The sequence below is a fragment of the Microcaecilia unicolor genome, chromosome 7, assembly GCF_901765095.1.
Source record: "Microcaecilia unicolor chromosome 7, aMicUni1.1, whole genome shotgun sequence".
NCBI lineage: Eukaryota > Metazoa > Chordata > Amphibia > Gymnophiona > Siphonopidae > Microcaecilia > Microcaecilia unicolor.
The window spans coordinates 144,094,426-144,231,947 of NC_044037.1; the positions used below are offsets into that span (position 1 = coordinate 144,094,426).

The 137,522-nt window shown below is 46.8% G+C and overlaps 1 long non-coding RNA gene across 1 annotated transcript; it reads left to right on the forward strand.

The window, feature by feature from the left end:
- The first annotated feature begins 59,220 nt into the window (after nt 1-59,220).
- On the forward strand, nt 59,221-121,688 carry LOC115474640. Its single transcript, XR_003942882.1, has 4 exons — nt 59,221-59,436; nt 106,749-106,823; nt 116,444-116,450; nt 121,677-121,688. It is a non-coding gene; the product is annotated as an uncharacterized LOC115474640 (long non-coding RNA).
- Nucleotides 121,689-137,522: the final 15,834 nt, after the last annotated feature.

Consider the following 137,522-nt stretch of genomic DNA (forward strand, 5'->3'; position numbering starts at 1 on the left):
TCCTCGAAGAGCATTCCACATGGGTGTGTCCCCATGGGGCTCATGCCCAAAATGTGAAAAAGAAGGAGCGACACTAGGACACATGTTCTGGGCCTGCCGGAGCATTTTGAAATTCTGGAGGAACATTACAACATATGTCTCGCAGTTATGGAGCACGCCTTGGAGGTGTGAGGCGACTTTGCTGTTTGGCCAACCGAGGTTGAGCACGCCTAGCCCAGGGGGGCTCAAGGAATTTGTACTTAAAACTACCATTGTAGCTAAGCAAGTCATTTTGTCAGAATGGATCTCAACTAAAACACCCACAAGACAACAATGGAGAAGCAAGATGTTGCACCTAATGAGAGTAGAACGGCAGGGGATCCATGACCTAGACTCAGAAACAGGAAAGAAATTTCAAAAATGCTGGACTCCCTTTTGGTTGACATTAACCCCAGCAGCCCGAAGTCACCTTTTGAACTTTTGAACAGTTAAAGACAGTTAAGGGAACACCTGTCAAAGGAGAAGTAGAATAGATAAGATCAGAGATGTTGTTGATGTGAAGGTTTAATGAAGAAGTCAATGAGGAGAGAAAGGGGGGGAGGGGAAAGGGAGGGGGGAAAAGGGGGGGAGGGGGGGAAAGAAAATGGCAATACTGTTGAATAATGTTAAAAGGGGGAAAAGAAAACGGCTTTGAAAAGGTTATGTACATAATATGGTCTTTTCCCGGACACGGAATGTAAAGTTTGAGATGTTGTTAAGCTTTGAATGACATGCCAATTGAATAAAAAAGATTGAAATATAAAGCAACCCGTGCCTGCTCAAGAGAATGTTTGTAAGCGGCAGTGGGGTGCAATCTCATTCTTCTCTTTAACATTCTGATTCTTCTTTCTAGTTCAACCATCTGGCTTGCCTGCTGTTTTTTCCTCTTGATAACAAAAGCTGTAATATCTCTCCTGATCACCTCCTTTCCTGCATCCCACATCAGAATTGGACTCGATGCATGCTCTTGATTATTATGAATGTATTCCTCCCATTTTTGGTTAAGATATCATCTGAAAATATGGTCATTATAAAGATGTGGAGGAGTGGCCTAGTGGTTAGGGTGGTGGACTTTGGTCCTGGGGAACTGAGGAACTGAGTTCGATTCCCACTTCAGGCACAGGCAGCTCCTTGTGACTCTGGGCAAGTCACTTAACCCTCCATTGCCCCATGTAAGCCGCATTGAGCCTGCCATGAGTGGGAAAGCGCGGGGTACAAATGTAACAAAAATAAATAAATAAATGTGCCGGGAATGGCCATTGGCTAGTCAGTTATCTGTTCTGCATGCACAGTCAGAACAATACCCTTTTGTCCTCTCTCTGTCTCTCTCCACAAATGGTAGGCTTCACTGTGTGTTCAGTCTCTTAGCAACTGCCAAGGTTACATCCACCTTATATGAAAAACATATTCAGCTGCAAACAAATGTTATGAAGTGTCAATTCTCAGCTCCTGAGAAAGCAATGATTGTTACACAATATGCTGAGTTAGTAGGCTAACATGTGAGAACCAAACTGACAGTACAGGCCTTAGGCCTAGCCCTTAGCAACAGGCCAAGCATAAGAAGGCTTATACAAGGGGTAAACAAACATGTGGACAAAGGTGAGCCGGTTGATATTGTGTATCTAGATTTTCAGAAGGTGTTTGATAAAGTCCCTCATGAAAGACTACAGAGGAAAGAGGGGCATGGGATCGGAGGTAGTGTCTTACTGTGGATTAAAAACTGGTTGAAAGATAGGAAACCAAGAGTAGGCCTAAAAGGTCAATATTTGCAATGGAGAAGTGTAGTTAGTGGGGTTCCTCAGGGATCGGTGCTGGGACCTCTGCTTTTTAACATATTCATAACGCCTCCCTTTCTCCACAATATGTGTTCCGACGGAGTATGGTGGACTGGGTCTGCTAAATGTAAAATACTTGACCATTGCCAGTGGAATGCGTCATCTGAATGATTGGTTTAGAGACACACAAGACTATACCAACACATCAATGGAATTACAATTGCTTCCTGGCCTACATTTCAGCAATTATCTACATACTGGAGGACCTCCACCTCCATATATACTACAGAAATCTGGAATAATGGGATCCGCGAAGGCGGTGTGGAAATGGATCTGCAAACTACATAGGTTCTCAACTAAAGTTACTCCATATCTGTCGATCTGTGGAAACCCTGCCTTTGAACCAGGGCTCCTATATCCAGTCTTTGCCCGCTGGAAACGGAATGGGCTGGTATACTTGAAGCAGGTAATCACCCCAGAGGGTAAGATAAAACCCTTCCAAGAATTAAAAACTGAGTTTGCAATGCTTCCCTCGGACAAGTTTCACTACTTTCAGTTAAGACATTATATACAATCTTTATCATGGGAGGACCTGGCTGAAGATGTCCAGGAGGAACTGGCCTCGGCTTTATCACTGACAGCACAGCAGGGGGTGCCTCTCAGGTTTCATCACAGGCACATTCGTGATACGGCAGAGGAACTGAACTACAAGAATTTGTTACTCATGTGGCAACAAGATATACCAATGAACCTTACCTTGTCCCAGTTTAAGTCACATATAACTACAATGAGAAAGCAGACAAAGATGATATCACATTGGGAAACTCAGTATAAGGTGGCGCTACGGCTGTATATATCTCCCCGAAGGGCCTTTCATATGGGACTCTCCCCTTGGGGGGAGTGCCCTAAGTGTCAGGAGCCGGGGGCTACCTTAGGACATATGTTGTGGTCCTGTGGAGGTATAAGTCAATACTGGAAGGATATAATACAATGTGTTTCAAGAATGTGGTCGGCAGGGTGGAAGTGTGATCCAGGCTTATTATTGGGACATCCGATACTAGTCCACCCCATCCCAGCAGGATTCACAGCTTTTGTGACCAAATCTATCATAGTGGCTAAACAGGTGATCCTATCGGAATGGATTACCCAACACTACCCTGCCTGTTCTCAGTGGAGAGCCCGCATGATCGCATTAATGCGAGTTGAAAGGATGGCAGTGACAGACTTTAAAGCCCAGGCAGGAGTGCAATTTCAGAATATTTGGAGCCCGTTTCTTGACACATTGTCCTCACAAGCTAGAAGTAGACTGTTGAACTTTTAATGAGACACATGGCTGGACTCAGAAAGTTTCTTAACATATTCATAATGGGGAAAGATGGGAAGAGAATTGATATAAAAGAAAGGGGAGAGTCTAACTGAAAGAGTGGGATTATGTGTAGATAACATTACTAGTGTTAAAATACTTCTTGAATTATTCACCCAACTTGTTTGGTGTACATTTATATTATTGTGCAATGTACAGGGCATGATTATCTCACTCGAGGGGGGGGGAGAAAAATGTTAAATATTTGAAAGTGAATTACATGATCTTGTTCGGTGAGGCATGTTCTGATACACAATTTATGCAGTATTACACTTGTGAGTTATGTTTAACATGCTGGATTATTAATAAAAATTGTTGAAAGTTAACATATTCATAAATGACCTAGAGATGGGAATAACTAGTGAGGTAATCAAATTTGCTGATGACACAAAGTTATTCAAAGTAGTTAAATCGCGGGAAGATTGTGAAAAACTACAAGAGGACCTTACAAGACTGGGAGACTGGGCATCTAAATGGCAGATGACGTTTAATGAGAACAAGTGCAAAGTGATGCTTGTGGGAAAGAGGAACCCAAACTATAACTACGTCATGCAAGGTTCAGCGTTGGGAATCACGGACCGAGAAAGGGATCTAGGTGTTGTCGTTGATGATACGTTGAAAACTTCTGCTCAGTGTGCAGCTGCGGCTAGGAAAGCAAATAGAATGTTGGGTATCATTAGGAAAGGGATGGAAAACAAAAATAAAGATATTATTCTGCTGTTGTATCCCTCCATGGTACAACCGCACCTCGAGTATTGTGTTCAATTCTGGTCGCTGCACCTCAAAAAAGACATAGTGGAATTGGAAAAGGTGCAGAGAAGGGCGACAAAGATGATACAGGAGATGGGACGGCTTCCCTATCAGGATAGGCTGAAGAGGCTGGGGCTCTTCAGCTTGGAGAAAAGGCGGCTGAGGGGAGATATGATAGAGGTCTATAAGATAATGACTGGAATGGAACGGGTCGATGTGGACCGTCTGTTTATGTTTTCCAAAAATACTAGGACAAGGGGGCATGCGATGAAGCTGCAGTGTGGTAAATTTAAAACGAATCGGAGGAAATCTTTCTTCACTCAACGCGTAGTTAAACTCTGGAATTCGCTGCTGGAAAAGGTGGTTAAGGCGGACTTCAAAAAAGGGTTGGACAGCTTCCTGGAGGAAAAAAACATAGAATGTTATTGAACGGACGAGGGAATACAGTATTTCTAGGATGGGCGGGACAAATTGCTTGTTCTTTTGGCCGCTGTCGGTGACAGGGTGCTGGGCTCGATGGACCCTTGCTCTGTCCCAGCATGGCGATGCTTATGTACTTATGACTAGATAGCAGGTTGGATGCGGGGCGAATGTTCTGGTGAGTTCTTGGGGAGGGGGAAGGATGTGTAGAGACTCTGAGCAGGGGTAGAGAGAAGGGGATAAAGGGAGGAGGGGGAGGGGGCAGGGAAGGTGTGAATGAGATGGATGAGTGGGTGGAAGGCGGGGCTTCAAGGGGCGGGGGACAGATGGGGAGGGGGGGAAGGAGTTTGCAGGGGAGGAAATGAGATAACAGCAGGAAGTAGGGAGAGTTGGCTGCAAGGAATCAGAAGACATAAGGGACAATCTAGCAGGTTAAACTGCGAGACCTGCTGGATGGAAAACAACATCAGCTTATGTATCACTAGAAGGCAAGCTGGTCATGGTTAACTTGAAATTGGTGTCATTTAATGTGGATGGTATACACTCGCCAGTCAAATACACAAAAATACTAACGTGGTTGAAATCTAGAAATACTGATATAGCATACCTCCAGGAAACTCACTTGTCCACTACTGAACACCACAAACTGAAATGGGGATGGGTAGGAGAAGTGATATACTCCTCTTATAATAACCGACAACGAGGAGTGGCTATACTGATACATAAGCGGCTTCCTTTCCATATCCACAAAATAATTCAAGACAGAGAGGGAAGATATGTTATCCTGCTGGGAGAGCTCTGGGATGGAAGCTTAACTTGTGTATCGTCTATGGCCCTAACACATACAGTCATGGATTCTTCTCAGACATAGTGGCTAAGCTGATACCTCATCTGGATTATTAGCTTATTTTGGGAGGAGACTTAAATACTCTTGCTGATCCTACCATCGACTGTAAGCCGGCAAAAAAAGGGGGTCAAGATCAGAGGAACAAAGGAATTAATTTCTTGCTAAGTCAACTGGGGCTGGTGGACATATGGAGGACGCTGCACCCACACGATGCAGACTACACCTTCTACTCTCACCCTCATAACGCATACTCTAGACTAGATTACTTTCTAATTTCTCAGTCACTCTTCCCTGCGGTGCGAGAGGAGCAAATCATAGACAATTCCCTATCTGATCATTCAGCAATCACGCTTGGCCTATCATTTGTGAGGGACCCGACAGAGTCTGGAAATTCTCGCCTGCGCTATATAATGACACACAGTTACATAGTAACATAGTAGATGACAGCAGAAAAAGACCTGCATGGTCCATCCAATCTGCCCAAGAAGATAAATTCATATGTGCTACTTTTTTATTTGTACTGTCCTCTTCTCTTCAGTGCACAGACCGTATAAGTCTGGCCAGCCCTATCCCCGCCTCCCAACCACCAGCTCTGGCACAGACCGTATAAGTCTGCCCAGCACTATCCCTGCCACCCACCACCGGCTCTGGCACAGACCTTATAAGTCTGCCCAGCACTATCCCCACCTCCCAACCACCAGCCCCGGCACAGACCGTATAAGTCTGCCCAGCACTAGTCCCGCCTCCCAACCACCAGCCCCTGCACAGACTGTATATGTCTGCCCACACTAGCCCCGCCTCCCAACCACCAGCTCTGCCACCCATTCTAGGCTAAGCTCCTGAGGATCCCGTTCTTCTGCACAGGATTCCTTTATGTTTATCCCACACATGTTTGAATTCCGTTACCGTTTTCATCTCCACCACCTCCCGCGGGAGGGCATTCCAAGCATCCACCACCCTCTCCGTGAAAAAATACTTCCTGATATTCTTCTTGAGTCTGCCTCCCTTCAATCTCATTTCATGCCCTCTCGTTCTACCGCCTTCCCATCTCTGGAAAAGGTTTGTTTGCGGATTAATACCTTTCAAATATTTGAACGTCTGTATCATATCACCCCTGTTCCTCCTTTCCTCCAGGGTATACATGTTCAGGTCCGCAAGTCTCTCCTCATTCGTCTTGTAACGCAAATCCCATACCATCCTCGTAGCTTTTCTTTGCACCGCTTCAATTCAATTTTCTTCTGCTGTTCACACCTCTCTCTAAAACCTATTTGAGAGAAAAATGGCTAGAGTACCATTCCACTAATGACACAACAGATGTGGGACCGGTGACGTACTGGGAAGCATGCAAGGCGGTATTAAGGGGACACATACTAGCCTACACAGCGAGAAAGAAAAAACTACAGGAAGCAGAGCTGTTAAGGCTATCACAGGAATATCAGACCCTCAGGAGGCACTACGTATCCAGTCTAGATGGGACCCTGAAGCAAACCATGATGGAGGTTAGAAAGCAGATTGATAACTTGCTGAATATTAGGGCTGAGCGGGATATTGTATTTTGTACCAGGGGCAATGGAGGGTTGAGTGATTTGCCCAGAGTCACAAGGCGCTACAGTTGGAATCTAACTCAGTTCCCCAGGATCAAAGTCCACTGCACTGCCCACTAGGCTACTCCTCCACTCCCTAGGCAGGGAAGTTACTGACCAATATGGTAAGACCGTATAAGAAGAGGCAAATTGTCACATCTATTAAAGATGGGACGGAGAGACAATACACCACAGAACACCAAATTATGGCCCAGTTTGTCCAATATTACAGCTCTCTATATCAAGAAAGGGAATTCAATGAGCATAAGAGGGACGAATTCTTCATAGACCTGCACCTGCCACGGCTAAAGGCCGAGCAGGTACAGGACAATAACAACAAAAGAGATCAGATTCGGCATTAAACAGTTGAAGCTAACTAAAGGCCTGGGCCCCGATGGGTTCGGGCCTGAATACTGTTGTATCTTATTCGATCTCATAGCACAGCCCCTGAGTAACATGTATAACGCGGTGGGACAGGATGGGTTAGGGCACCACCAAAATCTGGCCCACATCGTTTTACTGCCTAAGCCAGGGAAAGACACATCACAGGTGGGTTCCTACTGCCCCATATCCCTTCTTAACCAAGATGTCAAACTGTTGGCAGCCATTCTGGCTTGCCGAATGAATGCTTTTCTCCCATCCCTTGTACACGAAAACCAGGTGGGTTTTGTACCCGGCTGATATGCCTACATGAACCTTATACGCGCATTGACATCAATACACACATTTTGGGAGAGGGGAGACTAGAAGCCATCGCGGGCCTAGATATGGAGAAAGCGTTCGACAGTATATCATGGCAGTATCTTATGTGGTATTGGAGAAATACGGGCTTCAGGGTACAATTCTGGCATGGGTTGGGGCTCTCTATACCCGCCCGCAGGCGCAACTAATGATAATAAATTGACGAAGAGCTTCAGCCTCCAAAGAGGGACGAGACAGGGATGCCCTCTATCGCCTATCCTATTTCTCCTGGCCATTGAACCCCTAGCTGCCAAAATCCGCCAAAGCGATCAAATAGAAGGACTTCGGGTGGGAGGGCAAGACATCCGCATTAACCTTTTCGCTGACGATATACTGCTCTATGTTAAGGATGCCACGACGCACCTCCCGAAGGCACTGACCCTAGTCAGGGAATTTGGGGACATTTCCGGACTGCGGGTTAACTATGATAAATCGGAACTCCTCCCACTGGGAGGGGAGAACCCAGACCCGAGACTTCGTGACCTGCTCATCCCCCCGGTAAAGCACCCTATGCGCTACTTGGGGATCTTCCTCAGCATTCGACAGGCAGAGATGTATAGACGTAACATTCTAGACCCGATAGATAAGATCAGGACACTGTGTCTACGATGGAAAAAATCTCCCAATATTCTTGTTTGGTACAGTGGCTTTGACGAAGATGGTGCTATTGCCCAAATTACTATACCCACTACAGGCCATCCCAATTTGGATTAAAAGGAAGGATGAAAGGCTGTTTAGGTCCAAAATAGGCTCCTTTCTATGGAAGGGACGAGGGGCACGCATAGGGCATCCCAAACTGACCCTGGATAAGAAGGGGGGTTGGACTTAACCTCCCTGACTTACGGCTGTACAATGTGGCAGCATTAATGAGGATTGTATCAGAGGGCACTACGGGGGCCCACTAGTTTACACCCCAGGGATGGCTAGAGGGATGGAGCGCGCCGTACTATTTTATAAATCTCCTGCACACACCTGCTGGACTAGGCACACCACACAATATGCAGCTAAGCTTCCTGGCACCAATTAGGGCAGCATGGAGCTGGTGGTGAACCCGACAACAATGAAGCCCAGATGCTTCACCCTTTTTGCGCCTAGAGGGCGATGAGAATTCAGGCCAGGTATGGGCCCCTCAACCTTTCGTGAGTGGGGGAAGCTGTGTTGCATTAGTATAGGGAACTGTCACGGTTGTGCCCCTGTTTCATGCTCTCATTCATCTCGCCACCTGGTGGTCAGACCTGGTGGCTGCGATGGACTGTCTGTGTGCTGTTTCCCATGTTCCAGAAGTCAATCTGGTCCGGTCCGGATCTTCCAGCCTTCCAGACTGGCTTGGGATTTTTGGAACTTAGCAGCACCCTTACCTGATGAACTCCCTTGTATGTGTCCTTTATTAAGCACCTGGGAACTTTCAGACTTCGCCTTGGCAACAGAGGTCTTCAGTCCTGTTCTTGTCCTTGTTGGTCTGTTACGATTCCTGCCCTGAAAGCTTGTTTTGCCTGTTTTTGACCTTGCTGGTTTCCTGATTTATTCTACTGTTTGCTGCCTGCCCAAGACTCTGCTTGCTTTCTGGTTTGTTCTACTGTCTGCCACCTGCCCAAGACTATGCTTGATTCCTGATTTACTATTGATTGCCGCCTGCCTACAGACTCTGTGTGGTTCCTGGTTTTCCTGCTGCTTTGCTGCCTGCCGGTAAGACTCTGCGTGATTCATGGACTATTCTCCTGTTTCTGCTTAGTGCTTCTGCTCCAGTCCGGCCTGTGCCCATCTGTCTGTGGTCTGCCTTGCCTCCTGTTTGGGTGATTTGCCTGCCGCTGCTGCTCCTCGGCAGTGGCCCAAGGGCTCACTTCTCCTCGATAGTGTGACAGGAAAATGCTTGCGCCAGGCATGGACTGGTTCCTTTCCTTTACACAGGTAAAAGAGAAATGGGGCCTTCAAAATGAACACATGCTAGCATATTTACAGGCTAGGCATTACTGGCAGCAAGTGAGAATGGAACATGGGGAGAGGGGGACGCACGGGGCGGTAGACCCCATACTCACGAACATGACAGCCGAGGGAAACAGATTGACTACCTGGTATAAAGTATTGAAACGATCAGGCCCAGAGAGCACCATCGACACCATCATACAAAGATGGAATGCAGATCTGGGTACCCAATATTCCAACTTACAGTTCTGTACATTGTTCTCCACACTATATGAGATGGTCAAGTCGATGGATCTGCAAGAGACACAATACAAAATCATACATAGGGCATATATCTCGAGGGTAGAGGGGGCCCAGATGAAATTGTGGGGAGCCAACCAATGTCTGAGATGCCAAAACGGCCATGCGACACTCCTGCATGCCTTTCTTGAGTGCCCCAAACTAGATATTTGGAACAGAATATTCCCTGTACTCAACCAGGTATGTCGGTGCACTCTGGAGTGGTCCTATGCCACACTGCTCCTAGGGGAGCAGGCCCTCCTGAAGTCACAGGGGTTGACACAGCCTCAAAGGCGATTCCTCTACATGACAACTCTGGTGGCCAAAAAAAGATCTTGCAGTTCTGGACATCTAAGGAGCCTGTCCCTTTTGCATGCTGGGTTTTAAGAGTGATCGAGGTGGCTATATTCAAACATAAGTCCTATGCATGAGTACTGAATGTGACTCATAGACAGTATGCGACGCTCTGGCAGCGACTTCTTGAGATATTGAACCAACAGAACTCCCAAACACTGCATACTGACGGGGAGGGTGGGAGGGATGGAGGGATAGAGGAATGAATGGGGAAGAGTGACGATGGATGTATGGTGGACTGCCTGTTGAGTCGAGTAAATACGTCTGCATGATAGCAAGTAAATGCGTATGACTGAGACAACGGGTAGGGGGACGAGAGAGACAGCCGGGGTTCGGGGATTGATAAATATAAAAGTCAATGCGGGGGTGGATATTCCTGATGCATAGGCAACACTTGTTTATAATTACATAGTAGATGACGGCAGAAAAAGACCCGCACGGTCCATCCAGTCTGCCCAACAAGACAAAACTCATATGTGTATACCTTATCTTGGTTTGTACCTGTCTTTTTCAGGGCACAGACCGTATAAGTCTGCCCAGCACTATCCCCTCCTCCCAACCACCAGCCCCGCCTCCCATCACCGGCTCTGGCACAGACCGTATAAGTCTGCCCAGCACTATTTCCCGCCTCCCACCACTGGCTCTGGCACAGACCGTATAAGTCTGCCCACCACTATCCTCGCCTCCCAACCACCAACCCCTCTTCCCCCCACCGGCTCCGCCACCCAATTTCGGCTAAGCTCCTGAGGATCCATTCCTTCTGCACAGGATTCCTTTATGTATATCCCACGCATGTTTGAATTCCGTTACTGTTTTCATCTCCATCTCCCGCGGGAGGGCATTCCAAGCATCCACCACTCTCTCTGTGAAAAAATACTTCCTGACATCTTTTTTGAGTCTGCCCCCCTTCAATCTCATTTCATGTCCTCTCGTTCTACCGCCTTCCCATCTCCGGAAAAGATTTGATGATGTTCTATGTAAGGAAACAAACCCATCTGTAATCTGATGCAAGTACCTACCTGTATTGACATGGATAAATATAAATAACAAAAAAAGATATAGTCTATTCGGGACTGTGTTGCGTGGGCCTTAGAGACGTGTAAAGTCCTGCTCCTGCACCCTCCCTGCCACCCACCCACCCCATTCTACCTCTTCCCCCCACCCCTTCCCCAAGCCAAGTATCCCATATACTTAGAGATCAATGTTTTGATACACCCGGTCCCCTCCCCCTCCCCCACACATACCTTCCCCTTCTCTTCGCTCCAAATTTCCCTTCACCCCACAGTCACACATCATCATCTTAATTAACAAAATCTAAACAAAATACATTGCAGCATGAGGGAAAAGGCATCTCAGTTTCCCACCATAGTCCATGAAAAAAAAAATAGAGTCCACCGCTGTTCCTATCACCCCAGGCTCAGAGCTGAAAAAATAAACCCGAAATGTATATCACGTCCAAATCAGTTCTGGAACCACTGTTGCACCTGCAGCTTAGCTGCCTCCTTGGATTCAAAGATGTGCACTTTGCCCTCCTTCACGACTCTAAGCCGAGCCGGAAACCCCTACAAGAGAAGCTCCACTGGCTTCCACTCAGAAAACGCATTACATTCAAAATATGTACCCTAACTCACAAAATCATCCATGGCGACGCCCCAGCCTAAATGTCTGACCTGATAGACCTACTACCCAGGATCACTAAAAAATCATCTCGCACATTCCTTAATCTCCATTTCCCCAACTGCAAAGGTCTAAAATACAAACTAATGCACGCATCAACCTTTTCCTATATGAGCACGCAATTCTGGAACGCGTTGCCATGCAACCTAAGAGCGATCTATGAACTGACCAACTTCCGCAAACTACTGAAGACCCATCTCTTTGACAAAACGTACCACAAAGATCAACACATGTGAAGTACCCCACTTATATCCAGTAATGTCTAATAATGCCTTCTGCTTTATTATTATGTATTTCCTTACCACACATCCCAAAATCCTTCTATAACACCAAATATATATTCTTTTCTCATTTCCATTATCCATGAAATATTGTAAGCCACTTTGAGCCTGCAAATAGGTGGGAAAATGTGGGATACAAATGCAATAAATAATAATAGCTTTCGAATACATAGTAGATGACGGCAGAAAAAGACCTGCACGGTCCATCCAGTCTGTGCTACTTTCTGTGTATACCCTACTTTGATTTGTACCCGTGCTCTTCAGGGCACAGACCGTATAAGTCTGCCCAGCACTATTCCCGCCTCCCAACCACCAGCCCCGCCTCCCAACCACCGGCCCTGGCACAGACCGTATAAGTCTGCCCAGCACTATCCCCGCCTCCCACCACCGGCTCTGGCACAGACCGTATACCCTCCATTGCCCCAGGTACAAAATAAGTACCTGTACATATGTAAACCGCTTTGAATGTAGTTGCAAAATACCACAGAAAGGCGGTATATCAAGCAGTGGCGTTCATAGCCTCGACGACACCCGGGGCGGATCGCCAATGCGCCCCCCCCCCGGGTGCAGTGCGACCCCCCCCCCCCGGGTGCACGCCGCTGGGGGGGATGCCGCCAAGCTGCAAAGTGAATTGTACTTGTTTCGCTATCAGAATTTTTCCGAAAACCCTTTACGCAGCTGCGCCACAGCAGTTGAATAATCTTGGAACAACATCACTTTAGTATTCTGAAACTGCAGGTCTCGTTATTACATTTTGGGTTTTTGCCAGGTTCTTGGGGCCTGGATTGGCCGCTGTCGGAGACAGAGTGCTGGGCTTGATGAACCTTTGGTCATTTCCCAGTGTGGCAGTGCTTATGTACTTATGCTCTGTAATTCCGTAGAATCTGTTCTTTGTGTGCAAAATTCAAGATGCGTGTCACCACAACCCACGGCCTAGCCGCGCCTTTCACTGATCTTCCTATTCGATGAGCACGCTCTATCTGAATAGAGCCTAAAGATGGATCAGGCAACAACGACTCCGTGAACCATTACTCTAGTAACTATTTAATGGCTTTGTCCTTCACCGTCTCCGGTAGACCCACCACTCGTATGTTATTCCAGCGGGACCTGTTTTCCAGATCGTCCAGCTTGCTAGCATAACCAGCCACTTCCTGCTTAAGTCTCGCAAGTTCCTCCAAAACTCCATTAATGCCATCCTCCGTGACACTCTCGACTCCAGCTCAGTCACTCGGACATTAAAATCTGTTAATTACCGCGATAGCTCCAGTACACTGGACTTAATCCCATCCAGCCTCGTACCCAACGCCGCCACCACCGCCGCAGTAAGTTTCTCAATGAGTACTTCAGTAATCGTGGGGCCTTCTGCCAGTTCGTCTGCCATCTTGCTTTCACCTGCAGTCCCCAAGCATGCCTTAGCATTATCTTTTTTGGCACTTTTAGAACACATTTCAGCCCCAGATTTGAAAAGATATTTGTCCATAAGTGTTGGGGTGCTCAATCTTCCGGCACAAAGATAGGAAAAACTCAAAGTTCATACCACAAAGTCACTCGATAGAAGAGGGGACCAAGGAGCTCAAAGGGAACACAACCACTAGCTCAGCTGCATCACGTGACCCCCAAAGCAGGATTTTTAAGTACGGGGTATATAATAATAGCAAGAATACAAATGCATGTGAAACACTTAATTACTATGTAAATTCTATAACCTGCCTTGCAATGAACACCACAAGCTGCGTCATAGCTAGAAAAATAACCCCAGCGAAAAGTTGAGGTCATTTTACTGTCCCACGATTATCATGCCGCAAAGCCATTGCCAAATCTGTTTTGAAAAAACTATGAACTACTGAAAATACATCAGTTCGTTTGATTTTTTTTCTTTATCAAACACTGATAGTTTTTCCCTGTTTGATTTGTTTACATTGGCTCCCTGCTGAGGCAAGAATCCTGTTTAAATTTTATTGTACTTTATTTCAAATCCAACAAGGTTACACTCCATTATATATGTATAAATTTATTTGCTCTTTCTTGGAGAAATGGCACTCATTCTCTTATTAATATATATTACTTTAATTTTCCAAATCCTAGGGAGTAAATCTAAACAACTATTAGATTCTTCTTTTGCTTATCAAGCAGAAATGGGATTCAATGCTGATGAGTCAGAGAAACTGGATCAAATCTCTGTAAATCTGGAAGATGTAATGGGACAATTTGACAAATTGAAGAGTAGCAAATTGCCTGGACTGGATGGTATACATCCCAGAGTATTGATAGAATTTAAAAATTAGCTTACAGAGCTATTAGTAATATGTAAGTTATCTTTAAAATCAAGCATAGTACCGGCAGAGTGGAGGGTAGCCAATGTAACACTGATTTATAAAAAGGGTTCCAGAGGTGATCCAGGAAATTAAAGCGGTGAGCCTGATGTCAGTGCCAGGCAAAGTGGTTGAGACTAAATTACAAAGCATATACATAAGTATGGATTAATGAGACAAAGCCAACATGGATTTAGTGAAGGTAAATTTGCCTAGCCAATCTACTACATCTCTTTGAAGGGGTGAACAAACATATGGATAAAGGTGAGCTGCTTGATATTGTGTATCTGGATTTTCAAAAGGCATTTGACAATGTACCTCATGAAAGATTCCAGAGGAAATTGGAAAGACGTGGGATAGGAGGTAATGTTCTATTGTGGATTAAAAACTGGTTAAAAGATAGAAAACAATAGGGTTAAATGGTTAGTATTCTTTTTTTAATGTTTTATTTATACCCATTTAAATTTTTACAAGCGATAAAACAACTTGCTGGAAATACAGAGAAAGTAATATGTAGGAATTATTTCAGTCAGGTAATTCTATTCTCTTCCTTAGACCACTAAATAGGGAGAGTGAAACAAGATAAGGAGATCAATTAAACAGTAAACAGAAAAAAAACGTGGTATTAACCTGATTATCCCCAGGTATTACTCGTCTAATTCATTATTCCACATTGATCATCTGGTTGGCTTCTTCAAGGCCAATATGGTGTATAGTCAAATCATTTCATTGAAAACATACTTATTGTCCAATATTAATTAGAAATAATACATCTGATTACATTCTTTCTCTTTTAAAAAACAGAAGTTATTTAACAATACATATACTTAAGTCTCTAATTCAAATCCCACTGATTAAAGTAATCCCAGTTTTCACAGGCTTCACTCCTTTTAAAGTAATAATTTGAGGAAATATTTCTGAGGAAAACTTTAGGAGTCATACCCGGAACTCTGGGAAAAACAATAATCTCGATATTAATCATCTATAATAATATTCATTTTATTATTTAGAATTTCTGGTCTATTATCATTTTCAAAATCATAATCACTTCTTGCTCATGTAGAATCATTTGTTATATCAATTTTTTTACTCTCAAAGGGTTCAGTTGAATTGTTCATGTAACTCTCTAATAAAATTATATCTGAAACAAAATTATTTACTGCCACCGTTAGGTCCCGAAGCGCCATCTAGCTGGTATTCAATGTAACCTCCACAGGAGCCAAAAACTCCAAATTGATTTCTCATAGGTGTTTAGGAGTGGTTCCGCCGATTCGGGTTCTGCTGTAAACGTCCTCCGTTTCAGCATATACCTCTAACTCACTCCTCCACTCCTTTGGGCATGGTGGTTGAATAATTCGGGAGCGATGGAGTTGTTTTTTTCCAGGTCCAAGAGCATTGACGCTCCTTCACCGGAGCTAATCAAAGGACTCGCCAACCCTTTCATCTGTGGGCAGGTCATCGCGCAGCGGTCCCGCACTTGCTGCTCAGGGGATAAAACGCTGGCCATCAGCGGCTGACCGCAGGTTGTCCCCTTCCTCTCTGTTAAGGTAACTGCAATTGCAGAGAGGAAATTTACATAAAGAAGACGAAACTTCAGAGGGCAGCTGGGCCGTTGGGCATACGAACTTCAGGTCACCATCTTACCACCCTCCAAGTTTGGAACACTCTTTGTCTGGTTTCTCCTCAGAAGCCTGTCTGATATGTGTAACCCTTCAGCATAGCCCTCTAAGTCATTGAAACACACAAGCCCCTCCACCCCTACAAGGTGGTGTCCCTTCGGAGGGGAAATGGTTAGTATTCTCAGTGGAGAAGGGTAGATAGTGGGGTTCCGAAAGGGGTCTGTAGTGGAACTGCTGCTGTTTAACATATTTATAAATGATTTAGATATTGGAATAACTAGTGAGATAATTAAATTTGCTGAAGATACAAAGATATTCAAAGTTGTTAAATCGCAAGGGGACCTTACGAGACTGGGAGACGGCATCCAAATGGCAGATGACGTTTAGTGTGAGCAAGTGCAAAGTGATGCATGTGGGAAAGAGGAACCCAAACTATAGCTGCGTGATGCAAGGTTCCACATTAGGAGTCACCATTCAGGAAAATGATCTAGGTGTCATTGTTGATGATACATTGAGAGCTTGTGCTCAGTGTGCAGCGGCGGCGAAGAAAGCAAATAGAATGGTAGGTATTATTAGGAAATGAATGGAAAACAAAAATTAGGGTGTTATAATGCCTTTGCATTGCTCCATGGTGCGGCCGCACCTCAACTACTATGTGCAATTCTGGTCACCGCATCTCAGAAAAGATATAGTGGAATTAGAAAAGGTACAGAGAAGGGCAATAAAAATTATAAAGGGGGTGGGACGACTTCCCTATGAGGAAAGGCTAAAGCATCTAGGGCTCTTCAGCTTGGAGAAAAGACAGCTGAGTGGAGATATGATAGAGGTATATAAAATAGTGAGTGCATTGGAAAGTGTAGATGTGAACAGGGCCGTGCCAACACGGTAAGCGAGGTAAGCATGGCAGGGGGGCGCCTTCCTCTGGGGGGCACCGCCGCACCATGCTCACCTCGCTCGCCCTCCCGCTCCCATTGTTCAACTGCCCGCCCTCTTCTCCCCCCCCCCCCCCAACATCCCTTTTCTTTTTTTTTCCTTTTTAAATTTACCTCCGTGGCAGTTCCGGCAGCGCAGCGTCAGTGAAGGAGGCGGCGCTCCCGACGTCTCTAGCCTTCCCTTCGCTGTGTTCCGCCTTCTTCTGACGTGACATCAGAAGAAGGCGGAACACAGCGAAGGGAAGGCTAGAGACGTCAGGAGCGCCGCCTCCTTCACTGACGCTGCTGGAACCGCCACGGAGGTAAATTTAAAAAGAAAAAAAAAGAAAAGGGATGTTGGGGGGAGAGAAGAGGGCGGGCAGTTGAGCAATGGGAGCTGGAGGGCAGGGGAGAGATGAGAGCATGGATGCGAAGGGGGAGGGGAGAAGAGGGCGGGCCAGGCCAACTGGGACATGATGGGACATGGGAGCGAGAGGACAGAGAGGAGCATGGATGTGAGGGGGGGTCATGGAAGGGAGAGAGGGGAATTGCTGGATAGGGATTAATGGAGGGTGACAGAGGAGCATGGATGGGAGGGGCAGGGCTCAGGGAGAGAGGGGAATTGCTGGAAAAGGATGAATGGAGGGGGCAGGGGACAGAGGAGCATGGATGGGCATGGATTGGGAGGGCAGGGCTCAGGGAGAGAGGGGAATTGCTGGATAGGGATGAATGGAGGGGGCAGGGAACAGAGGAGCATGGATGGGCATGGATTGGGAGGGCAGGGCTCAGGGAGAGAGGGGAATTGCTGGAAAGGGATGAATGGAGGGGGCAGGGGACAGAGGAGCATGGATGGGCATGGATTGGGAGGGCAGGGCTCAGGGAGAGAGGGGAATTGCTGGATAGGGATGAATGGAGGGGGCAGGGGACAGAGGAGCATGAATGGGAGGGCAGGGCTCAGGGAGAGAGGAGAAATTGCTGGACATAGAGGGGAGGGAAGAGAGATGAAGGAGATGAAATGAGGGAAAAGGGAGAGAGGAGAAAAACTGCACATGGATGAAGAAAATAGGCAGAAGCTGAGGACCAGAAATGAAGAAGAAAGGAGGTAAGGAAAGAAATAAATGGAAAGGAAGCCCTGGAAACGGAGTTAAGAGGACAGATAGCAGCAGAATCAGATACTGGGCCAGCATGATCAGGAAAATAAAGTCACCAAACAAAGGTAGAAAAAAATCATTTTGTTTTCATTTTAGTGTTTGGAATATGTCCACTTTGAGAATTTACATCTGCTATATTTTGCAATGTATAGCAATTTGTTTCTAAGAATATTGCTGACAATTCCTGTTAGTGTGGCAAGTGGTGAGCGATCATTTTCATGGGGGGTAGGGGGAGGGCTGCCGCCACCACCAACTGATAGTCTGCAGGGGAGGGGCGCCAACTGATAGTCTGGAGGGGTGCGCCAGAGACCCTAGGCACGGCCCTGGATGTGAATCGCTTGTTTACTCTTTCCAAAAATATTAGGACAAGGGGGCACGCAATAAAGCTACAAAGTAGTAAATTTAAAGGAAATCGGAGAAAATATTTCTTCACTCAACGTGTAATTAAGCTCTGGAATTCGTTGCCAGAGAATGTGGTAAAAGCAGTTAGTTAGTGGGGTTTAATAAAGGTTTGGATATCTCCCTAAAAGAAAAATCTATTAGCCATTCTTAAGATGGACTTGGGAAAATCCACTGCTTGTTTAAGCAGCATAAAATGTACTGTTTTGGGATCTTGCCAGGTACTTGTGACCTGGATTTGCCACTGTTGGAAACAGGATACTGGGCTTGATAGACCTTATGTCTGTCCCAGTATAGCAACACTTATGTTCTAAGCAGCAAAATTATGAAAAGAATTACCCATCCAACTTAGACGTATTTCTAATTATCGGTTATTCAGGAAACAGCTGAAAACCTTTCTACTTCAAAAATTGTGTAAACTGTAGCTAGGTTTAATTATTGTTACTACTAAATCAGATTCACAATGTAATTTCTGTAATAATGTCCGGCCTCTTGTCTTTGAGATCCACGTTGAACCTTCTTAGGTGTATGCAGAATATAAGAACTATTGCTATGCTGCTCCTGGGCACTGTTTAAAGATGCCCCCCCCCAAAGTAACGTGGAGGGGCAAAATCGAACGAAAACGTCTATCTCCATGGGCGTTTATCTCCAAGAACGGGTCCGTGAAGGGGCGGACCGAACTGTATTTTCGCAAAAAATAGACGTCCATGTTTTATTCGACAATTTGTGAGCTGGGCGTTTTTGTTTTTCAGCGATAATGGAAAATGAAAGCGCCCAGCTCAAAAACGAATAAATCCAAGGCATTTGTTCGTGGGAGGGGCCAGGATTCGTAGTGCACTGGTCCCCCTCACATGCCAGGACACCAACCGGGCACCCTAGGGGGCACTTTTACAAAAACAAAAAAAAGGTAAAAGAGCTCCCAGGTGCATAGCACCCTTCTCTTGTGTGTTGAGCCCCCCAAATCCCCCTCAAAACCCACTGCCCACAAGTCTACACCATTATTATAGCCCTAAGGGGTGAAGGGGGGCACCTACATGTGGGTACAGTGGGTTTGGGGGGGGGGTTGGACGACTAATAAGCATTAAGCAGCACAATTGTAACAGGTAGGGGGGATGGGCCTGGGTCCACCTGCCTGAAGTCCACTGCACCCCCTAACAACTGCTCCAGGGACCTGCATACTGCTGCCAGGGAGGTGGGTATGACATTTGATGGTAAAAATAAAAAGTTGTGAAACATCATTTTTTTGTGGTGGGAGGGGGTTAGTGACCACTGGGGGAGTCAGGGGAGGTCATCCCCGATTCCCTCCGATGGTCATCTGGTCATTTAGAGCACTTTTTTGGGACCTGTTCGTGTGAAAAAAGGGTCCAACAAAAGTGTCCTAAATGTTCGCTAAAAATGCCTTTATTTTTTCGATTATCGCCCTAACGCATACATCTCTCCTCGGCCGATAACCACGCCCCAGTTCCACCTTCGCCACACCTCTGACACGCCCCCATCAACTTTGTCCGCATCCGCGACGGAGTGCAGTTGAAAACGTCCACAATCGGCTTTCGATTATACCGATTTATTCGTTTTTGTGAGATAAACGTCTATCTCCCGATTTGGGTCGAAATCTAGGCGTTTTTCTCTTTCGATTATAAGGTGGATAGTAACATAGTAGATGACGGCAGAAAAAGACCTGCACGGTCCATCCAGTCTGCCCAACAAGATAAACTCATATGTGTTAGTTTTTTGTGTATACCTTACCTTGATTTGTACCTGTCTTTTTCAGGGCACAGACCGTATAAGTCTGCCCAGTACTATCCCCGCCTCCCACCACCGGCTCTGGCACAGACCGTATAAGTCTACCCAGCACTATCCCCGCCTCCCAACCACCAGCCCTGGCACAGACCGTATAAGTCTGCCCAGCACTAGCCCCGCCTCCCAACCGTCTCTGCCACCCATTCAAGGCTAAGCTCCCCCACATTGCCAATCCATATTATCCCTCCTTTTTAGAGCCCCCCAATTTGAAGTACCTGAAGCTGAAGGCCCCCCCCCCAACCCAGAAGCTCTCTCCTGTCATACCCTAGACAACCTGGAAATATCCCCCTAATTTAAAACACCCACCTCCCATGCTCCTCTGGGAGAGAGGTTCTGGCAGGTCCTCTTAAAAATCTGTATAATAAATCTTAGTAGATGGGAGAGGTTTCATGGGATTGGAGTACAGCGGATGTGTTCCCTCTTCACAAAAGTGGTGACAGAGGAAGAAGCGGGACATTACAGACCGGTAAGCCTCACTTAAAAGTAATGGAAGCACTGCTGAAGTAAAGGATAGTACATTTCCTGGAATCAAATGGATTACAAAATCTGAGGCAACATGTTTTTTTTTTTTTTTACCAAAGGTAAATCATGCTAAACGAATCTTATTCAATTCTTTGACTAGTCAACCAGAGAATTGGATGACACATGCACTAGATGTAATCTACTTGGATTTCAACAGAGCTTTTGACATGGTTCCTTATAGAAGGCTCTTGAATAAACTTGACAGGCTGAAGTTAGGACCCAAAGTGGTAAGCTGGATTAGAAACTGGTTGACAGATAGATGCCAGAGGTGGTGGTTAATACTCGGAGGAAGGAAAGGTGATTAATGGAATGCCTCAAGGCTCAGTGCTGGAGCAAATTCTGTTCAATATATTTGTGAATCAAATTAGCCAAAAATGAGAGAGACCAACCACCCTACAGAACGCCAGCAGCAAAGTGGAACAAAGTAGGGATGGACCATCAGTTTCCAACAAGAAAAGAAGAGGCACTAGAGGTAAATTGTCAATAAAAAATTTTAATCAAAACAAATAAACTTGGCAATGTTCACCAAAGCATAGAAAATACAGTGGGTCAAACCTGTATGTGTCAAATTGCTCTGTAGAACCTACCAGAGAGAAACACTACTGGGTCAAAGGACCTGACATGGAGTCTAAATATCAAACAAAATGCATATAGTGTATAAAAAGTAAAATATATATAATTTAAAAAGGCATAAAAAATAGATATCACAATTAGAACATATCAACCAGAGTAGAAGAGTGGCCTAGTGGTTAGAGCACTGCTCTTGACATCCAGAGGTGGACAGTTCACATCCCACTGCTGTTCCTTGTGATCTTGGGCAAATCACTTAACCCTCTATTTCCTCAGGTTCAAACTTAGATTATAAGCCCTCTAAGGACAGGGAAATACCCAGTGTACCTGAATATAACTCAACTGAAAAGGTGTGAGCAAAATCTAAATAATAATAACCAAAAGTTCAAGGGACAAGAAATCAACAAATATGTAAACATCTACTATAATAAAACTCACCCTCAACGTTCTGAGGACACTGATGTCAGTGATGCCAAGCCCTGACTTCCTTCAAAAAGGTTCGAAAGTTCGTGGTGGTGAAGCCACCAAAATCACTCCGGGCCCCGCCCTCGAGGGCGGAGCAATGGCAGAACAACGAAGGGGTTGGCAGGGAGGGAGGTGGGGGTGGGTGGGAAATTGCTCCGGGCCCCGCCCTCGCATCAAACGTCATGACGTTGGGGGCGGAGCAATGGCAGAACAACGAAGGGGTTGGCCAGGGAGGGGAGGTGTTGGCGACGCAAACCTTGCTAGCGCCCGTTTCATTTCCTCTGAAACGGGCCTCTTTTACTAGTAACATATAAAATTCAAAATATGAAACAAACCTGATAATGTATGCATATAAAATATTACATGGACAATATCTAAAATAAGATAAAAACCTGATGCCCTTTTGTCTATTCAAATTGATATTGTCCTTTATTATTGGGTAGCCCTCCCCCATTTTTTATATTCATATTTTACATTACTAAGGCTGAAAGAGATACACTTGATATATTAGATTTCAAATATATATCTTGATTACATTCATTAAATGTATATATTATCAGTTTTGTTTCATATTTTGAATTTTATATGTTTACATTTATATATTTTGTTGGTTTTGTCTCCCTTGGACCTTTGATTGATATGCTCTTTTTAATTGTGATATCTATTTTATGTTATTTTTAATTATATGTATTTTGTTTATGATATTTAGACTCTGTGAACCCAAAGGCAGGCACTTGTGCTATAACATGGATCTGTCTGGGATCCTTTGACTCAGTTGTGTTTCTCTCTGGTGGATTCTATACAGCAATTTGACACACACTGGTTTGACCTACTGTACCTTCTATGCCTTGGTGAACATTGTCACATTTATTGGTTTGGGATTAACATTTGTATTGACTTTTTACCTCTAGAGCCTCTCTTCTTTTCCTATTGGAAACCCATGGTCCAGCCCTACTTTGTTCTACTTTGCTGCTGGCCTTACATAGGGTGGTTGGTCTCTCTTATTGTGGAGTCGGACCATGGCTTCCAACTTTGGGACAATGTGTTCAGCTTTTTGGAGGATCGAATTATAAAGGACCCACTTGTGATAGAAGATGAGAAAGAGATATCTATAGAGGAATCTTTGGCAGACCTGTGGTCTGATGTGGTAGACCTGAAAAGAAATGGTATTCACATTGACTTATAGTTTGCCACCATTTTAAACTTCGTATCTCAAAGCTCTGCAGATTAACAGGCATTTCTTAACAAATGGTGTGCTATGTTGAATAAGTGCTGTTTGGACATTATGATTGTTTTAGCTGCAACTTTTAGTGGGAAAGTGCGGGATACAATGGCAGGCTAGTTATGATGAAAAGTCAGAGATTTTACAACATAAAATAATTTTAACTCGGTTTTATGTGATTTTAATAAACATGCTAGTAAAAATGGCCCGTTTCTCAAAAAAAAATGAAACGGGTGCTAGCAGGGCTATCTTGTAATGGTGATTATGTTTTTAAGGCTCTCGTCAAAATGATTTCTCCTAGAGAGGAGAAATCGTTTTGACGAGAACCTTAAAAACATAATCCCCTGCCCTCCCCTCCATGTCCAGCAATTCTTCCTTCCCCTCCGTATCCCACGATTCTGACCTTCCCTCCATGTGCAGCGATTCTCCTGTGCCCTGCTGTCCCCTCTGTGTCCCGAGATTCTGGCCTCCCCTTCATGTCCAGCGATTCTCCCCTTGCTGTCCTGCAATTCTGGCCTCCCCTCCATGTCCAGCGATTCTCCTCTGTCCTGCCCTCCCCTCTGTATCTCAGGATTCTGGCCTCCCCTCCATGTCCAGTGATTCTCCTCTGCCCTGCCCTCCCCTCTGTGTCCCGTGATTCTGGCCTCCCCTTCATGTCCAGCGATTCTCCCCTTGCTGTCCTGCAATTCTGGCCTCCCCTCCATGTCCAGCGATTCTCCTCTGTCCTGCCCTCCCCTCTGTATCTCAGGATTCTGGGTTCCCCTCCTTGTCCAGCGATTGTCCTCTACTCTGCCCTCTCCTCCGTGTCCCATGATTCTCTTCTCTCCTCCCATCCCCTCCATGTCTGGCAATTCTCCTCTACCCTGCCCTCCCATCCTCCCATCCATGTCCATTGCTTCCCCTCTGCCTTGGCCTCCCCTCCATGTCCAGCGATTGTCCTGTGCCCTTGCCTCCCCTCCATATCCAGCGATTCTCCTCTGCCCTGCCCTCCCCTCTGTGTCCCGTGATTCTGGCCTCCCCTTCATGTCCAGCGATTCTCCCCTTGCTGTCCTGCAATTCTGGCCTCCCCTCCATGTCCAGCGATTCTCCTCTGTCCTGCCCTCCCCTCTGTATCTCAGGATTCTGGGTTCCCCTCCTTGTCCAGCGATTGTCCTCTACTCTGCCCTCTCCTCCGTGTCCCATGATTCTCTTCTCTCCTCCCATCCCCTCCATGTCTGGCAATTCTCCTCTACCCTGCCCTCCCATCCTCCCATCCATGTCCATTGCTTCCCCTCTGCCTTGGCCTCCCCTCCATGTCCAGCGATTGTCCTGTGCCCTTGCCTCCCCTCCATATCCAGCGATTCTCCTCTGCCCTGCCCTCCCTTCCATGTCCTGCAATTCTCCCCTTGCCTCCCATCCCCTCCATGTCCAGCGATTCTCCTCTGCCCTGCCCTCCCATCCGTGTTCCGAGATTCTCTCCTCCCATCCCATCCATGTCGATTCTCCTCTGCTCTGCCCTCCCCTGGATGTCCCCCGATTCCATCCTCCCCTCCATGTCCAGCATTCCATTGCCTTCACTTGTCTTGCTTGCTTCCCTCTCACTGTTCCACCCTCTGATGTAATTTCATCTTTATGTGAGGGCGGGACAGTGAGAGGGAATAGAACACTGGAGGTTTGCTGACGTCAGGATGTTACGAACCCAGACAGCCATGGAACGTTGACGGTACAAATTATTATATTAGATGGATGGATTCTGTGACGAGATAAAATAGGTTAAAAGAGAAATTTAGAAGATACGAGCTTGATTACAGAAAAGGCAATATTTATCCTTGGGCCAAAGCTAGACCTTACTACAAACCTAATAAAAAGACAGTTATTGAGTCACAAACATCAGTTTTATCACCTAAGCCAAGAAAGGATTCTGTACCAGAAGGATTGGGTAGAAAAAGAAAATGTAGTGACTCAGATGAACTTTACACCTCCCCTTTTACTGGTCGTGCTCCTTCATCAACACCTGACCTTTCTAGATCTTTTTTAGACAAGATTTGGAAGGAAAGGGAAATGGGACTTGATATACTGCTTTTCTGTGTTCTTTGCAACTACATTCAAAGCAGTTTACATAGTATATACAGGTACTTATTTGTACCTGAGGCAATGGAGGGTTAACTAACTTGCCCAGAGTCACAAGGAGCTACAGTGGGAATTGAACTCAGTTCCACAGGATCAAAGTCTGCTGCACTAACAGGCTACTCCTCCACTCAAGGACTCATCCAAAACACAGCAGCTCAGCAACAACTACCAACACAACACTTCAACCCTCTTCAGTCATTACAACCAATTTCCCCAGAGGACCAGGCAATACCTATGAGGACAACGGAGAGGGAGGGGTAGAGGCAGGATCCATTACTGCAGAGACAGTTGGAAATAGATATCCCTATTTTTAACTTGTCAAATACTACTCTTTCACACACTGACCAAGGTGTTACAAAAGGGTTTGTCCTTTTTACCAACTATTCAGTATAATGCTTTTCAAACCTGGGTGGATTTGTCCCGATTTACTAGAAAACTTCAAATCATCTAGTCCTTTTCCTATATCAATACTAGCTACCACAATGCATGTGTGGTAAAGAACCCTTCCAAATTACATTACATTATATTTCTGTACCACAACTACCTCCAGGTTTTGAGAGGCTTACAATCAATATAAGAGGCCAGGACAGTCTCCTAGGAAATCAGCAAATTAAAATTATACAATATACTAGCTACATCATGTAGTGTCTTAAATTTTTATAAATCTGCATCACAAAAAATCTCTTCAAGAGCAAGGTTTTCAAATTCATTTTGAATTTGAAAACTTCTGTCTGAAAATTAAGACAAGAAGAAAAACTCTTCCTTTTCCCTCAAACAGTGTGCAAATGAGGGCCAATCCCTCCCCAAAATTAGCTCCTGAGGTAGCCGGGGTAATATTGCTACCCATACCCAGTGTGACCCTAAAGGACCTTTTATACTAACCCTCTTAAGGGCAGAGGCGTATCTGGCCTCCGGTGGTAGGGTGGGCCAAAGCCAGAGGGAGGGGGCACATTTTAGCCCCCTCCCCCGCCGCCACCGAACCCCCTCTGCCATTACTGGACCCCCCCCACCACCACCAACGACTCTCTCTACCCCCCATCCCGCCGCCAGCCCTCCCCCGCTGCCATTTCTTACTTTTGTGCCGAGGTCCGCTTCCTCCCGCGCTTTTAAAAATATTTCTTCAGCTGGCGGGGGACCCCAACCCCCGCCAGCCAACCCGAGGTGACGTCCTTCAAGTTCTTCGTCCACTGTGGCCAACGTGCTGGAGTTGAAAGCGGCTGAATCCAGTTCGGAGTCTGACGTCGCAGCATGTACAACGTGCTGCTACGTCAGACTCCGAACTGGATTCAGCCGCTCAACTCCAGCACGTTGGCCACGGCGGACGAAGAACTTGAAAGACGTCACCTCGGGTTGGCTGGCGGGGGTTGGGGTCCCCCGCCAGCTGAAGAAATATTTTTAAAGGCGCAAGAGGAAGCGGACCTCGGCGCAAAAGTAAGAAACGGCAGCGGGGGAGGGTTGGGCGGCGGGAGGGGGGCCAGGGCAAAATCTGCGGGGGCCCAGGCCCCCACGCAGATACGCCCATGCTTAAGGGGATATGTAGTGGTGGCCCCGTGGACACACTGAATGCTGACCTCCCGGCCTCTATTATCATTACATACTCCCCTCTTTCCCTTTATTCTTTCCCACAGGGCCCGAGATAGCATGGTCTGATCAGCACCTGAATCTAGCAGAGCATTGACCCAAACCCCACATATCTCCACTGCTTGCCTCAATTGCTTCCCCACTGGCCCCTGGGAGTAAGAGGTGAACCCTAATTTCGCAAAACAGTCCTTCCTCAGATGTCCTTTCCTTCCACACCTGTAACACATTCTCTCCTCATTCACGGAAGGTCTGGCCCCTGTTACCCTTGCCACCTTCTCCCCCATTCGCCCCCCTCTTCCTTCACATCGCTGGGCCTCCAGGAAGCATTCCATTCTTTTAATGGCCTCCTCAAGCGACACACACCCCTTCTTTATCAAATCCACCTGAAACCTTTCGGGTAGTGCCTCCAAAAATTGTTCTAGTACAAGCTCTTGCATTACCTGATTCATAGATCTCTTTTCAGGCTCTAACCACTTCCCTGCTAAATCCAAAAGCTTTTGAGCCAAAGCCTGGGGTGTTTCACTCTCCACCCACTGTATTTCTCTGAATCGTTTCCTATATGTCTGTTGGCTCACACCATACCTGTCAAAAATAGCTTCTTTCAATTTGGTATAGTCCGCCACCTCCAGTGTAGGCAAAGCCCTAAAGGCGGCCAAAGCCCCACCAGACAGCGCAGGAGCTAATCGAATTGTCCATTGTTCCTGGGGCCAGCCTGCAGCCACCGGCACCCTTTCAAATGCCCCTAAGTAATCCTCAATATTGTCCGATTCAGTCAGCTTACCCCATGGCAGCCAGTTCACTCCTGGAGGTCCTCCTACTCCAACCCAGGGGCGTAGCTATGGGTAGGCCCAGGCCCACCCAATTTCAGCTCTGGCCTGCCCACCCACTTTTCCTCAAGGCCCGCGCCAGCCCCAGCTCCCATTGCCGGCCACTGCTGCTTTTCCTGATGAGCAGCAGGGCCGGCGCTACAAAAAGAAGAAGCGCTCAGCTAACTGAGCTGAGCGCCAACGCTAACGACGAGAAAAAATGTTTTTTTAAAAACGCGGCACCACAGGCAGCCTCGAAGCATTGGCTGCTGGCTCTGCAGGCTCCTCCCGTCTCTTACATCACTGCCCCTGGAGCACCTCCTCCCTAGGTACCCTTTACCTGGGTAGGCGAGTCAGCGTTGTCAGCGTTGGCCTCCTCGACGGGCTTCAGGAACCTTCAGGCCTCCACCTCACTCTGGCTCTCCGTCCGGACTGGACTCTGGAACTACTCCCACTCTCCTCCGGGACTCGACCGCTCTCACTATCTCCACGCTGGAGACCTCCTCGGGAGACTGACGCCTTTTCCGCTCAGGACCTTCCTGTCTTCAACCCATGGGCTCAAAGGGGATCCCACCACTGCCACCATATTATGTCAGGATCACTCGCTGTATCCTCACCACTCCTTCACAGTCTCTTCCTTTTCAGCATCGCACACCATTCTCTCCCAGGGTTAAAGGTCTGCAATCAGTGTCTCAGGAAAACAGGAGATTCACTAGAAGTGATTTATTATCTCCTTAATACATCTACTCCTCTTTAAGTCTTCCCAGACCTTCCCCTCTACCTGGTATAGTCCAACTTTTAAACACCATTCAATTTAGCACTGCTTTCAATACAGTTCAGCTTAGCACTGCTTTTCAACACAGTTCAGTTTAGCACTGCTTTCAATACAGTTCCGCTTAACAGCGATATGGTCTAAATCACTTTCTCACTCTTAGACCTAATGACCCAACTCCCTCATTTGTCAGCACAAATCCTCCTGACATCCACCCACCAGGTCAATCCACCAAGTCTTCATTCACTCTCTCATGTTCAGTTCATAACTCACTTTAAGAGCCCTCCACCAGTACTTCCATTTCCTCCTCATTCTCTCCTCCTTCCACCTCCTCCAGTTCCATTCTCTCCTCCCCTTCGTCTCGATCTAGGGGCTTCTCCCCTCCCACATCTGATTCCATTTCCCAATCAAACCCCGGCTCCTCCCTTTCTTGCATAGAATCCTCTCCCTTCACCTGATCCCTCCGCTGTTGCTGCACTGCCTTCTGGGCCTTGTAGTTTCTTAGTTCCTGGTTTCTCTGATGTTGCACTGCCTTCTGGGCTTTATTGTTTCTTAGTTCCGAATTTTTCTGGTGCTGCACTGCCTTCTGGGCTTTGTAGTTTCTTTGCTCCTCACAGTACGTTACTCACAGATGAGCTCCCGATTTCACTGAAAGAAACTCCCCTTTTTATTAGGCTCAGAACTCATGTTCAGAGCTAAGGAAAATCTGTTTAGGTAAACAAGCCATACTGTGGGAACATGGTCACATGCTCTCCAAGTCCAGGTGGCCAAGCTGGGCCTGGAAAACAAGTGTCATCTTTCCCTTCACATAACAACAATTAATTAGAGCTGTGTCTTATCTTCTGCATTCCAACTTGTTTTTGTATGTACAAGAAATGTTACTTTCGGTCAAAGACAGAAGATTTCAGAGTTCATTATTGATAAAAGCAGGGTTGAAAAGCAGTCCTTTAAATCTTCCATTACAGTGGCGGTAAGGGCTCCTGCGCTAATCAGGTACTGCGCTGTAATGTGCCCTTGCTACCCAATTAGTACAGGCATGCTTACTCTCCCCCCCCCCCCCCCCCCCCCCCACACCGACATGCCTCCTGCACTGAAAAATATAAAAATATTTTCCAGTATGGAATTAGTGCATTCTAAGCGGAAAACTACTGCAGGATGCCTCAGCGCATCCCACAGTAGTGCTCTTTTACTGTGCAGAGTGAAAATCAGTTTGCCCACAGCATTTTGAATAGTTTGTAATTTACGAATAATTTGTGTAGATGCACCCAGATATATCAGATTACAATAATCCAGTTTAGCTAAAAGCAATGCCTGGACTATTAACTGTTCAAATTGAAAAAAAACTTTCTTATATGCCTCAGATTTCATAAGAGAAAGAAAAAAGCACTCTTAGTTAAGGCTTTGAGTTGTGGTTCTAGAGAGAGAGAAGAGAGAGTTTGGTCTATACCCCCAAGATCTTGACTTCAGGTAGTAGTGAGTACTGAGGAAAAGGAGAGTCTATGATCATAAGTACATAAGTAATGCCACACTGGGAAAAGACCAAGGGTCCATTGAGCCCAGCATCCTATCCACGACAGCGGCCAATCCAGGCCAAGGGCACCTGGCAAGCTTTCCAAACGTGCAAACATTCTATACGTGTTATTCCTGGAATTGTGGATTTTTCCCAAGTCCATTTAGTAGCGGTTTATGGACTTGTCCTTTAGGAAACCGTCTAACCCCCTGTTTAAACTCTGCCAAGCTAACCGCCTTCACCACGTTCTCCGGCAACGAATTCCAGAGTTTAATAATGCGTTGGGTGAAGAAACATTTTCTCCAATTTGTTTTAAATTTACTACACTGTAGTTTCATCGCATGCCCCCTAGTCCTAGTATTTTTGGAAAGCGTGAACAGATGCTTCACATCTACCTGTTCCATTCCACTTATTATTTTATATACCTCTATCATGTCTCCCCTCAGCCATCTCTTCTCCAAGCTGAAAAGCCCTAGCCTCCTTAGTCTTTCTTCATAGGGAAGTCGTCCCATCCCCACTATCATTTTAGTCGCCCTTCGCTGCACCTTTTCCAGTTCCACTGGGTCTATCCAGCTGCAGAGAATAGTCCCAGTACAAGAGGTGATGTGAACTGTGTGTGAACCATATATGGACATTCCACAGTCAGGATTGGGCCTCTAGGAAAAACGTGCAGATAAAGGAGAACAAAAAGAGAGCTGACGGAAAACTAAGGAATGTAAACATGGCAGAAGTGACTTATTGTGGTTGAAACAGACATGCGATAAAGGGTGTGAGTGGGTGTATGGGAGAGACTGGACAAAATACAAGCTGGTAAGATGCCTGGAATCCATTATAAAAGGCTGTGAGAGAATCAAGACAGGAACTTGTTGCTCAGTACTCTGCTGTGCACAACTTCCTCCACAGGAAAGCTCTATCTGAAATTCATTTCATGTTTGCAAATTCATTGCTTGTATCTGATATAAATTTTTATTAGATTTATAATTTGGAATAAAACTTCTTGTGATTACTTACAGATACACTTGCTTTCCTGTATAGTTTTTTGTTTAGAAGACTGGAGTTTTCAGTGTGGGGATTAACCTTATTCTGACTGCTCATGGCCATATTAGACTGACTAACCGAGGATAAGCCCCAAGGTTTATCTTCCTGAGGTAATCTTAGGAGTCAGATGCGGTGAGGACCTTAGGGTTTTAAACAATTGGTGCCACCGACATGATTAGACTGTGGAACCTGTTACTCGGGTCGTGATGGAGGGGAACCTGTCCGAGAGGAACAGAGGAAAGTGAGAGCCTGTCCTAGAGGAACGGAGGAGAGCCTGTTCAAGAGGGATGGAGGAAATCTGATTGAAGCCATGTATGTGAAAATGTGGGATAAATTAAAAATGTCTGACTAAATATTGTATATACATATTTTCTTTTTATTGATTACTTGATTTTTTTTATTAATTGTATTTGGTTTGCTTATGGCCGATTTGTAGATTTTAGGATTGTAATATAATGACTGAAAAGGAAGATTTAACACCTGGAGGATGGGTATGTAATGTTAATCCCTAATGGGCTAATGATATTAAATTGTACAATGCTAAATGGCATAAATTGGCAAAGTCTAGCCATTTCTTGTCCCAGCCCAAAGAGGGATCTCTAGCACCTTATCGTTTAGTAGGCTTGTTGAAAGCCTTGGAGAATTGTAAGAAGGGTAAAAGTTTGAAAAAGCATTTATTACTCTTTGAACTTTGGAATAAAGTGAGAAAGAATTCTGGAGGGTTTCTTGAATGGAGAGGGAGACCATTTTCCCAGGTTTCTTGAGGCTTCACTTAGCAGAATAAATAGGGATATATTTCTTTTAGTTGCAGGCAGTTTTTGTGTAAATTTGGTATGAGTGAGAACAAGAGAGAACCATTTTGTGTACTAAACATTTTTTTTAAGTTGATCTGGGGAGAGAAAAGCTATTCCTTTTTTAACATTATTTTTATTGCTGCACAACAGGGTTTGTTTGGATAGAGAGCAGAGATAAGCTCTTTCCTTTGTTCTCCTTTCAAAAGCATGGGTTGGCACAAATGAATCAGGGCTTGTGATGTTTTGCAGAGGGACAGTGAGCTGTACTTTCAGTAGAATGTATGTTTCGAAATATCTATATAATAATTTGTACCTCAAGGTTCGCTGGCTGGCTGGCTGGCTGGCTGGCTGGCTGGCTGGCTGGGTTCGTAACATCCTGACGTCAGCTCGCCTCCAGTGTTCCCTTCCCTCTCAGTGTCCTGCCCTCGCGTAAAGACAAAATGACATCAGAGGACGGCGGGACACTGAGAGGGAAGGGAACGCTGGAAGCGAGCTGACGTCAGGATGTTACGAACCCAAGTGAAGGCAACGGAACGCTGGAGGTGACACGAGCCCAACCTGCGAGGGGAGAATCGCGGGACATGGATGGGAGGGCATGGCAGAGGAGAATCGCTGGACATGGAGAGGCAAGGGGAGAATCGTGGGACACGGATGGGAGGGCAGGGCAGAGGAGAATCACTGGACATGGAGGGGATGGGAGGCAAGGGGAGAATCGCGGGACATGGATGAGAGGGCAGGACAGAGGAGAATCGCTGGACATGGAGGGGATGGGAGGTGAGGGGAGAATCACGGGACACGGAGGGGTGGGCAGGGCAGAGGAGAATCGCTGGACATGGAGGGGAGGCCAGAATCGCGGGACACGGAGGGGTGGGCAGGGCAGAGGAGAATCACTGGAAATGGAGGGGAAGCCAGAATCACAGGACACGGAGGGGATGGCAGGGCATAGGAGAATTGCTGCACATGGAGGGGAGGTCGGAATCGTGGGACACGGAGGGGATGGGAGGGGAGAGAAGAATCGCTGGACATGGAGGGGAGGGCAGGGGAGAGAGGAGAAATTGCTTAGACGAGAGCTTTCCTAGGGCCCGTTTCATTTTTGACAAAACGGGCTTTGTTGCACTAGTTCTGTTATAAATTTAGCCTAAAGCTACGTGATAGAAACATCACTTCTGTTTGAGAGCCCTAAACGTTTAGCATTGTAAGAGGATCCTGAACTCTATTGAAGAGACTTTTTCTTTTAAATAGACTGTCTTTCTTGTATTGCATTTCACTACTGCAGCCAATGACACTATAGCTATAAAATGCATTTTCTCTTTGAGCTGTGATAATCCGTTTGGCCATAGTAAACCTGAAAAACTTCGGAGCTCACGCTCACACGTCTAGTTCAGCAGCCATCTTGGATCCAAGTGTCCCAGTTTCAAAGGACTTCTAACCCTTCACCTCACTTTTTAACCACGCCGGCTGTCATTTGGTCTTCCGTCCTCCTTTTTCAATACGCGGTATATATTTGGTCTGGGCTTCTAGGATGGTGATTTTGAACAGCATTCACGCCTGATGTAAATATTTGACCCTCGCAGTCGCTCCTCTAAGTTTTCTTTTCACCGTTCTTCTCATTTTATCATAGTCTCCTCTTTTAAAGTTAAACGCTAATGTATTTGATTTCCTATGTATACTTACTTCAAAGCTAATATCAAATCCGATCATATTATGATCACTGGTATCAAGCGGCCCCAGCACCATTACCTCCCGCACCAGATCATGCGCTCCACTAAGGACTAGGTCTAGAATTTTTCCTTCTCTCGTCAGCTCGTCAGATTATGATCTGTCCTTGGTTTCATCAAGGAATTTTACCTCCCTAGCGTGTCCCGAAGTTACATTTACTCAGTTAATATCGGGGTAATTGAAATCACCCATTATTATTGTGTTGCCCAGTTTGTTTCTGTCCCTAATTTCCTTTAACATTTCTGCATCCGTCTGTTCATCCTGGCCAGGGGGATGGTAGTACACTCCTATCACTATCCTTTTCCCTTTACACATGGAATTTCAATCCACAGTGATTCCAAAACGTTTTTTGTTTCCTGCAGAATTTTCAATCTATTTGATTCAAGTCTCTCGTTAATATACAATGCTACCCCCCCCCCCCCCCAATTCGATCCACCCTATCACTATGATATAATTTGTACCCTGGTATGACAGTGTCCCTCTGGTTATCCTCCTTCCACCAGGTTTCAGAGATACCTTTTATATCTAATTTTTCATTTAGTGCAATATATTCTAACTCTCCCATCTTATTTCTTAGGCTCCTGGCATTCGCATATAGACATTTCAAACTATGTTTGTTGTGCCTATTTACATCATGCTCAGTACTTGACAGTATTAATTTTCAATCTTTTGTCTGATTTTTATTTTCATTTAAGGACACCTGATCCACTACAGTCTCTTTTGCAACCTCACTATCAGGATACCCTATCTTCCCTGTTTTGGTGATATTTTTGAAAGATACCTTATCCTGAACCATGCGCTTTTGAGTGACTGTCGGCCTTCCCCCCATTTCTAGTTTAAAAGCTGCTCTATCTCCTTTTTAAATGCCGATGCCAGCAGCCTGGTCCCACCCTGGTTAAGGTGGAGCCCATCCTTTCGGAATAGGCTCCCCCTTCCCCAGAATGTTGCCCAGTACCTAACAAATCTAAAACCCTCCTCCCTGCACCATCGTCTCATCCACGCATTGAGACTCCGGAGCTTTGCTTGTCTCTTGGGCCCAGTGCGTGAAACGGGTAGCATTTCAGAAAATGCTACCCTAGGGGATCTGGATTTGAACTTTCTACCTAAGAGCCTAAATTTGGCTTCCAGAACCTCTCTGCCACATTTTCTTATGTCATTGGTACCCACATGTACCAAGAGAGCCGACTCCTCCCCAGCACTATCTAAATTCCTATCTAGGTGATGCATGAGGTCCCCCACCTTTGCACCAGGCAGGCAAGTCACCAGGCGATCCTCACGTCCACCAGCCACCCAGCTATCTATATGCCTAATGATCGAATCACCAACTACAACAGCTGTCTTAACCTTTCCCTCCCGGGCAGCACTTGGAGACATATCCTCGGTGCGAGAGGATAGTACATCCCCTGGTGGGCAGGTCCTGGCTACAGGAGTACTTCCTACTTTGCCAGGGTGATGCTTTCCTTCTAGGAGACCTCCCTCCTCCAAGGTAGCACAAAGGCTACCAGACTGGAGGTGAGACTTCTCTACAACATCCCTGTAGGTCTCCTCTATGTACCTCTCTGTCTCCCTGAGCTCCACCAAGTCTGCTACTCTAGCCTCAAGAGAACTGCCACGTTCTCTGAGAGCTAGTAGCTCTTTGCATCGGGCGCACACATATGACATCTCACCAACTGGGAGATAATCATACATGTGACACTCAATGCAAAAGACTGGATAGCACCCCTCTTGCTGCTGGACTGCTGACTCCATCTTAGTGTTTTTTGAGTTTTTCAATAATTTAAAACTTGCTACAGTATTAAGGATATTAGCCTAATATAAAAGTGTCTTTTAGATTATATAGTATATTGTATGATTTATTTAGTGTTTCCTTCTTAGATGGTAATGAAATGTATTTAAAACTCTGTAAGAGCACTCCTTGCTTATTACCTTAATTACAATAACTGACTATAAATGAAGAGTTGTCTTAGGGGTGGGAGGGAAGACTAAACTGGATTCTGCAGTGCCTGGTAGATTCTATCTGTTAATGAACCGTAAATAATAATAAATAAATAAATGCTGTGGTACAAAGTTTTTAAAACTAAGTGAAAAAGACTATGGAGATTAGTTGATAAAATTTGCTTTTTATATTTTTATTTTGCCTAACACTAACCTACAATTCCTCCTTTAAACCCCAATCTTTAAGTTCCCAAAGCACAAAGCAAAATAGTGTTCACTTACCAGAGAAATGTCCTCTTTTCTCGGAACTTCTCAGAAAGAAAGTTCAGTGGGACCTTTCTTCTTTATATAGTTTTGAATCTAAGGGGCCTCTTTTAAACAGGCTCTTTGAAGCTGACTCAACAACCTATGCTAGTATTCTACTTCCCCACACCTTAATTAACACTTAATTGAGGTCGCTGGATGAGCTACCTCTCCAGCAGCCAAGGAACAGAAAATAGCTGCCTTTTAGAACAAGAGTTTTTGGCTGTTTAGTTTCTACCTCTAGAAAAGGTTTCAGTTTAAAACTACTGGGAAAATGCCTATTTCTAGAGAAAATTTCAGTTTAAAACTATGGGAAAAGGGTTTGTACACTATCTGCCTTATTTTCAAAAGTGATGGGCGCCCAGATTTCGACCCAAATCGGGAGATGGGCGCCTTTCTCCCGTGGACGCCCAAATTGGTATAATCGAAAGCCGATTTTGGGCGTCTTCAACTGCAATCTGTCGCGGAAACGGGCAGAGTTGACGGGGGTGTGTTGGAGGTGTGGTGAAGGTGGGACTGGGGCGTGGTTATCGGCTGAGGAGAGATGGGCGCCCTCGGCCGATAATCAAAAAAAGAAAGGCGTTTTTGCCGCAAATTTGGGTCATTTTTTGGACCCTTTTTTTTCACGAACAAGTACCCTAAATGACCACATGACCACAGGAGGGAATCGGAGATGATCACCCCTGACTGCCCCAGTGGTCACTAACCCCTTCCCACCATAAAATAACAAACTTTAAGAACTTTTTTTTCCAGCCTGTATGCCACCCTCAAATGCCATATCCAGCTCCATCACAGCAGTATGCAGGTCCCTGGAGCAGTTGTTAGTGGGTGCAGTGCACTTCAGGCAGGTGGCCCCAGGCCCATCCCCCCTTACCTGTTACACTTGTGCTGGTAAATGGGAGCCCTCCAAACCGCTCTCAAAACTCACTGTGCCCACATGTAGGTGCCCCCTTCAGCCATAAGGGCTATGGTAATGGTGTAGAGTTGTGGGCAGTGGGTTTTGGGGGGGGGGGATTTGAGGGGCTCAGTACCCAAGGAGTGGGAACTATGGACTTGGGAGGTATTAATTTTTTTTTTTTTTACTTATTACAATTGCCCCCTAGGGTGCCCGGTTGGTGTCCTGGCATGTGAGCGGGACCAGTGCACTACGAATCCTGGCCCCTCCCACGACCCAATGCCTTGGATTTGTTCGTTTTTGAGCTGGGCGCCTTCGGTTTCCATTATCGCTGGAAAACAAAACCTCCCAGCTCAAATCCGCACAAATCCAATGCATTTGCCTGGCACAAACCGTATTATTGGAAAAAAAAGATGGACACCCATTTTTTACGAAAATACGGTCTGTCCTGCCCCTTCATGTACCGTTCTTGGACATAGACGCCCATGGATATGGGCGTTCGCGTTCGATTATGCCCCTCTCTGGCAACTAGTTAATGATACTTGCTTTTCTCTCTCTCCCTCTCTCTCTTTTTATTCCCCCCTTAATGCTAAACTAGGTCCTGCTTGCTTTTCCCTCTCTTTCTCTCTGTTTTTATTCCCCCTTAATACTAAACTGGATCCTGCAGTGCCTGGTAGATTCTATCTGTTAATGCTGTGGTACAAAGTTTTTAAAACTAAGTGGAAAAGACTATGGAGATTAGTTGATAAAATTTGCTTTTTATATTTTTATTTTGCCTAACACTAACCTACAATTCCTCCTTTAAACCCCAATCTTTAAGTTCCCAAAGCACAAAGCAAAATAGCGTTCACTTATCGGAGAAATGTCCTCTTCTCTCGGAACTTCTCAGTGTTTCCTTCTTAGATGGTAATGAAATGTTTTTAAAACTCTTTAACAGCACTCCTTGCTTGTTACCCTAATTAAAATAACTGACTATAAATGAAGAGTTGTACTAGGGGTGGGTGTCCTGTCTTTTGACAGCCTTGCCTAAGTTACAGTGGAACCCTGAAATGGGTAATGTTTGTTATTATTTCACTGCTAGGTCATGTGAGCTAGGCATTGTGTGTAGTGTAATATTAATGCAACCACACTTGCTACCTCATTGACAAGCTCTGTTTCTATTGGTCTTTACCTTCTCCTCTGGGCTTGTGTGTGCCCTACTTTCTGGCCCTCTCTCTTTCTCCCTCTCTATGATTCTGTCTCCATTTACTTTCAGTCAGCTTATGTCCTGTTAAATGCTCTGAAGAGAACTTGTTTTTTTTTTTACCTTGGACATATCTTTATGTTAAGATATAACAATTCCAGTAGACCAGCTCTGATCCTCTCCTGTAAACCCAGCTGTGTTTTTTCACCTGTTCAGCAAAGCTGGGTTTCTCAGATTTCTGTCTCCATCCACTGAAGCAACTGTCAGAACATAGTAACATAGTAACATAGTAGATGATGGCAGAAAAAGACCTGCATGGTCCATCCAGTCTGTCCAACAAGATAAACTCATATGTGCTACTTTTTGTGTATAACTTACTTTGATTTGTACATGTCCTTTTCAGGGCACAGACCGTGTAAGTCTGCTCAGCACTATCCCCGCCTCCCAACCACCAGCCCCGCTTCCCACCACCAGTTCTGGCACAGACCGTATAAGTCTGCCCAGCACTATCCCCGCCTCCCAACCACCGGCTCTGCCACCCAATCTCGGCTAAGCTCCTTAGGATCCATTCCTTCTAAACAGGATTCCTTTATGTTTATCCCACGCGTGCTTGAATTCGGTTACCGTTTTCATTTCCACCACCTCCCATGGGAGGGCATTCCAAGCATCCACTACTCTCTCCGTGAAAAAATACTTCCTGACATTTTTCTTGAGTCTGCCCCCCTTCAATCTCATTTCATGCCCTCTCGTTCTACCTCCTTCGCATCTCCGGAAAAGGTTCGTTTGCGGATTAATACTTTTCAAATATTTGAACGTCTGTATCATATCACCCCTGTTTCTCCTTTCTTCCAGAGTATACATGTTCAGGTCATCAAGTCTCTCCTCATACGTCTTGTAACGCAAATCCCTTACCATTCTCGTAGCTTTTCTTTGCACCGCTTCAATTCTTTTTACATCCTTCACAAGGTACGGCCTCCAAAACTGAACACAATACTCTAGGTGGGGCCTCACCAACGACTTATACAGGAGCATCAACACCCCCTTTCTTCTGCTGGTCACACCTCTCTTTATAAAGTAGTGAAAAACTATAGCAGCAGCACCTCTGCATGTACAGGAGAAAGATGAAGAAAAGAGGTGTCTATTAGGATCTGGAGAGTCCTCAAAGAGAATCACGAAGTCTCTGTGCCATGAGGCAATCTTTCTGAGCTGCTGACTTGTGAGTACATTGTTGTGTTATTTAATAAAGAAAATATCAGAAAAGAAAGAGACTTCAGGTGTGCTGGTATGTCAAGGTTAACTGCAAGATACTGAGACTTTTAGGTAACAGGTCTTAGGCGACTTGTACAGTAAAAAACCAAGATAAAACTGATTAGTTATAAAGAAAGTTCAGCAGGACAAGACTTCTGAATTGCACTCAGTCAAACCAGAAAGCTGAGCTTGTGAAGAGGCAGACTGTATAAGTTAATCATACCAGAAAGGAGAAGCCAGTAAACTGCTTGTATTGTTCTGGACATTGATTAAGCTGCTTGCAAATGAGACTTTCCTAAGAAAGCTATGCTTGAGCTGTAGATGCATTTATCAGAGGTTGAGTTTATGAATAGACTGAAAAGTTAAGGAAGTTTGAATCCAGTTAAGTGACTGTTACTGAAGTTTCTGAATCTGTGTCTTAGGATTCCAAAGTGAGAGGTAATCTGCCAATTTTGAGTTCCTTGTGCTGCACCTGTAACACCTCAGGAAAGCAGTTCTAAGATTGTCTGAGTCAGAAGCAGTTAGTTGTCAGAGATAAGCACAGGATGGCAGATCTTACTACCAAACAGACTGTATCAGATGAAGTAGCCCCTGTACCAGTCAAGCAGGAGCAGCCAGGGGGTAGTGCAGATACGATGGACACCCTCCCTCTTCAGTCCCAAACCGGAGTCAAGTGTAGAAGAACTCGAAAGTTAACCCAAAAGGCTCTGGAAATTTACCAAGCTAAACAGCAAAAGTATAAGGAGAATTTAAGTAAGCTTTGGGAAGAGGTGGAGAAACATATGATGAATGATTCAAAGGGAAGGGTAAACAAGGAAACCTGTTTTTCATCAATTCAGATCAGTTATGCAAGTTATCAGCAGAAGATAGAAGAGTATTGTCAGTTATTAGGTGAGACAAATACGGAGCCGATGCCGTAAAGAAGTCAGAGACTGTAATTGCAGATCCTCAGGACAGTGTCTCCCTGAGCTCTTACTCATCTAAGCATACGTTCAAAAGTTCAAGATCCTCCCAATCACATGCAACAATCTGCTCCAGTCAGTTGTCAGCCAGTTCGGCAGTCCTGCAGGCGTGGGCTATGGTGGAAATGGCCAAGGTTCGCCGTCACCACAGTGAGAAAGAAACCGCCCTGAAGTTGCAAAGGGCTGAGTTGGAAATTGAAGCAGCATGTGCAAAAGCTGAAATGGAAGCTGAAGCAGCACGTGCAAAAGCTGTAATGGAAGCTGAGGCAGCACATCGAAAGGCTGAGTTGGACATCATGATAGAGGTGCTCCAGCAAGACAAAGAAATTGCCGAGCTTGAAGCAAAGGCTAATGTCTTTGAAGACACTTTGGGGCAGAATGATGGAAACAATCGACTTAACTATTTGGTCCCTGAAGACCCTGCTCTAGAACCAAAGCTTACATGATGGCACACACCCCACCACTTACTAGGGCATTGATACAGTTTGATCCAGATGAGTCTTCGGATCATGAGAAAATAAACCCATCTTCATTGGTGGGAATGCCACATGAGGAAAGATGGCCAGAGCGGAAACATGCTATGGGAACCAATTCTCACCTCACTAATTTATATGATCATGCACACTCTTCACGCAACCCAGAAGTGGCAGGGTGGTCATCTGCTGGGTCCATTCCCGCGATGGACAAGACCAGCCAACTTGCAGCAGTGTCAATCGCTCAACCTGAAATCTCAACAAGAGACGAGCTAGTAAGGTATCTAGCACGCAAGGACCTGGGAGGCTCAGGGCTCACCCAGTTTAACGGTCGTCCTGAGCGTTACAGGGCTTGGAAATCAGATTTCAAGGACACCATCGTGAATATGAAGCTTAATCCTAAGCAGGAAATGAATATGATGCTACACTGGCTGGGAAAGGAAACAGCTGTATGGGTGGAGGAGTTGAAGTACTCATATTTGAATGACCCTTCTAAGGGGTTGAAAGAAATATGGGAAAGACTCGAGGAGTACTATGGCAGCCCAGAAGCCATAGAGAATTCACTGTTCCATAGGTTGGATAAATTCCCAATTATATCAGGCAGATACAACTACAAGCTGCAAGAATTGGGAAACCTCCTTTATGAGCTGGAAGCAGTCAAGGCCGAGAACAGCTTTCAGAACCTCAGTCAGCTAGACACACCTCGAAGCACTAAGAGCATCTTAGGAAAGCTACCAAACGATATAAGGGAAAAGTGGTCAGTAGTTGGTACACAATACAAAGAAGAGAACCAAGGGAAATATCCTCCCTTCAACATCTTCATAAAGTATATAAGAGACATTGCCAAGAGAAGAAATGATCCCTGGTTCATGGTGGAGCCATCTGAGTCAAGCCAGTTTCTGGAGGGGAAACCAGTCAAACCGTTCAAGAAACCTATATCCATACATAAGACGGAAGTATCATCTGCAACGTCTATGCTGTCTGACCCTTCTTCCTTCACAGAGAACACAGAGGAACCCAAGGAACAGTGCCCTATACACAGGACACCTCACCCTCTCAGGAACTGTCAAGGGTTCATAGGGAAGCCTTTAAAGGAGCGCAAAGCATTGCTCAGAAGATTTGATTCTGTTATAGGTGCTGTTCTTCCTCAAATCATCTGGCCAAAGACTGCTGAGTGCCTGTCCTATGTTTAAAGTGTGGTAGCAACCAACATGTCTCTGTCCTACACCCAGATGACGCAAAGCCGTATCCCAATTCCGAGGTGAATCATGGTGGGGAGACGTAAGAGGGAAGCACACCGACACTTCAAGTCACTCCGAAATGCACAAGGGTGTGTGAGAAAACCCGCGAAGGTAGATCCTGCACTAAAATATGTCTGGCCAAGGTATACCCTGAAGGGCGAGGATGTACGCCATCATAGATGAGCAGAGTAACCGGTTCCTTGCAAGATCAGAGTTTTACGACCTGTTTGATATCCAGCAAGGCTACTCTTCATATAGTATCAAAACTTGTGCAGGAGTGGTGCAAATGTCAGGAAGAGTAGCAAGTGGCTGTGTAATAGAATCGATAGATGGAAGCACCAAGCTACGATTACCTAGGTTAATTGAATGCGACCAGATACCAGATGACAAGGATGAGATTCCTACACCGGAGGTTGCATGGAATCATTCCCATCTGAGGCCCATAGCTAACCAACTCACACCGTTGGATGCAAACGCTGAGATCTTACTCTTGCTGGGCCGAGACGCGCCAGAACTCCTGGAAATCCATGAATCGCGCAAAGGCCCACGTGGTGCCCCCTATGCACACCGTCTTGAGCTGGGTTGGACAATAGTAGGCGATGTCTGTCTCAATCGAACAAGAAAGGCAAATGTCAGTGTGCTTTCCATCAATGTTGTAGAAGGCAGAAGCACTTCACTGTTTGAATCGTGTACCAACCACCTAACCACGAAAGAAGTTCCTGCCTACAAAGAACGGAGGGTTGTCTTAGCACTTTATAAAAACCTATCCACAGTAGATTTAGGAGAGCACTTGGGAAGCTCAGTGTTCCAGACCACCAAGGATGACGACAAACCTGCCTTCTCCATAGAAGATAAAGAATTCCTGAACATTATGAGCAAAGAGTTCAAGAAAGACGAGTCAAACAGCTGGGTAGCACCACTCCCATTCCGTAAGCCCAGGTCTCGACTCCCAAACAACAGAAGTCAAGCCATGTCTCGTCTTGCCTCATTGCAGAGATCCAGGGGTCATGCAGAGCTGGCCCCACCATTGGGAAAGAATGAAGAGTGCTGGTATCTACCTATCTTCGGAGTATACCACCCACAGAAGTCACAACAAATCCGAATTGTGTTTGACTCTAGCGCTCAGTTTCAAGGAACCTCACTGAACAGCATGCTATTCACTGGGCCCTATTTAGCCAATAGCCTATTGGGAATTCTAATTCGCTTCAGAAAGGAGCCGATTGCCATAATGGCTGACATTCAACAAATGTTCTACTGCTTCACTGTTCACGAAGACCACAGAAATTACTTGAGGTTCTTATGGTTCCATGACAATGACATCACCAGGAAGGTGGTTGAATACAGAATGTGAGTTCATGTCTTTGGAAACAGCCCATCACCAGCAGTAGCCACTTATGGGCTTAGACAAACTACATGAGAAGGAGAGAAGAAATATGGTGCTGATGCCAGACAGTTCATAGAAAGAGATTTCTATGTGGATGATGGGTTGAAGTCCCTGCCCACTGAAACAGAAGCTAACCTGCTGAAAAAAACGCAGATGATGTTAGCAGAAACTAATTTGAGGCTTCACAAAATCGCATCCAACAACGCCAATATAATGAGAGCGTTCCCTTCAGTAGACCACACTACAAACTTGAAGAATCTAGACTTAGGAGTGGATATTCCCCCACTTCAACGCAGTCTTGGCTTAAATTGGGATTTAAAAAAGGACACCTTCACCTTCCGGGTCTACATGCAAGAGAAACCGTACACCCGACGAGGCGTCTTGTCTACAGTGAACAGCCTGTATGACCCACTAGGATTTGTGGCGCCAATCTCTATCCAAGGGAGATTGTTGCTTCTTGAGCTCTCTTTAAGTTCAAAAGAATGGGATGGCCCATTGCCACAAAAGGAAAAACAAGCGTGGAATACATGGAGAAACTCCCTGAAATCACTAGAAGAAATCCATGTCCCATGGACATACGTCTCCATGTCCCTCATGAACGCTTGCCACAAGGAGGTTTGTGTCTTCTCGGATGCATCAGAGAAAGCTATAGCTGCAGTGGCTTACCTGAAAACCATAGATGCCATCGTCGGTGTCCATGTGGGATTCATCTTTGGCAAAGCAAAGTTAGCCCCATGGCCTAGTCAGACAGTACCGCGCTTGGAACTATGTGGAGCAGTTCTGGCAGTAGAAATAGCTGAACTGATTGTAAGCAAGATGGACACCTGCTTAGACTCAGTTAAGTTCTAAACAGACAGCAGGGTTGTGCTAGGCTACATATACAACCAGAGTATAAGATTCTATGTATATGTCAGTAATCGAGTAGAACACATCCGGAAGTCTACCAAACCTGAGCAATGGCAATACGTGTCAACTGATCAGAACCCAGCAGATCATGCCACCAGAGTAGTCTCAGCAACGCACCTAATGCAAATGACTTGGCTAACAGGACCAAAGTTTCTCACACTGCCAGTAAGTGATCCTTTAACTACTGCAAGATCCTTTGAACTGGTGAACCCAGAAGTCGATGTCGAAGTTCATTCGGTCGTGAAGGCCCTTACCACAAGTGTCTCAGCTAATGTTAATCTGGGGACACACCGTTTTAATCGATTTTCGTGGTGGGTGACACTTAGAAGAGCCATAGCCCACCTTATCCACGTCATACGTTTTTTCCAGCAAAAATCTAATAGAAGAATGAGCGAGTGTCATCACTGGCATCTCTGCACCAAACCTTTAGCAGTGGAGGATTTGTTATGTGCAGAGAAGGTAGTCCTGCTTTGGGTGCAACGAGAAACATATGTTACAGAGTTTCAGTGCATTAACAAAGGGAAGAACATTCCGAAAACAAGCCCCCTTTGGAAGCTAAACCCCTTCAAAGATGAGAATGGCATGTTGAGAGAAGGCGGCCATCTCACCCATGCCAAGATAGACAGGAATGAGAGGAACCCTCTGATCATCTCAGGTCGACATCCGGTATCCGCCCTACTCGTGCGCTATTACCATGAGCAAGTCAAGCACCAAGGTCGACACTTTACTGAAGGAGCAATCAGGGCCGCAGGAGTGTGGATCGTCGGGGCAAAGCGTTGTATTACTGCAACCATCCACAGATGCGTAAAGTGCCGTAAACTGCGTGGCAAATATCAAGACCAAAGAATGGCAGGTTTACCACCTGAAAGTGTTGACCCACCATTCACTTGGGGCTAGACATCTTTGGGCCATGGTCAGTTATCTCGAGATGGACCACAGGAAGAAGTGCGAACAGCAAACGATGGGCCGTTATGTTCACATGCATGAGCATACGCGCGTTCCACATCGAAGTTGCAGAGTCGATGGACACTTCAAGCTTCATAAATACTCTCAGAAGGTTTTTCTCAATACGTGGTCCAGCCAAGCAGATCCGCTCTGATTGTGGGTCCAACTTCATGAGTGCATGCAAAGAACTGAAAATAAACTCAGAGAAGAATGGCGCACCTGCCATTAACAGATACTTGAACGACCACCACTGCACGTGGATATTCAATCCTCCCCATTCTTCACATATGGGGGGAGTTTGGGAGCGCATGATTGGATTGCTCAACGCATCCTTGATTCCATGTTATCAGAGACAGGGGTTAACCGCCTCATCCATGAAGTTCTAACCACACTCCTGGCAGAAGTGTCTGCCATCATCAACGCAAGACCTCTGATCCCAGTTTCCTCTGATCCAGAGTTGCCTTTGATCCTGACTCAAGCTACGTTCCTAACACAAAAGATAGGCGTGCCTCCAAACCCACCTGGCGATTTCAATGATAAAGACTTATGCAGACGACAATGGAGACAAGTCCAGAGCCTTGCCAACACTTTCTGGAGCCGCTGGAGATGAGAATACCTCCCGACCCTACAGATCCGCAGCAAATGGCAGATCAGTAAGACAAACATCCACGAGGGCAACATTGTCTTACTCAGGGACAAAGAGACTCAACGCAATGATTGGCCCCTGGCATTAGTCACCAAAACCATCCCCAGTAAAGACGGAAACATCAGGAAAGTTGAAGTCAGAACTGTGAAACAAGGAACAGCAAAGAACTTCTGCAGACCCATCACTGAAATTGTGCTCCTTGTACCGTATGAAGAGGCATGAGCACCGAGAGCTAGCATCCAGCCATGAAGATCAGAAACTCAAAGACTTTCTCTCTCTCTTTGTGTTTAGTGTTGTTGTGTTGTTTGTCTCTCGTTTCAGGTCCTGAAGAAGATGACTCCACAACTGATGGTTGTCCTGATTATAGTTAATGGACTTATATGCTGTGCATGTATAAATAATGATGATAATGATAGTGGTATCTACCGATACCAGGTGGGGAGTGTTCTGTCTTTTGACAGCCTTGCCTAAGTTACAGTGGAACTCTGGAATGGGTTAATGTTTGTTATTATTTCACTGCTAGGTCATGTGAGCTAGGCATTGTGTGTAGTGTAGTTAATGTTAATGCAACCACTCTTGCTACCTCATTGACAAGCTCTGTTTCTATTGGTCGTTACCTTCTTATTCTCCTCTGGGCTTATGTGTGCCCTACTTTCTGGCCCTCTCTCTTTCTCCCTCTCTATGATTCTGTCTCCATTTTTACTTTCAGTCAGCTTATGTCCTGTTAAACGCTCTAAAGAGAACTTGTTTTTTTTTTTTTTTACCTTGGACATATCTTTATGTTAAGATATAACATTTCCAGCAGACCAGCTCTGATCCTCTCCTGTAAACCCAGCTGTGTTTTTTCACCTGTTCAGCAAAGCTGGGTTTCTCAGATTTCTGTCTCCATCCACTGAAGCAACTGTCAGAATCACGAAGTCTCTGTGCCATGAGGCAATCCTTCTGAGCTGCTGGCTGTGAGTACATTGTTGTGTTATTCAATAATGAAAATATCAGAAAAGAAAGAGACTTCAGGTGTGCTGGTATGTCAAGGTTAACTGCAAGATACGGAGACTTTCAGGTAACAGGTCTTAGGAGATTTGTACATATACTGTGCCAAAACAGGAAATACAGTGAGAAAGAATAATAGAATTCAGTAACATCCAAAACATCAGTAGGACTCAAAGCATTTCATAACAAGCACTGCCTCCACTGAATGCAAATCTCCAGGGCCGTGCCAACACGGTAAGCGTGGTAAGCACCTCAGGGGGGTGCCTGCCTTCAAGGGCGCCGCGCCGTAGTTGTATTTAAAGAAAAAAACCTTACTCCTCCGCTCCATCCCCGATTCCCCGGTGCTTTAAATTTACCTCACTCCGCCTCAGATGACGGTGTCAGTGAAAGCGCAGTGTCAGTGAAAGCGCTGCCTGTCTGATGTCTCTCCACCAGCCTTTCCTTCGCACGTTCGTTCCCTCTGTGTCACGCCCTCAAGGAAATGACATCAGAAGAAGGCGGGACACAGAGGGAATGAACGAGCGAAGAGAAGGCTGGTGAAGAGATGTCAGACAGGCAGCACTTTCACTGATGCTGCGCAGATGTCGGAGGTGGAGAGAGGTAAATTTAAAGTGATTGCACCCCCCAGAGCTGGCTCCCACGGTCCCTACTAAATCCTTTTTCATTTGCTAACAACCTGAAGCAGAACCAAGTTCTTAGTGCCTCTGTGAACATACTGCTTCTAGCTGATCACCAGATAATGCATACAATTCCCCCATCCCAGAGGTGACCGTTATCTGCCATTTTGTCCTATAGTCACCCCTACCCCCCTATAAAGCACATCAGGATGAGTCACGTGGAAGGAAAGGACATTCATCACTAAATTTCAGATGAGTCCCTTCCCCACCCCACTCACCCCAGCCCAGGGAGAAGCCTCTCTGACCTAGCTCCCCGTAACTACGATATGCGTGGCTTCATAAAGTTATTATTGAAAAATAAGCCCACGGCAAGGGTAAAAGAAAACCTCCTTGCCAGGGTCCGCCAGTCGCACATCTCTAAAAGGGAAGCTGAAGGATGGCTTGGACTCCTGTTTCGATGGAAAGAGAGGCAGGTGCACGGGAGGAAAACCTCGTCATGCGAACCAATTTTTAGAATACACTAGCTCTAAGTGTTCTTGTAGGAGTGGACGACTGTAATGTAGCATCTACGGGACTGCCAAGATGACCTCCGCCCTTGTGTATAACACTTATGAACTTCTGCCTTACCTGTGACATGCTCCACCTTTGAATAACTACTGTGAACTTTGGACTTTTGTGAACTTTTGCACTAACAGGATTTTCAGTTTGGACCTTGAATTCACACTTGCACCTTTGCTTTGTATCAAGACCTCAAAACCTCAGCTGCTTTCATATAATGAGCCTAGACTCAGACCTAAATCTGTGCAGTTTGGACTTTTACTAGTAGTATATATTTGTTAACCAGTAGTCAGATAACAAGTTGTAATAGTCAGCAATTCAGGTTTGTAGGAAAGGCAGCGGGCTCTGCCAAGGCAGTCTCGTGACCCATGTATAGAGGCTGTATTGTGTGAATGTGCTGGAACATTGCAATAAGTTACATTTTCTTGCAAAGTAACAATTTCTATGAAAGCTATGACTATGAAACTGACGTATCTTTTCTCTGTGAGAACTACAGAATTACTAATGTATTGCGCATGTGCAGGTACAGCGCATGTGCATGTGTGACGTATGGTGTGTTTTATGCGCATGATCACTAATTTGTATAAGACCGAATGTCAGATGACACTCGGGAGGCAGTATCCTGAGACTGAACTCAGTACTGTTCATTGCTAGCAAATAAAGGTGTCCTGCTTTCGGAATCATTTGCCTCTTGTCTCCTGATTTACTAGCCGAGGGCCTGTTTCATTTGGCGAGCCAGCCAGGAGTACAACAGGGAAACGGATTATATTCTTTCCCCTCCCCTGCCGCAGTCGGGTCGGGTGATCTGTCCCCCCCCCGAGAAGGTGGTGAGTGGCCACCGCTGATTTCAGCGTCCATCTCCCGAGGGAGGGCTGATAGACGCTGGCTGACTGGCGGTGGGGCTGTGTGGTTCCGGCAAGACACCTTTTACTCGACTCCGGAGAGAAGCACGTCGACGGGCCTGGAACGACGACGGACAGGCGAGTATACTCTGGGTAGCGACCGACCCGGTAAAGGGTCGAAGAAGAGGCTTGATCACCCTCTTGGCCAGTGGCTAATACGGACTAGGCCCCGAAACCCACTAGGCATTGCGAAGAAACCGAACGGGAGGGTTTCTTGTGGCGTATGAAAGATTGAGTGATTGGGCCTGCAGATCCGGATCGGGCGACCGCATTCCGGTCAGGCCGCTTGTTGACCCTTTTGTGTTCAGTGGAACGAGACCCCTTACTCCTCCACCACCCCTTTCCCCCCTCTGTCTGTCTCCTATCTTTGGCACTCAGGTTAGGATGGGCGGGGGTGGGTCTACTCCGTTAGACTTAATGACGGAACACTTTAGCGAAGTGTTCGACCAGGAACAGTGCAGTAGAGCTGGAATGATACAGCGATGTCAGTTTATGTGGCCCGGCTTAGGGAGATTTGTCGATTGGCCACCGGAGGGGTCATTCGACTACGAGAAAGTGGCTGCAGTTATGGATGTGGTTATAGTTGAAGGGAACCCAGGCTGCCCAGAGGATATTCCTTATGTGGAAGGGTGGCTTAACGTAGTCCGGAACCCGCCGGCCTGGGCTCAGCATAAGGTGGAAAAGGCCGCCCTTATGGTAATAAGTCAAAGAAAAGGCCGCAAGATCAAGTTGAAAGCTCAGACCATGCCCACGACCTTCGTTCCCCAATCCCCGGCAACCGTTGCCGTTGCGAAGGTCGTACGAAGCGCCACTAGCACTGAGGCCACGCCCCGCGCTACTAGCACTGAGACCACGCCCCGCACTGCTAGCACGCCCCGTCTCACTAGCGCTGAGACCACGCCCCGTGCTACCAACACCTTCCCAAGACAGGGAGGCATTCGAGGGAAAGCTCAGGGCCCCCAAACCTCCGAGAAGGCCTCAAAGGCCCCTATCCTTAGTACGGGAGAGACATACGAGGAGGAACCTGAACCAGCGCCCCCTCCTTATAGTCCTATATATCCTAACCTCGTGAACTTGGTAGAGGACCTGGACAACGCCGAAGCCTCCGCCTCGGAATCGGACGCCGAAGATTCTTCCGAGGCGGCAGCACCCGGGACATCTCGGAAGAGCCAGCGGGTTACCAAACCGATTACTCGCTTTCCCCAATCAAGTCCGATAAGCACCCTCCCCCCAAATCAGCAAGCGAAAGTCACCGATCTGTTTCCTATCCGACAATCAACTACCTACACTCCGACCCTGGAAGGCCAGCCCATTGAGTCAACGGTTTACATGCACGTCCCATTTTCTAGTGCTGATTTGTACAACTGGAAGGTACATGGACCTTCTTACGAACAGAAACCTGAACAGCTGGTAGAGCTGGTGGAAGGCATAATATACAGTTACAACCCGACCTGGGGTGACCTCCGACAGCTGAGTGCCCACATCCTAACCACGGAAGAACGCCGGTTACTGCAACAGAATATGGAAGAAGCAGTCAGAAGAGCCCACCCAGACGAAGCGCAGATAGAAGATCGTTTAAGAAGGGAGGTGCCCATCGCACGTCCCGATTGGGAATACCGGACCGAGGATGGTCAGAATCGCACCCGCCAATATCAGCAGGCCTATCTAACTGCTTTAAAGAAGGGAAAGCAGAAAATCACTAACATGGGAAAAATCCACAATATTGTCCAACAGAAAAACGAGAGCCCAGGGGATTTCCTCGAACGCCTCATGGAAGCGTACAGAAGACATAGTCCAATAAATCCCGAAGATCCAAAAAATCTCCCCACAGTGGTCATGAGCTTTGTTAGCCAGGCGGCATCAGACATCAGAAAGAAACTTCAGAAAACTGAAGGATTTGAAGGAATGAGCATAAGCCAGCTGAAGGCTATAGCCGATTGCGTGTTCGGATACCGCGATCAGGAGGAGAAATCCGAGGCTCGCAAGGAGGCCAGCAGACGGATGCGTGAAAATGCAGATGTGTTGGCTGCTGTCCTGGAAGAGCGATTGGGATCAAGACCACGGGGTAGGGGCAGAGGCCGAAGGGGGAGGGGATCAAGGTCCCCCATCGGACGGAATCAGTGTGCCAACTGCCGACAAGAAGGACACTGGTGGGCTGATTGCCCGGATAAGCCACGAGACCAGAGTCAAGAGGAGGTAAATGACGACCAGCCAAGAGGCCCCGGGCAAGGACAGCGAGGCCGAGGCCGGGGACACATTGAATCACAGGAGTGGCAAATGGCCCTGGACGCAGCTCAGGGCTACTCTGCATGAAGCGGCCGGGAGGGCAGAGTCCCCACTGACCCTCTGGTGGAAATTCGAGTGGGGACGCAACTAATGAGGGCCCTATTAGACACAGGGGCCCAACGATCTGTCATCACCACTGCTATTGCTCCTCCCACGAAACAAACTATACCGATTGTGGGAGCCTCAGGGAAGTCTCTCACAGCCCCGCTCCTCAAGGAACGCCATGTCCAAATCGGAGGAACAATGGTGTCTCATCAGTTCATACATATCCCCGAATGTTCAATCCCCCTGATTGGTCGGGACCTGCTGTGCAAGCTTCAAGCCACTCTACGATTCAAGGCCACAGGAGAAGTGGAAGCCAAGTTCGAAGGCCGGCCAGTGACACTTATCTGCCCTGTCCGAGAAGAATGGAGACTACACGCCCCCCTGCTTACGGGCCTCAACGACTGCCGGTACTCCCAGGACACCTCTTTTGCGCGACAGAGAAGAACCCTCATGGCTGGGGTGCCCGGTGTGTGGGCAGAAGTGAACCCCGGCGGACTTGCTGTCAACGCCATCCCCATCTGGGTCGAACTCAAACCAAATGCCCAGATTGTCAACCAAGTACAGTATCACATCCCCTATGCAGCCCGACACAGCATGCAAACACATCTACAGAAACTCCGTGAACAAGGGGTCCTCAAACTTACCAGATCTGCTTGGAACACCCCACTGCTGCCCGTTAAGAAGCCAGGAACGTCAGAGTACAGACCCGTCCAGGACCTGAGGAAGGTTAACAACCAGGTGGCCGACATAGTTGCCCTAGTACCCAACCCATACTCTATCTTAGCCCAAGTGCCAGCCCAAACCAAGTGGTATAGTGTCATTGATTTGAAGGATGCTTTCTTCTCCATTCTCCTTGCTGCCGACAGTCAGCAGTTGTTTGCCTTCACGTGGGAAGACTTACAAACTGGGAGTAAGCAGCAATTCACCTGGACCCGGCTCCCCCAGGGATTCAAGAATTCACCTACCCTTTTCGGTGACCAACTTGCCCAGGACCTGAAGGTCTACCAGGACGAGCATGGGCCTGTCGTTCAGTTCGTGGACGACCTGTTGGTAGCCCGAGAAACATACACGGATTGTGCAGCAGCCACCCTTTACCTCTTGAAAACCCTGGAAGCTCAGGGGTACCGAGCCAGCCGCAAGAAAGCCCAGATATGCGAGATCGAAGTCGAGTATCTGGGATTCCGCCTCCGAGAAGGAACCCGAAGGCTCGGTACACCCCGTACCCAAGCTATCCGCAACAAACCCGTTCCTGCAAATAAGAAAGAATTGTGTGCGTTACTAGGAGCAGCTGGATATTGCCGGATCTGGATCATTAACTTCGCTGTTTTGACCCAGGACTTGTACAACAAGCTAAAAGGACCTGAACTCGAGGGCCAGGACCTCCAGTGGGAGAAACACGAACTGAAGGCTCTTCAGGACCTCAAAGAGGCCCTCGTGGCCCCACCAGCGCTCGGATTGCCAGATGTGACTAAACCATTCCACTTGTTCGTCGACGAGAAGAAGGGATTGGCACTTGGGGTTCTCACCCAAACGGTTGGCACCTGGCAACGGCCCGTAGCATACCTTTCCAAGGGCATGGACAACGTGGCCAGAGGTTGGCCAGGATGTCTCCAAAGCATTGTGGCTGCATGCCTGTTGATACACGAGGCCAACAAACTCACTTTTGGCCAAACGCTCCTGGTGACTACACCCCATACTATTCGTGGCCTACTCGAGAGTCATGGGCCCCGATGGATGACCAATTCCCGACTAGTCAAGTACCAAGCCCTCCTATGCGAGAATCCGGAGGTGCATATCCAGGACACCACCAACTTAAACCCTGCTACTCTTCTTCCGGCTCCAGAACCGCCACTCCACGACTGTGACGAGGTGATGGCCACTGTACATTCTAGCAGACCCGACCTTAAAGACCAGCCCTGGCAGGGGGGAGTCACCTTGTTCACGGACGGAAGTAGCCAAGTGATCGAAGGGATCCGGAAAGCTGGCTATGCCGTCGTGACTGAGGACCAGGTGATTGAGGCCATGGCCTTGCCACCCGGAACGTCAGCCCAGAAAGCTGAACTGATCGCCCTTACTTGGGCCCTCCTCTGGGCAGAAGGAAAAGTTGTGAATATCTACACTGATTCCAAATATGCCTTCCTCACCCTCCAGGTGCATGGGGCATTGTACAAAGAAAGGGGCTTCCTAACAGCTGAGGGAAAAGGGCTCGCAAACGCCACTGAGATCTGCCAACTACTCGAGGCTGTATGGAAACCAAGGAAGGTAGCTGTGATACATTGCAGGGCTCATACAGGGCGGACGGATCCCATTGCCCCTGGGAAATCAACGGGTGGATGATGCAGCCAAAAGGGCAAGTCAGCTCCCTTATGGCCCTAATCCCGTGCTTTTCGTCCATCTCCCAACCGAGCCCCCCCATCTATGCCCCCCAAGAAATCGAGTGGGCCAGGCAGGAGGGCCTGGAATCGCGAAATGGATGGTGGCTACTACAAGATGGCCGGATATGGATACCCGAAGCCCTGGCCTGGACGGTGGTCAGGGAAGCACACAATCGTACCCACCTGAGCAGAGATGCCTTGGGACGCCTACTCGAAAAGACCTACTATGTCAACAAACTATCCCTCTGGACCAAGAATGCTTCCAGCCGGTGCACAACTTGCACCCGGAACAACCCCCGAACAGGACCAGATCCTGCGCCTGGCCACCTCCTCCGGGGCACCAGCCCATTCCAAGTCTGCCAGGTTGATTTCACCCACATGCCTCTGGCCTGCGGCTACAAAGCTATCCTCGTGGCAGTGTGTACCTATATTGGATGGATTGAAGCCGTGCCCACCAGGACGGAGATGGCTAAGGAGGTTACTTCCTTGCTCATGCACTACATCCTACCTCGTTATGGCCTTCCAAAACAGATCAACTCAGATAATGGACCTGCATTTGCTGGTGAAGTAACCCAGCAACTTAGTACGAGATTGGGCCTCGATTGGAAGCTGCATTGTGCTTGGAGACCCCAGAGCAGTGGGGTAGTGGAAAGAGCTAACCGCTCTCTAAAGAACCAGCTAGCCAAATTATGTCAGGAAGCCAAAGCTAAATGGCCCGACCTACTTCCCCTAGTGTTACTACACCTTAGATGCACCCCCAGAGCTACTGGACTCACTCCATACGAAATGATGTACGCCAGACCACCACCTTTGTCTTCCTTTCCCGATTCATTACAAGTACAGGGTGAGAGTTCCTTAGTAAAACAGTTAAGGGCCCTTAGGGAGGTAGTGCAAGATATCCAACAATACACTGAGAGTGCAGGCCCCTTGGTCCTTACTAGCCCTACACACCAGTTTAAGGTGGGAGATGAAGTGTGGGTGAAAGAATGGGACGAATCTGATTGTTTGAAGCCCAAATGGAAGGGGCCATCTCTTGTCCTCCTAACTACCCCAACTGCTGTTAAAATTGCAGGGAGCCCTGTGTGGATCCATTGGACCAGGCTGAAGCCGGCTGCGCCCACCGGTGACGCATCCAGAGCCTGGACGGCCTACAGCCACCCGGATGCTCCCCTGCGGCTTACCCTAAAGAGAAAGTGAACCAAGTTAATGTCCAGCCAGCAACTCAGTTTTTGGACATATTGCACCTTCGAATCACTGGTTATCGGAGTTGTCATCCTAAGTCTCATCCTTTTCTTGCTGCAACAATTTGGACACTTCATTCCCCATCATGATATTCCGGTTGATCTCCATCCTCCACCTCTGTCCTATTTCAGTGGGACCGCCGGCCCTTAGTTTGAACTGTACTGAGTGTTTGCGCCTGGTGCGCCACCGAACGGATGGAGGGTATAATCTCATTACCACCCTCATTCACCAGTCTCAACCTCCAGAGAAGGACTGTCATCCCCTTCCTCCCTGTGTCATTACTACTCCGGACGGCCCTCACCAGTTTCACAGATGTCTTGAAAACAAGAATCGCACTGTCTGCCATTCCCCCTCAGCCCCCAGATATTACAATGTCACTTTGAGCGTTGGACTTCCTCAGTACAAAATCCCAGCGTATCGAGGGCGTATCGTTACGTCGTCTACTGGGATTGAGGGAGATGGCCTCCTATATTATGTTAATTCTACCCCTGTCCTGGTTGCCGGTGCCCAGACAGTGGCCACCCTCATCTTCGACGTTTGTACCGCTATGGACAAGCATCCTTTGTCTCACAAGTGTGGAAGCCAAAGTTGGCGGAAGACCTATGCAAACAACCACAAATATGTTTGTCCCCTAACCTTAGATTGGAGATATGGTTCCCCCTGGACCTGGCTTCCATGTGCCGCAGACACCCGGGCCTCGGGATGGAAACGAGTATGCGCCTATACGGGAGGGGGATATCCTGGATGTACTGGCCTAGGTGAATTTTGTCGAGGTCCTGGGAACACTGTATCTCTAGACTGGCCCCTCCGAGGCCATGGTACCCCCTGGAAGGAAACCTGGGGCCTCGGCATTGACGGTACTGGAATGGATCCGATGACTTACATTACCATATGCCAAAGCCTTGACGCAAAGCCTCCCACGCACTATCAGACTACCGTAGTCGGATACCAGGAGGTATTCGACGAAATCGCTCACGCTGAGGAAGTAGCTACTAAGTTCCCCGTATCCCCCGAAGCTCGAAATATGTTCCTCAACCTGGCCGAAAATGTTGCCCTCTCCCTTGGAATTACTAACTGTTTTGTTTGTGGTGGCACCGATATGGGAGAACAGTGGCCCTGGGAAGCGAAGGAGGTCCACCAGCAAATGTGGGATGCCTTGAATTCCACTAATATCACCTTCCCACAACGCCCGCGCCCTTATGAATGGGCGCTGAGAACAAACATCATAGGCTCTATGTGTGCCAGCCGGGCCCCCTCCAAACAATACTCTGTTCCCGTTGGTGATTCAGCCTGCACAGGAGTCATCCAATACAATGGTAGTCGAGCTGTCTGGTGGCAGACTGACAATTTGCCCATACCCACGCCTATGTGGACTGAACCTACCTTGAATAGAACGTGGACTTAAATGGATAGCCCCAGCAGGCTACTATTATATATGCGGCCGCAGGGCCTATGAACAGCTTCCGGCCCGCTGGTTTGGTACCTGCCTCTTGGGCACAGTCCGACCCAGTTTCTTCCTCTTACCCCTTCGGGCGGGTGAGACGCTTGGTATTCCCCTCTACATGGAGCAGGGGCCTGGAAACAGACGGCGACGGGCTACCCGCGCCACAAAGGTCCAGATCGGAGATTGGAAAGACAACGAGTGGCCGCCGGAACGCATAATCCATTATTATGGCCCTGCCACCTGGGCTGAAGATGGTACATATGGATATCGTACTCCTATCTATATGTTAAATCGTATCATTCGTCTGCAAGCAGTACTCGAAATACTCACGAATGACTCGGCCCTTGCGCTCAACGTCTTGGCACGACAGAATACCAAGCTAATCACTGCAGTCTATCAGAACCGCCTCGCCCTTGACTACTTATTGGCCCAAGAGGGCGGGGTGTGTGGCAAATTTAATCTCAGTAACTGCTGTCTGCAGATTGACGACCAGAGTCACGTCATTAAAGATATCACCGACCGCATGGTGAAATTGGCACATGTCCCTGTTCAGACCTGGAACAGTGCTTGGGATTGGACTTCTTCCCTCACCGATTGGTTGCCAACTTCGGGGGGCTTTAAGAGCATCCTTGTTACGGTGGGCCTGTTTCTGCTGTCTTGTTTATTAATCCCTTTGTCTCTCCCCTTCGTTTTCAGGTGTCTCCGGTCCACCATGGAAACCATTGCTGATCGGCGTATGGCCGCTCAGATTATGGCCTTACAGAGGTACTCTCCCCTATCGCAATCCGAGGTTGATGACGTTGAAGCTCTTTCCCTGAGGTGATCGATGGGCTGCCCTCCTTGTGACAGCAAAGTCCGGCTACAAAGGGGGGGGGGGGGCGGGCACCATTAGGGACCCTCCGTCTCAAACCCGGCGAAGTACCCAACGGCTGCGCAAGGACCTAGGGCCCTCTTATTGCCTCCTTACGTTAACTTTTCTTGTCTTTCTCTTCCTTTCAGGATTCCTGGAGGTGATACTCTCCACCGGACCGGATGTTCAAGTATCAAAAGGGGGGAATTGTAGGAGTGGACAACTGTAATGTAGCATCTACAGGACTGCCAAGATGACCTCCGCCCTTGTGTATAACACTTATGAACTTCTGCCTTACCTGTGACATGCTCCACCTTTGAATAACTACTGTGAACTTTGGACTTTTGTGAACTTTTGCACTAACAGGATTTTCTGTTTGGACCTTGAATTCACACTTGCACCTTTGCTTTGTATCAAGACCTCAAAACCTCAGCTGCTTTCATATAATGAGCCTAGACTCAAACCTAAATCTGTGCAGTTTGGACTTTTAGTATATATTTGTTAACCAGTAGTCAGATAACAAGTTGTAATAGTCAGCAATTCAGGTTTGTAGGAAAGGCAGCGGGCTCTGCCAAGGCAGTCTCGTGACCCATGTATAGAGGCTGTATTGTGTGAATGTGCTGGAACATTGCAATAAGTTACATTTTCTTGCAAAGTAACAATTTCTATGAAAGCTATGACCATGAAACTGACGTATCTTTTCTCTGTGAGAACTACAGAATTACTAATGTATTGCGCATGTGCAGGTACAGCGCATGTGCATGTGTGACGTATGGTGTGTTTTATGCGCATGATCACTAATTTGTATAAGACCGAATGTCAGATGACACTCAGGAGGCAGTATCCTGAGACTGAACTCAGTACTGTTCATTGCTAGCAAATAAAGGTGTCCTGCTTTCGGAATCATTTGCCTCTTGTCTCCTGATTTACTAGCCGAGGGCCTGTTTCATTCTGAGTGTTGTAGAGGGTGGATATAATTCTTAAAAATGTCATTTGTCTCTTCCCTCCCCCCATCTTTTCGAGTGAGTGGTTTAGCCCATGGTGAGTGGACGACACAGGGGACCGTGGCTTGTGACACCTCCGCTTCACTGCAGCTGTCTGCAAGGAAGTTGGTAGTTGTTGGATAACAAACCTCAAGGAGATTGTGCGCGCGAAGCTGACAAAGTCACAAAAGGGAATTAAAGAAGTTATAACTCGCATGCGCCGCGCGGAAGGGTTTGATGTCATCTTGAGGAGGAGGCAATTCGCTAAGGTCTCGGCGTCTCGCGGAATTCTGAGATAAAAAGAGCTGCTATTTTTTCGTTTAGCTAATTTCAGTGTGACCAGTCTTTGATAAAAGGAACACGCACTGAGAAGCATGTGTCTTTAGCATTCGTTTGCTTGTGCGCTAAAATGACCCGTCAGCACAATAAAAACTTTATTAGCATGAGAAATTAATTTGTTTTTAACATTTGTTGCCAAGCTAATGCATTAAATGATTTAAATAAAATGGAACGTGTACCAAAGAGTGAGGCTTATACTAGCAGGGGGGCGCCAACTGATGGTCTGCAGGGGGCGCCAGAGACCCTAGGCACGGCCCTGCAAATCTCTCTCATGAATATTCATTGTCAATATCCTGACAAACCTGACTGCCTTGGGTAACTCCAGGACCAGGTTATCCTAACTACCATAGGAGGCAAACACGGTTGTATAATTAACATTATAATTTTATTTGTATTTGGGTAGTAACTGAGAAAATGCTATTGAAAATTATATTACAAAACATGAAGTTGACTTGGTTAACTTCTGCTGTATATCAACCAGTAGTAAATAATAGTAATAAACAATATTATTTATTTTATTTATTTATTGCATTTGTACCCTACATTTTCCCACCTATTTGCAGGCATTTTTATAATATATCACTGCATTCTTCAAAACAGAAGGCGCAAGTTCTCACAAACCATCTTTCTCTTTTGATCTAGCACAGGAAAAAAAAAAGCTTTCAATTGCGCCCTGGTTTGACCTAATGCTTGTTAAATGTGGGATATGAATGTCATAAATAAATAAATAAATAGATAGAAACTCAATGTTGTGCTCCTGATTCTCATAACATGAGGTCTGTTTTAGTGGCCCATTACCCGGAGAAAAAAAAGTCTCTGCACGAATATAACACGTGCTAGGGTGTTCCTGTAACCAGCCCCTCCAACTGACCACTGATTAAGATTTAAAAGTTATTCTGTTATTATACTTCCTCTGTGTACAAGCCGGCATGTTTGAAAATATAAGTGAGATTAAATAAAAATCATATCAACACGACAAGGTGAATGGAACAGCTCATCGGTTTGTTTGCTTTGTTTTGAGTGAATAGAAATGACAGCTGCATTGGGAAGGTGAAAGTTAGATTAACCTAATTAATAGGTTTCAGCGTTCTGACGTCACTTTAGCTCCTGTCTAAACCTCCTTGATCGTGTCTTATAGCACGCAGCGTGTGCCGGAATATCGTCACTGTGGTGGTGAAAGCAGAAGCGGAAGAGTAGCTGTATGTGAGTGAGGACGGAGTAGCTGGTGGAAACGGCTGTTGTACGCCAACGGGTTAGTTTTGCAGTCAGGGATTTTCTTGTAGGGAATTTGGAAGATGCCGGTGGCTGTGATGTCGGAAAATTCCATCAGTTTCAGGAAACTTCTGGAACAGTGCGAGGACCAAGAGCTGGAGGTACTGGGGGTTCAAATAGGAGTACTTTAATGGTACGAACACAGTGGGACCCGTGCTTGGAGCTAAAACAACGGGAAGAGAATTAGTGAGAGGATCTGGGTTTGGGGTTTGTGTGTTAGATTGAGACTTGTTGCCCAGATTTTCCTTTTCCTTTACTATCCTTTGATCTGGGTATTCAGGATGCATTTTCCTCCAGATTACACCCGTTCTTGTATCTTGATTAGCCTAGTGTTTCAGACACGAGGTAATTGTGCATAAAGTTACATTTTGGATATCCTGGATTTGCTGTGTATACAAACGTATATCATGCATATTCATCGGAGGTATCAGAATATTCTAGTTATTATGAGGTTATATAAGCGTATGGGTCAATATTAATTATCAGCGGTTCAAGTACTTTTTAAAACGCCTGTTGTGGGAAATAAAAATAAGTGTATATTCGGTGCTGCTAGCCTGCTGCACGTATATAGTCAGTGATGCATGAGGCGTATTTTCAAAGCACTTAGCCTTCCAAAGTTCTATAGGTTTGTATGGAACTTTGGAAGGCTAAGTGCTTTGAAAATATGCCTGCAAATATGTGTCAGGCTGACTGTAGTGGGGTATATGTTGTGTAAACTGGTTAGTGAATTACTTAGTGATGTGTGTGTGTATATATATATATATATATATATAGTGTCTGTATAGGACTTATTCTACTGGCGTCTGATTTTTTTTTTTTTTCAGTGTCTGCAAAAATTGGTCTATCCACTTCAGAGCTATCCATAGCTGATGTGGTGTTAAGGTGGAGGCGGTTATTGACAACTGTTACTCCACCATAGCATTTGGGGTAATAAAGTGGATGCTAACATTTACACACCAAATAGGTATGCCACTGATTAGAGTAATAACATAGAAGTGCACATGTATGTGAAGACTAAAATTCCACCTAAGTACTGTCCTTTTAATATACCGATATCTTACATAACATGTATTTTTACAGGAAGTTTTGTATGTGGAGCAGGGGTGGGACTCGCATATGCAGAATTTTATAAGTTTCATGTGTATCTCTGAGCACTTATACCAACTCTAGGGCTAGCATAAGGGCTTGTGTTTAAGTTACTGGATAGTGTCTTAATAGTAAAACAGGTGTAGAGAGTTCATTCCAAAGTGAAGGTTCTAGACTCAAAAAACTAACTTTGTTCGGATGGGGGATTACCTCAAATTGTTATTTGGATAGGAACATTTAGAAGTAGGAAAGCAGTGGGCAAATCTGAAAGGGCTATTGTAAGGGAAACAAACTTTTTTGTAAGGAAAGTAAATAAAAGTAAGAAGGCTCAAAAGTAGTACCTGAAAAGGTAAAGTGACAATATCTGGCAAGCTAAGAGTAGCCGGTAGAGGAGTCAGGAAAGAAAAAATGTCCTCCCATTTTACTGTATTGGCTTAGATGGTTTTTAGATAGGAGGAAGTACAAAAACGGCACTGTGAGACTCAAAGGTGAAGGGGAGGAATATATAGAAGCTGATATAAGGCAGAATTGTTTAACAGATATTTCTGTTCTGTGTTCATGGTTGAAGGGCCAAGAGCAGGACTACAGAAGACAAACATAAATAAGAATGGAGGTGTGATAGACACTGAATGATTTTCAGAGGACTGTGTTTATGAGGAGCTAGCTAAATAAAAGTGGACAAAAGCGCATATGTCCAAGGGTACTGAAGGAACTTAGGGAAGTTCTGGCGGCTCCACTGGCTAACCTTTTTAATACTTCTGTAGAGTCGGGAGTGGTTCCGGAGGGCCGGAGGAAGCTATATATATATATATATATATATATGTATACACACACACACACAGAGATGTAGTAGCAGTGTTACTCCACTCTTAAGGTTATCAATAGAAATCAAACAAAATAAAACATGGAAAAGAAAATAAGATACCTTTTTTTTATTGGACATAACTTAATACATTTCTTGATTAGCTTTCGAAGGTTCCCTTCTTCGTCAGATCGGAAATAAGCAAATGTGGTAGCAGATAGTATATATAAGTGAGACATCCAAGCATTACTTTGATAGTCTGACAGGGTGGGGGTGGGTAGGAGATATGCATGGGGACATCAAAGCATTTCATTGATATAAGGGGACATGGTTTCACGAGTCAATTTCTTTGACTGGGTAACCAGATTTTTAACAAAGCTTTTGACATGGTTCCATGTAGACAACTAAGAAATAAGCTAAATATCCTCAGTATGGGCCCTAAAGTGACTGACTGGGTTAGGAACTGGTTGAGTGGAATGCAACAGAGGGTAGTCATAAATGGAGCTCACTCTGAGGAAAGGGGTGTGCTGCAAGGTTTGGTTCTTGTGCCGGTTCTTTTTAACATGGCTTTTTAGGGAAATATTTTCTTCATAATGTTCGTATCCTATATCCTTTTCTGTTCCGGTTTTGTTTTGTACATTTCTTGGCTCTGGCTTATAATTGTTGTGCTATGCAGTTGTTCCCCACCTGATGTGTTTGATTATTTGTGATTAATATATGTGCTGTTTTTATTTATGAATAATGCAAAACAGGTATCAATGTGATTTACATGTTTACAAATAAACAAGTAACATATCTACTTGTTTATATCAACTCCAGGCATCTATTACACTTTCTTTAAAAAAATAAACTAAAATTCCGATGTTCAGGTCTTGACAAATGTTCTTTACGTCTAGGAGCCAGCCTGAAAATTTGGTAGTCAGTGGATGAGATCTCTGAGCCCCCAACCACCCTCCCCCGTCCCCTGTTATCCCAACCAGAATTCAAGATGGATGCAGATGTATCCTTTTTGGAAGTCTGCCTCAGTTCCTTCAAGGAGTTATTCACTAAATTTGTTTTCCCATTCCCATACAGCTTAGTAAATCGGGATTCTAATGTGCCACTGCATAGTACTGGCAAAAGGTGGCAGCAGCCCCCTTTTCTGAAGCATTTTGTCTGCAGCAAGCTAGTGCCTACTGGTACCTGTGCCAGAGGTGATTGATTTATTTAGCTGTGGTATAGGTCTCCACCACCTTGTCCTTCCTCAGCCACCTCTCATTCTCTTTCCCCATCCTCCAGTTCAGTAAAAAAAATTTGTTTGTCCCACCCTGACCTCCCTCATTCTCCTCTTCCTCATCTTTTTCATCTAGTCTCCTTTCTCAGTCCCTCTATATCAGCCCTTCTCTTTCTTTGATTTTATTGCATTTAGTAACTTACAACTGTCGCGTGCTCGAGGACCTTGGCATACTGTCAGGCTTCTTCCCCGGGAGCACTGGGTTCGTGAGCCCATGGGCCACTACCGTGGAGCGGCAGTGGCAGGCAAGATCACCTCCAAGGTAGAGATGAGACAAAACTGGACCGGAACCCCGGACTGGAGTTCTACACTGGAATACACGGAACTGGAACGCACCGGACGGGTGCGCACTGGAGTGGAGCCCGCTGGACTGGAACACACTGGAGGGCCCCACAGGACTGGAACATACAGGAGTGAAACCCGCTGGACTGGAACACACTGGACCTAGGCTTCACCTACGCTTGACCACCTTTCCCCGAGGGTTGAGCCCTCAGGTTCTGGCAGCTGGTAGGACTTACAGGAAAACCCGGAACTGGAACTTGCAAGCAGGAACAGCAGGAATGAAGATCCAGGAGTGCCCCCTGGCACCTAGGCGCAGGCAAGGCCGACAGGCAGGGACTGTCCGGGTTCTGGCAGTCGGCAGGTTTAAACACAATGACTAGTAAACTGTACCTAGGCTAATAGAAACGCTATACCCAGGCAAACCAGTCATACACAAGAAACATACACAGAGCACACTCAGGAGACTTGAAAGCTATACACCAGCTAACAACAAAGCTGTGCCCAAGCTAACAAGTCATGCACTGAAACAGTGTACAGAGCACTAGCAAAGCTATACACAGGCTAACAAGCCACACGGTGCCTAAGCTGGCTAGTCTAAACAAACACAGAGCACTAGCAAAGCTATACACAGGCTAACAAGCCACACGGTGCCTAAGCTGGCTAGTCAAACATAGAAACTCACACAGAGCAAACAGTGTACAGAGCACTCTATACACCAGGGCCCTAGATGAAATGCAAAGGCCAGGGCTGTAGTCTCTAAGTGATTAATAAAGCCCTTCCACACCAGAGGCACAGCGGCAGCAATCACCTTGCATCCAAACAGAGGCTTGACACACAGAGAAGTCAGCCCAGCGGGAGCCATCTTGGATACTGGCATAGAGGAGTCGGTGGCAGCCATCTTGGAAAAGGCATAGCCCACACAGGTGAGGTTCAGTAGGGCAATCAGCACACAGAGCCAGAGAGAAACTAAGACAGAGACAGACACAGACACAAGCAGAAGCCAGCACAGCCACTGACTCCCAGAAACAGGGTAAGTCTGAGGGTGGTCACGGCCACAGACGTAACAGTACCCCCTCCTCAAGACCCCCCTCTCGGTCTCCCTGAGGAGTTCAGGTGTCCGGGGTAACTATGGTGAAACCTCCTGATGGGTCTCAAAAGCCAGACATAGATCACTGGACTGGAAGTCACAAGGAAGTTCAAAACTGGCAGACAAAAGTAGAACCTGTGACCAGGAGGCTCCTTCGAATCACCACGGGGCAACCTCAGGAACATGGATTCATCAAGAGGAACAAAATTCAAAAGTAACCCTTCCCAGAGGGAACCCACAATGTCCTGGACCTCTTGGCAATTCCGTATAATGGCAAGAGCAAGGCTGAAGCCACTACCCCAGCTGACATCAGAAGCCGGGCTGGGGCCCGAAGTGGCATCCCAGTCTTGACAGGAACTAGAAGTCTGAACAGAAGCAGATCTGGAACTGGAACCTGGGTTGGCATCCAAAACGGAGCCGGGATTTGGGCCCGGACTGGAATCAACCCCTTGACTGTAACTGGAACTGGATTCAGGAGCTTGACTGGAACTGCAACTCGACCCAGGCTCAGCATCTTGACTGGAACTGCAACTCGACCCAGGCTCAGCATCTTGACTGGAACTGCAACTCGGAGTGGACACAGCATCACGGCTGGCCTCAGTACTGGGTGTAGACTCAGCCCACAGCACAGACTCAGCATCTCGGCTGGGACTGGCACTTGGTCCGGGACTACTAAGCCACCTTCTTTCAGCTTGGGCTTCAGGAGTATCCCGTAGGGTTGGCTCCGAGAGGAGTTGGAAGCGGTAAAAGAACAGCTTGGTAGAGGGATCCATAGCAGAAACTGGGTTTTCTTCAAACCCAAGCCAGGAGACACGCTTTCTCTCTGCGGCAGCTTCAGGGGTATCCTTCAAGGCTGGATCAGACAAAAGGGCAACCCGGTACTCCTGGAGCGTCATAAACGGATCCAGCTCAAAAATGGGGTTGGAATTGGGATCCATACTGGTACTAGGAGACTCCGTAGACAGCGCCACTTGAACTGGACGCAGAGACTTGGCTTGACGTGCTGCTTGGACTTGAATCGGAGACTCGGTCAGAAGTACCCCTCGGACTGGACTCAGAGGCTTGAGTGGAAGCGCCACTTGAACTGGAGTTGGTGACTCGGTTAGGAGCTTCCCTCGGACTGGACTCTGAAGCTTGGCTGAACGCGCTGCTCGGACTGGATTCAGAGGCTTGTCTGGACTGGACCCCTGCTGGGCTCAGAGCGTGGAATTCCCAAGACATCTTCTCTCAGCGACAGCTTCCGGAGTATCCCTCAAAGCTGGATTCAGGACAAGGCTGCGGCGATACTCTGAGAGCGTGATGAAAGGGTCCATATCTGAAACTAGGCTTTCAGTGATTCCAAGCCACCGGACACGTTTTCTCTCAGCTGCCGCTTCAGGGGTCTTCTTCAAAACAGGATGAGACAACAGTTTCCCACGATACTGACGAAGAGTCATAGAAGGATTAAGCACAATGACGGAGCTGGACCCCAGCTGGGTCGGCTGGGTGGGGGTTCTTGCCGGGCTCATGGCCTTTGCATTCTGTCGCGTGCTCGAGGACCTTGGCATACTGTCAGGCTTCTTCCCCGGGAGCACTGGGTTCGTGAGCCCATGGGCCACTACCGTGGAGCGGCAGTGGCAGGCAAGATCACCTCCAAGGTAGAGATGAGACAAAACTGGACCGGAACCCCGGACTGGAGTTCTACACCGGAATACACGGAACTGGAACGCACCGGACGGGTGCGCACTGGAGTGGAGCCCGCTGGACTGGAACACACTGGAGGGCCCCACAGGACTGGAACATACAGGAGTGAAACCCGCTGGACTGGAACACACTGGACCTAGGCTTCACCTACGCTTGACCACCTTTCCCCGAGGGTTGAGCCCTCAGGTTCTGGCAGCCGGTAGGACTTGCAGGAAAACCCGGAACTGGAACTTGCAAGCAGGAACAGCAGGAATGAAGATCCAGGAGTGCCCCCTGGCACCTAGGCGCAGGCAAGGCCGACAGGCAGGGACTGTCCGGGTTCTGGCAGTCGGCAGGTTTAAACACAATGACTAGTAAACTGTACCTAGGCTAATAGAAACGCTATACCCAGGCAAACCAGTCATACACAGAGCACACTCAGGAGACTTGAAAGCTATACACCAGCTAACAAAGCTGTGCCCAAGCTAACAAGTCATGCACTGAAACAGTGTACCGAGCACTAGCAAAGCTATACACAGGCTAACAAGCCACACGGTGCCTAAGCTGGCTAGTCAAACATAGAAACTCACACAGAGCAAACACTGAAACAGTGTACAGAGCACTCTATACACCAGGGCCCTAGATGAAATGCAAAGGCCAGGGCTGTAGTCTCTAAGTGATTAATAAAGCCCTTCCACACCAGAGGCACAGCGGCAGCAATCACCTTGCATCCAAACAGAGGCTTGACACACAGAGAAGTCAGCCCAGCGGGAGCCATCTTGGATACTGGCATAGAGGAGTTGGTGGCAGCCATCTTGGAAAAGGCATAGCCCACACAGGTGAGGTTCAGTAGGGCAATCAGCACACAGAGCCAGAGAGAAACTAAGACAGAGACAGACACAGACAAGCAGAAGCCAGCACAGCCACTGACTCCCAGAAACAGGGTAAGTCTGAGGGTGGTCACGGCCACAGACGTAACAACAACACAAGTATAAACTTAAAAAAAAAAAAAACATAGAGGAAAATCTTTCATATACGTAAAAAATTATTGGATCTTTTTACAAAGCAGCACTACAGATTAGCGTGGACTGAATATGAAGAAGCCCATAGTAATTGAATGGGCTTCTTTGCGTTCAGCGCGCTGCTGATCGGTAGCACTACTTTGTAAAAGGAGCCTTATAAGAAACGGTCAGCTCTTCTTAGACCACAATCAAAAGTAAGGGGAGGAGATAAAGAAAACTAAGGAGAATTTCAAGGAAACATTAATAATTACCAAAAGTTTTATAACATGAAAACCCCCACTTATTAATTACTACCACCAGTATACCCAACTGAGATCATCTTCAAATTGAGAAAGGTGCACAAATGCTCTGGTGAAGAAAAAAAATTTAGTTCCAGCAAACAAACATATACATAGTAACATAGTAGATGACGGCAGAAAAAGACCTGCACGGTCCATCTAGTCTGCCCACGATAAACTCATATGTGTATACCTTACCTTGATTTGTACTTGTCTTTTTCAGGGCACAGACCGTATAAGTCTGTCCAGCAGTATTTCCCGCCTCCCATCACTGGCTCTGGCACAGTCCCCGTATAAGTCTGCCCTCCCCTATCCTAGCCTCTCAACCACCAACCCCTCTTCCCCCCGCCACCCAATTTCAGCTAAGCTTCTGTGGATAACTCCATAGGAAGGTCAATCTCAAGTCCATTGCCTCCTGCCGCATTGCCAAAAATGCTTTCCTTCTTCCCTCGGTCTTGGTGGTACCTGGATAAATCCGGGAGAGCAAATTTAAAGATTGATGTTAATGATATTAGGTATTTTGGAAGAATCTTTTATTGAGCTGACTGAGAAAACCACATTGTTGGTTTTTTTTTTTGTTTTTTTTTTTGTTTTGTTTGAACAGGATTTAAATGCAATTTTAACATTACATTTCCGTAATGCTCAATCTTTATGGATATATCAGTCCATCTTAATAGAAATGTTTATTGTGCATAACTTAAGTCATGTACAAGTTGCAGAAACATAACTCAAGAAGGCAAACTGTTGTGCATTTTGAAATGTAATTTACATCACTAACCACATACCTCTTAATACTGTCAACGTAAAGATAGGGGGGAGGGGCAAGGAAGAGGAATTAGGGCCTATAACAGAACCCCACTTTCGCAACAGCTCAGCCGCAGCTAAGAAATAATAAAAGTATAACCAGTGTGAGACTTTTCAATCAGTCCCCAATCTTTTTCCCATTTCTTAATGGTATGGTGCCATATTAGTGGTAAGCTTTTCCATAGCTTGGCTTGCCATTTGCAAAGAGGAGAGACGCCCCGTTCTTTCCAAACAGCTACCTCTGTCTCACGTAAGTCTCACGTCAGTGGTAGGAAAAATAATGGCGTCGCTCCTGAAAGAAAGGATAGTTAACTTTCTAGAAACCAATGGGTTACAGGACCTGAGGCAACATGGCTTTACCAAAGGAAAATCCTGCCAAACAAATCTTATTGACTTCTTTGACTGGGTGACCAAAGAACTGGATGAAGGACGTGTGCTAGATGTAATCTACTTGACTTTCAGCAAAGCTTTTGATATGGTCCCCCACAGAAGACTCGTGAATAAGTTGAAAGGGCTGAACTTAGGACCGAAAGTGGTGAATTGGATAGGAAACTGGTTGACCGACAGGTGGCAGAGGGTGGTGGTAAATGGAATCCGCTCGGAGGAAAGAAAGGTGAGCAGTGGAGTTCCTCAGGGGTCGGTGCTGGGGCTTATTCTGTTTAATATATTTGTGGGAGATATTGCTGAAGGGTTGGAAGGAAAGGTTTGCCTTTTTGCGGATGACATGAAAATAGGCAATAGAGTGGATACCCTGGAGAGAGTAGAAATGATGAGAAGGGATCTCCGAACGTTAGAAGAATGGTCAAAGGTCTGGCAGTTAAAATTTAATATAACAATTACCTAAACAGTACAGATTAATATACAATCACCTGTGCTGTAATACTAGTATAAACTTCACAGGACCTCAGTTCCTCTTATTTGTAGTATGTGTATCCCACAATGGCGATCGCCATTACACTATTAACGCCTTAAATGATATATTTACATCATATTAGGTGGAAAAATTAAGTATTTTGTAATACTCTTGATCATAAGATTTATTTGTCTTAAGAGCTAACTTCATATTAATATTCATATGCATTTATAAAATCTAAATACAATCAGCTCTAAATTGCAATGGACCCTTCAGTTAGCATTCACTGGGTAACACAATAGAGAAATCAAAAGCTGTTGAATATCACACAAAATTTAACAATTCATGTGACCAATACCACTTGGTCCTCCTGTGTGTTAAACAATTGGCTCTATTGCTCTATATTCAGTTAGCATTCACTGGGTAACACAATAGAGAAATCAAAAGCTGTTGAATATCACACAAAATTTAACAATTCATGTGACCAATACCACTTGGTCCTCCTGTGTGTTAAACAATTGGCTCTATTGCTCTATATATCAGAGCCATGCTCTTCCATCTGATGACTTAATAGCTTAGGAAGACCTTAATATATGTGGCAAATCCACTGAATCCTCCTTATTGGTTAGAGTCAGATTTATTCAATTCAGTTCAACTGCGAACGGTGAACATTGGTTTGCCAATATGTTCATCTCATCTTCCTTTCATCATGGTTTCTTATAAATTGTAATCAACATAACACAATCCAAGAATTCCAAAGTTTGTACTTGATAAATACTCCTCTTGAAGTGATCATTCACTGCTTACAATAGAGTCTTCAATATTGTGCGTCCTTGACTCTGGCCGAGTTTCGCTCTAACACTTTCTCAAAAGGCATGCTGTGTCATTGCCTACAGACATATACAAATCACATCACTTTACATTGTTGAATTTTTCCACCCTCATTACCTTATAAATATCAAAAACCAAACACTTACATTAATGTTTCTTACATACTGCAGTAACCATTAAATCTGGATGGGTCTTCAAACCAGTGAGTCCCACAGTTTTGGCAGTTCATACTGCCATGCCCTCCTTTCTTCATTATACAAGAGGACGTCATACCAATTTACCTATCCCATTTGATCTCCCTATTAAGTCCCCCTGGCTGGGTAGTGTTCCACATGTAGATCAATTGGCTTATTCAGAAAGAACAGCTATCTGGATTAATTGTACCACGAGATTGGAACTTCAACAACACCACAAATCTTAATTCCGATATGTTATGCCGATGCTCCCTCCAATAAGCAGATAAAGGAGCCTCTTTTTTTATTTTATTTATTTATTTTTTTAATTTATTAGTTCTGATGTTACTGACATGTTCCCCTGTGCGAACCCTTGTTATCCTCAGGGTCTGTCCAATATAATAAAAACCACAGGGGCACACTACACAGTAGATTACCCCCTCTGAATTGCAATACATTCTGAAATTTAAGCAAAATTTTCTCTGCGAATGAGGAATCTGTACCTCCTGTGGTCTGAATCTCATATTGGCACATATTGCAGTTCCCACAATTAAAATGACCTTTATCAGTCGTAAAGGGACTTATGTAATTAGTCAACAGCTGTCCAAGATTCCTTCCTCGACAGTAAGCAAAAATGGGATAACTGGTAAAAACTCCAATCATACCCAAAAATGCCAATAATGTTTAATTTGTGCTATTTTATTAGCCTGGGGAGAGTGAGGCAACACACAGACTGGTTCATTACTTTTTTCTTTCGCCACCGACGTTTGTAACAACCACTGTCAGTCTGCGTATAATGCTCTTTTATAGGCTTTGTTCACCACATTCCTGGGATATCCTGTTTGACAGAACCTCAAAAACATCCCTTAACTTGTACTTTAAATTGATCAACATCAAGAACACAATATTTTCAGCCGGAGGAACTGTCCTATCGGGACACTGTTACGTAAAGATTTGGGATGATAGCTAGTATAGTGAAGGTCTGTGTTTCTATCTGAAGCCTCCCTATAAACTGAGGTACTGAATTCCCCACGGTTGGTCAGAGTTATAGGTATAGCCAGAAAGGTAACTTTCTCCTTATCCCACTGAGCAGTAAATGTGATATTATGATCCTTATGATTAATATGTTATGAAATTTTTGAGTTGTTCCTCCGAGCCCCTCCGTATCATAATGATATCATCTATATACCTCATCCAAGATATCATAGGATGACTGTAATACCGTGATCCATAAACAAAGTTCTTCGAACTGGGTCATAGGCAGGCAATGGAGGGCGCTACTGTAGCCCCCATTGCCACGCCTTTGGTCTGAATATAATATTGCCCTTCAAAGATAAAATAATTATGTTTAACCACCAATTCACTCATACTATGAAGTAAAGACCGCTTTTGTTCAGATAGTTGCACTTATTGTAAATACTGATCAATAATTTGCAATGCCGTATCCTGGGGGATGTTGGTATATAATGCATTGACATCCATCGTAACCAACCAAACCGAATCCCTCTTAGGAATGCTTATTGTGTTTTAAATGTTCCAAATAATGAGAAGAATCTCTGACATAAGAATGTGCTTGACCTACAAAAGGTTTAAGGTGATAATCTATATACTCAGAGGCTCCAACATTGAGCCTCAACCTGATACTATGGGGTGGCCCGGAGGGCAACTCAAGGATTTGTGCACCTTGGGAACAAAGTAAATAATAGGGAATGGAATAATATTTCCTAAACAAATACTGATGTTCTTCGATGGTAATCGTACCCGAATTCTCAGTCTGGGAAAGCAATTCCATAGCTTGTACCTGCATAGATGGAGACAGGTCTTATCTAACAACCGATAATATGTAGTATCCGTAATGTGTTGTGCTGCCTTGTTTAAATATGAACTTTTATCCTTTAGCATGACTTCTCCCCCCCCTTATCTGACCTTTTAATTATGATGGAGGAATCTCTTCTAAACGCTTTTGCTTGTGGGATAAATTTGAATGTACTCTTTGGGCATGATGTTCAATTGTTTGGACCTCCTGTAATACTAATCGTTCAAAAGCCACTATTGAAAGGTCTGGAGCCCCTGGTGGTACCTACTTCGATCGTAAGTTTCTTTTTAATAAAAGACTCCAACACCCCATGATTGTGAAAATAAGCTTTCAATTTCAAAGTCCTAAAAAATCTATGCAAATGACTGCACATTTCATACCCATCGTATCATTCCGTAGGCACATATGATACACCATGTTCCAAAAGTGATAGCTGCTCAGGAGAAAAATGTGATGAAATAGTAATTCTCCGAGGACAAGCAGGCTGCTTGTTCTCACTGATGGGTGACGTCCACGGCAGCCCTGAGACCGGAATCTTCCTAGCAACAAAAGTTTGCTAGAGCCTTCGATCGCGTGTGGGCATCAGCTTCCCGCCTGTTGTGCGAGAGCCCTGTCAGTTTTTCTTTTTTCCGCAGTAGAGAGCGGTTGTGTAGAATAGCCGTCTCTCTCTGTGCCCGAGAAAAGCCTTCGTTGTTTAGTCGCGAGTTAGCGCCTTTTTTTCTTTCTTCTCCTCTTGAAGAAAGTTAATAAAAAAAAAAAAAAAAAAAAAAAACAACAAAAAACAAACTTTTTCTAGTCCTTTATTTTCTTAGTTGGGCCCTCTTAAGTTTTCTTTTGCCGCCGTCGCGGCCCCTTTTGGGCTGCGCGTTTACGTTCCCTTTTTTCTTGGCACCATCGCGAATTTTGACTTCGCCGCTGCTATTTTTCTGTCCATGACATTGAGGATTCCCAGCGGCTTTAAGAAGTGCGGTCGGTGCAGCCGGGCAATCTCAGGTACCGATCCCCATTCATGGTGCATCCAGTGCCTTGGGCCCGACCATCGCCCAGACGCGTGTAAGTTGTGTCTCCGCCTTAAAAAGCGGACACAGGCGTCAAGACAGACTCAGCGGGAACGTCTGTTTGGAACTTTGCCCGGCACTTTGTCATTGGCGTCAGCATCGGAGATGGCATCGACATCGGGAGAGCAGGTAATACCTGTCTGCAGATCACCGCACGCTGGGAGCAGTGAGCCGTCGAGTGGGTCTCCATCTGTCTCGAAGGCTCCTGCTGCAAAGGCCCACCGGAACTGACCACTTTTGGACCCGACCCCGAGGAGGCGTGTGAATTCCATGTCCTCCTCGTCGATACCGAGGAGTACCGATGGCATGCATCGAGCGAAGGCTAAGAAGCATCGGCATCGATCTACACGTAGTACCGGGAGCTCTGGGGCGTTGAGGGACTCGGCACCTGAGAAGCGTCGATGCTGGGAGGTCCGCTCACCCTCCATCCAAGAGGTGTCGGTGCGACGGTCTTTGGACAGTCCGGTTCTACCTCCGACTCCTGCACCGGCCCCACAGCCTTTCCTGGCAGACACTCTTGACGAGCGCCTCAGAGCCATTCTTCCAGGTCTCCTGGAAGGGCTGCTTCGCCAGTCTGTTCCGGTACCGGGGGTGCTTGCGCCTTTGGTACCGTTGATGGAAGCAGCATAAGTACATAAGTAATGCCACACTGGGAAAAGACCAAGGGCCCATCGAGCCCAGCATCCTGTCCACAACAGCGGCCAATCCAGGCCAAGGGCACCTGGCGAGCTTCCCAAACGTACAAACATTCTATACGTGTTCCTGGAATTGTGGATTTTTTCCAAGTCCATTTAGTAGTGGTTTATGGACTTCTTTAGGAAACCATCTAACCCCTTTTTAAACTCTGCTAAGCTAACTGCCTTCACCACGTTCTCAGGCAGTGGCAGGCAAAACCACCCCACACCAGAGACAAGGCACAACTCTGACAGAAATAGCTAGACTTCACCTGCACTTGACTGCCCTTCCCCAGGAGTTGAGCCCCTGGGTGCAGGCGGCCGGCAGGACTTACCGGGCAGGAACTGGATACCAACTAGGCTGAACAGAGACTGAGTGTCCGAGGGGAAAGGAAATATACATGGGCAGCAAGGCAGGAAACTGGGCTAGGACTCACAGACAGACAATACTACACAAGGCAGGAAATGGACAAGCTAAAGGACAGGAACTGAAAGCTGCCAAGCAGCCACTGAAACAGGGTACAAATACTGACAGACAAGAGTTAGGACTGAAAGCTGCAGAGCAGCCATTAAGCAAGAGACACAGACAAACAGAAACTAGGCCAGAAACACAAACCAGAAACAAGACTAAGAAATAAGCAAAAACCTAAGCTGAACAGGACAAGAAACTCAAACCAGAAACCAGACTAGGCAGAAGTGCAACAAAGCACCAACAAACCAGGGACCTTAGACGATGCAAAGGCAAACACAGAAGTTTCCAGGTGATTAATAAAGCCCATCAGCTGCTGAAGGTCAGCTGCAGGAATCACAAGGCAGCTAGGGGTGCTGTTCAGGCACAAACAAGAAAAGCAAGTCTGGCAGCCCGGAAGATCTGGACCGGAGTGGGCTGAAATCTGGAACATGAGGTAGTCCATAACTGCCACCGGTTCTGGCCACCAGAGGGCGAGGTGAGCACAGACAAGGAAACAGTCACCATCGTGACGTGTACAAACATTCTATACATGTTGTTCCTGGAATTGTGGATTTTTCCCAAGTCCATTTAGTAGTGGTTTATGGACTTATTCTTTAGGAAACCGTCTAACCCCTTTTTAAACTCTGTCAAGCTAACTGCCTTCACCACATTCTCCAGCAACGAATTCCAGAGTTTAATTATGCGTCGGGTGAAGAAATATTTTCTCCGATTTCCTTTAAATTTACTATACTAGTTTCATCGCATGCCCCCTAGTCCTAGTATTTTTGGAAAGCGTGAACAGACGCTTCACATCCCCTCACTCATTATTTTATATACTTCTATCATGTCTCCCCTCAGCCGTCTCTTCTCCAAGCTGAAGAGCCCTAGCCTGCTTAGTCTTTCTTCATAGGGAAGTCGTCCCATTCCCTCTATCATTTTAGTCGCCGTTCGCTGCACCTTTTCCAATTCTACTATATCTTTCTTGAGATGCGGCGACCAGAATTAAACACAATACTGAAGTTGCGGTCGCACCATGGAGCGATATAACGGCATTATGACATCCTCAAACCTGTTTTCCATACCTTTCCTAATAATACCCAGCATTCTGTTCACTTTCCTAGCCGCAGTAGCACACTGAGCAGAAGGTTTCAGTGTATTATCGACGACGACACCCAGATCCCTTTCTTGGTCCGTAACTCCTAATGTGGAACCTTGCATGACGTAGCTATAATTCGGGTTCTTTTTTCCCACATTGATCACCTTGCACTTGCTCACATTAAACGTCATCTGCTATTTAGCCGCCCAGTCTCCCTGTCTCGTAAGGTCCTTCTGTAATTTTTCACAATCCTTTCGGGAGTTAACGACTTTGAATAACTTTGTGTCATCAGCAAATTTAATTACCTCGCTGGTTACTCCCATCTCTAAATCATTTATAAATATATTAAAAAGCAGAGGTCCTAGCACAGACCCCTGAGGAACCCCACTAACTACCCTTCTCCATTGTGAATACTGCCCATTTAACCCAACTCTGTTTCCTATCCTTCAACCAGTTTTTAATCCACAATAGGACATTTCCTCCTATCCCATGACCCTCCAATTTCCTCTGTAGCCTTTCATGTGGTACCTTGTCAAACGCCTTTTGAAAATCCAGATACACAATATCAACCGGCTCCCCTTTGTCCTCATGTTCGTTTACTCCTTCAAAGAATTGAAGTAATGTGGTCAGGCAAGATTTTCCCACACAAAAGCCATGCTGACTTGGTCTCAGTAATCCATGTCCTTGGATGTGCTCTGTAATTTTGTTTTTAATAATAGCCTTTACCATTTTCTCCAGTACCGACGTCAGACTCACCGGTCTATAATTTCCCGGATCTCCCCTGGAACCTTTTTTAAAAATCGGTGTTAAGGAGTCCTTGGATAGTAGGATGCTCACTTCAGAAGTGTGGGAGAGACTGAAGGATATATTGGATTTAGAGGCCCAACTCCGCACCCCACTAAAATACTTTCATGGCATGTTGAGAGATAGAATTGGAAAATATGATTATTCGAAAGAAGCACAGAAATGGAGTCAAGAGTTAGTCTTAAATATGAGACCAGACCAGGTAGAGTCTTGTCTAATGTCAGTTTATCATCTAACAGACAATGCCAGTTGGTGGGAGTTACATTATAAGTTTGTACTACGATTACATATCTCACCACACAGGGCATATCGGGCTACTCTGCGAGAAAATAGCAACTGCCCAAGATGTACAGAGGAGCAAGCCCACTTGGGCCATATGTTTTGGACCTGCAGGAGAATCAAGCCATTTTGGGTAGCTCTCACAAGACATGTTTCTACCTTTTGGAAAGCTGTGTGGCGCCCATCACCGGAGCAATTGTTTGACATCTTCCACATACAGAGCCCTATACCACGAGGCATGAAACTCTTCCTGAAAAAAGCTATGTTGATGGCAAGGAAGGTAATATTGCAGCTGTGGTTAGATCCGGCTGGGCCCACGATTGCGCACTGGCGATCGTCAATGATTCAATTTTGTACTTTGGAACATTCAGGAATATCAGACCTAGCCTCAAAAAAAGGGGATATATTTTGTACCACTTGGGCACCCTTTTGGGACACATTGACTTCATCAGCACGAAGCAAGATTTTGAATTTATAAGCTGGACTGAACGCAAAGAGATAGATATGCAATAGCAGGAATAGGCAACTGTTCGGAGGGAGGGGGGAATGGGAGGGGGGAGGATGGGAGAGGGAGAAAACATAGTAACATACTTATTTGTTTATTCTGAGACGAGACTAACTGTTAAACATGGTTTTCAAACTTGTAAAATTAATCTGACTATAAATAAAGAGATTAAAAAAAAAAAAAATCGGTGTTAAGGTCACGTGATGCCACGCTGAATAGCAGACGTGGCAGAGAGGAGCTCCCGTCCCCCAACTGCTAGAGCAGCTGATTAACGCTGAAAATCAGAACCGGAACATCACCTCTTTGGGGAGCCTATACAGCATAATAAACGAGTGACCGGACATCGGAAACAGAGTGCTGATGGCAGCCAAAACACCGCAGAAACAGGGCGAGAAAGCAAAGGCGATGGAAATTCACAAAATGGCGCCTGTGGAGGAGGAAGGCCCAAGCTCCGTAAGTTCTGCTTGGGTGGCAGAAATCATTGCAGAAGTCACCCAGGCCCTAAATACATCGCTGGATCAAAAATTTCAAAAACTGTCAGATAAACTTGAAAAACTAGATGGCAAAATGGAAGCGCTGACGGGCGAGTTTACCGCCTCGTGCCAGTGAATTTCTGACCTGGAGGACCACGTGCAAAAAGTTGAAAGCGATAGAGGCGACCAGCACAAGGATTACGGACTTAGAGAACAAACTGGACGATCTAGAAAATAGGTCCAGAAGAGCAAACCTCCAGTTAGTGGGCATACCCGAAACTATCCTGGATGCTGAGTTGCGCCCGTTTTCTGGAGGAATGGCTGCGGATCAAGCTTCAAATACAATCCACAATAGGACTACTTAGGATTGAGGGGGCCCATAGGTTAGGCCCTAAGAGGAGCGAAGCTAAACCCAGGGTGGTCATTTTGAAGCTGCTGAATTATGCGCATAAGACGGAGATTTTGAAAGCTGTTAGGGCACAAGTTCCGCTGACATACGAGAACAAATCGATACTTTCCTTCCAGGACTTCTCAGCCAGGGTCTCACAGCTGCGGAAAGCATACTCGCTCATATGTTCGGCCTTACATCAGCGACAAATACAATTTGCATTATTATACCCAGCCCGCTTAAAGGTTTTTATGGATGGGAGAGCGACCTTTCTGGAGACACCTGAAGCAGCGTGAGAATTTTTGAACAATCATGCATTGGTACAACGAGGGGCGAAGAACTAACTGGGACAAGCAAGGATCGGGGGAAACATACACAAAGATGAGACGGCAGATAACGTTTTTGGTTGATAACAGCCTAACGAATACAACTCATGATCTTTTAGAAATATGGAATGCTATGGTTGATTTGGCATTACCATACATCATATCATGCTAAATGGTATGGAACTCTATGGATTATAATTTTATGGCAAGAAACTTAAGTCAACCTCGTAACCCACAGCTGGGAAAAAAAGGAGGAAAGCGGAGGTTGAAGAGTCATCCTACACACGATATCTCCCAGCCCATACAGTGGCAAGGAAAGGACAGAGGGGATACCAATGCGGGAGATACAAACCGAATATACTTGCAGAGTTCATTCCCTTCTAGCCCACGGACGGAGACTAGACAAATAAATATATAAACAGAAACTAACAAGATGGGTAGACCTGTGGAACCCGTTGATGCATCCAGGGATCTATTGACCGTGTGGCTATGAAACGAGGACAGATAAACTGAAGAGGAAGCTTGTGAACTAAAAGAAACTCCTAATGAAGGAAGAATGGGACGATATTTGGTGAGATGCATGAGGGAGGTAGATGTGTGTTTAGAGATGCATGAATGTAAAAGACAGGAAGGATGTCAAAGTAACAACAGAGCTGGATGAGATATGATATGTACAATGTATGGTCAGTTACATTTGTTGAAGGGAATGCACTACATTAAATGACCAAGAATGTTGGAAATGAGAGGTTCGGGGCAGGCAGGGGAAATATGTTATAATAGGCCCTTCATAGAATAACTACAAAGGGCCGGTAATGAGCGATTGAAAGGTTCTGGGGGGGGGGGGGTACCTCTCTGGGGGTGACCAGATAGGAGATGCCAACCACGGGGAAGCTGTGGAATGGCAAACCTCTAAGGAGGTTGGTTAAGGGAATACAAGATACCGAGGGAATGATCAAGGGTGGGAGGGGGGATTCAATGGAGGGGAAGAGAGGGAGGGAGGGTGGAAGTAGCTCTATGTTCACCAGGGAGGAAGAGGGATATGAAGAAAAACAATATATTAGGGATCTGTGGACTGAGGAGAGAGGGTTGGAGGCTGGGCTGACTCTCTTGATTGGGGAAGAGATGGACATTAAGCTTAATTGGAATTTGAAGGGGGAAGGATGACCCCATTGAGATTCATCTCTTGGAATGTGGAAGGCATAACGTCACCGATTATGAGGCAGAAAGTTTTACAACTGTTAAATAGACAGAAAGCAGACATAACGTTTCTGCAAGAGACCCACCTTTCATCAGAAGAACATGCTAAGTTTAAACGATGGTGGGTGGGGTCTTTGGTGGAGGCTCCGGCTCAAAATCGCAAGGCAGGAGTAATGATATTATTTCGGAAAACGGCTATTCAAATAATAGATTGCTGGAAGGCAATAGATGGCAGATATGTTATCGCCAGTGTTAATTAATAGACAGACCTTTATATTGGCTAACATTTATGCGCCAAATACATTTAATCAGAAATTCTTCAGGTCGCTGGTCCATGCCCTTGCTCAACATGAAGGAATCTCTGTGATAATGGGGGGAGATTTGAACAGTTAATGATCCTAATATGGATTCTTCGAAAGGCCAGAGGGCAGATGGGGGGACAATCAAGAAAGGGATCCCAATGCTCTGTGAGGCCTTAGATTTAATAGATGTATGGCGATTGCTTTACCCGAACGAAAGAGATTATACCCATCTCTCTAGAGCTCACTCCTCGCAGGCCCGAATAGATTATTGGCTTTTATCCAGCCCCCTGTTTGCCAGAGTTCAAGATGCAGGAATCGGACCTTATGAGGTTTCAGATCATGCATATATATGGTGGACACTGAGGGGACAACTGGGACAGGGACAGCGATTCCAATGGCAATTCCCAACATATCTGATACATGATAAGGAATTTCAAGAACATGTAGGGAAATAGTGGAAAGAATACCAAATACATAATGCAGAACATGGGGATGATCCCATACTCTTTTGGGACACCGCGAAAGCAGTGTTAGGAGGGGTGATAATTGCTTACACCAGCCGCAAGAAAAAGATGAGAGACAAAGCTATTATTAGATTGAATAGGCAAGTGGAAGAGGCCAGGAGACAGTGGGCTGTAAGGCCTTCAGCACAAAATAAAACGAACCTCCTGGCTGTACAGGCTGCTTTGAATACCCAGCTGCATGCTCGAGCTGTTAAATCGTTACAATCAGTTATACCTCCATGGTAATAAACAAGGGAGAATGCTGGCTGGGTTGGTTAAGCGGAAAACCGGAAAACAAAAGGTCCTGCAACTTAAGACAACAAGGGGAATAAAAGTAAGAACAGATAGGGACATAGCCGCCACTTTCCAAAAATATTATCAGGAGCTCTATACTCGCTCATTAGATAATAATTTGGAAGGCCGGGCCTACTTAGACGGATGTACATTACCAAAGTTAAGGGAAGTGGACCGAGATAAGCTGAAACAAAAAATCACAGAAGATGAAATACTCTAGGTAATACAACAAGGGGCTTTAGGTAAGGCACCGGGTCCAGATGGATTTCGGTATGAATTCTATAAAATCCTGCAACAGCAAATTAGTATACCCCTACAAGCTCAGTTTAATAAACTTATAGAGAATGGGGACATTTCTGAATCCCTGAAGGAGGCCAGGATTGTGGTTTTGCTTAAACCAGGCAGGGACCCAGAATGCACAACATCCTACAGACCCATATCCTTGATAAATGTATGCAAACATTTTAGCAAATAGGCTAGCGGTACTATTGCCCTCGTTAATAGAAAACAGCCAAGCGGGATTTGTAAGAGAGAGGACAATTGCTAAAAATATGAGAAATTTTGGCATCAATGGAATGGGTAGAAAGACATGAAACGCCTTCTCTGCCCATTAGTTTTGATGCGGAGAAGGCATTCGACAGAGTCAGCTGGGAGTTTGTTTGCCACCTTGAAAGCTTATGGTTTCGCGGGAGCTTGGGTCTGAGCAGTGCAGGCATTGTATAATAGACCAACGGCAGTGATATGGGTTAATGGAACCATCTCGGAACCAATTACACTACAAAGGGGGACCAGGCAAGGTTGCCCGCTGTCCCCACTACTGTTTGTGCTTAGTATAGATCCATTGATTAGGGAGATTGTGATTAACCCGGAGATTAGGGGAGTTAAGATGAAGAACCAAGAGTTCAAGATATTGGCGTTTGCTGATGATCTCTTGGTTCACTTGACCAGGCCTAGGGATTCTTTACCAGTGTTGATGGAGAGTTTTAAAGAATTTGGAGACTTCTCTGAGTTTAAATTAAATTTAGATAAGTCAATGGCGCTGCCCACCAGTAGCTTGATACGAAGGCAGTGGGAAGGTAACTTTCCTCTGAAGTGGGCTACACGTCAATATCTAGGTATCAAACTCCCCTACAAAACGTTTTTGATACATGACCTCAATGTTGGCCACCTTTTAGACCAGACGAAACAATCCTTATCATATTGGTCAATGTTGCCGATTTCATTATATGGGTGGATCCAGCTATTTAATATGATTATATTCCCCAGATGGTTATACCTGCTGCAAACATTGCCACTTAAGCTCACAAAGAAAGAGAATTAAACAAACTGTTATCACGCTTCTGTTGGCAGGGGCAAAAACCACGAACCCCATTTAGATATTTAATAGGATCTTGGAGACAGGGAGGTGCTAGATACTCAACAATACACACCTAGGGCGATGGAACAAGCGTTATATGGTAACTGGAATATTCTGTCTCTCTAGTCCAATGCTCCAGGGCCCAGGTCCCCAAGGAACAGAGGTCCGGTCTTCTGCTGAAATCTATAAGGCTGACATGGAAGTATTTGATTCCTTTATTAAAAGGGAATGAACAACAATCGGATATACTACCATTAGTTGGCAATGTAGAATTTATTCCAGGAATGGATAATCAAAGTTTTAAGAGATGGCCGCAAGTTGGGATTAAATATGTGGGAGATCTCTTGGACGAGGAAGGGAAACTTACACCATACGAGACACTAGTGAGCTCAGGGAAGATAGAGGGCAGAGATATGTTTGCATATAGACAGATACAACATTACATTTCCACTATAGATTTACAGGATGAGGGATTCTCGGTTAGACAGAGATTATTGAACTTTTTTGAACCTATACAAGACCGAGGAATATCAGTATCTGCCCTGAAAAAGGCATTGGAAGATATACAAATACACTCAGAGAAAGAGGAACTGCAAAATAAATGGGCTCAGGATTTAGGCATTCCAGGGGGCTCGATCAACCTAAGCCAACTAGTGGGACGGATACCATCCGGATCGGTGAGTGCAGAATTAAGAGAGTGTAATTTCCACATCCTGCATAGAGCATATTTTACACAGGAAAGACTTTTCAAAGCAGGAGGCATAGATACCCCAATTTGTAAAAAATGTAAGACAGACATCAATTCCTTTATACATGCCTTTTGGAATTGCCCCCTGATCTGGAAATTTTGGGTGGGAATAATTAGATATTTAGCAAACTTGGGAGGGAGACCTATCAGGCTGTCACCAACGGGAACTTGGGACCACAAAACAGGTATTTTATAAGTTTAATCCGAAAAGCTGGGATGCTGGGCAAAAAAGTTATCTTAGGGGTATGGACCAGCGACTTAGCCCCCTCCTATTGGCACTGGAGGAATAGGCTGCATAATTTGATGCTATTAGAAGCACAATATGCCAAACTCACATTGAAAAGAAAACACTTTTTTTTAAAGTTTGGGACTATTATATACAATCTTTGTCCCACAGAGCTAGAAGCTTGGTGTTGAACTCTTTCTTAGTGAAAGTTAAGTAATGAATATAGCATATAGAATACAAAAATACGGAGATAGAGGAGGCAGAAGTCCCAAACTCAAGGGGGGGGGGGGACATAGAGCAAGGGTGGAGGGCGGTTAGGGGGGGAGGAGAGGTTAATACTTAAGGTTGAAATGTATAGCGTATGCCTTGTAGCGCTATAGAAATACTAAATAGTAGTAGTAAATAGTAGTAAATTACAATGCACCGCTAATACAAGAGAAGTATCTACAGGAGGGAGGGAGGGAGGGAACAATGTCAAATAAGTATATTGTTGAAATGTTAATTGTTTGCTGTATAATGGGGGGAAGGGAGGGAACAAAATGAATAAAACTAGAGGACTATATAAGTGTTGTAACCTGATGTGACAATGTATCTTTGGATTTGTCTTCAATAAAAACGTTAAACCATATCATCTTAAAAAAAAAACGGTGTTACATTGGCCACCCTCCAATCTTCCGGTACCACGCTTGATTTTAAGGCTAAATTGCATATCACTACCAGTAGCTCCGCAAGCTCATTTTTCAGTTCTATCAGTACTCTAGGATGAATACCATCCGGTCCAGGAGATTTGCTACTCTTCAGTTTGCTGAACTGCCCCATTACGTCCTCCAGGTTTACCGTGAAGTCAGTAAGTTTCTCCGACTCGTCCACTTGAAATACCATTTCCGACACCGGTATCCCACTCAAATCTTCTTCAGTGAAGACCGAAGCAAAGAATTCATTCAATCTCTCTGCTACATCATTGTCTTCCTTGATCGCCCCTTTTACCCCTCGGTCATCCAGCAGCCCAGCCGATTCTTTTGCCGGCTTCCTGCTTTTAATATACTGAAAAAATTTTTTTACTATTTTTTTTTTTTTTTTTTTTTTTTGCCTCTAATGCTATCTTTTTTTCGTAATCCCTCTTGGCCTTCTTTATCTGCGCCTTGCATTTGCTTTGACACTCCTTATGCTGCTGCTTGTTATTTTCAGATTGTTCCTTCTTCCATTTTCTGAAGGCGTTTCTTTTAGCCCTAATAGCTTCCTTCACCTCACTTGTCAACCAGGCCGGCTGTCTTTTGGACTTCCGTCTTTCTTTTCTAATTTGTGGAATATGTTTGGCCTGGGCCTCCAGGATGGTATTTTTGAACAGCGTCCATACCTGTTGTACAGTTTTTACCCTCTCAGCTGCCCCCCTAAGTTTTTTTTTTTTCTTTTTTTTTTTTTCTCTCCCCCCCCCCCCCCCCCCCACTGTTCTTCTCATTTTATCATAGTCTCCTTTTTTTTTTAAAGTTAAATGCTAACGTATTTGACTTCCTGTGTATAGGTACTTCAAGGTTGATATCAAAACTGATCATATGATCACTGTTATCAAGCGGCCCCAGTACCATAACGTCCCTCACCAGATCATGCGCTCCACTAAGGACCAAGTCTAGAATTTTTCCTTCTCTCGTCGGCTCCTGCACCAGCTGCTCCATAAAGCTGTCCTTGATTTCATCAAGGAATTGTACCTCTCTAGCGTGTCCCGATGTTACATTTACCCAGTCTATCAAACATATAAATGGCAAATGACCGACTCACCTGCAAATGCGCAGTAGAGACTTCCCTCTCTGTCCCGCCCCCACGTCAAGATGTGATGACGGAACAGAGAGGGAAACTCTGCGCTGAGGAGGAGTGCAGTCACTGCCACACGGATGTCGACGCTGCCGCTAATGGTACCGCTCCCCCCCCCGGAGGTCGCCGCTGCCAGGCCCTCTCTTCTACATTTAACTTACAGCGCCGAAACCGCAGGCAGATCAGCTCCCGTCGGCCTTCCTTCCCAGCCTGTGTGCCCCGCCCTCGCTGATGTTACGTCACACGAGGGCGGGACACAGGCAGAGAAGGAAGGCCGACGGAGCTGATCTGCCTGCGGTTTCGGTGCTGCAAGTTAAATGTAGAACAGAGGGCCCGGGTGGAGGGGGCCGGTGGCGATCTCGGAGGGGGGGGGGGGGAACGGTAGCGGCGACCTCGGGGGGGGGGGGCGATAGCAGCAACCTCGGGGGGAGGGGAAGGCAGGAGAAATGCTCAGAAGGAGGAGGGGGCCTTGGAGCTGCGAGGGAGGGGAGGGATGGAGGGGGGCCTTGGAGCTGGCTTGGACGGGGGGCCTTGGAGCTGGGAGGGGAGGGAATGGGGCCTTGGAGCTAGGAGGGAGGGAGAGACTGGGGGCCTTGAAGCTGGCAGGGAAGGAGGGAGGATGCTGGACATGGGAGGTCAGAAGTAGGGGGGCCCTTGGAGCTGGGAGGGAATCGGGCCTTGGAGCTGGGAGGGAGGGGCCGGTGGCGACCTCGGGGGGGGGGGGGGGGGCGGTAGCGGCGACAGCAGCGACCTTGGGGGGGGGGAGGGGAAGCAGGATAAATGCTCAGAAGGAGGAGGGGGGCCTTGGAGCTGCGAGGGAGGGGAGGGCCGGAGGGCCTTGGAGCGGGGAGGGGAGGGAATGGGGCCTTGGAGCTAGGGAGGGAGGGAGAGACTGGGGGCCTTGAAGCTGGCAGGGAAGGAGGGAGGATGCTGGACATGGGAGGTCAGAAGTAGGGGGGCTTTGGAGCTGGGAGGGATGTACAGAGGGGGGCCTTGCAGCTGGCTGGGAGGGATGGAGGGGGGGCCCTTGGAGCTGGGAGGGAATCGGGCCTTGGAGCTGGGAGGGAGGGAAGGAGGAAGGGCGGGGAGCCAAGGGGAGGGAGGGAGGGAGTTATACATCAAAATAGAGCATACCAATACTTGCCCGTTTTAACAGGCTTAACGGCTAGTATTTGGATAATTGAAGTCACCCCATTATTATCACATTGCCCATTTTGTTGGTGTCTCTGATTTCTTTTATCATTTCTGCATCTACCTGCTCATCCTGGCGAGGTGGGTGGTAGTACACTCCTATCACTGTCCTTTTCCCTTTTATACATGGAATTTCAACCCACAATGATTCAAAGGTGTGACTTGTGTCCTGCTGAATTTGTAATCTATCTGAGTCAAGGCTCTCATTAATATACAATGCTACCCCTCCACCAGTCCGGTCCACCCTATCACTACGATATACTTTGTACCCCGGTATGACAGTGTCCCACTGGTTATCGTCCTTCCACCAGGTCTCAGTAATGCCTATTATATCCAATTTTTCATTTAGTGCAATATATTCCAACTCTCCCATCTTATTTCTTAGACTCCTAGCATTTGCATATAGACATTTCAGAGTGTTTGTTCCTATTTGTATGATGCTTAGTACTTGCCACTATTGATTTGCCATCTTTTGTCTGATCTTTAGTTGTATTTAAGGGCACCTGGCCTACCATGGTCTGTTGTGCAACCTCACTATCCAGAAACCCTATCTTCACACAATGATTCAAAGGTGTGATTTGTGTCCTGCTGAATTTGTAATCTATCTGAGTCAAGGCTCTCGTTAATATACAATGCTACCCCTCCACCAGTCCGGTCCACCCTATCACTACGATATACTTTGTACCCCGGTATGACAGTGTTCCACTGGTTATCCTCCTTCCACCAGGTCTCAGTAATGCTATTATCCTTCATTTAGTGTAATATATTCCAACTCTCCCATCTTATTTTTAGATTCCTAGCATTTGTCCTCGGAGAGAATGAAGATACTACTTGTAGCAGGTATTCTCCGAGAACAGCAGGCTGCTTGTTCTCACATACCAGCCCGCCTCCCCTTTGAAGTTGTCTTTCCTTCTTTGCTATCAAACTGACATGGCTCTCGCGCGATGGGCGGGAAGCTGATGGCCGTGCATGCGAGGTACGGGCGCCCGCGCGTGATCGAAGGCTCTAGCAAACTTTTGTTGCTAGGAAGATTCCGGTCTCGGGGCTGCCATGGACGTCGCCCATCAGTGAGAAGAAGCAGCCTGCTGTCCTCGGAGAATACCTGCTACAGGTATGTTTTTTCATTTTACCCCTGTTATCGGTTCCTGCCCTGTCGTTTCAACTTGCTCACTTTCTGTATTATGGGTTGTACTGTATCTAAGGGGCTGTCATGTTAGTAGATGGTAGCTGCAAAAATGAATCTGACAGCCCTTGAGGATTCTGTTGTATACCTTCACCTTCCTTATAGGGTTTACTTATTGAACCTTCCTCACCTGAAGATTCAGTAGAGGAGGAAAGTTTAAACGCTACTTTTTTTAGACGATGAGACCTGACCATGATACTTATGACCATGTCTAGTTTTAGAGCTGATTGTACTTAGATTTTATAGATGCATATGACCAATATTAATATGAAGTTAGCTCTTAGTAAGACAAATCTTATGGACATTAAGAGTATTATGAAATACTTAATTTTTTCCACCTAATATAATGTAAATATATCATTTAAGGCGTAATAGTGTAAGAGGAATTGAGGTCCTGTGATGTTTATACTAGGTAAAAATGAATGCCAAGAAGTGTAGTGATGCACTTCAGGTGAAGAAACCCGAAAGAGAGATACCAGATAGGAGGGGAGAGATTAGTAAGCTCGACTCAGGAGAGAGACCTTGGGGTGTTGGTGTCCGAGGATCTGAAGGAGAAGAAAGTATGTGACAAGGCGACGGCCGTGGCCAGAAGGATGGTAGGGTGCATAGACAGGGGTATAACCAGCAGAAGAAAGGAGGTGTTGATGCCCCTCTACAAGTCATTGGTGAGATCCCACTTGCATTATTGTGTTCAGTTTTGGAGGCCGTATCTAGCTAAGGATGTAAGAAGACTGGAAGCAGTGCAAAGAAAAGCTACAAAAATGGTTTGGGATTTATGCTGCAAACCGTATGAGGAGAGACTTGCCGACCTGAACACGTATACTTTGGAGAAAAGGAGAAACAGGGGTGACAAGATACAGAAGTTCAAATATTTTGAAAGGTATTAATCTGCAATCAAACCTTTTCTGGAGACTGGAAGGTGGTAGAACTAGAGGACATGAATTGAGTTGGAGTGGGGCAGACTCAGAAGTAATGTCAGGAAGAATTTTTTCACAGAGAGGGTGGTGGATATGTGGAATGCCCTCCCGTGGGAGGTGGTGGAGATGAATACGGTAATGGAATTCAAATGTACGTGGGATAAACACAAAGGAATCCTGTTTAGAAGGAATGGATCCACGGAATCTTAGCGGAGATTGGGTGGCGACGCTGGTAATTGGGAAGCAAAACCGGTGCTGTGCAGACTTCTACGGTCTACGCCCTGATCGTGACTGAATAGATATGGATGGGCTCGAGTGCTTCAGAACTTTTAGTACAAGAAGAGTGCTGGGCAGATTTCTACGGTCTGTGCCCTGAGAATGGCAAAGACAAATCAAACTTGGGTATACATATAAAGTATCACATTTCAAGTAAAATGAGTTTATCTTCCTGGACCTATACAGTGGTGGAAATAAGTATTTGATCCCTTGCTGATTTTGTAAGTTGCCCACTGACAAGACATGAGCAGCCCATAATTGAAGGGTAGGTTATTGGTAACAGTGAGAGATAGCACATCACAAATTAAATCCGGAAAATCACATTGTGGAAAGTATATGAATTTATTTGCATTCTGCAGAGGGAAATAAGTATTTGATCCCCCACCAACCAGTAAGAGATCTGGCCCCTACAGACCAGGTAGATGCTCCAAATCAACTCGTTACCTGCATGACAGACAGCTGTCGGCAATGGTCACCTGTATGAAAGACACCTGTCCACAGACTCAGTGAATCAGTCAGACTCTAACCTCTACAAAATGGCCAAGAGCAAGGAGCTGTCTAAGGATGTCAGGGACAAGATCATACACCTGCACAAGGCTGGAATGGGCTACAAAACCATCAGTAAGACGCTGGGCGAGAAGGAGACAACTGTTGGTGCCATAGTAAGAAAATGGAAGAAGTACAAAATGACTGTCAATCGACAAAGATCTGGGCTCCACGCAAAATCTCACCTCGTGGGGTATCCTTGATCATGAGGAAGGTTAGAAATCAGCCTACAACTACAAGGGGGGAACTTGTCAATGATCTCAAGGCAGCTGGGACCACTGTCACCACGAAAACCATTGGTAACACATTACGACATAACGGATTGCAATCCTGCAGTGCCCGCAAGGTCCCCCTGCTCCGGAAGGCACATGTGACGGCCCGTCTGAAGTTTGCCAGTGAACACCTGGATGATGCCGAGAGTGATTGGGAGAAGGTGCTGTGGTCAGATGAGACAAAAATTGAGCTCTTTGGCATGAACTCAACTCGCCGTGTTTGGAGGAAGAGAAATGCTGCCTATGACCCAAAGAACACCGTCCCCACTGTCAAGCATGGAGGTGGAAATGTTATGTTTTGGGGGTGTTTCTCTGCTAAGGGCACAGGACTACTTCACCGCATCAATGGGAGAATGGATGGGGCCATGTACCGTACAATTCTGAGTGACAACCTCCTTCCCTCCGCCAGGGCCTTAAAATGGGTCGTGGCTGGGTCTTCCAGCACGACAATGACCCAAAACATACAGCCAAGGCAACAAAGGAGTGGCTCAGGAAGAAGCACATTAGGGTCATGGAGTGGCCTAGCCAGTCACCAGACCTTAATCCCATTGAAAACTTATGGAGGGAGCTGAAGCTGCGAGTTGCCAAGCGACAGCCCAGAACTCTTAATTATTTAGAGATGATCTGCAAAGAGGAGTGGACCAAAATTCCTCCTGACATGTGTGCAACCTCATCATCAACTACAGAAGACGTCTGACCGCTGTGCTTGCCAACAAGGGTTTTGCCACCAAGGTATTAGGCTCTTGTTTGCCAGAGGGATTAAATACTTATTTCCCTCTGCAGAATGCAAATAAATTCATATACTTTCCACAATGTGATTTTCCGGATTTAATTTGTGATGTGCTATCTCTCACTGTTACCAATAACCTACCCTTCAATTATGGGCTGCTCATGTCTTTGTCAGTGGGCAAACTTACAAAATCAGCAAGGGATCAAATACTTATTTCCACCACTGTACGTCTAGCTCCATCTCTACCTGTTTCCAAATCTATGCTGAAAACCCACCTTTTCACTGCTGCTTTTAGCTCCTAGCCACAATTGCCCTCCCCTTGTCCCCTCCTCCCTTCTCACCCATTACTTCCCTCACCCGTAACTGTTTTGTTTGTCTGTATTACTTAGATTGTAAGCTCTTTTGAGCAGGGACTGTCTCTTTGTATCAGGTGTTCAGCGCTGCGTGCGTCTGGTGGCGCAATACAAATGCTAATAATAATAATCTTGTTGGGCAGACTGGATGAATCATACAGGTCTTTATCTGCTGTCACTTACTATCCTGTTTATTTTCGAAGGAGAAGGGCGGCCATCTGACACAAATCAGGAGATGGCCGGCCTTCTCCTAAGGCCGGCCAAATCGGTACAATTGAAAGCCGATTTTGGCCGGCTTCAACTGCTTTCCGTCTCAGGGCCGGCCACAGTTAAAGGGGGTGTGTTGGTAGTGTACCGAAGGTGGGCAGGGCGTGGTTAAGAGATGGCCGCCCTCGGCCGATAATGGAAAAAAGAAGGCCGGCTCTGAGAGCATTTGGCCGACTTTACTTGGTCCTTTTTTGTTCACGACAAAGCCTCAAAAATGTGCCCTAAATGACCGGATGACCAACGAGGGAATCGGGGATGACCCCCTCCCACCCAAAAAAAATACTAAAAACATTTTTTTGCCAGCCTCAAATGTCATACCCAGCTCCATCACAGCACTGTGCAGGTCCCTGGAGCAGTTTTAGTGGGTACTGCAGTGCACTTCAGGCAGGCGGAGCCAGGCCCATCCCCCACTACCTGTTACACTAGTGGTGATAAATGTGAGCCCTCCAAAACCTACCACAAACCCACTGTACCCACATCTAGGTGCCCCCTTCACCCGTAAGAGCTATGGTAGTGGTGTATAGTTGTGGGTTGTGGGTTTGGGGGCTCAGCACACAAGGTAAGGGAGCTATGCAACTGGGATCAATTTGTGAAGTCCACTGCAGTGCCCCCTAGGGGTACCCGGTTGGTGTCCTGGCATGTGAGGGGGACCAGTGCACTACAAATGTTGGCTCCTCCCACGACCAAATGCCTTGGATTTGGCCGAGTTTGAGATGGCTGCCATTAGTTTCCATTATCGGCGAAAACCAATGGTGGCCATCTCTAACGCCGGTGATCTCTAAGGGCAGGCCAAATGTTGAGATTTGGCCGGCCCCAACTGTATTATCGAAACGAAAGATGGCCGGCCATCTTGTTTTGATAATACAGTCGGGTACGCCGCTTAACGGGGCTGCGATAGCTGCCCTTATAGATGACCGCCCTCGTTCGATTATGCCCCTCATATACTGTTACTATATTATTAGCAGCACTTAGGTGGTGGCAGACCAAGGATTTCTGTGGCCAGGTCATCCCTGGTATGTCTGTTGAGCAAAAAGATCCCTGGATCCAGAGGACCCAAAGCTATATGATCTTACCCATTTGAAATTGTATACTCTTCCAGTATGCTTTGGCCTTAGGGCATAGTCACCAAAATATGGCCTAATATACTCTTGCACATTTCTTCCAGCCGGTAAAAGGTAGCTTGTAGATGCCACTTTTGGTGTCTATTTGGAGTAAAATACCAATGATAGATTAATTTAGCACTATTTTCTTAGGCATTAGATGCTTCTGATTTGCCAGCCAATATAGACTTCATAGTCTCCCGTTCAGGAAGTTCATCCCTTATTCCCAATTCATGCTCCCATACGCATCTCTCAAATTTGGCTGATTGCCTCTTGAGTATACGAGTATATGTAATATGTATGTGTGTGTGTGTATATACATACGTATGTATGTGTATATATATTTGAACATAAGCAAAGTAGTATATTTGGGGAATCTGATTGTCATGCACCAGGATATCAAATGAGACCAAAGCTGAGTCCTCAAATAGCTGCTCCCACCTTGATAATCCCAGGCCTTCCCACCGCTTAATAGGAGCGGACCACATTAGACTGATTAGAGGATTATATCTAATGGAAGTAAGTCATGATAATTGAAAATCAGGCTTTATATTGTTTTGTCCCAAAGTCTCAGCAAATATGGTAGGCAGACGTATTATGGTACACACTTTGGAAATAAGATACACCATGTCCCAGCAGCTTTCTAAGTTCACCCTTTGTTCTGTATTGATAGATCATATGAACATGTGACTATAATAGGCAGACGTATTATGGTACGCACTTTGGAAATAAGATACACCATGTCCCAGCAGCTTTCTAAGTTCACCCTTTGTTCTGTATTGATAGATCATATGAACATCAAACATATAAACGGCGAGTGACCGTACTCACTGCAAATGCGCAGTAGAAGACTTCCCTCTCTGTCCCGCCCCCGCGTCATACGTGATGACGGGGGGGCGGGACAGAGAGGAAAACTGCGCCGCCGACGTTGCTACCGCTCCCCCCCCACTCGGAGACGCCGTCGCCGCCACCCCTCCACCCGGCCCGGGCCCTCTCTTCCCTTCTGAACTTACAGATCCATTCGCCGAACGCAGCAACGCACATCAGCTGAGCTGCAGTGAGCCCGCCCTTCTTTGCCTGTGGCCCCGCCCTCCTGTGACGTAACGTCAGCGAGGGCGGGACACAGTCAGAGAAGGAAGGGGCAGCTCAGCTGATGTGCGTTGCTGCGTTCGGCGAATGGATCTGTAAGTTCAGAAGTGAAGAGAGGGCCCGGACCAGGTGGAGGGGTGGCGGCGGCGACTACTTCGAGGGGGGGGGGAGCGGTGGTGACCGCGGGGGGAGGAAAACCTCTATACCAGCCCGTTTTTACGGGCTCAACGGCTAGTGTGACTATAACAAGCAAAGAGGACTACATACAAATGAGTAAGGCAAACATACCAGATTTTTAACAAAACCTTTGACATGCTTCCACTTAGACAACTAATAAACTAAATACCGAAAACATGAAAAAAAGATCTGAAGAAGCTAGAAGAATGGTCTAACGTTTGGCAATTAAAATTCAATGCGAAGAAATGCAAAGTGATGCACTTAGGGAGTAGAAATCCAAGGGAGACGTATGTGTTAGGCGGGGAGAGTCTGATAGGCACGGACGGGGAGAGGGATCTTGGGGTGATAGTATCTGAGGACCTGAAGGTGACGAAACAGTGCGCAAGGCGGTGGCCGTAGCTAGAAGATTGCTAGGCTGTATAGAGAGAGGAGTGACCAGCAGAAGAAAGGAGGTTTTAATGCCCCTGTATAAGACGTGGTGAGGGCCCCCACCTGGAATATTGTGTTCAGTTTTTGGAGGCCGTACCTTGCGAAGGATGTTAAAAAAATGGAAGCGGTGCAAAGAAAAGCTACGAGGATGGTATGGGATTTACGTTCCAAGCCGTATGAAGAGAGGCTTGCTGACCTGAACATGTACACCCTGGAGGAAAGGAGGAACAGGGGTGATATGATACAGACGTTCAAATATTTGAAAGGTATTAATCCGCAAACAAATCTTTTTCCAGAGATGGGAAGGCGGTAGAACGAGAGGACATGAAATGAGATTGAAGGGGGCAGACTCAGGAAAGATGTCAGGAAGTATTTTTTCACGGAGAGGGTGGTGGACGCTTGGAATGCCCTCCCGCGGGAGGTGGTGGAGATGAAACGGTAACGGAGTTCAAACATGCGTGGGATATGCATAGAGGAATCCTGTGCAGAAGGAATGGATCCTCAGAAGCTTAGCTGAAATTGGGTGGCGGAGCAGGTGGGGGGAAGAGGGGGGGTGGTGATTGGGAGGAGAGGATAGGGGAGGGCAGACTTGTACGGTCTGTACCAGAGCCGGTGATGTGAGGAGGGACTGGTGGTTGGGAGGCGGGAAATACTGCTGGGCAGACTTATATGTCTGTGCCCTGAAAAGGACAGGTACACATTCAAGGTAAGGTAAACACATATGAGTTGTTCTTGGGCAGACTGGATGGACCATGCAGATCTTTTTCTGCCGTCATCTACTATGTTACTATGTTACCCTCAGTATGGGCCCTTGCAGAGGAAAAGTAAAATGTCAGTTTAAAACTGCTATAATAAATATGGATTAGATATTATTTAAAACACCCACTTCCTTAAATACAATAAGTGTTCCTATCTGTACTTCAGTGTGAGTGAACATGGAGCTTGGGCCTGTACTTGGTTGAGCAAGTCTCTGGCTCATGGGTACAGCTGAAACTGCTGGCAGTAGTCACAGGCAGTTCTAGTTTGGGCGTGTTCAATGTAGATCAACTAATGAGATGAAAACTTGTAGAGAGCCAAAAGAACCTAGAGAGGCTAAGGTAAAAGGTCCTGGAGGAGTGCTCCTTTTATATCATTTGTGCCATCAGGAATGGTTCCGAAGATTGCACCCACCCCTAGCACAACTCTTTATTTATAGTCTGTTATTCTCCTTAGGATAACAAGGGAGAGTGCTCTTAGAGTTATAATTACATTTCATTACTTTCTAAAAAGAAAAGAGTAAACTCACACATATATCTTTTAATATTAGACTAATATCTTTAATACCTTAGCAAGTTTTAAATTGAAAAACTAGGGGTCACATGACGCAATGCACGCGAGCGGACGCTAAAAGATCTGCTCCGTGCCTAATCCCGCATTCATCCGTGCTAAATCCTTACAAAAACGGAAAGAAACCGTCGCAGTTTTACCTGGGACAGCTTGCCCTACTGTACTAGAGCTGCGATCGGGGATTCCATCTGGCGATGGCGGCAAAATCATGCGGAAAGACAGAGACCGTGGCGGAGTCGGAGATGACAAAATGCGGTTCCGGCGAGTCCCTCGAGCTTGGCAGTCAGCTCTGCATGGACTGCAGAAATAGTTGGAGAGGTAACTGCAGCTTTAGAGGGTATATGGGATAGGAAATTATAGGGGCTGGATCAAAAGCTGGAAAGCTTAAACGACTAATATGACCCAACTTAACCAGGGACATGGCAGGATTCCAGCAGCGAACGGGGGGCTTTGGAGGACCAAGTCTCTGCTATGGAGCATAAATATGCAAAAATGCTAAAGCTGGTAGAAACGCAGGCTGAAAAGCTTGAGGACCTAGAGAACAGGTCCCGACGCAATAACGCGTTTGGTGGGGATACCAGAAGACTTAAGCGATCGGGACCTGCGTTCATTTTTGGAGGACTGGCTAGTGAAAGAACTTAAATAATTTGAGCCGTATTTAATTGACTAGGCAAGTGACCCTTTTCCACCCATCCAGTAAAGACGTCCACCAGTACTGTTCTATCTCTGCACCCATCATCTTATAGAGCTCAACTCGCTTGCCATCCGGTCCAGGCGCTTTCCCCATTTGCTGTTAGCAATCGCCCAATGAACTTCCTCCACTGTAATTGAGGCGTTAGATATTTTTGTTCTTTATCCGAAAGGGTTGGGTGTTTCACTCCTCCAGGTATAGACTACTTGAAAGACTTGCGTCTTCCTCTGCCTGATATAATTCTGATAAAACATTTTATGTTTAAATATATTTTATTGAAGAGACCAACTTCCATTTAGCAAGTTAACACAGAGAAAAAGAGAGAATGACTTCGCTCTCCAAGAACATTTTACATTTTCTTCCCCCCCTTCCTCCCCCCCTCCCCCCCCTTAAAGTTACAACAGTTTTATTGATGGTAATTCAGAAAGAACATTCCCAAGTAACAAATGGAAATAGAATACACAGTTCAAATATGTGTGCAACTCTAACAGAATAGTACAATCTACCATCAAACATTTCTCCCAACATTCTCCTCCCCCCTCCCCATCAAAAGTCCCTCCTACAACCGATCCCCTCATTGTATTGAAATCCATTTATTACCATCTAGAATAAAACTATATGCAATGCTGCATCAAAAAACCATAAATAGTGGAATCTTCAACTATCACCAGCAGTATAAAAAAAAACAAACCACATACACACATCTTCCTTTCAGAGCTTGTTAAATATTAAACTACGAGCTTTATGTGACAGGATTGTATATAGGGTTCCCCACACCGCCAAAAATGCTTTTTCGCCTTTTGGGGGAAGACCCAACTCCCCTGTGTTCCAACAAGAGAAGTTCATGTAATTTATTCCTCCAATGCCAGAAATCTGGTGGGGACTCACTCGTCCAAGCGCCCATTATGAGCTTCCTTCCCGACCAGACTTGCCTTACGAATGAGCTGCTGGGTCCCCTTACCATGAAGTCGAAATACTTCATACTTATCCAATAACCCCCTCTGGTGAGAATGGAATCCGAAGCTTCACCAGAGACTCCAGATAGAGAAAATCTGTCTCCAAAATGCCTGAATCTTATGGCATGTCCAAAAAGAATGCAATAGCGTACCCTCCCCCTGCTCACATTCCGCACAAAGTGGGTCCTCAACCCCCCCCAAAGTTGAACAATTGACTTTTAGCCATATACGCCCTGTACGTTATATGGTACTGACACTCCAAAGGCCTGCATTACCGACAACTGGGGAATGCGTGCTATCAGCTTAGGAAAGTCTAACTGCAAATTTGGTTGTTCCCAATCTACTCCCATCTTTGGCGAATAGCCTCGGTGTCTCTCTTTCCGCCTGCACCCTATAGCTTTCTGCAGGTCCGATACCGTCAACCTATCCCTGATGACCATCCCAAAAAAAGGCCCTAATTCTACGCCCATGTCCACTTTCCAGCTTACTTTGGTTCAGGAGCGTACATAATGGCCCAATTGATGATATGCAATAGATGATTCATACAAATACCAACTCCTAAGGCTCCTAATGATAGGATCTTCCCCTTTGTGTCCAGAACATGTTCAAGCATCGTGATCCCCAGATCCACCCATCTGCGAAATATTTTATTTTCAGACCCTGGGGGGCAATTGTGGGTTTCCTGCAGTGGCAGTAAGTCTGATACATCTGCCTCCAAGCCCCATATCCTATTCAGGTCCCTCCAGACCTCCCGCAAGGGGCCCAACAGCACGCTATTACGTATTTGTATCGGAATTGCTCTCGTCTCACAATGCAATAAGTAATGTGTGATGGAACGGTTTTAAAAAACTCATATTCCATACCCTGTGGTGTGTAGTCCTGCTCCCCATTAGCCAGTCCCCTAAATGGCGCAGCAGACAAGCTTGGTTATATCTTCGGATATTAGGAAGTCCCATACCTCCCTCCCTCCATGAGCCCATGAGTAAGTTCAATGGAAGTTTCGGTTTAGTATCTCTCCACACAAACCTCCTCAGAAAGCAATAAAGCTGGCCTAGGTCTTTACGCCGAAGCCTCAGGGGTAGCACCTGGAATGTATATAGCCACCTCGGGAATTCAACCTTCGAAACAAATGTATCCGCCCCATGCAACGTAAGCGGTAGCGTCCTCCCACAAGCTCAACCGACCCTTTAACTTGTCTAACAGATTATTAAAATTAAGCTGGTATAACATGGACGTTTTCATAGAGACCCTCACCCCTAAATAGGGAAGGAAGTCCGAAGCCCACTTGAGCGGGAATCCGGCCTTCCCATTCTGTCTTCACACTTGTGTGGGCTGTCAACGCCAAGATTTAGAGTAATGATTTTGAGCCCTGCAAAGTCGCCATATTCCTGAAACAATTCCAACAGAGCTCTCAACGATCGAGCGGGTGGGTTAGATGTACTAATATATCGTCCGCGAACGCGGATACCTTAAACGCGGAGGTGCCCCAAGTTACCCCCTCCACTTCTGGATGGTTCTCAATTTCCCTAATCAATGGGTCTAGAGCTAGCACAAACAGCAATGGGGACAGTGGACACCCCTGCTGGGTGCCTCTTCTGATCTGAAACAGTGCCGATTTCTCCCCATTGACCCACATGAAATGCCTGTGGGGTTAGAGTAGAGCGCACCCACTGCCATACGGAAGTAACCGTCCACTCCGACTCTTTCATAACCGCGAACATGAAATTCCATATCACCCGATCAAAGGTCTTCTCTCTGCGTCGAAACTGACCAACAGGGAAGGCCTTTTCTGCCTCTCCACAATCTCCAGGGATGCCAATAGTGCCGAACATTACTCCCTACCGACCTGCCTTTCACAAATCCCACCTGTGGGGGTGCAATCAAGTCTGTAGTACTCGAGACAGTCTGTTGGCCAAAATCTTAGAATAAATTTGACATCACAATTTATTAGCGATATGGGCCTAGACGACCCTACTCAGACCCATCTTTTCCAGGCTTCAATAACACTATACTTTTGCCACGTTCAAGGCATCTGACATTACCCCAGAAGTTGCCATGTCATTATAAGATTTAACAGAGGGATTGTCACCTGATCTTGGACTAACTTGTAATATGCTATGGTGTATCCATCAGGCCCCCGGTGCCTTTTGTATATTACTCTGCTGGAGCGCCAGCATCAGCTCCCCCTCTGTAATTGGACTATTTAAATACATCTGGGATTCTGATACCCGCAGGCAAGGCCTGGTTAATTAAGTATAGCATACTATCTTGCATTATGTCTAGTGGTTCCCTATACAATTTCTCATAATACCGTTGAAACAATCTGCAATGTCTTTAGATTCCCTGCGAAGCTGGCCACCCTCATCTTTTACCTCTAAAATTCTCTGGGTACCTCTTTTCCCCCGCACCAATCTCCCCAGCAGTGCCCCAGCTTTGTTTACCATGAATGAAAATTGATATTGATAGTACTTATGGGACTTAAACCGCCCTTTGATGGAGTAGTTCATTCAGTGCTTTCTGAGTGGTTAAGAGAGCTCCCTTCTCCTCAAGTGTCATATGCGTCCCACACCTAACCCTCTGTGACGGACCCTCCTTCTCCAGTCTGATGATCTCTTGTCCCTCATCTTCTTAAACTCTAGCCCTGTAAGCAATTATCTCTCCCCGTATCACCGCTTTAGATGTTTCCCAATATAAACTAGGTTGGTTTGATGTTGCTTGTTGTGGGTTGGCATATTCCTTCCATTTTTCATTTACGTATGCTTAAATTGGGGGTCCCAAAATAACTCAAAGGGGGAATCTCCAACCCCCCCCCCTCCTCCCCCAGTCCCTAGACCCTGTAACTGGAACCAGATGAGTGAGTGATCCAACACCTCGCACGGCCCTATCTCTGCTACTAGTACTTTTGAGAAGAGAGCTCTCGAGATGAGGAAGTAATCTATACGCGATTGCGTGAGATGTGCTCTAGGTGTGTAGTCCCTTACATTCGGGTGTAACACTCTCTCCATACATCAATCAGATCCAATGTGGAGCAGAGAAAGGGTAAGCCTCCCACCCCTGGACTCTGAACTGATGCCGAAGGGCCTGTTCTGTGAGCATCGTACACCAGATTAAAGTCTCCTCCCAGGATCACATTTCCCCCCTGATAGGGACCCAACAGCTCAATAAGAGATCGGTGGAATCTACAATCATACACATTGGGTGCATACACATTACATAAAATATACGTAGATTGCCCCAACTCCACTTCAACTAATACATATCTGCCCTCGGAATCCCGCTCAACTCGTTTTAAACCGAAACTGCAGGCCTTTACGGATTAATATCAAGACCCCCCCTTTCTTACCTACCGCTGGGGATCCTACTGCCTGTTCTACCCATCCCTGCTGGAATTTATTGTGTTCCTGAGTTGTCAAATGTGTCTCCTGCAAAAATGCAAGATCTGCTTTGTCGCCGCAGGGCCTGCAGCACCTTAGTGCGCTTAATGGGCGAGGATATCCCCCCACGTTCCAGGATACTAATTTAACTGATCCCATCGGCCTGAAGGACCCCTGTGCTATATTCAGATTGTAGAGCTCTCCTTGTGAGACCGCACCCCCCAGCCCCTGGGTGCGACCTCCATCCACCATTCCATTGGAAGCAGATCATTTTATAACTTTCAGCCTATGCTGCTCGGAAGGAAGAATTACAATAAGAAAAAACAAAACAAACCATACTAGACTCAAAAAATACTTAGGCACACACTTATACGCCCCCCCTCCCTCTTCCCCATCCCCTCATCAGTAGTAACTGCGTCCTCACTGAGAACTGGTCACGCCCCCTGCCCCTCCCCTCACCCGGTGACATCACCTGTACAGTATAACTTTTAACAACTCAACTCTAGAAAAAATTTTCAAATTATGAGCAGTTACCTTGCTAATTTGCCCTCATGTCCACCAGTAATTGACACCTTCAATGCACTGTCCTCTGTTGCTCCTTGTGCTTCCTCTCAATGATCTTCCCTCTGCGACTTGTGTTCTTCTCTGCTTACATTTTTCCCCGCCGGGCGCTGATCTGGCAGATTGCCAGATGCTTCCACGTCTCCGCTCTCCTGCTCGTGAACTTCCATTCGCTCCACAAATTGCTTCACCTCCGCAGGGGATGTGAAAAAATGTGGCTTGCCTTCAAACTGGATGCGCAGCTTGGCGGGAAATAGCAGTGCAAAACGTGCTTGCCTCTCGTAGAGCTGCTTGCAGACCTCCGTGAACTGTCTGCGCTGGGCCACCACGGCTGCTGAGAAATCTTGGAAACAAAGTACTGTAGAAGCTTCATACTGGATCTTGCCCCGCGAGCACCATGTGTGTAAAATATCCTGCTTGTGGGTATAATTCAGGACTCTGCAGATTACAATTCTCGGTCTCTCCTTCTCTTGTCTGACACTGCCCAGCCGGTGTGCCCGCTCAGTCTTCAAACAGTTCTCCAGCTCTTTCAAATTCAAAACCTTGGGCAGCCATTTCTCCAAGAACTGCCGGAGGTCCACTTCCCGAATGGATTCCGGCAATCCCACAAGCCTTAGGTTATTGCGGCGCGAGCGGTTCTCTAAATCTTCAAGTTTAGACTTTAGACTTTCCAGTCTTTTTAACATCTCTTTCTGCTGGCTTTCATGCTGCATACTCTGGTCTTCCATATCCGAGAGGCGCTGCTGAAAGCCTGACATGTCCGTTTTTAAGCCTTCTATTTTTCCGTCCAGCTGCTCAATTTGGTCTGAGATCCGCTGCAGTTTCTTGTCCACCGATACCTCCAGGAGGCTCGATACTTCCCCCGCAATCTCTGTCGCCCAGATCGAGCTCAGCGATTCACCCGAGGAGCCTGCGTCCGCCATTTTGCCATCTCCCACGCGGCTCCTCGTTCCTTCTTTGCGGCTCGATTTTGACGCCATTCCAGCCCGTTTGCCGCGGCAATTTTGAGAAGTTTTACTGCGGGGGAATTCCCACTGCTCTTGCTGCGGTTTTCGCTGAGTTTTCTCCCGATTTTTATGTCGCTACGGGTTGGTGTTAACCGAGGGTCCGCGGAGCTACAACGTGCGGCGTCCTCCCCCTTGCCTAGCATCACGTGACCTCTGATAAAACATTTTAAATGTGTCTCTGATCTCTTTGTCTGTGTGACATAATTTACCGGTCCCATCTTTTAACGATGTAACTGTTCGCGAAGCTTGCTTACGAGCAATCAATCTGGCCAGCAGCTTCCCTCCTTTACTGCCATGTCTGCTGAGACTGTAAAGCACTGTTCTAAATGTGTCAAGCGCAAATCAGCAGCGGGGCTCTGTAATTCGTGCTGTATAGACAGTAGAGCCGGCCTGAGCATGGCGAGCGGCGATCTTTTGCGCTCTGAGCTGGCAGCGGACGCCATTTTGGATTTTCCAAATGGTGCGGCCTCCGTTGCGACGGAGAGCCCTGAATCCGGGGGGGTCCGGGGGGGGGGGTCCTCTGAGTGAGGCTAATACAGCTGATAGCCCTGGGCAGGATCTGGGCGGTCAGGGAGCAGTTTTCTCCCCTGTTTTAATGCTGCATAGAGCGTACATGCTTAAAGAGCTCTTCCACAGGGTTCTTCGGACCCTCTGCCTGCCCCCCGGTGGATCCTGGCCTTTTGGAGTTGGCTTTGCCTGTTTCTTATCCTCCTGATAAACGCAGAAGGGCTAATTCCCCTTCTGAGTGTGGCGCACCCCCCTTCCCCCCCCCCCCCCCCCCGTGGTCGGGCTATGAGGATTCTGAGGGGTCTGGCAGAACTTCTTGGGCTGAGGAGTCAGAGTCGGGTGCAGAATTGGCACAGGAGCTTGATGATCCGTCTGCGGTGAGGATTTTCCACCGCGAGGAGCTGCCAGCGCTTATTTCAGATGACTTACAAGCCCTCTCGATTGAAGATCCTGGGAGTGGCACAGCCTCCTGTGTTAATCCAAGGATGGCTAGTACCAGAAAGCCTGCTCGAGCCTTTCCTTTGCATGACTCCATCCAAGAGCTTATTTCGGCTCAATGGGCTGACCCCGAGGGACCTTTGAAGGTTGCCAGGGCTATGGGGCAATTATACCCTCTGAGTGAGGAACATTTGGCTCGCTTTGCAATGCCTAAAGTGGATGCCCTGGTCACGGCTGTGACAAAGAGAACTACCCTCCCTGTTGAAGGAGGAGTTGCCCTGAAGGATATTTAAGACCGCAGGCTTGATTCAGTTCTGAAGCGGTCCTTTGATTTGGCAGGTCTCACTGTTTGGGCGTCTGCATGCAGTTGTTAAGCTGCTAGAGCCTGCCTGGCTTGGTTACAGCAGGCAGTGGAATGGATGTGATGGAGCGGAGACCTTATCTGAAGTGGCTCCGCGGATGGAGTTGGCCTTGTCCTTTTTGGCTGACGCCCTTTATGATATGGTCAGAGCTTCGGCTAAACAAATGGCTGTAGCAGTGGCGGCGGACATGGCCTCTAAGCAAAGGTTGGTGAAGTTGCCCTTTCAAGGCCTTCTCCTGTTTGGTGAGGAGCTGGAAAACATTGTTAAAGGCCTGGGGGATTCCAAACCTCAGCGCTTGCCCGAAGATAGGCCGAAGCCTTCTTCTAAGGGTCAGGCGGTCCGCTCCTCTTACAGACCTCGATTCCGTGAAGCTAGAGGGTACCGTACCGCCCGGGGCGTGCTGCTGGGTTCACTTCGCTTGCTTGCTTTCAGCAGAGAAACTCCTTTTGCTCGGACAAACGTTCCGCAGCTGCCGGTTCAAGGCCTGGAGTTCAGGGGCGACCCTCTTAATGATGGTGCGCCGGCCCCCTCCTCGTTTCCTGTCATTGGAGGAAGACTTTCCCTCTTTTTCAAGTAGTGGGCCAAAATCTCCGCAGATCAGTGGGTCTTGGACCTGATCAGAGACGGATCCTGAATAGAATTCGATGCCCTGGTGAGAGACGTGTTTGTGGAGTCCTGATGTGGTTCTGCCGCCAAATGAGCGGCGGTAGAGGAGACTTTGCACAGTCTGTGCCGGATAGGGGCTCTGACCCCGGTGCCTCCCGCCGAGCAAGGTCTAGGCCGCTACTCCATTTACTTTGTGGTGCCACGAAAAGGCGGGTCTTTTCGCCCGATCCTGGACTTAAAAGAGCTAAACAAGTCCTTAAGAGTGCGGCATTTTCACATGGAAACCCTGCACTCTGTCATTGCGGTGGTACAGCCAGGAGAGTTTCTCACGTCTCTGGACCTGAAAGAAGCTTACTTGCACATACCAATTTGGCCCCCGCACCAGAAGTTTCTGCGGTTTGCGGTGTTGGGAAAACATTTCCAGTTTCAGGCCTTGCCTTTTGGCCTCGCCACAGCTCCCGGAACCTTCTCCAAGGTAATGGTGGTAGTAGCTGCCTTTCTCAGGCGAGAGGGTATCCGGGTTCACTCGTACCTAGACGACTGGCTCATCAGAGCAGACTCAGAAATAGAGTCATCTAGCTACAGCCAGAGTGATTTCAGTCCTTCAATCTCTGGGCTGGGTTGTCAACATGGCCAAAAGTTACCTGACCCCCTCGCAATCTCTTGAATATTTGGGGGCCAGGTTCGACACAGCCCTGGGCTATGTGTTTCTTCCCGAGCAAAGGCGGTGTAAGCTTCAGAATCAGGCCCGTCTGCTCCTGAGGATGCCCAGCCCACGAGCTTGGGACATTGTCCAGCTGTTGGGATCGATGACGGCCACCTTGGAAGTGGTGCCATGGGCGAGAGCGCACCTGAGACCTCTACAGTATTCTCTACTTCAACGATGGTCTCCAGTATCTCAGGATTATCAGTGCAGACTTTCTTGGCTCCCTGTGGCCCGCCTCAGTATGGAGTGGTGGCTCTCGGACAGCATGTTGCGGCGGGGAATGCCGCTGGCGCTCCCCGATTGGTGCCTAGTGGTGTCAGATGCCAGCCTGAAGGGCTGGGGCGCACATTGCAAGGGGAAGCATGCCCAGGGTCTGTGGACGCCCGACGAATCGGAGTGGTCTATCAACCACCTGGAGTTGAAAGCGGTGTTTCTGGCTCTTCTGGCCTTTCAAGTGACCCTGGAAGGATTGGCTGTCCGAGTGATGTCGGACAACACGACAGCAGTGGCCTACATAAATCGACAAGGTGGCACTCATTGCAGAGCTCTAGCCGCGCAGGCCGAACAAATTTGCCACTGGGCTGAGCTGCATCTACAGTCCCTGTCAGCAGCTCACATTGCAGGTCAGAGCAACGTGCAAGCCGACTATCTAAGCAGGCATCAGATCGATCCTGCGGAGTGGGAACTAGCAGACGATGTATTCCTGCAGATATGTGCGAAATGGGGCAAGCCAGTGATGGATCTTATGGTGACCAGTGCCAATGCCAAAGTCCCGTGCTTCTTCAGCAGACCGAGGGATCCTCACTCTGCCGGGTTGGATGCCTTGGCTCAACCCTGGCTCCTGGGCTTGCTGTATGTTTTCCCTCTGTGGCCCTTGATAGGGCGAGTGCTCCTGCGGATTCGGCTGCATCCAGGAGAAGTGGTGCTCATCGCCCCGGATTGGCCCAGGAGGCCTTGGTATGCGGACCTCCGACAGATACTGTTGGAGGCTCCCTTTCCATTACCTCTGGTTCCGCACCTGTTGCCACAGGGTCCGGTGGCCATGGAGGACGCCTGCCACTTTGGTCTTATGGCATGGCGATTGAGAGGGCGCAATTGAGAGATAAAGGCTACTCAAATAAGGTAATTTCCACTCTCCTGCAGGCCCGTAAGCGCTCCACTTCCGTGGCTTATGCCAGGATTTGGCGCCAGTTTGAAGTCTGGTGTGTTTCAAGAGCGCTTTCTCCGTTGCGGGCTCCTGTTTCGCCGATTCTGGACTTTTTGCAGGATGGTGTACACAAAGGCTTGGCCTTCCCTGCGGGTGCAAGTGGCAGCATTGGCCTCCCTGCGTGGCAAGGTTGAAGGCGTGTCCTTAGCTGCTCATTCAGATGTGGCGCGGTTTCTTAGAGGGGTGCTTTGGCTCTGTCCTCCCGTGCGGGCACCTTGTCCAGCTTGGAACCTGGGGTTAGTATTGAAGGCCCTTCAGGGGGCTCCATTGAACCGCTTTGGCGTGCTTCAGAGAAAGATTTGACACTGAAGGCCGTCTGTTTAGTGGCCATTACCTCGGCGAGACATGTCAGAGCTCCAGGCGCTGTCCTGTAGAGACCCTTTTCTACAATTCTCAGAGTCAGGGGTCACGGTTCGGACCGTGCCTTCCTTCATGCCTAAGGTGGTTTCAGCGTTTCACCTAAACCAGCCTGTTTTTCTTGCCTCCTTTGTTGAGGAGGAGTTTCCAGATTCATTTGGGCAGTTGCACCTTTGGATGTGCGCAGGACTCTGTTGCAGTATCTGCGAATTACAAATTCTTTCAGGACCTCTGATCATCTTTTTGTGCTGTTTGCAGGTCCTCGCAGAGGGTCTTCAGCGTCTAAAGCCACTATTGCCCGTTGGCTCAAAGAAGCTATCTTTTCAGCATATCTGCTGTCTGGCCAGGCTCCGCCTGAAGCCTTTAAGGCACATTCCACAAGAGCGATTTCCTCTTCCTGGGTGGAAACTGGAGCACTATCTCTTCATAAGATTTGCAGTGCTGCAACCTGGGCTTCTAAGCTCTCTTTCGCCCGACATTACAGGCTGGATGTGGCTGCCAGGAGGGATGCGCGTTTTGGAGCACAGGTGCTAGCGCGTGGTGTGGCTTGTTCCCACCCTATTTATGGATTGCTTTGTTACATCCCATATGTAATGGCTTCATCTGCTTGATGACAAGGAAGGGAAAATTAGGTTCTTACCATGATAATTTTCTTTCCTTAAGTCATAGCAGATGAAGCCATGAGCCCTCCCTGTGTATTGCAGTGATTCTGATGTTAGGTGCTGTTCTTGTTTCCTGAAGTTATATTTCTTCCTTGGGGAGTCGGAAAACAGTCGTCAGGATTCTTGTTACAGTTATAGGAGGATTAGTTCATTCCCTCCAGTTCATGTTTTGGGAGGACGAGTTTATTCCCTCCAGGAGGATAAGTTCATTCCCTCCTTTTGTTGAGTTTATGCCCTTGTTAAGGGGCCATCGTTCGCTGTGAGGAAAGTTCATGTTATTCCCATTGTGGTTTGCCATACTGCTTTGGAAGCTTCAAATACTGAAGAGGCAGTGGAGCTAGCTGGCCATGAGGCACTGTGAAAAATTGAGTGCTCTCTATCTCCCCCTGCTGGTTGATGGACACAACCTACACGTAATGGCTTCATCTGCTATGACTAAAGGAAAGAAAAGTATCATGGTAAGAACCTAATTTTCCCATGGGATGTAATCAAAATGAAAAAACCCTCCCCAAAAAAACATTTAGAGTAACCCGATGAAAAGTGCTATACCACTTTATAGCAGCATTATTGTCTGCATCAATAGTGGAATATATCTGAGGGTACTCTATTTATATACTAGATGTATAAGTTGACACGTGTGTAAGCTGTGACATTGAGTTTATATTTTTGGTGGCTTGAGTCCTGGTTTGCGTACTTTCCATTGGATGTTACCAGAGACATTGATATTGTTGATTCGCTGTTTTAGTCCTTGGGCATTCCTCTGTTGCCAACTGATTTTGAGAAAACATTATATTTTCAAATCACCATTTATTCTTTGTTCCATGGAATCGAGCATTTTGGTTCTATGACCTGCCTCTGCCACAGTCGGCTTCATTGGCTGGGAGACCTGAATTTGAGCCTCAGCCATGGGGCAAGCCTTGTAATGATGGATTACCTTTCCACCTGAGAATCTGACTGAGATGCCTCAATTTAATTTACGTATGCTTCATGAGAGTGAGAAAACTTTTTGCTTGTAAAATGCTCTACAAGGCTAGGAGATTATTAGAAATTCCATCTAAGGAATTCTGTTAAAGAAGACTTTTAGGGCCTCTCTTACCAAACCACGCTAACGATTCCTGTGCGGCAAATTTGACGCAGAAATGGGCTGTGGTGCATTTTCCACACTGGGAATTGCCAGTGTAGCTTAGTAAAAGAGGCTCTTAATGGGTGAGGTCCCAGTTGCTGGAATAAATTAATCGTAAAGCTATGTGAAATGGGAACATAATTATCTTTTTAGGAAGGGTCTGAAAACATTTTCTTCTTTGAGGCTATTATAGTAGTCAGCCTTATTGGTTAAGGTTCTACTTTTTAGTGTGTTGAAAACCTGGGAAGATATTCAGTTTCTCACTGGCATTCTGTTATTTTTTAATCTTTACTGTTTTTTGTTTTATTGTAAACCATCTTGAAATGGATTCATACAGTAAAATGGTATAAATCCTAATGCATCCTGTTATAAAATTTACCCCCCCCCCCCCAAATGTCAAATGGCAGTAAATAATTGTGTTTATCGTGGAGCTGAGCCAGATATGAACCAATGTCTTTGTTGGTCTAGTAGCCATCTAATCCTTTATTATGCAGAATTTAAAATGGCTATGTGAGCAAAATTAAAATTGTGTCTGTTCTAGGCCCCTGGAGGGATTGCAACACCTCAGGTTTATGGTCGGCTTCTAGCCTTATATCTTCTTCACAATGATATGTAAGTAATTGTTGCTTGCTTTGTCTTTGTTTTTTTGTTTGGTTGTTTTTTTTATGTTTGCTGCCATTAAATTTGTGAATATAGTAGGTCTTTTACTAAAGCTTTTCTTGAGTTATCTGCAGCAGGTCCCATAGAAATAAAATGGGTTCTGCTGTAGATAACTCGAGCTAAGCTTTAGTAAAAGACCCCCATAGGAACTAAAAAGGAACTTTAACATTGAGTAAAATGAAAGCTGTTAATTATTTTTAAGGTTCACACTCATTTTAGGCAGCCAGAAAGGATCCTTCTAGGTGATGATCACTGAGCCATTTACTCCTGGGGGCATTCTATGCAAAATGTTTGAAAACTCCGCATTGTTTATTTGTAGTGTGCTTGCACAAAAGTTTACCTATCATAAGGCTTGAAATTTCCTCCTCAGCTTCCCTTGTTCCATCTCTCTCTCTAACTCCCAACAAGACCCCTAATTTTGCCTCCAAAGTCTTATCACACACACTACCCCCACCTCTTTCTCCTCTTAAGGCACTCATGCCCATGCCCACTTTTTTATTCTTCCTCTCCAGCTATCATTCTATCTCTCCCACTCTCCCTGTGACACACACTCAATCTTGATTGCCCTCCACACCAGTGGCACAGTCTTAGCTTCTGCCCCCAGCAATCATGGCACAAGCTTTATCCCAGTCCTTTCCCCCAAACTCCAGGGCACATGCTCACCTTGCTCTCCACATACTCCTCACATGGCACACTCACCTTGCTCTACCCTCTTACCCTGCAGGTATGCTGCTTCAGCAAACAGGAAATGGAGTGAGCCTATCTAGTCCATTATATGACCTGAAGCCAGTAGTCTAAAACTGTTCCAGTTGGATAGGCAGTGCCTTAAAAGGTGGAGGACAAAAGATTTTATTTCTTTTTTTGTTTGACAGCTTTTTAACTTAAATATGAAATATATAAATATTACAAAAGAAAAATTGAATATCACTTAAAACAGCTTAAAAAATTATAGCTGGTAGAAACCGCAGTTACAAACTCTGTATTTTGTGCTCATTTTTCTACAGTGTTCTATACAGTACAGATGGCCAATTTCCATAAGGATATCTTGTTTCCTAATGGGTTCATCTTAACTGTTGTAATCTGCCTTGGGAAGCCTGGTGTTATAAAAATGGAATATATTGAAATTAAATGGAGGAAAAATTAAACTCTCCTTTCATTGGGGCACATAGAATCACATCTTCATCTGTTCTGTAGAAGTTTATATTTTAGATATATAAATTTTCTGTTCTGAACTTGTTTCAGTGGCAAGTTTTTTTTAAAGGCAAAATAAAAATATTTTGTTTCATGCAGATCTCTTTTGTTTAAACATAACTAAATGGTCTATAAGCCCCTAATGCAGTCCATTGGTTTTCTTATATTTTTTGTTCTTGAGATGACTTATACTGTGCCAAAACTGAAAACTCGTTTCCTTGTCATCAAGCAGATGAAGCCATTACGTATGGGTTGTGTGCATCAACCAGCAGGGGGAGATAGAGAGCACTCAACTTTTCACAGTGCCTCATGGCCAGCCAGCTCCACTGCCTCTTCAGTATTCTCTATCTCCCCAAGCAGGGTGGCTGCAGCTTATTCGAGCTCCATCAAAAATCTGCCTGGGGGTGGCTCCTGGCTTGCCAGTTGTTAGCCGGGGTGTTAGAGGCTATAGCAGCTTCACTTTGAAGGCACATAGGTTAGCCCTTTCCCTGTCCTTTCCCACTCAGTGGATGCAGGCACATTGGTTCGCCTTTCCCTGCCCTTCCCACTCATCTGAGCCTCCGGAGTTCTTATTACCTCTGCTTTCCTCACAGCGTTAAAAATAAAATAAAATAAAAAAAATAAAAATGGAACAGAGGTTTTCCTTTGATTCTTCTGTGGGACCGGAGCTGTGATACTCGGTCCGGTGAGGTAGGAGTGTTTTCTAACTCCTCCGGGGTGGGCCCGCGATCGGGGCGTTTTTGGCGTGAAACTGCCATTTTGAATTTTCCCGCCGTTTTCGGCGATGGCTGCAGAGAATGTAAAGTGCTGTTCCCGGTGTGGCAAGCGCAAATCAGCAGCGGGGCTCTGTAAATCGTGCTGTACAGGTGTAAGAGCCGGCCCGAGCATGGCGAGCGATGATTCTTCCCGCTCAGAGCTGGCAGCGGACGCCATTTTGAATTCTCCGCATGACGCGGCCTCTGTAGAGTTGAAGAGCCCTGAGCCTGGGGCTGGGGGACCTCCAATTGAGGCTATTCAGGGAGCGGCTAGCCCCGGACGGGATCTGGGTGCCCAGGGCGAGTTTTTCTCCCCTGATTTTGTGTTGTTATTGCATAAAGCATACATGCTGAAAAGAGCTCTCCCTCAAGGGTCGTCTGAGGCCCCTTCTATTGTCCCCCCCCCCCGGCGGATTCTGGCCTGCGACTGCCCGCTGAGGCTATTTTCCCTGATAATTGGCATAAAGAAAAGCGTAGAAGGGCTAATTCCCCTACAGATTGTGGTGCACCTCTCAATGATGGTGCGCCGGCCCTCTCCTCGCTTCCTGTCATCGGAGGACGTCTTTCCCTCTTTGCCGAGGAGTGGGCCAATATTTCCTCAGATCAGTGGGTTCTGGACCTGATCAGAGATGGCTACAGAATAGAATTCAACGCCCCAGTAAGAGACGTATTTGTGGAGTCCCGATGCGGTTCTGCCGCCAAATGGGCGGCGGTAGAGGAGACTTTGCAAGGTCTGATTCAGTTAGGGGCCGTGTCCCCGGTACCTCCCGTCGAACACGGCTACGGCTGATACTCCATCTACTTTGTGGTGCCGCGAAAAGGTGGGTTTTTTCGCCCTATTCTGGACTTAAAAGAATTAAACAAGTCCCTGAGAGTGCGGCATTTCCACATGGAAACCCTGCGCTCCATCATTGCTGCGGTACAGCCAGGAGAGTTTTTCACATCTCTAGACCTGAAAGAAGCTTACTTGCACATACCTATTTGGCCCCCGCACCAGAAGTTTCTGAGGTTTGTGGTGTTGGGAAAACATTTCCAGTTCCGGGCCTTGCCTTTTGGCCTCACCACAGCTCCTCGAACCTTTTCGAAGGTAATGGTGGTAGTAGCTGCTTTGCTCAGGCGAGAAGGTATCAGGGTTCACCCGTACCTAGACAACTGGCTCATCAGAGCAGACTCTGTAACAGAGAGCTATCAAGCTACAGCCAGAGTGGTCTCAGTACTTCAGTCTCTAGGCTGGGTCGTCAATATGGCCAAAAGTCACCTGACCCCCTCGCAATCTCTAGAATATTTGGGAGCCAGGTTTGACACAGACTCGGGCTATGTGTTTCTTCCCGAGTAAAGGCGGTGCAAGCTTCAGAATCAGGTCCGTCTGCTCCTGAGGATGCCCCGCCCGCGAGCTTGGGACATTGTCCAGATGCTGGGATCGATGACAGCCACATTGTAAGTGGTGCCCTTGGCGAGAGCGCACCTGAGACCTCTACAGTATTCCCTACTTCAAAGATTGTCTCCAGTTTCTCAGGATTATCAATGCAGACTTTCTTGGCTCCCTGTGGCCCGACTCAGCATGGAATGGTGGCTCTCAGACAGCATGCTGCGGCGAGGAATGCCGCTGGCACTCCCCGATTGGTGTCTAGTAGTGACAGATGCCAGCCTGAAGGGCTGGGGCGCACATTGCAAGGGGAAGCATGCCCAGGGTCTATGGACACACGAGGAGTCGGAGTGGTCCATCAACCGCCTGGAGTTGAAAGCGGTGTTTCAGGCGCTTCTGGCCATTCAAGTGACCCTGGAAGGATTGGCTGTCCGAGTGATGTCTGACAACATGACAGCAGTGGCCTACATAAATCGACAAGGCGGCACTCAGTGCAGAGCACTGGCCGCGCAGGCCGAACAGATTTGCCACTGGGCCGAGCTGCATCTTCAGTTTGACGGCAGCTCACATTGCAGGTCAGAGCAACGTGCAAGCCGATTATCTAAGCAGGCATCAGATTGATCCAGCAGAATGGGAACTAGCAGACGATGTATTCCTGCAGATATGTGCGAAATGGGGCAAGCCCGTGATGGATCTTATGGCGACAAGTTCAAATGCCAAAGTCCCGTGCTTCTTCAGCAGACGGAGAGATCCTTGCTCGGCAGGATTGGATGCCTTGACTCAGCCCTGGCCTCCGGGTCTAATATATGTATTCCCTCCGTGGCCCTTGATAGGGTGTGTGCTCCTGCGGATTTGGCTGCACCAAGGAGAAGTGGTCCTCATCGCCCCGGATTGGCCCAGGAGGCCTTGGTATGTGGACCTCCGACAGATGCTAGTGGAGGCTCCCCTTCCTTTACCTCTGGTACCGAACCTGTTGCCACAGGGTCCGTTGGCCATGGAGGACGCCTGCCGCTTTGGTCTTATGGCATGGCGATTGAGAGGGCGCAATTGAGGGACAAAGGCTATTCAAACACATTCATTTCCACTCTCCTGCAGGCCTGCAAGTGTTTCACTTCTGTGGCTTATACCAGGATTTGGCGCCAGTTTGAGTCTTGGGGTGCTTCAAAAGCGATCACACCCATGTGAGCTCCTGTTTCGCCGATTCTGGACTTTTTGCAGGATGGTGTACACAAAGGCTTGGCCTATAATTCTCTGCGGGTGCAAGTGGTAGCGTTGGCCTCCCTTCGTGGTAAGGTTGAAGGCGTGTCTTTAGCTGCTCATCCAGATGTGGCACGGTTGTTAGTGGGGTGCTTCGGCTCCGGCCTTCCATGCGAGCACCCTGTCCAGCTTGGAACCTGGGGCTAGTTTTGAAGGCCCTACAGGCTTCTCCTTTTGAGCTGCTTCGGCTAGCATCGGAGAAAGATTTGACACTAAAGGCTGTTTTTCTTTTGGCCATTACTTCGGCGAGACGGGTGTCAGAGCTCCAGGCGCTGTCCTGTAGAGACCCATTTCTGCAATTCTCAGAGTCCGTGGTCACTGTTCAGATTGTGCCTTTCTTCATGCCTAAGGTGGTTTTTAGCGTTTCACCTAAACCAGCCTATTTTCTTGTCCTCCTTTAAGGAGGAGTTTCCAGAATCTTTTGGGCAGTTGCACCTGTTGGATGTGCGCAGGACTCTGCTGCAATATCTGCGAGTTACTATCTCTTTCAGGATCTATGATCATCTGTTTGTTTTGCTATCAGGTCCTCACAGAGGATCTCCAGCGTCTAAAGCCACTATTGCCCGCTGGCTCAAAGAAACTATCTTTTCAGCTTATCTGCTGGCCGGCCGGTCTCCTCCTGTAGCCTTTAAGGCGCATTCCATCCGAGCGATTTCTTTCTCTTGGTCTGAAACTGGAGCACTCTCTCGTCAAGAGATATGCAGTGCAGCAACATGGGCTTCTAAGCTCTCTTTTGCCCGACATTACAGGCTGGATGTGGCTGCTAGGAGGGATGCGCGTTTTGGAGCACAAGTGCTAGCGTGTGGTGTGACCTGTTCCCACCCTATATAGGGATTGCTTTGTTACATCCCATATGTAATGGCTTCATCTGCTTGATGACAAGGAAGGGAAAATTAGGTTCTTACCTTGGTAATTTTCTTTCCTTTAGTCATAGCAGATGAAGCCATGAGCCCTCCCTGTATGATTGTCTGTATGCTGTGAATCTGTTTCAGGTTCTGTTCTTGTTTCCTGAAGTTCCTTCCTTGGGAGAAAGTTTGAAAACAGTCTTCAGGATTTATGTTCACTTATAGGAGGATGAGTCCATTCCCTCCAGTTTATGTTTTGGAGGATGAGTGTATTCCCTCCAGGAGGTTGCGTGTATCCCCTCCAGTTATACAATAAGGAGGACAAGTTTATTCCCTCCAGGAGGATGTGTTCATTCCCTCCTTTTGAGTTCATGCCCTTGTTAAGGGGCCATTGTTCGCTGTGAGGAAAGTTCATGTTATTCCCATTGTGGTTTGCCATACTGCTTTGGAAGTTTCAAATACTGAAGAGGCAGTGGAGCTGGCTGGCCATGAGGCACTGTGAAAAGTTGAGTGCTCTCTATCTCCCCCTGCTGGTTGATGGACACAACCCATACGTAATGGCTTCATCTGCTATGACTAAAGGAAAGAAAATTACCAAGGTAAGAACCTAATTTTCCCATCTCAATCTGATTGATAATAAAAGGAGCTCATTGTTCTGAGCCTCACAGACTCTGCCACCTACTGCTCCACCGGCCCCACAGCCTTATCCGATGCCTGCTCTCGACAAGTGCATCTGAGCCCTGCTTCCAGAGGAAGCTTCACCGCAGTCTGTGCGGGTGTCGGCCCCTCGACATCACCAAGACTGTAGGTCCTCGGTGTCGAGACAGGCTCAGTCTCTGAGGTCCCTGAGGGAGCGTGCTTTCCGACACTGAGGAGGAGCGCTCGTGGGAGAGTCAGAGGAAGATCCCAGGTACTTTTCTTCCGATGAGTCCTTTGGGATTCCCTCTGAACCTTCCCCTCCACCTGAAAGGAGAGTGCCTTCTCCTGCGAACCTCTCCTTTTCATTGTTGTTCTCCCTTTTTAAAATTATTTTAAATTTTTACATAAGACAAGTCTAACAAACTTGTAAAGAAAGTTCAGTTAATTACAGTTAATTTTAATTGAACTAAGTTCTAGGAAAATAAAAACAAAAAGGGGGGAAAAAAAAGAAACATTAACCTCACATAAGTCCGCAAGTAGAGTCCAATAATGCTTTGTTGGAAATATAGGAAAATGCCGCATGTTCAGAAATCATAGCCATAAGGATAGACAGTTATTCAAATATTCTCAGAGGACAAGCAGGCTGAATATTCTCACACATGGGTCGGCAAAACCAAAAGATTGGCCAGAGCCTTCTGGGCTGCATTCAGCGACGCACCGCGCATGTGCAGACTGACTTTCTGCCCGCCGCACGAACACGTACCTCAGTTTTTTTTTTTTCTGCGTGAGGAGCGACAGCTTTTTCTGTGGCTTATCTCTTCGTGCCCCAGAAAGAGCCTTCGTCATTTTGAAGTGTGTTTTCGTTTAATTTTTTTTATTTTCATTTAATTCTGTTAAAAAAAAAAAAAAAAAAAAAAAAAAAAAGCGTGTTCTTTATTTTTCTTAGTTTTCTTTATCCTTTTTAAAGTTTCTTTTCTTTTCCGATAGCGGCCGTCTTTTAGGCCGTGAGGCAGTGTCTCTCCCTTTTTGTGCCTTTTTTTCTTGGCACAATCGAGCCGTTTGATTTCACCGGTGCAATTTTCCCTTCCATGTCATCGAAGACTCCCAGCGGCTTCAAACGCTGTACTCGGTGGACCCGGACCATCTCAAGTAGAGATACACATTCCTGATGTATCCAGTATCTTGGGTCAGATCATAGCCCAGCTCGTTGTGTCCTTTGTCTTCATATGAAGAAAAGGACTCAACTAGCTCGAGAAGCCAGGAGAGAAACTTTTTGGGCTCGGTCCGGTTCTTTGGCATTGGAACTGAGGTCTACGACATCGAGGGATGCATTGACGTCGGGAGTGGAGGTAGGCATGGCTGCTGAGAGGCCACGGCATGCTGGGAGCATTGAGGCATCAAGTGGGCCTCCACCTACCTCGAAGCCTCCTGCTGTACTGGCCCCCCGGGACCGGCCATCGTTGGATCCGACCCCGAGGACATGTGAGGATTCGACTTCATCCTCGTTGACATCGAGGAGCCTCAGTGAGGTGCATCGAATGAAGGCTAAGAAGCACTGATACAGTTCCCCCTCGATTCATGGTGTCGGCGCCAGGAGGACCGCTCCCCTCCATACAGGAGGTGCCGGCACGTCAGCCTCTCAGCAGTCCAGTTCCTGCTTCTGAGCCTCACAGACTCTGCCACCTACTGCTCCACCGGCCCCACAGCCTTATCCGATGCCTGCTCTCGACAAGTGCATCTGAGCCCTGCTTCCAGAGGAAGCTTCACCGCAGTCTGTGCGGGTGTCGGCCCCTCGACATCACCAAGACTGTAGGTCCTCGGTGTCGAGACAGGCTCAGTCTCTGAGGTCCCTGAGGGAGCGTGCTTTCCGACACTGAGGAGGAGCGCTCGTGGGAGAGTCAGAGGAAGATCCCAGGTACTTTTCTTCCGATGAGTCCTTTGGGATTCCCTCTGAACCTTCCCCTCCACCTGAAAGGAGAGTGCCTTCTCCTGCGAACCTCTCCTTTTCATTGTTGTGCAGGAAATCCGTTCCCTACTGATGTGGAGGATGAGCCCAGGGCTGAGATGCTCGACGTCCTGGACTACACCTCTCCACCTAAGGAGGCAGTAATGGCTCCTTTGCATATGGTATTCCGGGAAGTCCTTATGCGAACTGGTCATTTCCTCTGTCTGGCCCCGTGATCCCTAAGAAGGAGTCCCAGTATCGAATCCACGGTGAACCTGGGTTGATGAGTTCTCAGTTATCCCATAACTCCATGGTGGTGGACTCCACTCTCAATTAGATTGTAAGCTCTTTGAGCAGGGACTGTCTTTCTTCTATGTTTGTGCAGCGCTGCGTATGCCTTGTAGCGCTATAGAAATGCTAAATAGTAGTAGTAGTACTAGAAACTGCCTCGGCGCCCCCAGGCAGAGAAGCTAATGCCTTGGATTCTTTTGGGAGGAAGACGTATCAGGCTGCTATGCTTGCTGTCTTTATCCAATCTTACCAGCTCTACACGAGCATTCACTTGCGGAACTCTGTGAGGCAGCTGTCTAGTTTGGTCGGTACCCTCCCTCCGGAGCAGGCCTAACTTTTTTTTCCCAGGTTGTCAGGCAGCAGAAGGTGTGTCGTAAATTCCTGGCCAGGGGCGCTTATGACACTTTTGATGTGGCATCCAGAATCTCTGCTCAAGGTATAGCGATGCGCAGACTCTCATGGCTGTGTGTCTCTGACCTAGACCATTCGGTCTGGCAGAGTATGGTGGATGTACCTTGCCGGGGGGAATAACCTTTTCGGAGAGAAGGTAGAAGACCTGGTCGACCAGATCAAGAAGCACACAGATGCTATGACTTCTGTCTCCTGCCGGAGGCCACCTGCTACATCCTCCCTCATATGGAAGGTTTTTTGGGGGGTCACGAAGTGCCCCCTATTCCTATGCGAGGCGTAGGTTCACTCTGGTCAACAGCTTGCACCCACAGGCTTTTGACTGGCTCCAGAAAAGCATAGCCGCAATAACCAAACGTGGCCTCTCATAACCGACCGGTGGGTTCTTCAAATAGTCAGGTTAGGATACACACTCAATCTGGAATACAAACGTCCAAATTGCCCACCAGCTCCCAGCACAGGCAGGTACTTGCAGAGGACCTCTCTGCCCTTCTAAAGGCCCATGCGGTCGAACCTGTTCCACCAGGGGAAGAAGGGCTGGGATTCTATTCCAGGTACTTCCTTGTGCAAAAGAAAATAGGTGGATGGGTTCCATCTTAACCTAAGGGCCCTGAACAAATTCCTTGTCTGAGAAAAGTTCAGGATGGTATCTCTGGGCACCCTTCTTCCAATGATTCAGGAAAACGATTGGCTATGCTGTCTGGACTTGAAGGAGGCTTATACTCACATGCCGATACTTCCAGCTCACAGGCAGTATCTTCGGTTTCGACTGGGAACGCAGCACTTTCAGTACCGCGTACTGCTATTTGGTCTGGCATCAGCTCCGAGTTTTCACAAAATGTCTAGCAGTAGTTGCAGCATCGCTGTGCAGACTGGGAGTGCATGTGTTCCCTTATCTTGACGATTGGCTAGTGAAGAGCACCTCTGAGGACGGTGCTCGGGAGTCTATGTGGATGACTACTGGGGTTTATTAATAACGCTGTCCCATCTCACTTCTGTTCAGAAATTGGAGTACATTGGAGCACAGCTGGACACAAGGACGGCTCGAGCCTATCTCCCCGAGGCACGGGCAGACAACCTTCTGTCCCTAGTGTCCACAGTTCGAATGCCTTAGGCAGGTCACAGCTCGGCAGATGTTGAGACTTTGCCTCCACAGTTCATGTTACACCCATGGCACGTCTACACATGAGATCTGCTCAATGGACCCTAGCTTCTCTTTGGTTCCAAGCTACGGGGAATCTAGAGGATGTGATCCAACTGTCCACTGACTTTCGCAATTCTCTTCAGTGGTGGATAATCCAGCCCAGTTTGACCAGGGGATGACCATTCCAAATTCCTCAGCTGTAGAAAGTGCTGATGACTGATGCGTCCCTCCTGGGGTGGGGAGCTCATGTGGATGAGCTTAACACTCAGGGAGCCTGGTCCTTCCAGGAAACAGGTCTTCAGATCAACCTCCTGGAGCTTCGAGTGATCTGGAACGCGCTAAAGGCTTTCAGAGATCGGCTGTCCAACCAGATCATCTTGATTCAAACAGACAATCAGGTTGTGATGTACTACACCAACAAGCAGGGTGGCACTGGATCTCGCCCTCTCTGTTGGGAAGCCGTCCAGCTATGGCGTTGGGCACGCTGTGACGGCATGTTTCTCCAAGCCACTTATTTGGCAGGCGTAAACAGCAGTCTTCCCGAGAGGCTGAGCAAGGTAATACAACCTCACGAGTGTTTGCTGAATATGGGCGTTGCGCGCAAGATCTTCTGAGCATGGGGCACCCCCTTGGTGGATCTTTTTGCCACTCAAATCAATTACAAGTTCCCTCAGTTCTGTTCCAGGTTTCAGGCCCACGACAGACTAGCGTCAGATGCCTTTCTCCTACATTGGGGAACAGGTCTTCTGTATGCATATCCTCCCATACCTCTGGTGGGAAAGACTTTGCTGAAACTCAAGTAAGACTGCGGAATCATGATCTTGGTCGCATCTTGCTGGCCATGTGGGATTTGATTCCCTGTTCTTCTGAAATTGTCTTTTGAAGAACCTTGGAGATTGGAGTGTTTCCAACCCTCATCACCCAGAACGAGGGATCGCTTCTACATCCCAACCTCCAGTCTCTGGCTTTCACGGCCTGAATGTTGAGAGTCTAGAATTTGCTTCCTTGAGTCTTTCGGAGGTTGTCTCCCGGGTCTTGCTTCCAGAAAAGATTCCACTGAGGTGTTGCTCTTTCAAATGGAGGAGGTTTGCCGTCTGGTGTGACAGCAAGGCCCTAGATCCTCTTTCTTGTCCTACACAGACCCTTCTTGAATACCCTTCTACACTTGTCAGAGTCTGGTCTCAAGACCGTAAGGATTCACCTTAGTGAAATTAGTGCTTATCAGCGTGTAGAAGGTAATCCTATCTCTGGACAGCTTTTAGTTGTTCGCTTCATGAGAGGTTTGCTTTTGTCAAAGCCCCCTGTCAAACCTCCACCAGTGTCATGGGATGTCAACGTCGTTCTCACCCAGCTGATGAAAGCTCCTTTTGAGCCACTGAATTCCTGCCATCTGAAGTACTTGACCTGGAAGGTCATTTTCTTGGTGGTGGTTACTTCAGCTCTTAGGGTCAGTGAGCTTCTGGCCCTAGTAGTGAATGCACCTTATACTAAGTTTCATCACATCAGAGTAGTCCTCCGCATGCACCCTAAGTTCCTACCGAAGGTGGTGTGAGAGTTCCATCTGAACCAGCCAGTTGTCTTGCCAACATTTTTTCCCTGTCCTCTTACCCACCCTGGCGAAAGCTGTTTGCATACCTTGGACTGCAAGAGAGCATTGGCCTTTTACGTGGAGCAGACAAAGCCCTTCAAACAGTCCGCCCAGTTGTTTGTTGTTTTAGATCCCAACAGGAGGGGAGTCGCCATCGGAAAATGCACTGTCTCCAGTTGGCCAGCAGATTCCATTTCCTTCGTTTATGCCCAGGCTGGGATGACTCTAGAGGGTCATGTCACGGCTCATAATGTCAGAGCCATGGCTATGTCAGTGGCTCACTTAGCCTGCATTGAAGAAATTTGCAAAGCTGCAACGTGGTCTTCTGTCTGCACATTCACATCACACTACTGCCTTGAGCAGAATACCCAACGCGACAGTTGGTTTGGGCAGTCGGTGCTACAGAATCTGTTTGGGGTTTAGAGTCCAACACCACCCACCTAGGCCTGTTTTATTCTGTTCCAGGCTGCGCTCTGACTAGTTGTATATAGTTTCAGGTTAATTTCTGTTATGTCCTCGCTGTTGTGAGGCCCAATTGACCAATGTTGATTGTTTTGGGTGAGCTTAGATTTCAGGGATACCCCATGTGTGAGAATATTTCAGCCTGCTTGTCCTCGGAGAAAGCGAAGATACTTACCTGTAGCTGTTATGCTTTGAGGACAGCAGTCTGAATATTCTCACAATCCTGCCCACCTCCCCTTGGAGTTGTTTATTTGTTTATGCTTTTGGACTTAACTGAGGTACGTGCTCGCGCGGCGAGTGAGAAGTCAGTACGCGCATGTGTGGTGCGTCGCTGCATGCGTGTAGAAGGCTCTGGCAAATCTTTTGTTTTTGCTATATTTTTATGCAGATTCCCAGGCCTGTGTGGATCGCTGACTCATGTGTGAGAATATTCAGCCTGCTGTCCTTGGAGAATACCTGCTAAGTATCTTCACTTTATCACATGCATACACCAGAACAGGCATCCATACACACATTGCAAAAGTAAACAACTTCTGCAGAGTACATCCTAAACTTAATTTTTATTTTCTTATTTCCATCATCCCAAATTCCAGACAGCAGATGTACAGATGAGCAGGACCCAAAGCAGTCCAAAACTAGTAAAGTCAGAAACAGCACAGTTTATACCTAATTGTTCTACCACCCTTGGGATTCACCCTTGGGTTTAAAAAGCAAAACCATGTGCATGTAAGGACTGGATAAATTAATTCAAAGTTTAAAGCAAATGCTCTTAATATGTAATACTTGGTATCATTAATGAAACAATGATGGAATATTCGCACAGCAAGCAGGCTGAGCCAACAGATTTATTTTCCATTTAACATAATTAGCTTTGTATGAACTTGGCGGTAATAGTGTGCTGAACTGGACCATGTTGGCACATTTAGACTCACTCTAGAAGGTAGCTCTGCCCTCATTATTAATGTCTTTTAAATATATTATAAAAATGCATTTATTTTTTATTACTACCACTGCAGTCCACAAAACAAAAGGAGCAAGTTAGTACATAAGTAATGCCACACTGGGAAAAGACCAAGGGTCCATCGAGCCCAGCATCCTATCCACGACAGCGGCCAATCCAGGCCAAGGGCACCTGGCAAGCTTCCCAAACGTACAAACATTCTATACATGTTATTCCTGGAATTATGGATTTTTTCCAAGTCCATTTAGTAGCGGTTTATGGACTTGTCCTGTAGGAAACCGTCTAACCCCTGTTTAAACTCTGCCAAGCTAACCGCCTTCACCACGTTCTCCGGCAACGAATTCCAGAGTTTAATTATGTGTTGGGTTAAGAAAACTTTTCTCCAATTTGTTTTAAATTTACTACACTGTAGTTTCATCGCATGCCCCGTAGTCCCTAGTTCCCACTTGCCATCGTTTTCTTTCGATCTAGGCTCAGGGAAAATAAAAGATTTTAAATGGTTTCAGGTTTCAATATATTTCATGTTTGATGGGGGATATAAATGTCATAAATAAGTAAATAAATAGAAACTCTAATTCTCATAACATTGGTGTCTGTTTTAATGGCTCTTTACCAGGAGAAAAAAAATCCCTGCATGAATATAACACGTGCTAGGGTGTCCTTGTAACCAGCCCTTCCAAATGACACGCTGATTAAGATTTATAACAAACTAGTAAAAAAGGCCTGTTTCTGACACAAATGAAACGGGCGCTAGCAAGGTTTTCTTCGGCTGCCCTGCCGCCACCCATGTCTAGCGACCCTCCTCTCCCCCTGCAGCCACCCATGTCCAGCGAACCTCCTCTCTCCCCTGCCCCCCCTCCTGCCACCAATGTCCAATGACCCTCCTCTCTTCCCTGCCCCCCTGCAGCCACCCATGTCCAGCGACCCTCCTTTGGACATGGTTCAGCTGTGAGGCATGTTCCCCCCCCCCCCCCCCTTTCCGGGTTCTGAAGTTGACATCATAATGGCTACGGTGATGTCAGCCTGATCTACGGAGCCTAGCAGACCAACTCGGAATGAGCCATGGTCCCAGGCAAGTCAGAACATTGGAGGTGAGAATTATTATATAGGATTACTACTCTACCTATGAAATGTTTTTCTGTTGTTATACTTCCTCTGTGTACATCCGTATGCTGTACAAGCTGGCATGTTTGAAAATATAAGTGAGATTAAATAAAAATGCTACCAACAATAAAGAGCTACAACGTGGATGCATTAGCTCATAGGTTTGTATACTTTGTTTTGTGTACTGGGATGTTGGCTGCATGAGGAAGGGGAAGTTTAATCTAATTGGCTTCAACTTTTTGACGTCATCCCGTCTCCTGTTTTCAACCAACCTCCTTGTGCGTCAGTAGTAGGCAGAGGATGTGAACCCCTGCACACTGGGTCACTTCTTCCTCTGCAAGCCTAGACATGACTTGGTATATTATAACTGTGTGGTTATACACAGTTATGTCTAATCTGGCAGAGGGGAAGGAAGTGACCGGATGTGCAGCAGTTCACTTCCTCCTCCTTCTCTTCCTTCAGTGTAATCTCTGTGGGGGAGGGTGAGAGAGTAGCTACTTAAGTATTGCCATACTGGGACAGACCAAAGGTCCATCAAGCCCAGCATCCTGTTTCCAGCAGTGGCCAATCCAGGTCACAAATAACTGGCAAGATCCCCAAAAAAGTACAAAACATTTTATGCTGCTTATCCCAGAAATAGTGAATTTTCCTGAAGTCCAATTTAATAATGGTCTGTGGAATTTTCCTTTAGGAAGCCGTCCAATCTTTTAAAACTCTGCTAAGCTAACCACCTTTACCACATTTTCTGGCAACAAATTACAGAGTTGAATTACACGTTGAGTGAAGAAAAATGTTCTCAGATTCGTTTTAAATTTACTACTTTGTAGCTTCATCGCTTTTCCCCTAGTCCTAGTATTTTTGGAAATTATAAACAAACACTTCACATCAACCTGCTCCACTCCACTCATTATTTTATAGACCTCTATCATATCTCCCCTCAGCCGTCTTTTCTCCAAGCTGAAGAGCCCCAGCCGCTTTAGCTTTTCCTCATAGGGAAGTCATCTAATCCCCTTTATCATTTTCGTCGCCTTCTCTGCACCTTTTTTAATTCCACTATATCTTTTTTGAGATGTGGTGACCAGAATTGAACACACTATTCGAGGTGCGGTCGCACAATGTAGCGATACAAAGGCATCATAATGTCCTCATTTTTGTTTTTCATTCCTTTCCTAATAATACCTAGCATTCTATTTGCTTTCTTAGTCGCAGTAGTACACTGAGCAGAAGGTTTTAATGTATCCTCAACAACGACACCTAGATCCCTTTCTCGATCGGTTACACCTAACGTGGAACCTTGCATGACGTAACTATAATTTGGGTTCCTCTTTCCCACATGCATCACTTTGCACTTGCTCACATTAAACATCTGCCATTTAGACGCCCAGTCTGGTAATGCAGCTTTGTAGAATTCTGCACGTTCTGGAGGTGTGGGGAATTTTTTTCGTATTTTTTTATTTGCATTTTCAATATATATTACAAGTCATACACAAACTTGAACAGGCAATGCGGACTTATATTACAAAATAATATTAACACATCTTTATAGAAGCATACTAATTAATCCTCTTTAGACCACTAAACCCGGGTGACCCGTGAGGAAAAAAAAAAGGAAGTACATAAAAAAAGTACAAACAAAACTTAAAGCTCTATATCTTAGCAGATCTCTACTGAATTACCACTTAACTTGTTCTAACCAGCAGCCAATTTCTTCACTTTAAATTATTTCAAATGCTCAGGCTGGAAAAACACATATTTTATCCCTAAGAACTTTACTACACATTTACATGGATAGTTTTAAGTAAAAGGATGCTCCCAGAGCTATAGTTTCCGCTCTCATGGCTAGATCTCCTGGGTTGATCTTGTTACATCTGGGAACATCCATACGTTTTTACCTAAGAAAAGTGTTTTTGCATTTCTAAAATACAATCGTTTAACATGTTCCAAATCCTGGTCAAAAACAAAAGAGACTATCAAAGTCCACCTTTCAGATTCTTCGGTCATGGAAGTTTCTAGAATCTCTGTTATATTCAATACATCCTTTTTCTGTGTGGAGTGAGCTTCTGGGGTTGAATGTAAGTCAGGTAATTTTTTTGGCTGTATATAGTATATCTTATTTATTGGTGGAAACATTTCTGGGGTATATTGTAATATCTCCGTTAGGTATTTTTTTTAATGCTTCCAGTGGGCTAACTCCAATAGATCTAGGAAAATTCAAAAAGCGTAGTGTCAATCTACGGTGAAAATTTTCAAGCTGTTCTATTTTCCGGTGGAGAAAGTCTGTCTCTTACTGTTGTAACATTAAATTCCTGTATAGTCTTCACCTCTTGTTTTAAATCATTCATCTGGATGTTAAATTCTTGTTTAGTGTTTTCCAGTGTTTTAGAAAGTAAGTCCATTTTACTTACAAGGGATGAGATTTCTTTTGTGAAATTGGCTACTGATATGTCCAAGCGCTGGAGAGCTTCTAAAATATTCTCCAGCATCGCCGTCCCAGTTCGCTTACTCAAAGCACTAGGCACAGGAAGAAGAACTTCTCGTTTCTTCCCTCCGTCGGTCATCGCCACCTCCAATCCTCGATCCAGAGGCTGCTGCGCAACCAAGTTCGGTCCGCTCTGCCCCTGTTGGAAGAAGCGCCCTTCGGGCTGAGACGGCGGTTGGTGGTCCGGGGGAGATAAGGTGGTATCAAGACCCAAGCCTCCTTGGGCTCCTTCCCACGTGGCAGCGGGACTCCCCCCCCCCCCCCCCCCCCCCCCCGCATATTAGAGTAGGTACTATCGTGGCATATCTCTCTGTTTGTTGTCCTCCAGGGGCTTGGTATATGGGGCATTATCGATAAGAAGTTGTTTTAGGAAACAAACTTCCAGAGCTTGTATGCCACGAAAAATTCATGCCGCCATCTTGTCCAGGTGTGGGGAATTTTGTGCAAATTCTGCGATATACAGTTGTGCAAAATTCCCCCTCCAAAGGGACACCACCTTGTAAGTGGTGGAGGGGCTTCCGTGTTTCAATGACTCAGAGGGCTATGCTGAAGGGTTACCCATATCAGACAGGCCTCTGGGGAGAAATCAGACGAGTGTCCCAAACTGGAGGATCCAAGATGGCGTCGAGGGAGGATGTACGTTAGTTGAGTTCCCGTTTTACACCAGAATACCTGAAGAAGTAGGCGCGCTCCCCAGAGAATGGGGAAGAAGAAAGGCAAAGCCGTGGTGTTGCCCTCCTCGAACATGGCTGGGGTTCCCACCACTTCTCAGTCTACTTTGGAGAGATTCAGGGTCATAACATCGGGGATATCGGTTCCTGCTTCGGGGAACAGCAAGGCTTTATTGCCAAATCTCAGTGGAGAGGGAGTGACTTTGAGTCCCCCTGTTGGCATGACCTCTCCAAGACCCGGAAACAGTAACGCTTTGCTATGGAGGTCGACAGTGGAAACGCCCGAAGTGGGTTAGGATTTTCACTCAATCCGAGGAGTTCCTGGCACAGCATTGACTCCGGATAATAAACCAACTGGGGGATTGGAGAGTGAGCTCTTCCCCCCCGAAGATATCTGGAGCAGTTTCTGTGGAGAAATTGGACCTGGTGAAGCCAAACAATGTCACAAAGGACGCACTATGGGAAGTGCTGCAGAGTGTGAATAACTCTCTTCTTCTTCAGATGTCAAAATTATTTTTGGAATAAATATGATTATATCAATACTTATCTAACAAAGTGGAAGTCCAAGATAAAAAATAAAGACTTTGATTTCGGAAATGGTTTCTCTATGAAAATCAGTTAATCTGGTAATGAAGGACAATTTATGTTTCTTGTAAAAAATTGGAACTTCTGGAGAACCAATTAAGGAAAATAACTTGAGAGAGATAAATTTTCCTAAAATACCCTGTATATAGAGTTATATTATTAGTGACTTTTGCCTTTGATTTAGATAGGAACAATGTTTTGAAATTGTATTTCCGACATATGGCTGATAGTTTTTTGGGGTTCAAAGATAAATATATTTCCTGACATATCAAGGGAATTGCAGACTAGGAGGTGTGAACTCTTGGCTTTTAAGCCAAGAATCATTGCCCTGGGTGGGACCTTCCTAGAGCGATTCCCTTGTAAGTGTTTTATTTCCTGATTACTTATTTGTTGAACCCAGGAAATTACAAGAGTTTGTGGAGTTAAAAGAACAGATGAAGAACCCTCTGCAGCAACTTCCTTTAAGTTACCACTGTACCGGCTGCAATTACCGATTAACCTTCCTCCCTCAGAAAATATGAATTGTAAGATTAACCATTCCATGTTTTTCTTATTTTCTTTGAGATTGTTTTCCTGATCTTGGATCCCCCAATTGTGGACTAACAAAGATGATATTTTTCCTTAATGTTTTAATTGATATTTTCTCTTTTCTTTCCCATTTATGTATTGGACATAAATGTAATATAAAATGAATAAATAAAATAATTAAGTTGTGCAAAATTCCCCCAGGAGTAGCCAGTGTACCTTGAGATCTCCATGCCAGGCCTAAGAGAATCTTCATATTCATGATGTATAGAAATGGATGGCACACTGATTACTTGGAGGACAAGCAGACCATATTCTCATATGTGGGTGACATGTTGCCTGGTGAGGAGCGTTTTAGAGCTTGTTTCCCCAGTGTCCCTCTAGACTGGCACAGATGGGTTATGGAGACTGAGAACACACTGAACTTTAAGTAGTCGAATAAATGGGCTGTGCAGTCCCCTAAAAGTCTGTTCTCGATCTCAGCAGATAGTTGCAGTGGTAAATCTGTGCAGTCCCATTTTGTTTAGAATTTTTGGTCAGCTAATACAATTTTGGCAGGTGCAGGCAGGGGAGACCACAGAGGGCAACTGTTAGAATAAGGTAAACTTCAATCATTTTGAAGGGAAGAAAACAAATTATTATTAATAGTATAAAATATAAAAATATATAAAATAAAAAGGATAAAGCCCTTTCTTTCCTACGTGCCCTGGAGGTGCTACACTCAGGTGGCCGAGTCATCCACCCCCTCTTCCCCCTTGTAGGTTTTTCTGAGCTGCCTTACCTTTGGACGTGATGGTTCTTGGCTGCAAAAAGAAAAGAAAAAAATGGGGCCTACATTTTGGGTGAGAGAGGGAGTGAGCACTCTGGTTTCCCACCAGAGAACATCTGTGCAGTGTAGTTTAAGAAGGTAGCCAGACCTCTGCAGCCGTCTGTTGTAGTCCTTTAAGAGTGCTCGTGCTGCTGCTCATTTTGGTGTCTGGGCCTTTTCCTATGGTCATATGATTTCAATGCCATTCCTCAAGCGTTGCCCAGTGTGTCAGTGCCGCACCATCGATGCATCTCTGCGTTGTGCTTTTTGTGAAGAGGAGCAGGCCTCGGTGTTCCCCGACTTTTGGATATGGTGGCTCAGGAGCAGGAGGCCGCGAGTGCATTGGCTGCAGCCAGGCCTGCAGCAGAGCAGCTGCTGGGGGTGGTGGTGGTGGCGGCAGCCCCACTTTTGGTGGGAAATGCCACCATTTTGAATGCTGCCTTTTGACCCACCACCGTGGTAGGAGCTAGGCTCCGCGGGAAGAGTCTTTGCAGGCACAGTACACAAGTAAAGTGAATTTCCATCCGGATTTTGTCCTGGCCATGTATAGGGCCTTTTCTCAGAGATACAGTGCTGCAGGGGAAAGTTATCTTTGAGGCCCTATCCCAGGGTTGTCTTCTGAGGGCTCCTATAAAACACCATGTGGACTGCAATCTACAGAATGCGCTGGATTTAGGATCTTCTCTTTCAGAGTAGGACCTTGGACTGAACTATGGTTCAGGCATCTCTGAGACCTGGTGGAAGGAGGATAACCAGTGGGACACTGTCATACCGGGGTACAAATTATATCGTAGTGATAGGGTGAATCGGATTGGTGGAGGGGTAGCATTGTATATTAACGAGAGCCTTGAATCAAATAGATTGAAAATTCTGCAGGAAACAAAACACTCCTTGGAATCACTGTGGATTGAAATTCCATGTGCAAAGGGGAAAAGGATAGTGATAGGAGTGTACTACCGTCCGCCTGGCCAGGACGAACAGACGGATGCGGAAATGTTAAAGGAAATCAGGGACGCAAACAAACTGGGCAACACAATAATAATGGGGGATTTCAATTACCCGCATATAGACTGGGTTAATGTAACATCTGTACACGCAAGGGACATAAGATTTCTTGATGAAATCAAGGACAGCTTCATGGAACAGCTAGTTCAGGAGCCGACAAGAGAAGGAAAAATACTAGACTTAGTCCTTAGTGGTGCTCATGATCTAGTGCAGGGGGTAACGATACGAGGGCCGCTTGATAACAGTGATCATAATATGATCGGTTTTGATATTGGCATTGAAGGAAGTGAAACTAGGAAATCAAGTACGCTAGCGTTTAACTATAGAAAAGGTGATTACGACAAAATGAGAAAAATGGTGAAAAAAAGACTGAAAGGAGCAGCTCGCAGAGTAAAAAACTTGCATCAGGCGTGGATGCTGTTTAAAAACACCATCCTGGAGGTTCAGGACAAATATATTCCACGTATTAGAAAAAAGGGAAAAAAGACTATACGTCAGCCGGCGTGGCTAAACAGTAAGATAAAGGAAATCATTAGAGCCAAAAAACAATCCTTCAGAAAGTGGAGAAGAGAACCAACTGAAAGTAACAGGATAGATCATAAGGAATGCCAAGCCAAATGCAAAGCAGAGATAAGGAGGGCAAAAAAGGACTTTGAGAAGAAATTAGCGTTGGAAGCAAAAATACATAGTAAAAATTTTTTTAGATACATTAAAAGCAGGAAACCGGCCAAAGAGTCGGTTGGGCCGCTGGACGAAAATGGTGTTAAAGGGGCGATCAAGGAGGACAAAGCCGTAGCGGAGAAATTAAATGAATTCTTTGCTTCGGTCTTCACCGAGGAGGATTTGGGGGGGGGACACCGGTGCCGGAAAGAATATTTGAAGCGGGGGAGTCGGAGAAACTAAACAAATTCTCTGTAACCTTGGAGGATGTAATGGGTCAGTTCAGCAAGCTGAAGAGTAGTAAATCACCGGGACCTGATGGTATTCATCCCAGAGTATTAATAGAACTAAAAAATGAACTTGCGGAGCTACTGTTAGAAATATGCAATCTGTCCCTAAAATCGAGTGTAGTACCGGAAGACTGGAGGGTAGCCAATGTTACTCCGATTTTAAGAAGGGTTCCAGAGGAGATCCGGGAAATTATAGACCGGTGAGTCTGACGTCGGTGCCGGGCAAGATGGTGGAGGCTATTATTAAGAATAAAATTGCAGAGCATATAGAAAAACATGGACTGATGAGACAAAGTCAGCACGGATTTAGTGAAGGGAAGTCTTGCCTCACCAATCTAATGCATTTTTTTGAGGGGGTAAGCAAACATGTGGACAATGGGGAGCCGGTTGATATTGTATATCTGGATTTTCAGAAGGCGTTTGACAAAGTGCCGCACGAAAGACTCCTGAAGAAATTGCAGAGTCATGGAATCGGAGGTAGGGTATTATTATGGATTAAGAACTGGTTGAAAGATAGGAAGCAGAGAGTAGGATTGCGTGGCCAGTATTCTCAGTGGAGGAGGGTAGTTAGTGGGGTCCCGCAGGGGTCTGTGCTGGGTCCGTTGCTTTTTAATGTATTTATAAATGACCTAGAGATGGGAATAACTAGTGAGGTAATTAAATTCGCCGATGACACAAAATTATTCAGGGTCGTCAAGTCGCAGGAGGAATGTGAACGATTACAGGAGGACCTTGCGAGACTGGGAGAATGGGCGTGCAAGTGGCAGATGAAGTTCAATGTTGACAAGTGCAAAGTGATGCATGTGGGTAAGAGGAACCCGAATTATAGCTACGTCTTGCAAGGTTCCGCGTTAGGAGTTACGGATCAAGAAAGGGATCTGGGTGTCGTCGTCGATGATACGCTGAAACCTTCTGCTCAGTGTGCTGCTGCGGCTAGGAAAGCGAATAGAATGTTGGGTGTTATTAGGAAGGGTATGGAGTCCAGGTGTGCGGATGTTATAATGCCGTTGTATCGCTCCATGGTGCGACCGCACCTGGAGTATTGTGTTCAGTACTGGTCTCCGTATCTCAAAAAAGATATAGTAGAATTGGAAAAGGTACAGCGAAGGGCGACGAAAATGATAGTGGGGATGGGACGACTTTCCTATGAAGAGAGGCTGAGAAGGCTAGGGCTTTTCAGCTTGGAGAAGAGACGGCTGAGGGGAGATATGATAGAAGTGTATAAAATAATGAGTGGAATGGATCGGGTGGATGTGAAGCGACTGTTCACGCTATCCAAAAATACTAGGACTAGAGGGCATGAGTTGAAGCTACAGTGTGGTAAATTTAAAACGAATCGGAGAAAATTTTTCTTCACCCAACGTGTAATTAGACTCTGGAATTCGTTGCCGGAGAACGTGGTACGGGCGGTTAGCTTGACGGAGTTTAAAAAGGGGTTAGATAGATTCCTAAAGGACAAGTCCATAGACCGCTATTAAATGGACTTGGAAAAATTCCGCATTTTTAGGTATAACTTGTCTGGAATGTTTTTACGTTTGGGGAGCGTGCCAGGTGCCCTTGACCTGGATTGGCCACTGTCGGTGACAGGATGCTGGGTTAGATGGACCTTTGGTCTTTCCCAGTATGGCACTACTTATGTACTTATGTACTTATGGTGGATGTCCTGGACGAAAAGCAGTTGGGTACAGAGGGTGACTGGTCAGATGAGCTGCCTCCTGGTGAGGACTCGTCCGTGGTCCGTGTCATCTCTGTTTCTTCCACCTTGAAATTTGAAGAGGCGCCTAAAGAGTCCCCTCAGACATGGATTTCCTTTTGAAGGGCATCCGTAAGTTGTCCAAATTTTTCCTTTGCATCAGGACATTAGAGTTGTTATTCAGACCAAGTGGAAAGGTGCCTGAGGTGTCCTTTCGCCTGGTTAGGTCTATAGTCCGCCTCTACCCTATTCCTGAGGAGGATAGGGAGTTCTTGTGTCCTCCCACTGTGGATGAGATAGTGTCTGCTGTGACAAGAATATGGCCCTGGTGAATGGGGGCATGGCCCTGAGAGACCCACAGGATCGTCGCATGGAGAGACTACTTAAGTAGGGTTTTGATGTCGTGGCCGTGGGCATTTGGGTTGCCATTTGTGGTGGCTTGGTTGCTCAGCCTGTATTAGTTGGGCTGAGTGTCCCTGATTGGGACGCTGCAGTCTGGTTTCTGGTGGATGAGAAAGTGGCTAAGATAGGGATGGGGGAATGTTGTTTTTTCCTGATGCTCTTTATGATCTTCGGGCCTCTGCGAAGTCCATGGCTCTTAGTGTGGCTGCTGAGATCCCTCTGGCTGTGGGGATGGTCCACTGATATGACCGCAGTCCAAGCTCAACAAGTTTCATGATTCTTTTCTCTTTGGGGAGAAGTTGGAGAAGCTGGCCAAGAGTTGGGGGATTCTAAAGTTCCCCGGCTTCCAGAAGATAGACCTTGGTTGGGGTCTCGGCCCAGTGCCTCTAGGGGTCAGTTCAGAGAAACTTGTTGGTATCGTCCTGGCAGAGGTGAAGGTCAGCAACGCAGTTGTGTTCTAACAGAGGGTACAACCCTTTCATGGGTTAGGTCGGGATTCTGGTCCCTCTGGTGCCTCTAGTCGACCCACCCAATGAAGGTGGGGAGGGGGGGGGGGGTTCAGCATCTGGTGTTGGTGGGAGCTCGGCTGCAGAGGTTTTACCAGAGGTAGACCCACATTATCTCGGACCAGTGGGTGCTAGAGGTCATTCGAGGTGGTTATTCCTTAGTTTGCCCATCCTTTGGCAGATGTGTTTTTGGAGTTTCCTTGCCAGGCAAGGTTGAAGTCCTGGGCTGTTTGGGAGATTCTTGACCAGATCCTGGCTTTTTAGGCAGTGGTGCCCTTCTTGCTGGCAAGTTGGGTTGCAGTTGATACTCCATCTGTTTCATGGTTCCCAAGAAGGAAGCTCCTTTTGACCCATTTTGCACTTGGTGAATCTGGCCTTATGACTTCCGTCTTTCCAGATGGAGATGCTGTGTTCGGTCATAACAGCGGTCCAGTCTGGGCAGTTAGATCTCACCGAAACTTATCACATTCCCATCAGGCAGACTCATCAGAGGTTTCTGCATTTTGCCGTTTTGGGGAGGCATTATCAGTTTTATGCTCTCTCTTTTGGTCTGGATACAGCACCCTGCACATTTTCCAAGGTCATGGTGGTGGTACTTAAGTACATAAGTATTGCCACACTGGGACAGACCAAAGGTCCATCAAGCCCAGGTTCCTGTTTCCAACAGTGGCCAATCCAGGTCACAAATACCTGGCAAGATCACAAAAAAGTTCAATACATTTTATGCTAAAGAAATCCTGGTCAGAAGGAATGGATCCTCAGGAGCTTAGCCGAGATTGGGTGGCAGAGGCGGGGCTGGCGGTTGGGAGGCAGGGATAGTGCTGGGCAGACTTTATATGGTCTGTGCCCTGAAGAGGACAGGGACAAATCAAGGTAGGGTATACACAAAAAGTAGCACATATGAGTTTATCTTGTTGGGCAGACTGGACCGTGCAGGTCTTTTTCTGCCGTCATCCACTATGTATGTTATGCTGCTTATCCCAGAAATAGCAGTGGATTTTCTTCGTCATTTTAATAATGGTCTATGGACTTTTCCTTTAGGAAGCCATCCAAACCTTTTTTTTAAAACCCCGCTATGCTAACTGCTTTTACTACATTCTGTGACAACGAATTCCAGAGTTTAATTACATGTTGAGTGAAGAAAAATTTTATCAGATTCGTTTTAAATTTACTACTTTGTAGCTTCATTGCATGCCTCCTAGTCCTAGTATTTTTGGAAAGAGTAAACAAACGATTCACATCTACCCGTTCCACTCCACTCATTATTTTGTAGACCTCTATCATATCTCCCCTCAGCCGTCTTTTCTTCAAGCTGAAGAGCCCTAGCCGTTTTAGCCTTTCCTCATAGGGAAGTCATCCCATCCCCTTTATCATTTTCGTCACCCTTCTCTGTACCTTTTCTAATTCCACTATATGTTTTTTGAGATTTGGCGACCAGGATTGCACATAATATTCGAGGTGCGGTTGTACCATGGAGCGATACAAAGGCATTATAATGTCCTCATTTTTGTTTTCCATTCCTTTTCTTATAATACCTAGCATTATTATTATTTATTGCATTTGTATCCCACATTATCTCACCTTTTTGCAGGCTCAATGTGGCCTACAATTCATCGAGGATATGGGAAATAGAAGAGAAAATACATTTGGTTACAAGGAATTGTGGGTAAAATGATAGTATTGAAGCAAAGATAATATAGAACACTTCTGTTTGCTTTCTTAGCTGCCGCCAAACACTAAGCAGACTGTTTCAACGTATCAACGATGACGCCTAGATCCCTTTTCTGGTTGGTGACTCCTAATGTAGAACCTTGCATTACATAACTATAATTCAGGTTCCTCTTTCCCACATGCATCAGTTTGCACTTGCTCACATTAAACGCCATCTGCCGTTTAGATGCCCAGTCTCCCATTCTTCTAAGGCCCACTTATAATTTTTCACAGTCATCTTGCGATTTAACAACTTTGAATAACTTTGTGTGTCGTCAGCAAATTTAATTACCTCACTAGTTATTTCCATTTCTAGATCATTTATAAATGTTAAATAGCAGCAGTCCCAGCACAGACCCCTGCGGAACCCAGTTATCTACTTTCTCCATTGAGAATACTGACCATTTAACCCTTCCCTCTGTTTTCTATCTTTTAACCAGTTTTTAATCCACAATCAGGCGCTACCTCCTATTCTATGCCTCTCCAATTTCCTCTGGAGTCTTTCATGAGGTACTTTGTGAAACGCCTTTTGAAAATCCAGATACACAATATCGACTGGCTCACCTTTTATCCACATGTTTGTTCACCCCTTCAAAGAAATGTCATAGATTGGTGAGGCAAGATTTTCCGTCACTAAATCCATGCTGGCTTTGTCTCATTAATCCATGCTTTTGCATACACTCTGTAATTTTCTTCTGTATAATAGTCTTTACCATTTTGCCCGGCACCAACGTCAGGATCACCGGTCTATAATTTCCCAGATCTCCTCTGGAACCTTTTGTAAAAATCTTCCAGAACCATGCTGAATTTTTAAAGATAAATTCCATATCATCATGCTGATCAATTCATAGACTGGTGGGTTGTGTCCATCTACCAGCAGGTGGAGATAGAGAGCAATCCTTTTGCCTCCCTATATGTGGTCATGTGCTGCCGGAAACTCCCCAGTATGTTCTCTATCTCAGCAGGTGGTGGTCACACACAGCAGCAGCTCTGGCTAGGCCTCCAAGCCTAATTTTTAGGTTTTGTTGAGTGCCTGGGGTTGAGGGCTCTTCTTGAGCAAGTGCAAACCTGGTGGTGCCAGGTCCCTCCTTTTCTCCCCCCTCCTGCTGGCTCCGTTTAAGAAAAAAAAAAAAAAAAAATTTTTGGACGTCCTTAAGGGCGTTTATTTCGACGTTTATTTAAACGTTTATTGCAGCTACTCACTGGGACACCAGGTCGTTACAGCTCGGAGCGGAAAGCAGGTAATTTTACCTTTTTTGTAGCGGGCAGGGGGGTTCCCCGATTGATCTCCACGTGGCTGATGGCGTCGGAGGGCGAGGGCGCAAAGAATCGCTCCCCAGACCGCGTGTGCGCGTCTAGCGGGGATGCGGGGGTTTTAAAGTCTGATTCGCCTTTGTTGGGTGTCAGTTTGGAGGCCGGTCAGGGTCCCGGTTCTTCCTCCGGTGCGGCGGTTTTTTCCCGCCATAAACGCCCATCCCCCGCTGCTCACCTCCGCCATCTTGGCCGGCCCCGCTGCTCGGACGGCTTCTTCTTGGGCCGCCCTTGAGGTGGGAGACGTTAATGCCATGGCCGCCCTTCATTTGGGCAATGGCAGAAAAGCGGCTAAAGTTAAGCGCCGTTCTTCCCGCGCGGCTCCTTCGCGGAGTGTTGCGCCGGACGCCATCTTGGATGCGCAGCATGTTTCTCCCCCGCTCTTGCGAGCGCTGGTTGAGGGTGCGTCTAGGGCTGTGGCGCAGGCTGCTGAAGTGCACAGTCTGGGGGGTTTCTCCCCCGAGTTTATTTTGCTGCTGCATCAGGCCTTCCTTATGCAAGACGCTGCCCCTGCTCCCTTGTCCGATAAAGGGATTGAGGCCCCCGGAAGTAAACGCTATCGGGTGGATTTCCAGGCCTTAGAGGACTCTGTCTCCTCTGATGTAGATGAGGGCAGCGTATCTGAGTTCTCACAACGGTCCTTTGGGGATTCCTTGGAGGAGACGGATTCCTGCTCGGATGGAGCGGATGACCCCTCTGCAGCGCGGATCTTTCGCTCAGAGGACTTGCCCAACCTGTTAATGCAGGCCATGAGCATTTTGAAGATTTCCTCTCCAGAGGACGTCTCTCCCTCAGCCCCTGTTGGCTCCGCCATTATGCTGGGGACGAAGCGCCCGCCTAGAACCTTCCACGTGCATGATGCCATGCGCACCTTGATTTCGGCTCAATGGGATGTCCCGGAAGCGAGCCTCAAAGTGGCTAGGGCTATGTCCCGCCTCTATCCTTTGCCTGAAAGTGAATGGGAGACCTTTCTTTGGCCTACTGTGGATTCTTTAATCACTGCGGTGACTAAGAAAACGGCGTTGCCGGTGAAAGGTGGCACGGCCCTAAAGGACGCCCAAGACAGAAGATTGGAGGCGGCTTTAAGGTCGTCCTTCGAGGCGGCTGCTTTAAGTTTGCAGGCCTCAGTTTGTGGCTCCTATGTGGCCAGGGCGTGCCTGACGATTGTGCAGCGGGCTTCCCCCTCGGATCCTTCCTTGAGGGCTAACTGGCCGGCCCTGGAATCGGGCCTGGCTTATTTGGCAGACTTACTGTATGATGTCTTGAGAGCCTCTGCTAAAGGTATGGCTCAGACAGTCTCTGCGCGGCGGTGGCTTTGGCTGAAACATTGGTCTGCGGACCACGCCTCTAAGTCCCGCCTGGCTAAGTTGCCTTTTAAAGGCAAGCTGCTCTTTGGGGTCGAGCTGGACAAAATTGTGACCGATCTCGGCACGTCTAAGGGCAAGAGGTTACCAGAGGTCAGGGCTCAGGCCAGTGCTCGCCCCGGTATCTCCAGAGGACGGTTTCAGGAAGCCCGTCGGTACCGCCCGGGCAAGTCGGGCTCCTCTGCCCCCTCTTCCTTCAAGAGGAGCTTCTCCCCCAAGCAGCATTCATTTCGCAGAGACCGCCGTCCCGGAGGTGCGCCCTCCGGTCCTCCCCCAGGGTCTCGTACCCAATGACGGGGTCCTGGTCCATGGCCCAGTGCAGATTGGAGGACGCCTGTTCTTGTTTCTGGGCGAGTGGACCAGGGTAACTTCAGACACTTGGGTGCTGGAAGTCATCAGAGACGGCTACAAGCTAGAGTTCTGCCGACCCTTAAGAGACGGGTTTGTACTCTCTCCCTGCAAGTCTCCGGTCAAAGCTGTGGCAGTGCAGCAGACCTTGGACAACCTGATACGCCTGGGTGTGGTCGTTCCGGTGCCAGAAAATCAGATTGGCAAGGGACGTTACTCCATTTACTTTGTAGTACCAAAGAAAGGTTCTGTCCGGCCTATCCTCGACCTCAAAGGGGTCAATCGGGCCTTGAAAGTGCGGCACTTTCGCATGGAGACTCTCCGCTCTGTTATAGTGGCAGTGAAGGCAGGGGAGTTCTTGGCTTCCTTGGACATCAAGGAAGCGTACCTACATATTCCCATCTGGCCTCCTCATCAATGCTTTCTGCGTTTTGCAGTCCTGGGCCGACACTTCCAGTTCAGAGCCCTCCCTTTCGGGTTGGCTACTGCTCCGCGGACCTTCTCCAAAGTAATGGTGGTCATCGCGGCCTTCCTGCGAAAGGAAGGAGTACAAGTCCATCCTTATCTGGACGACTGGTTGATCCGAGCCCCCTCTTATGCAGAGTGCGGCAAAGCTGTGGACCGGGTGATTGCTCTTTTGAGCTCTCTGGGGTGGATCATCAACTGGGAGAAGAGCCAGCTGTGCCCGACTCAGTTCCTGGAGTATCTGGGAGTTCGATTCGACACCCAAGTGGGCAGAGTGTTCCTGCCAGACAATCGGATTGTGAAACTTCAGGCTCAGGTGGACCAGTTCCTAGTAGCCTCTCCTCTTCGGGCTTGGGACTATGTGCAGCTGTTGGGCTCTATGACGGCCACGATGGAAGTAGTGCCCTGGGCCAGGGCTCATATGAGACCACTACAACACTCTCTGCTGCAGCGCTGGACTCCGGTGTCGGAGGATTATGCTGTGCGCCTTCCCTTGGACCCAGCAGTGCGCAAGGCGCTGAGCTGATGGCTGCAGACAGACAAGTTGTCTGCAGGAATGCCTCTGGTGACCCCGGAGTGGATTGTCGTCACAACGGACGCCTCTTTGTCGGGCTGGGGAGCCCACTGCTTGGGAAGGACAGCGCAGGGGCTCTGGTCTCCTGCAGAGGCAAAGTGGTCTATCAACCTCCTGGAACTCAGAGCCATTTGGTTGGCGCTTTTGGAGTTCATCCCGGTACTGGCGTTGAAGCCAGTACGGGTCCTGTCGGACAATGCCACGGCTGTGGCCTATGTCAACCGCCAGGGAGGTACCAAGAGCGCCCCTCTAGCCAAGGAGGCCATGAATCTATGCCAGTGGGCGGAAGCGAACCTGGAACAGCTGTCAGCGGCCCACATTGCCGGAGTCATGAATGTCAAGGCGGACTTTCTCAGTCGCCATACCTTGGAGCCCGGAGAGTGGCAGCTATCTGCTCAGGCGTTCTTGGACATCACGAAGCGCTGGGGCCAGCCGAGCCTAGATCTGATGGCGTCATCGGCCAATTGCCAAGTGCCGCGCTTTTTCAGCAGAGGACGGGACCCTCGATCCCTGGGAGTAGATGCTCTTCTCCAACAGTGGCCGACACAGGAGCTTCTCTATGTGTTCCCGCCCTGGCCCATGTTGGGCAGGGTGCTAGACCGGGTGGCAAAGCATCCGGGCCGGATAATCCTGGTGGGTCCGGATTGGCCCAGACGTCCCTGGTATGCGGACTTGATCATGCTCTCAGTGGACGATCCTCTGCGGCTGCCAGTGGAGCAGGGCCTGTTGCATCAGGGTCCCGTGGTGATGGAGGATCCCTCCCCCTTTGGTCTTACGGCCTGGCTATTGAGCGGCAGCATCTGAGAAAGAAGGGCTTCTCAGACAAGGTCATCGCCACTATGCTAAGAGCGATGAAGCGCTCTACTTCTACTGCTTACGCCAGGGTTTGGCGTACCTTTGCAGCATGGTGTGAAGCAGGCTCACTTTCTCCCTTCACTGCTCCAATTTCTTCAGTGTTGGCGTTCCTGCAAGAAGGTCTGGAGAAAGGCCTGTCGCTCAGTTCCCTTAAAGTCCAGGTAGCGGCTCTGGCTTGCTTCAGGGGCCGCCTGAAGGGTGCTTCCCTGGCTTCGCAGCCAGATGTGGTGCGCTTTCTCAAGGGAGTTAATCACCTGCGCCCTCCTCTGCACTCAGTGGTTCCCGCGTGGAATCTCAACCTGGTGCTAAGAGCCTTGCAGAAGCCGCCTTTTGAACCCTTGTCAAGGGCATCTCTGAAAGACGTGACGTTGAAAGCAGTGTTTTTGGTGGCTATCACTTCAGCCAGAAGAGTTTCCGAGCTCCAGGCACTCTCATGTCGAGAGCCATT